The 117626-nt window shown below is 42.3% G+C and overlaps 3 protein-coding genes and 2 long non-coding RNA genes across 8 annotated transcripts in view; 3 read left to right on the plus strand and 2 right to left on the minus strand.

Moving 5' to 3' along the window:
• si:ch211-195b21.5 (uncharacterized) overlaps positions 1-25245 on the plus strand; it is a 35381-nt gene extending 10136 nt beyond the window's left edge. Inside the window, exons 4-8 of the mRNA XM_061689934.1 lie at positions 3205-3781; positions 6743-6810; positions 7173-7269; positions 7369-7487; positions 17957-25245. Of these exons, the coding sequence (XP_061545918.1) occupies positions 3205-3781; positions 6743-6810; positions 7173-7269; positions 7369-7487; positions 17957-18502 (1407 nt within the window). The 3' untranslated portion in view covers positions 18503-25245. The remainder of the gene's footprint in view (positions 1-3204; positions 3782-6742; positions 6811-7172; positions 7270-7368; positions 7488-17956) is intronic.
• LOC133409826 (uncharacterized) lies at positions 11437-15255 on the plus strand. The gene is made up of 3 exons (XR_009769466.1): positions 11437-14801; positions 14893-14951; positions 15042-15255. It is a non-coding gene; the product is annotated as an uncharacterized LOC133409826 (long non-coding RNA).
• Positions 23552-27950, minus strand: LOC133409633 (uncharacterized). Its single transcript, XR_009769433.1, has 3 exons — positions 27511-27950; positions 24004-24044; positions 23552-23857 (listed from the first exon to the last, which is right to left on the minus strand). It is a non-coding gene; the product is annotated as an uncharacterized LOC133409633 (long non-coding RNA).
• A 25091-nt stretch (positions 27951-53041) lies between these two features.
• cdh1 (cadherin 1, type 1, E-cadherin (epithelial)) lies at positions 53042-65712 on the plus strand. The gene is made up of 18 exons (XM_061690194.1): positions 53042-53436; positions 54215-54326; positions 56301-56389; positions 57195-57335; positions 57810-57950; positions 58101-58256; positions 58357-58501; positions 60102-60274; positions 60657-60785; positions 61001-61186; positions 61661-61905; positions 62034-62176; positions 62298-62389; positions 63636-63768; positions 63873-64091; positions 64201-64331; positions 64570-64713; positions 64906-65712. Exons 1-18 carry the CDS (start codon positions 53179-53181, stop codon positions 65122-65124), a joined length of 2856 nt encoding a protein of 951 aa, XP_061546178.1. The 5' UTR covers positions 53042-53178; the 3' UTR covers positions 65125-65712.
• Positions 65713-66787: 1075 nt separating this feature from the next.
• Positions 66788-107884, minus strand: rasgrp3 (RAS guanyl releasing protein 3 (calcium and DAG-regulated)). 4 transcript variants are annotated; one of them, XM_061690250.1, is made up of 17 exons: positions 107722-107884; positions 96516-96643; positions 95998-96097; positions 94432-94494; positions 94107-94238; positions 86868-87015; positions 85972-86145; positions 82332-82448; positions 75277-75555; positions 75097-75177; positions 74845-74958; positions 74641-74756; positions 73593-73740; positions 73337-73373; positions 72116-72265; positions 71592-71977; positions 66788-67286 (listed from the first exon to the last, which is right to left on the minus strand). In XM_061690250.1, exons 2-17 carry the CDS (start codon positions 96583-96585, stop codon positions 67278-67280), a joined length of 2124 nt encoding a protein of 707 aa, XP_061546234.1. In that variant the 5' UTR covers positions 96586-96643; positions 107722-107884; the 3' UTR covers positions 66788-67277. The 4 variants fall into 4 exon arrangements, with proteins under 4 accessions (XP_061546234.1, XP_061546232.1, XP_061546233.1 ...); XM_061690248.1 differs by lacking the exon at positions 66788-67286 and having other exon boundaries at positions 70954-71977; XM_061690249.1 differs by lacking the exons at positions 66788-67286; positions 107722-107884 and adding an exon at positions 101328-101390 and having other exon boundaries at positions 70954-71977.
• Positions 107885-117626: the final 9742 nt, after the last annotated feature.

The following is a 117626-nucleotide window of genomic DNA, read 5'->3' on the forward strand; positions in this document are numbered from 1 at the left end:
AAAAGCTAGTTCATTTTTAACCTTGTCACGTGTCTTGTTGCGCGGTACTGTAACTATCTGACGATCAATAAAGTTTTTTCAATCTTGTCGGTGAAGAAATATGTCGTCGGTGTGGGACTATTTTGCCGTGTCTCAGACAAACAACACGTAAGTTATTTGCACTCTGTGCACAACTGAAGTACGTTGTGGGGAACGTCATCTAAATGCTTCAACACAAATTTGATCGAGTACCTGAAGAATGTACACGAAGAGAAAGGAATCAGAATCATCTTTATTTGCCAAGTATGTCCAAAAAACACACAAGGAATTTGTCTCCGATAGTTGGATCCGTGTCAAACGGACTCAAACTCTGGACAACACCCGTCCATATAGCCGGGACAGTGAGAAAGTTCAAGTAAGCATGTCATTAACAGTATTAAAGAAATTTAATTGCAATAATGTAATTACAGTAAGTTAACACCCATTATTTCTGTCAGTTCTAATGTTGATTTGACCTAAACGTTTGTCAGTGGCCAATCCTTGAATACCCCCTAGAGGTCATTGCTGTTTTAACTTTTGCCTAAAATGCTCGAGAATAATTTGAGCTGGGATGGGCTCCAGCACGCCTGCAACCCTTTTGAGGATACGCTGTACAGAAAATGGATGGAGGGATACAGTATACAAGTATATACAATAAATGAACAAGTCATGTAAATAGACACATTGCTCCATCTTGTGATCGGATCAGTGATCGGTTATCGTTTTTTTTAAAACTTGCTGATTGATGATCGGCCTCAAAAATCCTGATCGTGAAAAAGCCTAATATAGACAGGTGTGTGGCTTTCCTAATCAAGTCCCATCAGTATAATCAAACACATCTGGACTCCAATGAAGGTGTAGAACCATCCCAAGGATGATCAGAAGAAATGGACAGCACCCGAGTTAAATATGAGTGTCACAACAAAGGGTCTGAATACTTATGGCTGTGTGATATTTCAGTTTTTTTTTTAATAAATCTACAAAAATGTCAACAATTCTGTTTTTTTTCTGTCAATGTGGGGTGCTGTGTGTACATTGAGGGGGGAAAATTAACTATAATAATTTTAGCAAACGGTTGCAATATAACAAAGAGTGAAAAATCTAAGGCGGTCTGAATACTTCCCGTACTCACTGTATATACACACAGTGCCACCAGAAAGTATTCACACCCCATCATGTTTTCCACATTGTGTTGTTATACTTATTCTAAAGCTGATTTGAGTATAGTTTTCTTTAAAAAAAAATCTACATAAAATATCCCATATTGACAAAGTAAAAACATAATTTCAGATGTGTAAATTTATAAAAAATGTAAAGAGTCAAACATAATGGGTACATACATATTCACACCATTTGCTATGACACTCAAACTTAAGTTCAGATGCAACTGATTTCCACTGATCATCATTGAGATGTTTCTCCAACTATAAGGAGTCCACCTGCGGTAAATTCAGTTGATTGAACATCGACGCGTGAATCCTGGTGATGCTCTGCCAGGCCTTTCTTGCAACTGACTTCAGTTCCTTCTTGGAGTATTTTTCCTATAGTTTGTCTTCAGCAAGTGAAATGCATGCTCAGTCAGCGGCAGGTCAGGTGATAGACTTGTCATAATTTTCTTTGCCTTAAAAAACAGGTTGCTTTCGTAGTCTGCTTCGGGTCATTGACCATCTCCACTGTGAAGCGCCTTCCAACGGGTTCTGAAGCATTTGGTTGAGTATGAGCATATAATATTGCCTGAAACAATTCAGAATTCACCCTGTAGTCAGACAACAACCAAAAGACATCACCAGAGTGAATACATAGGATTCGCCACAAAATGTAAATAATTGGTGAGCGTCAAAAACAGGAAGGCTACAATTAGAGTTTGACAAGCAACATCTAAAAAAGCCTTCACAGTTTTGAAACAACATCTTATGGACAGATGAGGCAAAGATCAACTTGTACCAGAGTGATGCGAAGGCAATGCTTCACCTCATCCGTGAAGCGTGGTGGTAGTGTCAAGGTAAGGGCATGTATTGCTGCAATGGAACTGGTTCCTTGTATTGATGTGACTGCTGACAAAAGCAGAAGGATGAATTTTGAAGTGTTCCAGCCAATATTATCAGCTTAAATTCTGCCAAATGCTTCAGAACTAAGGCACTTCACTTCACTGTACAGATGGACAATGACCTGAAGCATAATGCGAAATCAACCATAGAGTTTTTAAGGTAAAGAAGTAGAATGTTATGCTATGGCCAAGTCACTCATCCGACCTGAATCCTATTGAGCATGCATTTTACTTGCTGAAGACAAAACTGAAGGGAAAATGCCCCAAGAACAAGTAGGATCTGAAGACAGTTGGGATAGAGGCAGAACATCACCAGCGATGAAATTCAGTGTCTGGCGATGTCTGTGTTCCAGGCTTTAGGCTGTAATGACTGAAAAGTGAAACTTTGATTTATAGTCGTTAATTTGTCCCATTAATTTTGTTCCCTTAAGAAGTGGGAGCCACACATGCAAATTGTAATTCCTACACTATTTGCCTAATTTGAATCTAGATTCCCTCTAATTAAATCTGACAGTGCAGTTAAAGCACCTCATTTCATTTCAAGTCTATTGTGGTGGTGTTTAGAGCCAAAAAGATAGGAATTGTGTCGATATCCCAATATTTATGGGCCTGACTGTATATTTATCTGCCGCGAAAAAATATTACTAAAGCTTTGTTTGCAATAGGCTTTGTGTTTCATCATCAAATCTAAATTGCTATATCTGTATGTGTTATACGGCCCCCTGATGGCCAAGGCACGCACAACAAAGGAGCAGCACAGTGGTCCATTGAATTGAAGCATGAAATGAGGCAAACACTTTGTCTTTACATTCTGTTGAATTACTTTATTATTATTAGTGTGTTTTTAAAAAGTACAATATGGTTGAGTGCTATTTTCCTTGTTAAATAAAGTCTTCTGCAGGCTGGAATGGAATAATCATATTTCCATAACTTTCAATGTGGAAAGTATTTGAGATGCTGTGAGATATTTTAGTTACATGCATGGTAAAAGAACGAATTAAATTTGTATGTCAATGTAACACTTTGAATTTACAAACTCTTTATGTCGTAATGATGAAAAGCGAATTCTCAGATTTTTAGTAAATTAAACTTAAATCTGCACTATTTGTTAAGAAAAGAAAATTATTTTCTCTTTCCAGGCCTCAAATAAAAGCAACAAACTGCAGTGTCTCTACAACAAGCAGCAACATGACACACTGGCGACTTCAACATCACTGGAAAATGACAGCATGCTCCTGCCTCATGACAGAGTTGGCAGCGACTTCTCTTGGCTTCAGCCCCAAAGTCAGACAGCTCGAAAAGCTGATCAGTTTGACGATGAAGAGTTGTTCTTGTACGGGGATGAAAAGGCCATAAAGGAAAAACTGGACTACGGAACATCTACAACATCCGTGACTGGAGAGTTGGTCCAACCAAAGTGTGACGAAATAATGACCTGTGAGATGGGCAGTCTAGAGCCTAACCGTGATAAGTCAAATTTCCGTATTTTGGATGGCCTCTCATCTTCAAGCCAAGTCTTTGAAAATCTGGACAACAATGAGTGTGAGAAGATCAAAAACATATTGAACAGTTTGGGGAAAAAAGACAGTAGTGAGATGGAGAAACAGGTATCTTCTGAGCCACTTAGTTGTTTGACAACAGCTTCCTTGGGATTGATATCATCTCACAGCCCTAATGTGCAGCAAGCTCTGGAGTCCCTACGGTCACTCATCAAAGGTGAGGCGATTCCATGAAATATTAAGCTTATTACATTAATTTTAGTTTTCGTTTGTTCAAGCCCCATGTACATGCACATGTACAAGAATGGCATAAATTGAAAAGTCAAGCTTGCAAAAGATGGTTACTTTAACCTTTGTACAGGTTATTAAAAAAATCTAAACACCCCTGTTCAAAGGTCAGGTTTTTGTGATGTACAGAAATTAAACCAAGATAAATCATTTTAAATGTTTTTTCTACGTTTAAAGTGAGTGATGACCTGTGCAACTCAATTGATGAACACATTTATCTTTGAAAGAAGCGTCACAGTGGTCGACTGGTTTACACATTTGTCTCACAGTTCTGAGGACCCGGGTTCAAAACCGGCCTCGCCTGTGTGTAGTTTGCAAGTTCTCCCCGGGCCTGGGTGGTTTTTTTCCGGGTACTCCGGTTTCCTCCCACATCCCAAAACATACACGGTAGGTTAATTGAAAACTCTAATTTGCCCGTAGGTATGAATGTGAATGCTTGATTGTTTATATGTGCCCTGCGATTGGCTGGCGACCAGTTCAGGGTGTAACTACAGGCCTGACATCTGTTGTCATGAAGTCCTTTGAACGCCTCACGCTGTACCATCTCAAGAGCGTCACAGGTCCCCTGCTGGACCCCCCTGCAGTTTGCCTACCGAGCAAAAAGGTCTGCGGATGACGCAGTCAACATGGGACTGCACTTCATCCGAGAATACCTCGATGGCGCGGAAACCTACGCGAGGCTCCTGTTCGTGGATTTCAGCTCTGCGTTAAACACCATCATCTCCGAACTCTTCTCCTGCAGGCTTCTCCAGCTCAGCGCCTCACCTGCCATCTGACAGTGGATTTACAGCTTCCTGACGGGCAGGACACAGCAGAAGAGGCTGGGGGACAATAACTCATCGACACAGACCACCAGCACTGGGGTGCCCCATGCACGCTGTTTGAAAGTGTGCTGCAGTTCTCCTCCAAGTCAGGGGTGTCGCGACGGCTGGTATTGGACAGGACACAACAGGGTGGAGTTTCCTCTGCATTTTTTTTTTGCCATTTCCGGTAGCCGTTTTTCCTTTCCTTTCAGTAACAAGGAACAAAGCAACAACAATGGTGACCGCGACAGAACAAATAAACCTAGATGACCAGATGATACGTTTAATTATGCTGCAAAATCGATCGAGAAGGCGGCGGCGTAGATGGTATGTAGAAGCAAGGGGCATGCTGACTACGTCATAACAGCATGTGACTAAAACGGACCAATCACGAGAGATGATCTCTGCAGCATTTGACGCAAAGCAACTATTTTTGTCGGGTGGACGGCAAACTACGCAGAGGTGCTGTGCGGGGCAATTCGTAGGTCACGTGATGCAATGCAGGCGTTGTCGGCCGCGCGCCCCTTTGCTTAGTATTTAGTAGAAGCACCCTTTTTAGCTACAGCCATGAGTCTTTTTGGGAATGATGCAAGAAGGTTTTCATACCTGGATTTGGGGATCCTCTGCCATTCCTCCTTGCAGATCCTCTCCATTTCTGTCAGGTTGAATGGTTAACGTTGGTGGACAGCCATTTTCTGGTCTATCCAGAGATGCTCAATTGGGTTTAAGTCAGGGCTCTGGCTGGGCCATTCAAGAACAGTCATGGAGTTGTTCTGAAGCCACTCCTTCGTTATTTTAGCTGTGTGCTTAGGGTCATTTTCTTGTTGGAAGGTGAACTGTTGGATATATTGTAGAAGTTATCATTTATTTGCTTAGCTTGCATTAGTGTTATGGACAATTTTTAGAAAGAAAGATGTCTCGCCTTCAAGAAGATGACTCAGCAGGAATCATCTGAGAGAAGGACGTGGCCGGGACGTGGCAGGTGTTGGTGCCATGTTTTCACCTTGAAACCCTCCCCTTACTGTGTTGTGTCTTGTAAACTTAGAAACCTCCCTATTTTCAAATAAATGCAGGAGCGACGGGAGAGATTGTTTAGAGCGTGTTGAGAGGCTGTAATCTGAATGAGAAAAAGAAACCAGCGTCTTCATTCCTTTTGTGTCTATTTTTTATAATGTTGGGCAAGATAAATCCAACATGAACCTTCGGCCCAGTCTGAGGTCCTGAGCAGTCTGGAGAAGGTTTTCGTCCAGCATATCCCTGTACTTGGCCACGTTCATCTTTCCTACGATCGCAACCAGTCGTCCTGTCCCTGCAGATGAAAAACACCCCCACGGCAAGATGCTGCCACCACCATGCTTCACTGTTGGGACTGTATCGGACAGGTGATGAGCAGTGCCTGGTTTTCTCCACACATACCACTTAGAATTAAGGCCAAAAAGTTCTATATTGATCTCGTCAGACCAGGGAATCTTATTTCTCACCATCTTGGAGTCCTTCAGGTGTTTTTTTTAGCAAACTCCATGCGGGCTGTTATGTGTCTTGCACTGAGGAGAGGTTTCCATCAGGCCACTCTGCCATAAAGCCCCGACTGGTGGAGGGGTGCAGTGATGGTTGACTTTCTAGAACTTTCTCCCATCTCCCGACTGCATCTCAGGAGCTCAGCCACAGTGATCTTTGGGTTCTTCTTTACCTCTCTCACCAAGGCTCTTCTCCCCCCATTGCTTTTTTTTTTAATTTTGAAGTTTTAAAATCATCTTGTCCTTTTTTATATCTCAAAAACCTGCCATTTGAACAGATGTGTTTAGACTTTTTTATATCTAATGTACATTCTTTATATAGAATATACTTTATTTACATAAAATTTGGTACAAAATATTTGTTGTTGATCTGTTTTTCCCCAGCTGTCAAGGATAAGGTTTTCTATCATGGGGCCGTGGTGGACCGAATCTGTTGAAAATTTCTGCCTGATATGCATATCTTATTGTGCCTTTATTGATAAATATTTTTTGTGTAGACTTATAAAATGTTGGTTTTCCCATTTTTTAAATTTATTATTAATTATTTAAAAAAAAAAAAACAATTTTTAGCAACCAAGGAGAAGCGGGAAACAGGTGATCCAGTCGGGACATCTCTATCATCGTATAATAAACACAAGGTAAAGGATTTCACACCCAGTGTCTGAAACACCGTGACAGAACAACACACAAGCTTAAATATTTGTCACCTGTAATCAATCAATGAGTAAACAGGTCGTTTTTTTACGCTACATGGAATTTGACATTTCCTTTAAACCAACAAAGTAGATGACGGGAGAACAACATTTTTCCCTCAATCTCCTTAGGTCCCAGTCAAACAATGTGGATAGGATCAACATCTGACCCGAGAATGAAATACATCACATGCATATTTGACAGCTATGAGAACATCCCTGAAACAATACTGAAATAAAATTAGCCCAATTCCATTTATCTTTTTTTTTTGGTCATTTGTTGGTTTAACTTGTCACTTCTCTTCTAGCTGGGTGATGACAGTGAAAGGAACAATGCCAAACAAACAAAAATAACAAAAACTGAAATGTTGATGAAAGAAGTGGGGGAATTGCTCAAAGAGGATGGTAAAATAGTCTTATTTTGTATGTTCTTTATTATACAAATTTGTCTATTATTTTATGCATTCAGGCACTCACTGTTTTTCATCTTTCTTTTTTTTTTAGGATTCAGTTTTCTCATACCAGTGATCGGGTTTTACTGCCAGATATGTGAGGAGTTCATTGGAGATTTAAGAACTGCTGAAACCCATGCTGCCAACCACTGCCATAATAAGATTGGCTGTGTGAGTCTTTCCTTTCCAAAACAAAATTTGTTTATTATATATTGTATTTGTCAGGTTTACATCAAATATGTAAAAAAGTAAGGGGAATGTTAAATAATAAACACTGTACAGTAAGTATATCTCATTTAGCGGTGTATTGGCAATTTTTTATAAAAGTCAGAATTTACACAAAAATGGATGGATGGATAATACAATTGTTTTAGTTGAAAGAACTGCATTAGCACTCATTGAGCCTGCCCATTCCTGTGAATTGTGGAATTATGCTTCACTCATTAAATCCACTAAGAAATTTACTCTCCTTATTCCCTATCGTTATTTGTAAAAGTGAAAAAAGTTCAGAATATGCACACATATCTATGGCTTCTTCTTTGGCACATACCACCCCATTCCGCAAAGATACATGGAAGTTGGTGAGCTTTGCATAAGGTGTGTGTGTGTGTATATTGTTAATGCTATGGGAGAGTCTCTTTGTATGTGTTATTAATTAGTGCAATGCCATAATGTCGCCAGACCAATTTAAATATATCTAAGTCAGTGATTCCCAACCAGTGTGCCGAGGCACATTAGTGTGCCGTGAGCGCTCTTCACGTGTGCCGTGGGAAATTTAACGTAATTGCTCAAAAAATGTTTTATTTACAAGGAATAATGTATCTGTTCATCTATTTATGCCAGTGAGGCATTGTGACAGACAGAACAAATAAATGCTCTTCTATTAGATGGCAGGAAGTGCAACCCCAATTCCAATGAAGTTGGGACGTTGTGTTAAACATAAATGAAAACAGAATAAAATGATTTGCGAATCATGTTCAACCTATATTTAATTGAATACACTACAAAGACAAGATATTTAATGTTCAAACTGATCAACTGTATTGTTTTAGCAAATAGTGATTAACTTAGAATTTTATGGCTTCAACACATTCCAAAAAAGCTGGAACAGGTGGCAATAAAGACTGAGAAAGTTGAGGAATGCTCACCAAACACCTGTTTGGAACATCACACAGTTGAACAGGCTAATTGGGAACAGGTGGATGCCATAATTGAGTATAAAAGGAGCGTCCCTGAATTGCTCTGTCATTCACAAGCAAAGATGGGGCGAGGTTCATCTCTTTGTGAACAAGTGCGTGAGAAAATAGTCAAACAGTTTTAAGGACAACGTTTCACAACGTGCAATTGCAAGATCATCAAAAGCTTCAGAGAATCTGGAGAAATCACTGCATGGAAGCAGCAAGGCCGAAAACCAACATTGAATGCCTGTGACCTTCAATCCCTCAGGTGGCACTGCATCAAAAACCAACATCCATCCATCCATCCATTTTCTGAGCCGCCTCTCCTCACTAGGGTCGCGGGCATGCTGGAGCCTATCCCAGCTGTCATCGGGCAGGAGGCGGGGTACACCCTGAACTGGTTGCCAGCCAATCACAGCAAAAACCAACAGCAATGTGTAAAGGATATCACCACATGGGCTCAGGAACACTTAAGAAAACCAATGTCAGTAAATACAGTTCGGCACTACATCGGTTCGGCACTACATCCGTAAATGCAACTTGAAACTCTACTATGCAAAGCAAAAGCCAACAACACCCAGAAACACTGCAGGCTTCTGATGAAAAGTGGAAAAGTGTTCTGTGGTCCGACGAGTCCACATTTCAAATTGTTTTTGGAAATTGTGGACGTCGTTTCCTCCGGGCCAAAGAGGAAAAGAACCATCCGGACTGTTATGAACGCATAGTTCAAAAGCCAGCATCTGTGATGGTATGGGGCTGTGTTAGTGCCAATGGCATCAGAATCAGAATCAGAATCATCTTTATTTGCCAAGTATGTCCAAAACACACAAGGAATTTGTCTCCGGTAGTTGGAGCCGCTCTAGTACAACAGACAGTCAATTTACAGAACACTTTGGAGACATAAAGACATTGACAAAAACAATTGTGCAAAAAGATGCAGAGTCCTATAGCACTTAGAGCAGTTCGAATGACTAATATTGCAATAGTCCGGTGCAATGACCATTGTGCAAAGGGCGCCGAGACTTCAAGGAGTGGATGTGGTTTAAAGTGACGAGTAGTGCGATCATCTGGGACAATGGTTAAATGCAAATGACTGAACTCTACCTAACAAATGTACTTTACTTGGGGGGGGGAAGCCACTGTAACAAATTTAACAGTTTGAATATTTAATTTAGTGATACTTATTGTGCCACAAGATGGAGCCTGTGCACCACACTTTGAGAATCAGAATCATCTTTATTTGCCAAGTATGTCCAAAACACACAAGGAATGGGTAACTTCCACATCTGTGAAGGCACCATTAATGCTGAAAGGTACATTCAGGTTTTGGAGAAACATATGCTGCCATCCGTCTTTTTTCATGGCCCCGGCTTATTTCAACAAGACAATGCCAAACCACATTCTGCACATGTTACAACAGCGTGGCTTCGTAGTAAAAGAGACTGGCCTGCCTGCAGTCCAGACCTGTCTCCCATTGAAAATGTGTGGCACATTATGAAGCGCAAAATACGACAACGGAGACACCGGTCATTTGAACAGCTGAAGCTGTACATCAAGCAAGAATGGGAAAGAATTCCACCTACAAAGCTTCAACAATTAGTGTCCTCAGTTCCCAAATGTTTATTGAATGTTAAGAGAAAAGGTGATGAAACACAGTGGTAAACATGACCCTGTCCCAGGTTTTTTTGGAAACGTGTTGCAGCCATAAAATTCTAAGTTAATGATTATTTGCAAAAAAAATATAAAGTTCATAAGTTTGAACATTAAATATCTTGTCTTTGTACTGTATTCAATTAAATATAGGTTGAACATGATTTGCAAATCATTGTATTCTGTTTTTATGTTTAACACAATGTCCCAACTTCAGTGGAATTGGGGTTGTAATTAATGTATCCACTTTATATATTATTTTCTTTGTTGGTGTGCCGTGAGATTTTTCAATAGTAAAATATGTGCCTTGGCTCCAGAAAGGTTGGAAATCAATGGTCTTGGTCGTGATGTTATCGACTTTGTATGGACCTAATGAACACAGTGTAAAAAAAAAAATTAAAAAAAAAAATAGTGAACGTGCTCTAGAAAAAAAAAAACCTTGGGAAAATTACATTGATTTGCTTTGCACTACTGTATTTTGAAGATGTCTGTCAATAGCAAAACACTTCACAGAAGCCTAAATCACTTCTAAAGGTGTGGTTTTATTTTGTGAGGAGGATATTTGTTAAAATCATCATTCATAATTTGAACCAAAAAACGAGAGGTAGTGTTTTAGTGTGTGTGTGTGTAGATATATATGTATGTACATATATACATGCACACATACAGAGGCTGAAATAAGTATTTAACACGTCACCTTTTTTCCCACTAAATATTTCAAAATTTCCAAAGGTGACATGAATTTTTCACCAGATGTTGGGAACAACCCAAGTAATTGTACAAAGAAAGAAAGTAGAACAGATAAGATCAGAAATTAAGTTGTGTGTAATAATGTGAAATGACACAGGGAAAAAGTATTGAACACCTGAAGAAAGGGAGGTGCAAAAAGGCATGGAACACCAACACCTATAATCTATCAACAATTAAACACCTATCCAGCCCCTTGGCAGTGCAAATGAATATCAGCTAGTTCAGTCCTAATTGATGGCCTAACAAAGGTCTCATTGCCAAGGTTTGAGTCAAGACACATCTCATGATGGGTAAGAGCAGAGAGTTGTCTCAAGACCCATCCATCCATCCATTTTCTGAGCCGCTTCTCCTCACTAGGGTCGCTGGCGTGCTGGAGCCTATCCCAGCTGTCATCGGGCAGGAGGCGGGTAAAAACCCTGAACTGGTTGCCAGCCAATCGCAGGGCACATACAAACAAACAACCATTCACACTCACAGTCATGCCTACGGGCAATTTAGAGTCTCCAATTAATGCATGTTTTTGGGATGTGGGAGGAAACCGGAGTGCCCGGAGAAAATCCACGCAGGCACAGGGAGAACATGCAAACTCCACACAGGCGGGGACGGGGATTGTGTGAAAGCTCTTTTAAATGTTTGCTGAACATTTGGACAAGCCACTTAAATACTGGGAGAATATACAGACCCTTTCCAAAAATGTAGAATATCATGGAAAAGTTTATTTCCATAATTCCATTCAAAAAATTAAACTTTCATAGATTATAGATTCAGGGCCCACTATTTAAATAATTTCAAGTGTTTGTTTATTTTTACATATTTTGGGCTTGCAGCACATAAAACCCACGAAATCAGGAATTAAAAAAATTTGAATACTGGGAAGAAATCAAATTTTGCAAGCCCTAAATGTTTTTACTTGAGTGTCACACACTAATCATCTACTAAACTCAAAGCACCTGCACGGGTTTCCCCAGGTGTTATTAAATTGCTTCAGTTTGCTTCAATTGTCTCAGTTGGGTTCAATATGGGGAAGACTGCAGACTTGACAACTGGTCAGAAGACCATCATTGATACACTCCACGAAAGCCACAAAAGTTCATAGCTAAGGTTGGCTGGCTGTTCACAGAGTACTGTGTCAAAGCATATCAATGGAAAGTCTCGTGGAAGAACAAAATGTGGCTGGAGAAGATACACCAGTAAAAGAGATGATCATGGGTTTCAGCCAATTATCAAACAGGGAAGATTAAATAATCTAGCAGAGGTCCAGAAAGAGTGGAATCAGGCGGAAGTCACAACTTCAAAAACCACCACATTCAGACGCATCCGGGACATGGGCTACAACTGTCAGGTTCCTCGGCTCAAGCCACTTCTGAGCCACAGCCAATGTAGGAAGCGTCTCAACTGGGTCAAGGAGAAGAAGGACTGGACTGTTGGCCAGTGGTTCAAGGTCCTTTTTCAAATGAAAGTGTGCCTTTCATTCGGGATTCAAGGTCCAAGGGTTTGGAGGAAGACGGGTGATGAACAGAACCCAAGCTGCTTTTAGGTCCAGTGTGAAATATCCACAGTCAGTCATGATTTGGGGTGCAATGTCCAGTGCAGGTGTTGGTAAACTCTACTTTCTTAAATCCAAGGTCACCGCAATAGTCTACGAGAATGTTTTTGAGGACTTCATGATTCCTTCTGCTGACGATCTGTATGGAGATGCAAATTTCATCCTCCAGCAAGACCTGGCCCCTGCCCATACCGCCAGAAGCACTGAAACCTGGTTTGATGCCCAAGACATCACAGTGCTTGACTGGCCAGCCAATTTACCAGATCTAAACCCCACTGAGAATCGATGGGGTACACATGACCCAAAAACAAAGAAGAACTGACAGCAAGCATCAAGGAAATCTGGGCTTCCATAACTCCCAGGCAATGGCACAGGGTGATTGCCTCAATGCCACGGCGCATCGAGGCAGTTATTAAAGCAAAGGGATTCCCAACCAAGTATTGAAGATTAACAGATAATTTTGAAAGTACCATATTTTGAGTGATTTAATGTGACCCTAATTTATTTTTCCTTTTTTCTACAAAACTGAGAAGTAAATGGTGATTTCTTCACAGTATTCAAATGTTTTGAATTCCTGATTTTGTGAGTTTTATAAACTGGAAGCCCAAATTATGTAAAAATAAATAAATGAAAGTTTAACTCTTTGAAAGGAATAATCGAAAAATAAATAAACTTGTCCATGATATTCACATTTTTTGGAAAGGGTCTATAGTCTGGTCTGATGAGAGCAAAATTGAACTGTTGGATGCCATAATGCACACCACGTTTGGAGGACAAATGGCAACGCACATCACCCTAAAAGCACCATACCAACATTGAAGTTTGGAGTTGGGAACATGATGGTGTGGGGTTATTTTTCAGCAAATGGTACTGGTAAGTTTCACATTATTGAAGGTATGATGAATGGGCCAATCTACCGAGACATTCTTCACAAAAATCCGCTGCCATCTACGAGGATGATCAAAGTGAAACGAGATTGGACATTTCAGCAGGCTAATAATTCAAAACATACTGCAAAGGAAACTATCAATTGGTTTCAAAGAGCACAAATAAAGCTGCTAGAATGGCCCAGCCAATCACCTGACTTGAATCCAATCGAAAATCTATGGAAAGAACCGAAACTCGAGGTCCATAAAAGAAGCTCACGGAACTTTCAAAATTTGAAGACTGCTTGTGTGGAGAAATGGGCCAAAATCACACCAGAGCAATGCATGCGACTTGTTTCTCCATACAGGAGGCGTCTTGAACCTGTCATTGCAAACAAAGGCTTTTGTACAAAATATTAAATAAATACCAGTTGGCGTTCAATACTTTTTCCCTGTGTCATTTCACATTATTACACACAACTTCATTTCTGATCTAGTTTCTTCTACTTTCTTTGTATGTATGGATTACTTGGGTTGTTCCCAACATCTGATGACATTTCCATGTCAATAACAACTTTGGAAATATATTTTACGAGAAAAATGGTGAGCCGCTGTATAAACAACCATTCGCACTCACATTCACACCTATGGGCAATTTATATTTAATTTATATATATATATACAGTAGGTACGGGAAGTATTCAGACCCCCTTAAATGTTTCACTCTGTTATATTACAGCCATTTGGTTAAATTATTTAAGTTCATTTTCCCCCACATTTATGTACACACAGCACACCATATTGACAGAAAAAAATTGAATTGTTGAAATTTTTGCAGATTTATTAAAAAAGAAAAACTGAAATATTACACAGCCATAAGTATTCAGACCCTTTGCTGTGACATATTTAACTCTGGTGCTGTCTATTTCTTCTGATCATCCTTGAGATGGTTCTACACCTTCATTGGAGTCCAGCTGTGTTTGATTATACTGATTGGACTTGATTAGGAATGCCACACACCTGTCTACATAAGAACTTACAGCTCACAGTGCACGTCAGTGCAAATGAGAATCATGAGGTGAAAGCAACTGCTGAAGAGCTCAGAGACAGAATTGTGGCATCCAAAACTATCGCGCAAAATGCCGGCCCATACGTATGGCGAGATGCTCTCGTCTGCCAACCAGGATTTGAATAAATGGGATCCGGAATCGTCAGAGAGTGAACTCACTTTTGGATAGCCAGGGCGAGCTTCCTCCGATGAAGATCGACAAAGTCTGACGAAGAAGGTAACTCGTTTGCAGCTCGCGTTTGCTACATTTGTCGAGCAAACGCGCTCCTTCAATCCTTGTTACATAAAAAACATAATTTAGTCCGACTAGTTCACATTACAATGTAACACCTGTTGCCAATACTAATTAGAATTTTCCATTTTGTCCATCTTGCAGGAATTCAACACCTGCAAGTTGAGCGTCTTTTAGGATTGCGAAGAAGAAAAGTAATGTGCTTTTTTTTTTTTACCCTTGCAAAACACGTTATCAATAAAAAATATTCTCGAGTAATCGTTATGTATTTTGTAAAACTTACAGTTTATGCATCCAGCAGATGTTCAACTCCCATTCCAGTACGCAGTGCAGACAAAAAAAAGGTAATTGAAAGCTTTTTTTCCTCCACGTCCCACAATAGCAATTTCAACAATGTATTTTTATAGTAATAGTTATATTTCTAAACTGCACAGGTTCTGCTTCGAGCAGAAGTAGTGACTGGTTTCAAGGAGAATGACAACCACAGAAGATCCTATTCAGTGCCAACAGAAGAATAAAATAAGATGTGGATAAACCTTTGCTAGATTTTATGCGCAAGGAAATAAAAATCTGGACTATTGAGCAAACGGTAGAGCAGGAGAATTTGGAGGGAAAAAGTGCAAGTGTGGGAGGCTTTGTCTTATGTAAATTCTGTACATAGTTATACTTGTAAATAAATTATTTTTCAGTCAAAAGTACTTTCTCGGTGTTATTTTATGTTCAGATGTTTGAGATTTTCATGAAAGAAAAATTATATTGGTGTCAAAGTCATTGTTCTGCTTGATGTGTCTGCTTTCACAAAAAGGCAGTTTTCTCAATTTTTTTTCTTTCACAAACAAATTTGGCTGAAAGTAGCCCATATTTGACTGCTGATTACTAAAGATTGGTATAAGCTAGAGACACTTTATTTTTTTCTGATGAAAGAAGAGAGTCTGATCTTTCTTTTTTTTTTGGTGTTTACATCGTCATAGTACATAATATTCTGTGGGGCTTGGAAAATCAGTGAAATTGCTCGAAAATGCTTGGCAGTCGAGGGGTTCCCTGCTCAGGAAATGGCTGTTAGAGAATGAGTTGAGGGAATGTTAACTGTTCATTACATTCACTATCTAGCGAGCTAAGGACCTTGCTCGACTGCAGCAGGGTCGTTTAATATAGTGGGGCAAAAAAGTATTTAGTCAACCACCAATTGTGCAAGATCTCCCACTTGAAAAGATGAGACAGGCATGTAATTTTCATCATAGGTATACATCACCTATGAGAGAGAAAATGAGAAAAACAAAATCCAGAAAATCACATCTGATTTTCTGTCAAATTTTTTTATTTATTTATTTTATTTTATTTTTAAATGTATTTGCAAATTATGGCAGAAAATAAGTATTTTGTCACCTACAAACTAGCAAGATTTCTGGCTCTCACAGAGCTGTAACTACTTCTTTAAGAGGCTCCTCTGTCCTCCACTCGTTATCTGTATTAATGGCACCTGTTTGAATTTATCAGTATAAAAGACACCTACCCACAATCTCAAACCGTCACATTCCAAACTCCACTATGTCCAAGACCAAAGAGCTGTCAAAGGACACCAAAAACAAAATTGAAGACATGCACCAGGCTGGGAAGGCTGAATCTGGAATAGGTAAGCAGCTTGGTGTGAAGAAATCAACTGTGGGAGCAATTATTAGAAAATGGAAGACATACAAGACCACTGATAATCTCCCTCAATCTGGGGCTCCACACAAGATCTCACCCCGGGGTCAAAATGGTCACAAAAACGGTGAGCAAAAATCCCAGAACCACACGGGTGGACCTAGTGAATGACCTGCACAGAGCTGGGACCAAAGTAACAAAGGCTACCATCAGTAACACACTACGCCACCAGGGACTCAAATCCTGCAGTGCTTGACGTGTCCCCCTGCTTAAGCCAGTACATGTCCAGGCCCGTCTGAATGTTTGCTCGAGAGCATTTGGATGATCCATAAAAGGATTGGGGGAATGTCATATGGTCAGATGAAACCAAAATATAACTTTTTGGTAAAAACCCAACTTACCCTGTTTGGAGGAGAAATAATGTTGAATTGCATCCAAAGAACACCATAACGACTATGAAGCATGGGGGTGGAAACAACATGCTTTGGGGCTGTTTTTCTGCAAAGGGACCAGTACGACTGAAAAGAATGAATGGAGTCAAGTATCGTGAGATTTTGAGTGAAAACCTTCATCAGCAAGGGCATTGAAGATGAAACTTGGCTCGGTCTTTCACCATGGCAATGATTGTATTGTATTGAGATGAACTTTTCTCATTGACCAAATACTTATTTTCCACCATCCATTTTCTTTACCGCTTCTCCTCACTAGGGTCGCGGGCGTTCTGGAGCCTATCCCAGCTATCTTCGGGCGTACACCCCAAACTGGTCGCCAGCCAATCCCAGGGCACAAAGAACCATTCACTCACATTCACACCTACGGGCAATTTAGAGTCTTCAATTAACCTACCATGCATGTTTTTGGGATGTGGGAGGAAACCAGAGTACCTGGAGAAAACCCACGCAGGCACGGTGAGAACATGCAAACGCCACACAGGCGGGCCGGGATTTGAACCAAAACTGTGAGGCAGATGTGCTAACCAGTCGTACACTGTGCCTATTTTCCACAATAATTTCCTAATAAATTCTTTCAAAACCAGACAGTGATTTTCTGGATTTTTTTTTTCTTTCTCTTTGTTTCTCATAGGTGAGTTATACCTATGTTGAAAATTACATGCCTCTCTCATCTTTTTAAGTGGGAGAACAATTGGTGGCTGACTAAATACTTTTTTGCCCCACTGTACGTCAGTGCCTCGCTCAGAGTTGTTTTGTGCGGGTCCCCACATAACAGACACACGGGGAAGTTAACGATTTGTTAACCATAACCACATTGGCGCACGTTATTCAGCCAGTTGTTGACTACAGGCACTTAAGCACACAGCATACAAGCAAACGTATTTGATTGACCTGTTAACGGCTGTCTCCATCGCTTTCAGCGAGCATGCCCACATAGTTCTGCAGCACGAGGGCGGTCCTTATTTTTCATGATTTCAAAGCCTTAACAAACGTGGTGTTTTTTTTTGTTTTTTTTTTTTAAATTTATTATTGATTTGTTGTTTTTTCATTCAAATTTGCACTCTGCGGTGTAAAATGTACGAGACATTTTTTGGGACGTCTCGGGTGGGCTATTAATGTTGGTTGACACGATCTGTGCGGCCATGTTGCCCCATGTATGTCAATGATTCCATGTTTTGATCTTGTAATATTCTATTGAAAATGTATTTACAAATAATTAAGCTCTCGTTTGTTTGTTTTTATCTTTTTGGCAGAAAACTTTGGTGAATAAACATACAGAAGAAACTAAAGGACACACGAGATATAGCAGCAGCAGTAGCAGCAGCAAACACCATCCCACATTGTCAGACCGACTAGACCACAAGGGCCACAGTTACACAGACAGAGGCGACGACAAACACGAAAATCATTACAATAGGAGGCATGACGGGGATCACAGAATCAAACAGGAGGAGGATGATCGTGGTCACAGGCCTGGGCAGGAAAGTAATTTGTTCGAGATGAAGAAGGAGAAGATGCTCATCACTGTTTCGGGTTGTCTTGCATCTACAAATGTTAAGGAGGAGTTGAACAAGGATCATGGCATTGAAAGTCATGCCAAAGTGAAGGAGGAAGCAGCATACAATGGAAAGTCTAAGGATGTTAGCAAAGAAGATGCAAAGGGGAAAAATGAAAGTAGCCACGACAGCAACAATGACCGTAAAAAGGGATCAAAAGTAAAGTCACACAAAAAGAAAAAGAAAAAGGAGAATAAAAGGGACAAGAAGGACAAGAAGAAGAAAAAGGATGATTTGCCTTAAGTGTTTCATTGTGCTAGCTTGCTCGTTCTAAAGTTCAGACCTCAACAAATGTCACATTGCAACATCACCATGAGACCAGTGGAATGTTTTGATTTGTCTGAAGCACGGGTGTCAAACAGAAAATCCGCAGGCCAGATATGGATCATTTTTTGCGGCCTGCTAAACAAGCCATAATTCACGATAAATCCTGTACCAAAATTTAAACTTCTTCAAAATCTTCACGTTTAAAAACATTGAGCTATTGCAAGCTTTTTTTTTGGTCCTTTTTGAAATACTGTACATTAAATAATAGTTGAACAAACATTTTATTGACTTCTGATTTCAAAAATAGCTATCCATCAATTTGTTGTGTGTAATAGTATGATGCGTCAATTGTAAATTTATATCATTTTAAGTAACGACCCTCTGAGGGGAAACCATTAGTACAATATGCCCCGTGACAAAAGTTAGTTTGACATCCCTGACCTATAAAGTGACATTGTTCACTTTGGATTCATTGTTTCCAGTGTTGATGTTACACTCTGGTTAAACACAGCTGAAACTGGAATGGAGTTTGGGGGAAGTCATCTTGTATTCAATCTATCAGAGCTGTAAGATTTTGTGTTTAAGCTAATACCAGAATCCCGGGCACAGGTGTGAAGTTTCAAACACTCGCTACTCCAGGCCTGTGTTGAAAGCAGTTGTCAGCGTCAGACAATTGTTTTATTACATCTAATTAATGTGATTACAGGATGCCGTGTTGTGTAAAAGTAAACACAGTTGCAGCAGTATCCCGCTTTTCCTGTGCGTTGTGTAAAAGGTAAAGGTGGATGAATGTCAGATCTCCTGTAACGGCTCTGATGATGAAATTGTGCTACATGGCTGTGTAAAAGAGGTTATTGCTTTTGCTGAAACATTGCCCTTCACGTAATGCATACAACCAGGGCTTGAGGTTAATATACCAGCCAAATGCAGGTCAATTTCAGCAGTTGTATCACCACTACTCCCACTCGTCAATTTGGCAGGTTGAATTTTATACATGCATGGCTCAAAGTACTATGGTGTAGTGCCGGAAGTCCGGCGTATGACAAGACCCTCTTTAAAAATAAATAAGAAAAGGCTTACGGGACACGCGACCGAGCGCGGCAGATAGAGGTGTACGTGCACTGTAAAAACATCGACCGTACTGTTTGTAATTGTATGGTTATCTTATAATTCCCTCTCGTTGCTACTGATGCTTTGGTAGTTCACTTGAATTTTTCCTCCAAGGGGGGGAGGCAGCGTCGCTCACTGCGAGCTCACAGACAAGATCACCGGCTTTCACGTGCAGGGAGCCGAGCAGCCACGAGCCTCAATCGATCGGTAAAGAGAAGCCTGCAACAAGGCTGGAGTTGTAACCGAGCCGCCGGTTATTCAGTGTCTATAACCGTGAGGTATGTTTAGCTGGCTGGCACAAGCCGAGTGATCCACTGTTACGCTGTCACACTTTGGTTACATTGGTGACGCTGTCCAAGGCAAACCGAGTTGACCCGAGCATTTCACATCCACATGAAGTCAAATATTGTACAACCCCAATTCCAATGAAGTTGGGACGTTTTGTTAAACATAAATAAAAACAGAATACAATGATTTGCAAATCATGTTCAACCTATATTTAATTGAATACACTACAAAGACAAGATATTTAATGTTCAAACTGATAAACTTTGTTTTTAGCCAATAATCATTAACTTAGAATTTTGTGGCTGCAACACGTTCCAAAAAAGCTGGGACAGGTGGCAAAAAAGACTGAGAAAGTTGAGGAATGCTCATCAAACACCTGTTTGAAACATCCCACAGGTGAACAGGCTAATTGGGAACAGGTGGGTCCCATGATTGGATATAAAAGGAGCTTCCCTGAATTGCTCAGTCATTCACAAGCAAAGATGGGGCGAGGTTCATCTCTTTGTGAACAAGTGCGTGAGAAAATAGTCAAACAGTTTTAAGGACAACGTTTCACAACGTGCAATTGCAAGGAATTTAGGGATTTCATCATCTCCGATCCATAATGTCATCAAACGCTTCAGAGAATCTGGAGAAATCTCAGCATGTAAGCGGCAAGGCCGAAAACCAACATTGAATGCCCGTAACCTTCAATCCCTCAGGTGGCACTGCATCAAAAACCGACCTCAATGTGTAAAGGATATCACCACATGGGCTCAGGAACACTTCAGAAAACCAATGTCAGTAAATACGGTTCGGCGCTACATCCGTAAATGCAACTTGAAACTCTACTATGCAAAGAAAAAGCCATTTATCAACAACACCCAGAAACGCCGCCGGCTTCTCTGGGCCCGAGCTCATCTAAGATGGACTGATGCAAAGTGGAAAAGTGTTCTGTGTTCCGACGAGTCCATGTTTCAAATAGTTTTTGGAAATTGTGGACATCGTGTCCTCCGGGCCAAAGAGGAAAAGAACCATCCGGACTGTTACGGACGCAAAGTTCAAAAACCAGCATCTGTGATGGTACGGGGCTGAGTTAGTGCCAATGGCATGGGTAATTTACACATCTGTGAAGGCACCATTAATGCTGAAAGGTACATACAGGTTTTGGAGAAACATATGCTGCCATCCAAGCAACGTCTTTTTTCATGGCCCCTGCTTATTTCAACAAGACAATGCCAAACCGCATTCTGCACGTGTTACAACAGCGTGACTTTGTAGTAAAAGAGACTGGCCTACCTGCAGTCCAGACCTGTCTCCCATTGAAAATGTGTGGCACATTATGACGCGTAAAATACGACAACGGAGACCCCGGACTGTTGAACAGCTGAAGCTGTACATCAAGCAAGAACGGGAAAGAATTCCACCTACAAAGCTTCAACAATTAGTGTCCTCAGTTCCCAAACATTTATTGAATGTTGTTAAAAGAAAAGGTGATGTTACACAGTGGTAAACATGACCCTGTCCTAGCATGATGATGATGTTAATGATTATTTGCTAAAAACAACAAAGTTTATCAGTTTGAACATTAAATATCTTGTCTTTGTACTGTATTCAATTAAATATAGGTTGAACACGATTTGCAAATCATTGTATTCTTTTTTTATTTGTTTAACTCAACGTCGCAACTTCATTGGAATTGGGGTTGTACTTCAGTTTTGATAAAGGGTGAGTACTGGATGTAGTTTAGGCCAATTTTTTTCCTGCTTTTTAAATCTGTTACAATTATCTAACAGCTCAAGTTACTGCACATTGCCGTTTTTATATTTTCCCCGTCCACTAAATATTTACCACACAAAATGTGATAGTAATGTTATCAACTACAAAGTTTTAATTTGAAAGAAAATCATCCTATTTCCTCAGCTCAATAAAGTCCTCCGCACTTTTATGTAAAATTATAAATAACCAGGTCATTTTTTTTATCAGCTGATTATCTGTTCATGATGTAATTTACATGATAATAAATTGGTTATCCATTCATAAACTGAATATATGTATGCAGTAATCCCCCTTCCATTCCAGGGGTGACATTCCCGTCCACCTCAACAATAAGTGAAATCCGTGACACAGAAATACCCTATCTGAATACACCCTAGGCATGTTTTTGTTGCATTTACACCACTTAAATATTTTGAAAGGTCTATAATCACATAAAACAATACAAAGACATTTAAACACGAGAGAGCAACTGCAATGGATGGCATCAAAATATTGTGAAAATTGTATGAAGAAATGGAGTAACAAATGTAATTAAAATCTGCAAAATAGTAGAACCACGAAGCATGACATTCGGATACAAAAATGATTTTCCCAACGAACAACTCCCATTCCCATCACGTGTACGAACAGTCAGCGAACAATATGGAAGAAGTGGAGATTTTTTAGTTTTTAGGCTGGAAATAGTCATTATGTTTGTGTGAGCGAAAGATTCGTTGTACACATTGTGTTGTTGACAAAGTGTTGTATGGCATCCAAAATACTGATCGTTTTGAAGAAACATTTGGAGTCGCACGGTACATTTAAGGTTACAGAAAAAGTCCCACCCGTAATAGGAACAATAGGCACATGCGACATGCCCCTTTGCGCTGCCTAACTACGATGCAGTCAGTGGGTGTAAATGTCAGCGCATTCCATGTTGATGGATGGCACAAAAACCAAAATAACAAGGATGCCTCAAATTACATAATGTCCAACGATCACGAGGAACTAGGACTAACCTTTGAAAGGGAAGACTATTCAAATCAGTTGTGCCACCAGGTTGTGCGTAGTAGAGCTGCTTTATGTTTTTATGATTATTTAATTATTTGTGTTAAGGGAAGCCCACGGCACGGTGGCCGGCTGGTGAGCACATCTGCCTCACAGTTCTGAGGACCCGGGTTCAAATCCATGTGGAGTTTTCATGTTTTCCCGGTGCCTGCGTGCGTTTACTCCGGGTACTCCGGTTTCCTCCCACATCCCAAAAATATGCATGGTAGGTTAATTGAAGACTCTAACTTGCCCATAGGTGTGAATGTGAGTGTGAATGGTTGTTTGTTTATATGTGCCCTTGGATTTGGCTGGTGACCAGTTCAGGGTGTACCCCCCCCCCCCTCGCCCATAGACAGCTCGGATAGGCTCCAGCCCACCCGTGACCCTAGTGAGGATAAGCAGTACGGAAAATGGATAGATGTTAAGTGAAATCCAAAGACTGTCATTATTTTTGTGTATAAAAAGTATTTATGTTGAGTCAAAAAAGGTTATCTTATGTTTTATTTTGAATGAAAACGTTCTTCTAAAACATTACTGTTAAAAAGTCACTTCCAGTAAAGTATTGGCAAAACCGGTTGTCATTTCTAGCTGAGGCGGTGTTGTCGGCATCTTCTGAATGTAAATAATTAAGTTGTGTGTAATCTAACTTAATTACTTTTAAAATCAGTAAGGTACAGTGGGTACGGAAAGTTTTCAGACCCCCTTAAAATGTTCACTCTTTGTTATAGTGCAGCCATTTGTTAAAATAATTAAAGTTCATTTTTTCCCTCAATGTACACACAGCACCCCATATTGACAGAAAAAAAATTTAATTGTTGAATTTTTTGCTGATTTATTAAAAAAGAAAATTTAAATATCCCACAGCCATAAGTATTCAGACCCTTTGCTATGACACTCATATATTTAACTCGGGTGCTGTCCATTTCTTCTGATCATCCTTGAGATGGTTCTACACCTTCATTGGAGTCCAGCTGTGTTTGATTATACTGATTGGACTTGATTAGGAAAGCCACACCCCTGTCGATATAAAGGGACAGGACGACTGGTTGCAATCGTAGGAAAGATGAACGTGGCCAAGTACAGGGATATGCTGGACGAAAATCTTCTCCAGACTGCTCAGGACCTCAGACTGGGCCGAAGGTTCACCTTCAAAAAAGACAAAAGACCTTAAGCACACAGCTAATACCAAAGGAGTGGCTTCAGAACAACACGTTGACTGTTTTAAATGCCCCAGCCAGAGCCCTGACTTAAACCCAATTGAGGATCTCTGGAAAGACCTGAAAATGGCTGACCTCCAACGTTCATCATCCAACCTGACAGAACTGGAGAGGATCTGCAAGGAAGAATGGCAGAGGATCCCCAAATCAAGGTGTGAAAAACTCATGGCCGTATTAGCTCAAAAGGGTGCTTCTACAAAATACTCAGCAAAGGGTCTGTATACTTATGGCTGTGTGATGTTTCAGTTTTTCTTTTTTAATAAATCTGCAAAAATTTCAACAATTCCGTTTTTTTTTCCTGTCAATATAGGGTGCTGTGTGTACATTAATGAGGAGGAAAATGAACAAAATTTATTTTAGCAAATGGCTGCAATATTTAAAAAAAGGGAAAAATTTAAGGGGGTCTGAATACTTTCCGTACCCACTGTAACTGAGTTACATTGTCATGGTAACTGTCGCAACACTGAGGAAATCTGGCATTCCTAACAACAGTAAAAAGCCTTCTCACACTGCACTTGGCAAAGCATCTGACGCCCTTGACCTTCCAATTCATTGCGTGTGTGTGTGTGTACTGAGGGGGTGTCAGTGCATTTTGACATGACAGCGAGTGTCGCATAAAAGCACGAGGTCGTCTGACGCTCAGCGTCTCATCATTAGATATAAACCAGGCTTTTGTGTCATCTGGAGATACGTTAGTGTCAACAACTGCTGATTTACCGCCACACACAAACGGAATAGGTGTTTTGGCTCTTGTATCAAATGTCATCTTTATTATATTTCAATAACAATTTGATTTTGCATAAAGTTCACTTCACAGTTGTTGCCTGTTCCATTATTACCAACCAAATCTAAACGATTTAAGACAAAATAGTGTACACTGCATAATGCTTTCCAATATTTTTAAAATAAACCATGTTGAGTTCCATAATGCCTAATCAGATACAGTACTTGCATTTAATGTTGTTGTTGTGACAAGTGATACTAATGTGGGATCTCCATCCTCCCACCCCTCAATTTTTGAGAAACAACTGCAATTTGTTTGAAAAGGTTTTAATGTTGCAGAACTGTACCGCATCATTCTGAGAGCTGTTTCTAATATTTTGACCACCTTATTTAGTAATATAAAAATGATGTAGTACAGTTTTATACCATGACAAACTCACAATAAAACAATTTTACATTAGTTAATCAAATAATGTAATCAATGGAAACCTTCTGACCTTATATTTGGAACCTGTTTGTCAACAATTCTTATCGCACATACAGAGAACAATGGAACAATTGCAGAATGCCGAGAAGGATAAAATGGATGTCTATCACCACATATTTGTAGTTTGTCTTCTTCCCAGCTTTTTCCCTTTTTTTTTTTGGTGTTGTTTTTAATGGACGGATGCCACTCCTGAGCCCAACCCTCCCAATTTATCTGGACCTTAGCCCAGTGCTGAGCCTCAGCTTTCATCAGCAGCTGCCCCAAGGTAAGCACATGGATTTTAAACAATATCTATTTTTAAATCTTCTTATTGGTGCTTTTTGTTATTTGTTTTAAAATGCTTTTCTTAGTCCCTCCTGCAACTAAGCCTATATACAGTTGATGGAATCTTTTGAGGAAAGAATTATGGAGCAAATGTGATAAGAAAATCGCTTGCACATTGGGTTGCTTTCAATTGTTTTTAGCCCAGCGAGAATGTGGAGAGACAGGACGTGGAAAAGGGGCTGACGAGATTGAGTACTTCGGAGTCTAAAGTGGCAACGGTGTTGCAGCTGTCCAGCCTGTTCCTATCCAACGCCAGATCACTCACCTACAAGTACACTCGCCGTGAATTGGGAGAAGTCACCAATCATCAACTCAAAGGGAATCATCGCAGTTACATAGTAAGTTATCTACATTTATTTTTGTCATATTGTGTATTGATCTTTTATATAGGGATATGTTTCTGTGTTGTGGTCTACGTGCATCATTTAATAAATTGATGGTTCGCTGTTTGTCGTGTTTCTTTTCTGCACAACAGATATATTAGTATCAAAATTGTATTTCGCGAGGGCAGCAGCTTAAGCAGGGAAGCCCAGACTTCCTTCTCCCCAGCCACTTCGTTCACCTCTTCCGGGGGGATCTCGAGGCGTTCCCAGGCCAGCCGAGAGATGTAGTCTCTCCGGCGTGTACTGGGTCGTACCCAGGGCCTTCTCCTAGTGGGATGTGCCCAAAACACTTCACCAGGGGGCATCTAAACGAATGCCCGAGTCACCTCATCTGGCTCCTCTTTATGTGGAGGAGCGGTGCAGCGCAGCCAAATGTGACGGCACGTCCATATTTTGTGACGGAAATCACTGAACATTGACTCGCTAAGGTCATAACGCTGATTGTTCCGGATATTGGGGGGAATCCAGCGCCTGACATTGCCGGGGTGTCCACATTGAACACCTGCTTGGTGCATGCTATTTTATTAAGCCCTCCAGCTGCCAAGCCGTGGAGGCCAAAGTTCTCTTTGAGTCCAGTATCAATGCATTGTAAGTGACTGATTATAGCGAATAAGCTACACTTAACATGCTTCTTACAAAAGGATCACAAAGGGAGGACAAGGAGTGGATAAACGTAGACAATGTCAAAGCCATGCTAATTGCTGAACTATCGTTACATGCATCGAACATCGAAATAAGTGATTTGGTGAAACGATACACTTCTCACATATTGTATGTCTGGCTTAAAGCACATTTTCATGGAGAGTAAACAACTTTGAACAACAAAATAACAGGCCAGTTAATACGTGTTTAGAGATTGTCAAATTCCGCTTATCCGCAGGACTAATCGGGAGAAATGTCCTGACCGACTCTCCGTTTAAAGGGTCAATTGCCCCCGTTGTATCGGGGGAGCATTTTTAAGCCGGTGTTGAGATGAATTCGCCAAGGTGTGCTAACTGCCTTTAGTTTTACGGAGCCAATCCGGTCTGCTCTCACTTATCACCCCTTGATGAGTAACCGTACCGAGTAAAAGGACAATAATGTGAGCGCTCCGTTTTCGCAGCAGCTCCATCTCTATGAATCGTTTGCACTTGTCATTGACCTAGTAGATTTAACAATCCTGGTTAGGACCGTACGGATTTGTTTTTGTATTAAGCCGAAGCGATATCGATGAGTTACTTTTTGGGATAGTATTACGACTCGGTGATATTAGTGTCGTCGACGTTCATTCACTTATAAGAGGTTGAGTGGTAGGTATGAGACTACTCATATTATAAGAATGACAAAGGTAGAAAAGAATTAAATCAAGGTTTTTAATATAGTGATTATTAAAAGATATAATGATAATATGACAGCAAGGGTATGTAATCGAGTAAATAATAATGATGATGATAACAAAAATGAAAAGAAATTGAAATAGTTAAAAATATAAAATCATAAAACAAGTATATCCTTTTGAGTGAGCTTTAAGGGGTGATCAAGTCCTACAGAGCCCTGAGCCTAATTAATAATAAGGTATTTTGGAAAATAAGAATCTCTGAACAGCTGACTAGCCCTTCTCCCTATTCACGCAATGTCGATGGCGGTCCTTATAATTACCTTATTATAGTATTCTTTTAGTCTTACCCAATTAAGGAGGAAAATCCCCAAAAATAGAAAGGCCATCCAAGTAGCCTGATTAATTCCTCCTGTCAGCATGTCCCGTCATTGCGAGAGAGAAGAGCGTGCGGCTCCCTATCCTTTGATGGATAAGAGAGCCCCGTGCGTTTGTGTGTAAGGCTTTTTATAAGCTTGGTTGGGCTCTGACCCCGCCTTCTTCTAAAATGTTCTGTTGCGACCTTTCGTGTCCTGAAATTACCTTTCCAGCGTGTCCTGAAAGTACATTTCACTTTTCCTTTCCAGCGTGTCCTGACTTCAACCCTCATTTGCTCACTCAAATAGGTATTCAGCAATACATACATTCAGTTACAAGCATATTACATGTCTTGAACTAAAATAATACATTCAATAACACTATGTTAATCTCTAAGCAGTATGCAATAATGTCAAAATATGTCAAATAAATGTATAAACATTCATGTGAATACAATTCCCTCATGCATTCAACAGGTTTGTCTTGTCTTTGTAGTACATCATGTGCTGCTTCGTCTGAGAGCGACAATTCTACACAGGTTACAGTCTTTGCACAAAAGCAGTTTCCAAGCTTTGTCTAATACAAAAGTAAGAATAATGTAAAACAGCTTTACTCAGCTTGATGTACTCAGTATCAAACGATCTTATATAGGAGAACATCAAAGAGAGCATATACGTCAAAAGTATATCAAGGATATAAAATTAATGAAATTCAAAAGTTGTTGACACCAGTATGTGTATGTTTATTGTGATATGGATTCTGATAGTATAAGGATATTAAGATAACTTATGCTTAACTGGCGACTCTTAATCATGGCCTGAAAATAGGTTTGGCGACCTCTGGTGGTTAAGAAGACGTTTGTTTGAACTGGCGACTCATAATCATGATCTAAATTTGGTTTGGCTACCTCTGGTGGTTAAACCAGGAATTGCAACTGGGGCTGAGCTCACTCACATGAATCCAGCCACATAAGCCAATCACTACCTTTCACTCCATCGCTTCATGTGGCTTGGCACCCCACTTGACAATATTTTTTAAAAAATCTATATAAACTAATACACATCCACACAGGATGCTGCGTTTGAACCGGAAATGAATTAGTAGGTCACTGCAGAATGTGGGCAGGTTAAAAGTATATTATTATTATTATATTAATAAATATTTGTAATTTAAGATACATTTTGAATCCCACAATGGGGAAATCTGCATTTCTGCAGCAATTGTGGATTTATGTAATATAAATAGCATGCAAGAGAAGACGACATTACATTTCTTCTTACATGCTTTGCACAACATAGAAACCAAAACTATTGTCTATACATAAACTATCCAATTCAGTCTATCGGCAATGTTATTTGCTTGTTTGCAAAATAGAGTGCAGAGTTTTAATTTTGATGTTTGAGATCTGTTTGTCATGGTTGACCCTACCAGGGGTGTAAAGCCCCAGACAACTTATCTCCGAGGATCATCGGGACACACAAACCCCTCCACCATGAAAGGGTGACGGCTCAGGGAGAGGGTCAACTGGATGATCAATTTACATATCAAATATAACAGATGAGTTTTAAATCAGGTATTTGTGGTCTGATTTTGTTATGGTTTCCTTGTAGTTGTTGAAACATTTTGTTTAATCACAGATACATTTTAAATAGTCGTAATTGTGCTCTGACTGTGATGGACCATAAACACAAACCTGTTACTAAAACCTTTTTAGCCATTGAGGAAGAGGAAAAAAATAGCGAGCTACATGACCCAGCAGAATAGTGAAAATCTGCAGATATTTGACGGCCATTATAATTGCAATGAAAATTTTAACCTGCAAAATGCTTAAATAACTGGGGATAAACCACCAATAAGCATTTTCGTGGTTGGTTTCCCCTCAAAAAATAAAAATAACAAATTGCAAATACATGAATCCACGCATGCCGAACTGCAAGTATGCGGGGGGTCTACTGTATACTGTATTGGTACAGCAGATAGTGTTTTCCAATAATACTTAAATATTTTTATAATTTCAAAAAAGTAAAGCGTTGCAAATCTGCCGCCAAAATACACGTGTAATCAATCAATGGAGCCAACAGAGTCCAAAATCAACACAACCTTATATCTTGCCCATTTCCCCTCTTTGTATTGTTAAAATATCGCTACAGTGGCCAAGGCAATCAGCTACTTCCTTCAATACAGCATAATACATATAAAGGACTTCATTGTATTAGGCACAAAATCATCAAACTCCATTTGCAAAGTGGCCAAATTAAATCCAAAATCATTCGTTGTTCAGTCTTAATCCCATGGGATCTGGCTTTAACAGTAAAACAGTCGTTACATCTCCAATGAGCAGCAAATGAATGAGCCATCTTCAGCTGTGGGCAACAGTTTAAGATCATCCATCACCGGCCACTGTGGGGACCCAGGTTCAAGTTACTAACGGTGGGCAAAAAAAAAATAATAATAATGTTAGCTTGATAGAGTTTGAGAGGATTCAGCAAATACCATAGAGACCTGAAAATGGCTGTCCACCAACATTCACCATCCAACCTGATATAACTGGAGAGGATCACGTTAATGGGGAAAATGATTTTTACAAATGGCTGCAATATAATAATGATTGAAAAATGTAATGGGGTCCGAATGCTTTCCGTACTCACTGTATATTAGCAGAGGTGGGAACAAGTCATTGCTTTGCAAGTCACAAGTAAGTCTAAAGTCTTTACCCTCAAGTCCTGCCAGCTCATCAAGTAAATCGGTTAGTTGTAGGAAACTAACGCTACGGAGCGTTAGTTTCTTAGTGCTTTGGTGAAAGTAGTAAGTCTTTTCAAGTCAATGGGTTCAAGTCCCAAGTGAAGTCACAAGTCATTGCTGCTCAAGTCCAAGCCGAGTTGCAAGTCGTGTAACATATTGTCGGGTCTAAAGTCATCAAATTCATTACTTGAATCTGACTCGAGTCCACACCTCTGCATGCTAGTACTGGCAACAAATGTTTAGTAGACTAAGCAGTGTGTATGTGAGGAAGGGGGTGATCGGTGAAGTTAAGAAAGTTAGCAAGCGAGCTAATGAGCTTTTATGTCCAGAGCGTCAGGGGACAAGCCTTTGGAACTTTCCAGTATAATCTTTCCTTTTCCCCTATGATTGCCATCGTCATCCATCACAGACGATGACTTATTTTTATTTGTTTTGTGCCTGTCCCTGTCCCATTGTCAGCTTTCTGTATTTCTTCATATTTCAGTTTTATTCACGTTTCTTCTTCTACACTGCCTCAGCCAATTTCCGCCTCACTTCGTCCTTACATGACTGATCTCGGAGCCAAGGCGCTGCTGCCATCTTCTGGTGGTTTTTATGGTTAAAAAAAATAAATAAAAAAATTCCAAGCTTCCAAGTCACAGTGGAGCTGCCAGGCCCTTCGTCATTGGCAGGCAAAATCTGTTTTTAAATTAATCCATCCATTTTCTCCTCACCAGGGTCACGGGTGTGCTGGAGCCTATCCCAGCGATCATCGGGCAGCAGGCGGTGTACACCCTGAACTGGTTGCCAGCCAATCACAGGGCACATACAAACAAACAACCATTCACACTCACAGTCACACCTACGGGAAATTTAGAGTTGTAAATTAACCTACCATGCATGTTTTTGGGACGTGGGAGGAAACCGGAGTGCCCGGAGAAAACCGCCACAGGCACGGAGAGAACATATAAACTCCACACAGGCAGGATTGAACCCCGCTCCTCAGTACTGTGAGGCAGACGCTCTAACCCGGCGGCCACCGAGCCGCCTGTTTTTAAATTGACGAGTTAATTCGTCCATGGCAGTGAGGGTGCAGGGGGTTCTGTCAAAACAAGTTGGTCGAAATGCACTGGGCATGCGCAAACCGAGCTTCCGGCATCTATCAAGTTCAGTTTTTTCGTGAAAAAGACTTGCCCTATGCGTTTAAAATGTGTCCTCTCTCCACTACTTTTCTATCTCAACATGAACAACTGCCCACTTAAAATGGAAGAGGTGATCCTGTACTTCAGGAAACATCCTTTGCCACAGCTTCTCCTCGCAGTGTCTAACTTCCCTGTGTGTCAACTGCTGAGACCTTCAAGTTCCTGGGAATTACAGTCTCTCAGCACCTGAAGTGGGAGACCAACATCAACTCCATCCTCAAAAAGGCCCAGCAGAGAGCCAACCCAAATTCCAATGAATTTGGTGACGTTGTGTTAAACATAAATAAAAACAGAATACAATGATTTGCAAATCATGCTCAACCTATATTTAATTGAATACACTCCAAAGACAAGATATTTAACATTCATAAACTTTGTTGTTTTTAGCAAATAATCATTCACTTAGAATTTTATGGCTGCAACACGTTCCAAAAAAAAAAGCTGGGGCAGTGTCATGTTTACCACTGTGTTACATCACCTTTTCTTTTAACAACATTCAATAAATGTTTGGGAACTGAGGACACTAATTGTTGAAGCTTTGTAGGTGGAATTCTTTCCCATTCTTGCTTGATGTACAGCTTCAGCCGTTCAACAGCCCGGGGTCTCCGTTGTCGTATTTTACGCTTCATAATGCGCAACACATTTTCAATGGGAGACAGGTCTGGAAAGCAGGCAGGCCAGTTTAGTACCCGCACTCTTGACCAAAATACTTATTTTCCACCATCTATTTTAGCACCAACTACCTGAGAAAAATTCCTTGTGTGTCTTCCTTGTGTAACATACTTGGTCAATCGAGCTGATTCTGATTCCATCCATCCATTCTCAATAACCGCTTATCCTGGTCAGAGTCAGACTGATGGATTTTTACTCCATAAAGCCGGTGCGATGCTACCACCCTATATTGATATCCAATATAAGAGCTGTACTAAATATTATTTTAAGAAAAAATAAACTAATGCTGCGTTTTTATTTATTGTCATTAATAAGTTTATTTTTATTGTGGTTGTCAATAGCCGGGTTAACATGCAGACTTGGTTAGAATTGATTTTACACTTGTATTAAAACAACCGCTTGATTAAAAAAAAAAAAAAAAAGTTACAAGTGGTTAAAAACAAGATCGTCGCATCCGAGCGCTGCAAGGAAGCCGCCATATTTACGTGTCAAATATGACGTCACCGCGCCTTACGTCAAGCCATGATGCGCTGGCCCTTGCGGAGGGGGTTGTGTCAAAACAAGTTGGTCGCACTGGGCATGCGCAAACCGAGCTTCCGGCTTCTATCGAGTTCAGCTTTTTCGTGAAAAAGACTTGCCCTATGCGTTTATTATTATTATTTTTTAAATTCAATATTTGTCTAAGCAGTAACACTTTGTACACACAAAGCGTGTGTCTATATATATATATATATATATATATATATATATATATATATATATTGAAATTGCGGTTTGACGAAGCTGCTTGACTCGACAACACAGTCTCGATTCCAATTCAGTTCGTAATTCACTTTTACATGTCGAAAGTTTACGTCCGATCGGTTTGGAAAAAGGAATATTCCACTCCTGTGTAACCGAATGATATTCCAATTCGGATTCAGCCTGTTTATTCCGATTGGTGTGTTCGTTTGAAGCGTTTTCATTCGGTTCGGGCTTCTAACCCGATTATAAACCTCCTTATAGAGCAATCGTACTCTTCTATACCGCTGCAAACTGCAACCATAATAATGAACATTTTGTTGAATTACTACCTCCAACAGTGTCCTTTTTTGGGGGGGATCATTGATGATCAATGATCATTTATTTAAGTTTGTGTTACTTGATGTTACTCAAGAAAGGAGTGACTTATGACTCATAAACACTTGACGCCAGTTGCAAAATATTAAGTATGAGGAGTCATTCTAGCATTTTGAGATTTCCACATGGGACCGAGAGCCAATGTAAAGGATGTGACTTTGCTGAAGTTTAGAAATGATGAAAGACTCTACTTACTCCATAAGAGCGTTAAAATGATTGTTTACCAGCAGATGGAGACACTGTCATGTTTTCAGTGTGCATACATACCGTGGGAACAGTTGAGAAGTTATTTTATTTATTCATTTATTCTTACAATAATTTCCTAACAGTATGAACATCTGTTTCAGACAATATCGAGCCTTTTATTTGAGAAAAGCTTGTATGACGTGAGGTGTGTAGCCACTGCAATACTGTTGTGCAAGAGTGGACAGTTTGATGATTGGCTCTGTTTGTTAACATTCCCGTCACATCACTCACTGCAAGTCACAACCTGCCCAAGACTGTTGTAGAATGTTGTTCGGAGAGTGTAGGGTCCCTTTTGCTTTACTTTAATTTAGATTCCACTTTCTTCCAACTTTTCCTTTCATTTTGTAGATTATTGCAGACTTAAATCCGGAAAAAAATATTTCTGTTGCGTTTTATTGTTACATGGATTCCATTTCATTTGCAAAAGTATTAACTTCACTTCTGTCAGCAGGTGCAATACACTGCAGGGAGATTCAAAAACAAGATACCAAGTGCAAGCACATTCTCATAGATACAAAAAAAAAAAAAAGACAAGGGATCAACTGCTAATGTTTGACTGAGGTAGGTGCACGTAAACATTGTGAGAACAAAATGAATCATACTAGTACTAAATATGCCTCATAGTGGCACAGGACTGCATAGTTGCATGATGATTTTGTGAGTTCAGATGAGAGGACTCTTTCACAAGACATACAGCCTTTAAGCCACAGCTCGCGAAACACTAAATCACTTCATGATATTGTATAGTCTTCCTTCCCCCAGACCATTGTTCATCTTGCATCTTTACAGCTTATCGTCACGAAAGGGCACATATTAAAGAGTAGACAAACAATCATTCACGCTCACATTGACATCGAAAGACAATTTAGAGTCTTCACTTAACCTCACATGCATGTTCATGTGGGTGGAAAGCAGAGAACTGTGATGCAGATGTGCTCGCCACTAATTCACCACACCACCCTCAGACAATTGCTGTATGAGAAAATCTAAACGCTATATACAGCAAGCTCTGTGGTTAAAGTAAAGCATTGAGTCATGTGAGTGTCTGTCCCATTTACGTGCACATGTCTAAAGAACAATATGAGAAGGTTGTGTTCTTCCTGATTGTGCGTCTTGTCTTTTTGCTTTGAAAAAGAGGATGTCAAGCATGGCCCTGAGCTTGGCTGTGAGTTCGAGCCACCTACTATCATGGGCGGAATAGATTGCATTACATATGCAGTGAGTACGGAAAGTATTCAGACCCCCTTCAATTTTTTTCTTTTTTTCGTTTTTTAATATTGCAGCCATTTAATAAAATCATTTAAGTTCAGTTTTTCCCCCCTCATTAATGTACACACAGCACCCTATGTTGACAGGGGGAAAAAAACTGAATTGTTGACATTTTTGCCGGTTTGTTAAAAAAGAAAAACTGAAACATCACACAGCCATAAGTATACAGACCCTTTGCTGAGTATTTTGTAGAAGCACCCTTTTGAGCTAATACGGCCATGAGTTTTTCACACCTGGATTTGGGGATCCTCTGCCATTCCTCCTTGCAGATCCTCTCCAGTTCTGTTAGGTTGGATGGTGAACGTTGGTGGACAGCCATTTTCAGGTCAGAGATGCACAATTGGGTTTAAGTCAGGGCTCTGGCTGGGCCATTCAAGAACAGTCAAGGAGTTGTTCTGAAGCCACTCCTTCGTTATTTTAGCTGTGTGCTTAGTTAGGGTCATTGTCTTGTTGGAAGGTGAACCTTCGACCCAGTTTGAGGTCCTGAGCACTCTGGAGAAGGTTTTCGTCCAGGATATCCCTGTACTTTGCCGCATTCATCTTTTCTTTGATTGCAACCAGTCGTCCTGTCCCTGCAGCTGAAAAACACCCCCACAGCATGATGCTGCCTCCACCATGCTTCACTGTTGGGACTGTATTGGACAGGTGATGAGGATTGCCTGGTTTTCGCCACACATACCGCTTAGAATTAAGGCCATAAAGTTCTATCTTGGTCTCATCAGACCAGAGAATCTTATCTCTCACCATCTTGGAGTCCTTCAGTTGTTCTTTTTTTTTTTTTTATAGTGAACTCCATGCGGGCTTTCATGTGTCTTGCACTGAGGAGAGGTTTCCATCGGGCGACTCTGTTTACAGCCCCGACTGGTAGAGAGCTGCAATGATGGTTGACTTTCTAGAACTTTCTCCCTTCTCCCGACTGCATCTCTGGAGCCACAGTGATCTTTGGGTTCTTCTTTACCTCTCTCACCAAGGCTCTTCTCCCCCGATTGCTCGGTTTGGTCGGACGGCCAGCTCTAGGAAGGGTTCTGGTCATCCCAAACGTCTTCCATTTAAGGATTATGGAGGCCACTGTGCTCTTAGGAATCTTAAGTGCAGCAGACATTTTTTTTGTAACCTTGGCCCAAGCTGTGCCTTGCCACAATTCTGTTTCTGATCTCTTCAGGCAGTTCCTGAAGTGACCTCATGATTCTCATTTGCTCTGACATGCACTGTGAGCTGTCAGGTCTTATATAGACAGGTGTGTGGCTTTCCTAATCAAGTCCAATCAGTATAATTAAACACAGCTGGACTCCAACGAAGGCGTAGAACCATCTCAAGAATGATCGTAAGAAATGGACAGCACCCGAGTGTCAAGCAACGGGTCTGAATTCTTATGGCTGTGTGATATTTCAGTTTTTCTTTTTTAATAAATCTGCAGAAATTTCAACAATTCTGTTTTCTTCTGTCAATATGGGGTGCTGTGTGTGCATTCATGAGGGGGGGAAATGAACTGAAATGATTTTAGCAAATGGCTGCAATATAACAAAGAGTGAAAGATTTAAGGGGATCTGAATACTTTCCGTACCCACTGTATATATATATGAGAGTGCGGATTGAATTAGAAGTTTCTTTAAATGAGTTGCTTCAAATTAAATGACTTGATTCTGCTGTGCCTGCACTCTTTTTTTTTTTTTTTTTTTTGATTGTAGAGCCATCCTTTATTTACATGTCAATGACTATAATTGTAACGCGTATAAGCACACCCACAACAGCTTGGGCAAAGACAAAGGAGCAGGAGTTAAACACACAACAACAAGGACAAAGAGGGGTGAAGGTGCAGGGTGTGGCCTGCATATTTCTCATTCTGAGAGGCCTTACCTCCAGGCAGTCGTCACCTTTTCACAGATAAGAAAACAGTTGAATGTGGGGCATTGCTCGGGTTTGCTCAAGTCTGTTCATTTTCACATGGAAGAAAATGCTACTTCAGACGACACTTGACAAATACAATACAGTAAATCCAGATAAATAGGATTGATAGGAGTCTTTTTATTTAGAATGTAAAACATATATATACAGTATAGCACAGCTTGGTTTAAATAGAGGCTCCAAAATTATGAGTAGTTTGGATCAAAGTCATTTAAGTTATTACAGCATGCTTTAAATTTAGCTAGATAGATTAATAGATCTGGGGTGGGCAAACTATGTTCTGGGGGCCACATATGGCCCGGCCCACTCCTTTAATCCAGCCCTCTGAGCATTTACATAATCAAGAGCCCTCTAATATTTGCTGAATTAATTTAGTCTGAAATTGATTAATAAAAACATGTTAGTTATTTATTCATCTCATTAAAAGTTTTAAAATTGTTTTATTGTAAATAATACAATCAAACATTTGCACAATAAACATATCCGTGGGAAATTGCATCTTATTAATTAATTAGTTTATTGTTGGCGGCACGGTGGACGACTGGTTAGAGCGTCAGCCTCACAGTTCTGAGGAGCCGGGTTCAATCCCCGTCCCCGCCTGTGTGGAGTTTGCATGTTCTCCCCGTGCCTGCGTGGGTTTTCTCCGGGCACTCCGGTTTCCTCCCACATCCCAAAAACATGCATTAATTGGAGACTCTAAATTGCCCATAGGCATGACTGTGAGTGCGAATCATTGTTTGTTTCTATGTGCCCTGCGATTGGCTGGCAACCAGTTCAGGGTGTACCCCGCCTCCTGCCCGATGACAGCTGGGATAGGCTCCAGCATGCCCGCGACCCAAGTGAGGAGAAGCGGCTCAGAAAATGGATGGATGGATGGATAGTTTATTGTTAATAAAATATTTGTAATACAGGTGTGCAAAAGTAAAAGTTTTGCTTTTGCACACCTGTTGCAAAAGCAAAACTAAAAGTAAAAGTCTTTGCTTTTGCACACCTGTTGCTTTTGCACAGGTGTGCAAAAGTTTTAAGTCACAATAAGAATAACATATCCCGGATACAAGCGGCCGAAATGAGTTTCCTCCGCAGGGTGTCCGGGCTCTCCCTGAGAAATAGGGTGAGAAGCTCGGTCATCCGGAATCAGAATCAGAATCATCTTTTGTCCAAAAAAACACACAAGGAATTTGTCTCCGGTAGTTGGAGCCGCTCTAGTACGACAACAGACAATCAATTGACAGAGAACACTTTTGAGACATAAAGACATTGACAAAAAAAAAAAAAAACAGTCACTGAGCAACAAAGGGTTGCTAGTTGTGTGGTAATGGGAGGATCTCAGAGTAGAGTCGTTGCTCCTTCACATCGAGAGGAGCCAGATGAGGTGGCTGGGGCATCTGATTCGGATGCCTCATGGACGCCTCCCTGGTGAGGTGTTCCGGGCATGTCCCACCGGGAGGAGACCCCGGGGACGACCCAGGACACGCTGGAGAGACAATGTCTTTCGGCTGGCCTGGGAACGTCTCGGGATCCCCCTGGAAGAGCTGGATGAAGTGGCTGGGGAGAGGGAAGTCTGGGCGTCCCTGCTGGGGCTGCTGCCCCCGTGACCTGACCTCGGATAACCGGAAGAAGATGGATGGATGGATGGATGAAGAATAACATACATATTACCATTAAGTACAATCTCTTTTGTGTTCAAATTGCTGGCCTTTAGCATCACATTCCTGTAGTGTAGTTTCTTAACTCAAGCACACTTTGACTCAGGGGACTTTTTTTGTTATAATTTTCTTGGCATAATTCACTTGCGAATTTACACGTCATCAAGATTGGATGGCTTTCTTGAATTTACTTTAACAACACTCCAAAAGAAGAAATGGTGAGGTCTGATATTAAATTAGTTACCATGCTTATCTACATTAAAAAAATATAGAATAAAGAATGGTAAATGGACTGCACTTACAGTGTATAGGGCTTTATCTACACCATCACAGTGCCCAAAGTGGTTTGCAAAGCCTCACCTTCACCCATTCGCACACACATTCATACATCAATGGGCAGCTGCTGCCATGCAAGGCGCTGCCAGGCCCATCGGAAGCACATTAGGGTTCACTGACTTGCCCTAGGATATTTCGACTAGGAAGTTGGGAGGCTTTCTCCGCTGAGTGCACCGCAACTCGGCAATATGTAATTGTCATTGGTGGAAAAGAAAGCCCTAACTTTACTTGTTTTAAGGAGGAGGAGGTGACGCAGCAGCAATAAAAAAGGAATGGGAATATCCCATACTAATTGCACGGAAGGATTGCAGTTTATATTCGTGTTTGTGAGCTTTCTATATCTAGGAAGAGTGCTTTGAGGTGCATTTCAGGATGAGCAAGGAGCTTTGTCATGGTATATTATTTTTCTATTGGCCCTAAGTTGGGGATAGTGGGACACCACAATTATTATGCCTTCCTCCATATCCGTCTTGCCGTTTATGGTACCAATCGTCAAAATAGCACTCAGAAATCACTCTGCCAGCCCCGTTCCCATTGGAGGAGCTTGTTGACGTCACCGCATCAATGCTCCAGAATAGAAAATTTTTCTATCGAATCTACTAAGGGTCTGAATACTTATGGCTGTGTGATATTTAAGTTGTTCTTTTTTAATAAATCTGCAAAAATGTCAACAATTGTTTTTTTTTCTGTCAATATGGGGTGCTTTGTGTACATTGTGGAAAATGATTAAATTATTTTATCAAATGGCTGCAATATAACAAATAATGAAAAATGTGTCTGTGCTATTCATTAGTCCTGTCTCTTATCTGTTATATAGCCCTGACAGTGTAAGGTTAGGGGAGTCTTGTGGAAATAAATAGACAACATTTTAACTTTAGCAAGAAAGTGATCCATCATAATGATTAGTTTACAATTGCATAATCATGGGCGGCACGGTGGCCGACTGGTTAGAGCGTCAGCCTCACAGTTCTGAGGACCCGGGTTCAATCCCCGTCCCCACCTGTATGGAGTTTTCATGTTCTCCCCGTGCCTGCGTGGGTTTTCTCCGGGCACTCCGGTTTCCTCCCACATCCCAAAAACATGCACGAATTGGAGACTCTAAATTGCCCATAGGCATGACTGTGAGTGTGAATGGTTGTTTGTTCCTATGTGCCCTGCGATTGGCTGGCAACCAGTTCAGGGTGTACCCCGCCTCCTGCCCGATGACAGCTGGGATAGGCTCCAGCACGCCCGCGACCCTAGTGAGGAGAAGCGGCTCAGAAAATGGATGGATGGATGTATAATCATATAGGTTTTGACCAAAACTGAATCTGTAAATTAAGGCTGGCTTTTCAAAACACTTAAAGAAAAATAGGCCATAGAAAGTAAATCATAAAGTGGAAATAATAAGAGACTCCACAGATGTAATTATCTGTTATATTCTGCTGTTTTCAGTGCCCTGATCTGGTTCAATCTGAATATCCTTTGGTCTCTCTCCACCAGGGACGTACTGGGCCCAAAATTTAGCCCGGGAATTAAGATCGAGAGGCCCCCGTTGTCCACAACCGAAGACAAATTATTTTTTTGTTTTTTGTTCCTCCTGCCTTGAAACGAAGCCCCGAATACTAACCAATGAGCGCTGACTGCGATTTTAGGTCTCATCATTTTTGCTGTATACAATGTATGCATAATACAATTGCCTACCCAGTACACACGCCATCTCTATGGTGGAGAGCTTCACGAGTGACACAGATAGGCTTGAGAAAATTTAATAACCTGATTTCAGGCCTCTCGGCAGAAAATCATCTGGAACTCTGGAATGCATCAATTTTAATTCATATTTCACGTTTACTGAGACATCATAGAGCCACCCCTCCTTGGGCCGTCACCTTATTGTTGTGGAGGGGTTTGTGTGTCCCAGTGATCCTGGGAGCTAAGTTGTCTGGAGATTCACACCTCTGGTCGGGTCACCCATGGCAAACAGGTCCTAGACGGACCAGACGAAGCAAGGCTCCAAAAACCCCTAAGATGAATACGCAAATGGAAATCAGTTTCCCTTGCCCAGACGTGGGTCACCGGAGCGAGGCCTGGAGGTGGGGCTCAAAGGCGAGCGCCTGGTGGCTGGGCCTGCACCCATGGGTTCCCAAGGGTAATGTGGGTCCCCCTTCCTCACTACCTGTGGGAGGGACCATAGGGGACGGGTGCAGTGTGAGCTGGGCGGTGGCCGAAGGTGGGGACTTTGGCTACAGAAGCTGGTTCTAGGGACGTGGAATGTCACCTCTCAGGCAGGGACTCCATCGTTCTGCTGGGGGACTTCAATGCCCACGTGGGCAATGACAGTGAGACCTGGAAGGGGGTGATTGGGAGGAACGGCCTACCCGATCAGAACCTGAGTGGTGTTCTGTTATTGAACTTCTGCTCTCACCACAGACTGTCCATAGTGATCACCATGTTTAAACATAAGGGTGTCCACACGTACACTTGGCAGCAGGACACCCTAGGTCGCCGTTCAACGATCGACTTTGTGGTCGTGTCATTGGACTTGCGGCTGCATGTCTTGGACACTCGGGTGAAGAGAGGGGCGGAGCTGTCAACTGATCACCACCTGGTGGTGAGTTGGCTCCGATGTTGGGGGAAGATGCCGGTCCGACTGGCAGGGTCAAACGTATTGTGAAGGTCTGCCGGAAATGTCAGGCAGAATACCCTGTCAGAAGGAGTTTCAACTCCCACCTCCAGCAGAACTTCACCCACGTCTCGGAGGAGGCGGGGGACATGGAGTCAGAGTGGAGCATGTTCCATGCCCCCATTGCCGAAGCGGCCAACCAGAGCTGTGGCCGTAAGGTATTCGGTGCCTGTTGTGGCGGCAATCCCCGAACCCGTTGGTAGGACACTAGCAGTCAGGGATGCCGTCAAGCTGAAGAAGGAGTCGTATGAGGCCTTTTTGGCCTGTGAGACTCCCGAGGCAGCTGATGGGTACTGGCTGGCCAAGCGGAATGCAGCTTTGGTGGTCGCTGAGGCAAAACCTTGGACATGGGAGGACTTCGGTGAGGTCATGGTGAATGACTCCCGGACGGCTTCAAGGAAATTCTGGTCCACCATCCGGCGTCTCAAGAGGGGGAAGCAGTGCACCATCAACACTGTGCATAGTTGGGATGGGGCGCTGCTGACCTTGACTCGGGACGTTGTGAGTCGTGGGGTGAATTCCTCAATTCCACCGACATGCCTTCCCATCAGGAAGCAGAGTCTGGGCTCTCTGACGCGGGCTCTCCGATCCCTGGGGTTGAGGTCACCGAGGTGGTTAAAAAAGATTCGCCCGGAGCTCCTAACGGCTCTGGATGTTGTAGGACTGTCCTGGTTGACATGCCACTGCAACATCGTGTGGACATCGGAGACAGTGCCTCTGGATTGGCAGACTGGGGTGGTGGTCTCCCTTTTTAAAAGGGGGATCAGGAGGGTGTGTTCCAACTACAGGGGGATCATACTCTTCATCTTCACTGGCAAGGTCTATTCAGGGGTCCTGGAGAGGATGGTCCGTTGGGAAGTTAAATCTCAGATTCAGAAGGAGCAGTGTGGTTTTCGTCCTGGCCGTGGAACAGTGGATCAGCTCTACACCTTCGGGAGGGTCCTCAAGGGTGCATGGGAGTCGTCCAACCAGTCTACATGTGTTTTGTGGACTTGGAGAAGGCGTTCGACCATGTCCCTCACGTTATCCTGTGGGGGGTGCTTCGGGAGTATCGGGGTGCCGAACCCCCTGATACGGGCTGTTCGGTCCCTGTCCGACCAGTGTCAGAGTTTGGTCCACATTGCCGGCAGTAAGTTGGACTTTTTTCCGGTGAGGGTTGGACTCAGCCAAGGCTGCCCTTTGTCATCGAGTCTGTCATAACTTTTATGGACAGAATTTCTAGCCGCAGCCAAGGCATAGAGTGGGTCCGGTTTTCTGGCCTCAGTATTGCATTTTTGCTTTTTGCAGATGATGTGATTCTGTTGGCTTCATCAAGCTGTGAACTCCAACTCTCACTGGAGCGGTTCACAGCCAAGTGTGAAGCGGCTGGGATGAGAATCAGTGCCTCCAAATCTGAGACCATGGTCCTCCATTGGAAAAAGGTGGAGTGCCCTGTCCGGGTCGGGGATAAGATCCTGCCCCAAGTGGAGGAGTTAAAGTATCTTGGGGTGTTGTTCATGACTGAGGAAAGAATGGAACGGGAAATTGACAGGCGGATCGATGCAGACTTTGTATCGGTCCGTTGTGGTGAAGAAGGAGATAAGCTGAAAGGCGAAGCTCTCTATTTACCGGTTGATCTACGTTCCTACCCTCTGCTATGGTCACGAGCTGTGGGTCATGACCGAAAGAACAAGGATACAATCAGCCGAAATGATCTCTAATCTCTCCCTTAGAGATAGGGTGAGAAGCTTGTTCATCCGGGAGGGGCTCAGAGTAGAGCCGCTGCTCCTCCGCATTGAGAGGAGCCAGATGAGGTGGCTCGGGCATTTGTTTAGGATGCCTCCTGGACGGCTCCCTGATGAGGTGTTCCGGGCACGTCCCACCGGGAGGAGACTATGTCTCTCGGCTGGCCTGGGAACGCCTCGGGATCCCCTCGGAAGAGCTGGAGGAAGTATCTTGGAGAGGGAAGTCTGGGCTTCTCTGCTAAAGCTGCTGCCCCCGAGACTCGACCTCGGATTAGCGGAAGAAAAGCGATGGATGGATGGATGGATGGATGGCTGGACCAATATTACAGCCCAAATACTAGAAAAAGTTTGTTTGGTAAAATATGGCCCCTTTAACAGTCTGAAATTCTCTGCAAACCTGACACTTGTTTGAACAGTGAGGAAAGAACGCAATAAGTGACGTTCTGAAAAGAAACATAATCTGTTATGACCAAAGACAAAACTTCCTGATACTTTGCTGTTTACAACAAGAAAAGTGAAGAACACTGGCTAACAATTGACTGGACAAGAAACATGCACATATACCTGGCATCTGACCTGATATACCTTGATCTTGAGTGAAAGTAAATTAAGCCAAATTGGATTATTTGTGACATAATCAACAGATACACACCTCAACCAAGCCCCAACACCCTGGACTGGATGCCAGCCAATTGCAGGGTACATCCAGTATAGACAAACAGACAAACAAGCATTCATACTCACATTCGCCACCTTTAGAGTCTTACCCTTACCCTTTTTTGGAATGTGGGATAAAATCGGAGTACCCGGAGAAAACCCACGCAGGCATGGGGAGAACATGCAAATTCCACATAAGAAGGCCGGAACCTGGATTCTAATGCCACAACCTTTGAACTGTGAAGCAGTCATGCTAACCGGTCGGCCACGCGTTATTAGGAATCCCGCGTGCCTTCCTGGCAGGACACGCTCTGCTCCAATTAACTGGCTCTAGGACCCGTGCGGCTGCACTATGATTATCTGCTGTATCCTGGTACAACACCTACTGTTTCCTGACTGGAAAAGAAGTACTGTATGTGCTTTAAGTGTGGCAGCGTTAATATGTTTCCTACTAAACCTAACCCACCCTAATCCTAACCTTAACCCATCCTTACTCCCAACCCTAGCCTTAAACCTAACCATAACAAACTTCCTTGTTTTTATTATGTACAAATGTGGTACATGTTTAGGATGGTCATCTCGGTCATCATCTGCGTAGCCTTCCCTTCCCATGATGCAGGAGCCAATGATGTTGTAGCGGGGCGTGTCTTGCCAGGAAGGCGCGAAAGATTCCTACTAACGCGTCAGCCACCATGCCGCCACACTATATTATCCATCCATCCATCCATTTCCTGAGCCGCTTATCCTCACAAGGGTCTCGGGAGTGCTGGAGCCAATCACAACTATTATCAAGCAGGAGGCGGGGTACACCCCGAACTGGTTGCTAGCTAATCACAGGGCACATAGAAACAAACAACCATTCACACTCACATTCACACCTACGGGCAATTTAGAGTCTTCAATTAACCTACCATGCATGTTTTTGGGATGTGGGATGAAACCGGAATGGCCGGAGAAAGCCCACGCAGGTACGGGGAGAACATGCAAACTCCACACAGGGCGGGGTCGGGGATTGAACCCCAGACCTCAGAACTGTGAGGCAGACGCTCTAACAACTCGACCACCGTGCCGCCACACTATATTATATAACATTAAAAATATGTATTTAAAATACCTGTGTATGGGGACATGGCCTTCAAGTAAAACAACAAAATCACAAAACAACCATGACTCGACATGTCTACCTCTGACAAGCATATAATTCATAACCCCTCCAAACACTTGGACTGAAATGCCACTGCTCTTCAGTATAGCAGACAAAGACTTTTATGCACGATAAGTGTATGGTAAGGTTTTCCCAAGTTGGGAAGGACTGAAAGTCTTTGCTACCATAAAGATTGTATGGGAACTAAAAGCTTATGAACAGCCTGATAATGGACTTTTAACAGGAAGTCGGGTGATACTGGTTGATGGTAGCACTTTTATGCTTGTAGTCAGCTGTAGACATAGAGATAAATAACACTCCTCCACATGTCCACCAGCAATGGGAGAGGGATGTAATGAGTGTCCACTTTGTGTTCTCCTAATAGACTTCTTCCCCCATCAGAATCACCAAGCCACCTCCGAATGACAATATGTTATTGCTTTGAAGAAAAATGGATTAAATTGTCAGTCATTTATCATGTAATAAACTAAAACCACTGTATTTGTAAGATTTCTTCCGTGTTGCCACGAAAATGCAAAATACATAGTTACCTGCAAATTGGACTGAAAGACTTTAACAAAAAGCGGAAGCATAAACATTTCCCCATGTTTACACAGGACAAAATGGATCAGTTTGGACCTACATTTAACATCAGCAACAATTGCTATCTGAATTTGGTGCAAATAAAAAATATATACAGTACAGTATTTATAAATCTAAACTATCAGAGAAAGGCACACGTATACTTTGAAAATGGAACTACCGTAGAACTGAATGACCTCATTGCCTTAAATAAAATGTTCCAGTTTCAGGTTCTTCCCCTGCTAGAAAATAAATAAAACACAAACATTAACTTGGCAGTTAATGATTAACTAGATGTCCCAATGGGAGCCAGCTTAAAATCTCTCACACTGGGACAGTCTTGTTGCTAATGAGACAGAAAGAATAGAATAATTTGTTTCTTGTTTTGTGTTTGATACGTTTTTAAATACATTTTATTGAAATTGAGGATTATTATAATATGAACAACTAAAAATTTTGTTTTGATTAATTGACAAAATCAATCAAAACATTGTTGTTCTTTGTATGATTGCACTTAAGCCGTCCAACTGTTGTCATTGACAGTCAGCCTACATGTGTAGGCAAGTTGAATGAATTCAATTTCATGTGCAGCTGCATATTTCTCCATATTGGAGAAATATGCAGCTGCATATTTGCTAATAATACCACATAAAAATTGTATTACTATAAATTAAATTTTACGTTACATTATGTTAAAAATGTTTTACTTCTTAATATTTGGTTGTTTTTATTCTCAAAGTATTCCCATTTTTCTGTACATTGTTTTCATGTTTTCCTCGTAAAAAAAAAAAAATATCTTTTTACATTCTTGTACTGTTTGCCTGCTACGTTGTATGGGAACATTTCTTTCAATCCATTTGCTTTCTCTACTAATTAACACAGTTCATCTGCACTCTGGGAGATTGTTATACATTCCAACATGATAAGTGGAAGGACACAGTGCTTGTTTGAGTGTGAGAGTAGGGAGATAGAGAGAATATTTTTACTCAACGAAATTCCACTTTGGATAAGAAATCAGGCTAGGATAAACTGCCCTTTAGTTGACGTACATAAAGAGAAGGACACTCAGCAGTTTATTCGAATGAATTCGGATTTGAACACCAAGGTAATCCGTTGATCCATTTTAAAATCTTGGTCGAATCTTACACCAAGATTTGTAGAAACATGCTTGAAACAAAATGCAAGGGGATCCTGAGGTTAGGGATTTGGGACTCCACTAGTCCAAACAATATAATCAGGGGTACACTAGATGGAATACACATTTGGGTTACTTGTACAGTAGGCTATTTATTATACGTAGAGGAAGCTCCCGAGTGTTTTCCTGCCTGCTTGAAGTGCATTCATACTCTCATAGTTGTCTCTGTCAAGTTGCAAAGTGACATCATATTTCTAAAGAATGCTGTAAACTGTTGTGATGCCAAAATGGTGGAGCTCTTACATTTCCTGAGGCCATGTTGAAGGATCAAATACTAAGAAATGATCACAAGACTGTTCAATTATACTCCTGAGTAAGTTTGTCTTGTCTCTGTCAGCATCAGCATTAGAAACAGTTTGTATCCTGTAGTGACCACTTCTGCCTTAACCATCAAGCAGAAGTGTGAACTGTCCAATGGCCACCATTAATTCATCTACATTCTCCAATGGTCAGTCAGCCTTTCTTTCTGAAACGTCAAGAATGTGGTCTTCAAAATGTTGCCAATATCAAGGATGTTGGCTTGAAAACACTAAAAACGCTCTGTGCAGATATGCTACAATTCTCTCTCGAAGTTTCGCCACAATACCGTTGTACCCACAAACATTAACCGCAACACTGTCTGTGCACACAGCGACCAGCTTAGCAGTCCAGTCCAGCAGTCATCCAAGCCTGCGTCCTGGAAAAGCCTCACAAGGCCATCAGTTATGTCTTGCGCAATTCATTCAGCACCCAGTTCAATCAGTACAAGAAAGTCCAAGGTAAATTCTCTGTCACTGGACACTGACGCAACAACGATTTCCTGCTTGGTTTTTGTGAGGTCCTCGGCTCCATCAAACAGCAACCCCCAAAATTCAGTACACTGCAACTTGGCTCTCAACTCCCCATTAAATGTGTACACGATGCTCTGCATTATTCGTGTGCCAACTTCACGTAAATCCGACAGTCACTCCAAGTTGCTTCAGTAAAGGAATTTAGAGACATCAGAGTTTTGTGCTGTTGAGGGGTTTAAAACCAAACTGGAAGACCTCAAGGATGCAATTCACATTTGAAAATGACTGTCGTTCTGCTTACACCCATTTGCTCACCCAATCACAGATCTAGTAGCAGCCCTGCTGGATTTGTACTGGACCATATGCAAGGCAAAACATTTATCATTTCGGGATGAAAGGTGAGGTCGGGAATGAGTTTCTGATGTGTCAGTTTCAAGCTACTGGAACGCCATCTGACAGAAAAATAACTTCTTTAAATGTTTGATATTGTGGGATTGTGTAATAAGCAGAGGTGTGGACCCGAGTCATGAATTTGATGATGTTAGACTCGACTTGACAAAATGTCACGAGACTTGCAATTCGACTTGAACAGCAATGACTTATGACTTCACTCGGACTCGAGCCCATCCATCCATCCAATTTCTGAGCCGCTTTTCCTCACTAGGGTCGTGGGCGTGCTGGAGCCTATCCCAGCTATCATCGGGAAGGAGGCGGGGTACACCGTGAACTGGTTGCCAGCCAATCGCAGGGCACATACAATCAAACAACCATTCGCACTCACAGTCATGCCTACGGGCAATTTAGAGTCTCCAATTAATGCATGTTTTTTGGGATGTGGGAGGAAACCGGAGTGTCCGGAGAAAACCCACGCAGGCACGGGGAGAACATGCAAACTCCACACAGGCGGGGCCGGGACTGTAATAATAAAAAGACTGTAATTCCCAGGAACTCGAAGGTCTCAGCAGTTGACACACAGGGAAGTTAGACACTGCGCGGAGCAGCTGTGGCAAAGGATGTTTCCTGAAGTCCATGATCACCTCTACCATTTTAAGTGTGCAGTCGTTCATGTTGAGATAGAAAAGTAGTGGAGAGAGGACACATCCTTGGAGCACTCCTGTGTTGATCGTGTGTTTGTACTGTTGAACAGCTGAAGCAAGAATGGGAAAGAATTCCACCTACAAAGCTTCAACAATTAGTGTCCTCAGTTTCCAAACGTTTATTAAATGTTGTTATAAGAAAAGGTGATGTTACACAGTGGTGAACATGACACTGTCCCAGCTTTTTTTGGAACGTGTTGCAGCCATAAAATTCGAAGTTAATGATTATTTGCTAAAAACAATAAAGTTTGTCAGTTTGAACATGAAATATATTGTCTTTGTAGTGCATTCAATTAAATATAGGTTGAAAATGATTAGCAAATCATTGTATTCAGGTTTTATTTATGTTTAACACAACGTCCCAACTTCATTGGAATTGGGGTTGTAGTTTTCATTTTCATATTGTCCCCAGTGTTCCGACTGAGATAGCACAGTTGGATAAAATTGTGCAAAAGGAATGCAAAGTCTAAACTGAAATCTATTATTTGTGTTTCATCCATCCATCCATCCATCCATCCATTTTCTGAGCCGCTTATCCTCACAAGGTACGCAGGCGTGCTGGAGCCTATCCCAGCTATCATCGGGCAGGAGGCGTTGTACACCCTGAACTGGTTGCCAGCCAGTCGCAGGGCACATAGAAACAAACAACCATTCACACTCACATTCACACTGAGGCAATTTAGAGACTCCAATCAACCTATCATACATGTTTTTGGGATGTGGGAGGAAACCAGAGTGCCCGGAGAAAACCCACGCAGGCATGGCGAGAACATGCAAACTCCACACAGGCGGGGCCAGGGATTGAACCCCAGTCTTCAGAACTGTGAGGCAGATGCTCTAACCAGTCGTCCACCGTGCCGCCTATTTGTGTTTCATTTATTTTTATTTGTGTTTGTAATTGCCTCACTAGAAATGTTTGGAGACAAGAAAATGCAGTTTCTTGCTATATGCACAATGTGAATTTAAGAAAAATACTATTGCTTATCTAAAAGAGGGAACCAATTGGGCGTTCATTATTAAGTGAAATGTCTCATTTTCTCTTGTGTATTCATAATTGCTCTCTAACCAAGCAAAAATATATTTTAGTCGATTACTTGATTGTTCGTTTGATTTGTCAGTAGGATACCCGATTACTAATTGGAGCAATTCTCAAATCTCACAAATTCTCATTTGTGACAGATCTGTTTAATGTCACTTCAGAAATACAGTGAGAAAAAGTAAGTCATAGCTTGTGGTATAATTTTTAATATAATATATAATATTCATATCATATATATCCATCCATCCAACCATTTTCTGAGTCGCTTATTCACACTAGGGTCGCGGGAGTGCTGGAGCCTATCCCAGCTATCAATGGGCAGGAGGCGGGGTACACCCTGAACTGGTTGCCAGCCAATCGCAGATATAATATATATGTATATATGTATATATATGTATAGATATATATATTATGAATATATATAATATTAAATATCCATCCATCCATTTTCCGGACCGCTGATCCTCACTAGGGTCGTGGGCGTGCTCGAGCCTATCCCAACTGACCTTGGGTGAGAGGCAGGGTACACCCTGAGCCGGTCGCCAGCCAATCACAGACCACTTAATTAAATATATAAATACTATATACATTAAAATATATTACTACTTTGTTGTTAAAATGACTCGAAAGGACTCGAAATTCAAAGTGCAGGACTTGTGACTTGACTTGGGACTTGCCTGTCTCGACTTGGGACTTGACCCAGGACTTGAGGGTAAAGACTTGAGACTTAACTTGTGACTAGTCCCATCTCTGGTAATAAGTGTGGTCAATAGTTTGGTGCTGGTATTTTTCAAGGTGGTGGACTTTTTTAGGACGAAGGCATCGCTCCCCTCCTCCAGCCAAATCCGCATGTCAACTGTATGTTCTGCGATTCAACTCTGCTTTTTATTTTAACACATTAAACAGTGACCTTTTACTACAAGAGAGTAGTAAGAGACAAAAGAAACAATCGAACCGTGAGAACATTGATCCTGACAGTCCTATATGCTCGTCATTATTATTGTTTTATTATGGGTTGTGTTTTACGTTTTCAGAACCTCAATTTCGTTGTATCTGCACCATAAAGTGACAATACTTTATTGTGTGTTTTTTATTCTATTTTTTTTTATAGCTTGATGTAGTACGGCACTTTGTTCCAGCTGTGATTGTGAAGTAATCCATGAACAATGCTGACTTGAGAGTTGAGTGTCTCAAAGTCTTCAAGTACACACACGTACGTACGTTACATGTTCGCGGCTTGTTAAATCAGATGTGGATCCTTTGATTGTGTCACTGATATTTGGATAACTGTAACAATTCTAATGGTAATACGTCATTCATGGTAACTTTACGTAATTCGAGCAGACAGCGAGTATACTTTGAAGAGTTGTATGCTGTCGTTGTTATTGTTATGCATTACCTTGTGACCTGAAGTTAGCTCCCTACCTCGCCCCAAATACGGAAATGGTGCGTGCATAGAGTCTATTGACAGTGGGAGTGGAACCATAAGGTGACAGCACCCATGTCTGTGTTGACTTGTGAGAGTTTCACTAAACTAGTACTAAATACAATATCAAAACCAGTGGAGTCCGTAACAACGGCGCAGCGGAACATCGGTAAACCTATTTACGACCCCCAGTTTATGTTGTCACTGCATGGAACCGGCGGTTTCGGGTCTGTAAACACAGAAGCGCCAGTCATTGTCGTATTAACTACTATGTCGCAATGTCAGACATGCTGATCACTATTGCAACATGCTGCCCAATTCAATGATGGGATGTAAAATTTGAAATCTTATTCAAATCTTGGTCACTTGGATGTGAATGAGTCTTCAAGCCAAACAAAACTGGCTAACAATGTAATCTGACACTGCCTTCCTGCCACTTAACTTTGCTTCTTCACTCCCCCCTCCTTTTGTAACTCCTCTTATCTTACATCAAGGCCTCCCTTCATCGCCTATCCCACATCTTCCACTTGTTAAGTGGTGGCAAATGTAAATGGACCAGTCTTTCTTCTGCACCCACAGACCTCTGTCCTTCTGTGGGAGGGTGGATGATTAGTGGAAGGGAAGAGCAAATGATAGCATCACTCAATTGCATTTTCATCATCCATACATCTACATTACCAGAAAGCCTTGAAATGAGACATTGTTCCTTTTTTTTTTAAGGAACTATTTTTTAGCTTTCGGTTCCTTATTTCCTATTCGTAATGTAACAATGACTCAAATTAAATGACGTGCCAACTTGGCAATAAATAAAGATAGTCAACATTTTGTCCAACATTATCGACAGAAGGTCCTCATGCTTCCATGGCATTCTTAAATATAAATCAATTCCAAGTTGTAGCCAGGGAGCTTTCCAAACTTCATACGAAGGGGCCCTGCACACATGATTGTTTTATACTAAAAACTGCATTCTGATTATATTACAACAGACAAACCCCAACCTCTGCACTGTGAGGCAGATGCGCTAACCACTCGTCCAAAGTGCCACCACTATTGGACTTGTATAAAAAAAAAAAAAAAAAAAAAAAACATGATACATACTGATGATATGACTTACATTTACTCATGTAAATATATTATTCGGTGGCACGGTGTGTCCTGTGATTGGCTGGCAACCAGTTCAGGGTGTACCCCGCCTCCTGCCCGATGATAGCTGGGATAGGCTCCATCATTCCCGTGACCCTAGTGAGGATAAGCGGTGTAGAAAATGGATAGATGGATGGAAATATATTATTCTATACAACCTTCTTAATACTGCACATGACTATACGGAATATTGTCCATTAGCTATGGACTTTAGAGTCTCAGTGTGTCAGTCAGCAGCCCCGTGTGCTGCAAATACAGTCAATGTTATTACGGTTAACCTAGAGATAATGTGTCATGTAACATCCAGGCAGTGGAAAGAAAATGACTTGATGACTGAGGGAAAAGCTCTTATCTCCAGAATGAATTATGAATTGCTGTTGACTTCAAGGAGCAATGTAATCCAGTTTTTTTCTTTTTACAAAAATCTATGCGTTATGGATTATTAAAAATCCTGTATGATTGATATCAAACAAATACCGTGTGTTTGTGTGTGTGTTTTAAGTCATTCGAAAAGACTGAATTTTTTCTGCAGTTTATTTCACATGAAAGACTATTTGTTTCTGCGTGGAGTTGTTCTCATCTGTGTAAACACAACACAACTTAAATTTAGTGTGAAATAAGTGTTAATAATAATAATCATCATCATATATTGTGCTCACAACAGCGTACGGAAGATTTTCAAAGTCAATTTTCCAAGAAAAGTGCTACATGTCAGAGCAGGAGCAACTGGTATCAAGAAATTCAGCAACTTGTCAGTTGAAGAGACAGAGACCAACAAGGCCAGTTTGAGTCAAATCTAAAGGTCATTCATCCAAGGACCAAGGGTCAAAGTCAAATGGGCTTCTCTTCCTGGAGAGAGAGAGAAATAGAGATAGATAGATAGAGATAGAGACAGAGACAGACAGAGAGAGGGAGAGGGAGGGGAGAGAGAGGGGACATGTTGTGGCTTGGAGATTTACAACAACAGGAACAGAAAGTTGTAGCATATGCAGCTCCAAGCACCGATACAGACCTTCTTTCAGCGTTGAGGCTGTTTCTGGTTCATATTTGTGACGAAGCGGCGACAGAAACCGTTGGTATCTGTCGAGGGAGGCGTGTGCCTCTGCATGCCCTTATGTGGAAGGCGGAAGTGGAGCACCTGTGAGCTGACGTCACACACCGACGATACCTGCAGCACGTCGTTTGCTCAACTCGCTCAGTTTGAAAACTTCCTCGACGAAGAAACTGCGGCCAGCGCGAACACCTGCCGAGGAATAGACGACTTCACCTGGTTGTCCGCATCTCAAGGAGTACTTTTGGGGATTTCCGGGCAGATGAGGGCCGCCACGTTCGCGGTGTGGGGAACTTTGTTCGTCGTTCTCCAGGTGAGGTTCACTTCCGTGCTTTTTTTTTTTTTTGTCAACGTAACAAAATGCCTTTCTTTCCTGGCTGCAGTTTTTTTTAATTTATTTTTTTTTTAATATTATTTGCGCGTATGACACTTGTACTAGTGTTTCCCTTTAGGTAGAGTATGAACTTTGTCGTCGCAAATTCGTCTATTCATTTCACCTCGAGAGCCGGCCTGCTAATTCGGACGCCTCCCGGAGGTGATGTTTGTTGAGCAAGGGCGTTAATTTTTTTTCTCTCTCCCCCAATTCTACTGTATTGCAGCTCAGCTGAATGTAAGTTCTCGCAGTGTATTTAATGGTGTCATTCTTTCAAAACAAAAATGGCAACCTCGCTACATGCAGGTGTTCAAAACGAAAGGTTTGTATTTTCCCGTCCTCGAGCACGTTCGTCCATTTGGGCCTCGCCCGAGCTGGTTTTTTTTTTTTTTTTTTTTGGTCTCTAGACAGGTTAACGCTTGAACCACGTCACGTTTACACACTTTTATCATACAGTTTTTCCCTTTCAAATTGACGACACTGTACAATTCTGTTTTTGTCTTTTGTATTCGTTCATTGTCAAACAAATTGAGCTTGTTCCCAAACTCTTTAAATGCGTGAGTGGATCATTAATGCCAAGTATGACTTCAACCACCAGCAAAGTTGAAAAGATGATGACTAAAATCTTCAGCTCTTCCTTGATTTTTGTTATGTTTTATTTTCTTATATGCTCACTCTCAGAGCTCTCAGAATGTCTAAATATGATCTCTCCTTTTAGGCTTTGGCTGTAGTTTCTGCTGAGGAGCAATCATGTGTGCCAGGATTTCAGTCAGACATGGTTTTCACAGCGAGCAGAAAGCACCTCACCAGGGGCACAGTACTGGGCAAAGGTAAATTTAATCACAAAGTTTTTAAACCGTGGGTTTTAATTTCAGTATGTTTAGGTGGTGTTGTTTTTTTTGTTATACGTGTGTAGGCTTTTGGATATTTTTTGTCATTTAAAGTCTGAGATAATTGGTGGGGGAAAAAAATCTGTGTGGATCTAGAACCAGCCATTCAGACGCAGCTTGTACAAAGGGCTGTTTGGTTCAAAATGTTTCGTGATCCATGCTTATCATTAGTGATACTTAGAGGCCAAGCAAGTTCATGTCTCAGCTTGCTGCACCTCATCAAATTATCTTTCCTGCACTCACTAAAGTCCCCAAGCCTGTTTTGCAAAGCCTTTCTTTTCAAAGCATGTCAACAACTGCCAGAATAGGAGCTCTTTTTACTTAACAGCACAGCCTGGATGATATCTTAAATGTCGCAAAGATAACTCTGTCAAGGGCAAGTTGCCCGAACATGTTTTTATTTTCTTCCCTAACATCCATTGATGTCTCATGACTCAAATGATCTAACAGTTCAATTGTAAACTGTATGCCGTAAAACGAAGTTAGGAAAAAAGTTCCCCTGTCTTAAATTCCATTTTTATTCATTACACGTTTCCTTTGCCAACAATGGTACTCTTCTGTAATAACTTAAAGGAAAAAAAGCAAAACGCTTGTACAGCAAAAAAAAAAATTCCTGAGCTTTTGACTTCTGAACGTCGGATGCCTTTTTTTTCTCCAGAAAACGTTGCTTAAATTGAAGAAAGTGTTTGACTTTAGACCATTTGAAGGTTTCCGCAAAAAAAAAAAAAAAATCAATGCAAAAAAATCCTGCTGAATGTGTTAGTGAGAAAGCGTTTTTCCAGCCTCAAATTCTGATCATTAGCACGTGTGCATATGCCGTGCCTCCCACTGACTCAAACAAACACTTTTCCTATGAAGCATTTAGATGTATTTTCTTGTGGTTTAAAATGTTCATTTTCTTAAATCATATCCATCCATCCATTTTCTACAACGCTTATCCTCACTAGGGTCACGGGCGTGCTGGCGCCTATCCTTGCTGCCTCTGGGCGAGAGGCAGGGCACACCCTGAACTGGTTGCCAGCCACACCACGAAACACTGAAAGAAATTACGTTAGTGTTTCCAACCTATAGAAATTCACTTCTGGAACAATTTGTCAGAATTTCCATATTTAAAAAAATTATGTCGAACATTACCGCAAATAGTTATTGCAGCATATTATTTAATAGTTTTAAAAATAATTCTGCGAACAGTTCAATGGCACAACATAATCAGTTAAAGTTTGGGCCAGGGGTTCCCATATTTCATTGTGACATGCAAATTTTAATTATTGCAGTAATAATGTTAATTTGTGTTTGTTAACAATAGTTTGTTGAATGTTTGCCTTACCTGTCAGATTTATAGTTTATTTATTTGTGTATTTGTTATTTAGGTGACAAAAGACTTTCGTTCCAAAACCGAAAATGCATATTTGGGCCATGTTCGGCTGAAACGGCGGCCAAAATTTCGGCCAATCACTACTTAGCATGTCTGATCCAGGTGAAGTAGACTAGTCACTATGGATCAAAACCATTGGTTCTCTCTTTTTTGGGGAGATTAGGAAAAACTGACTCATCTGTACTTACTAACAAAGGCTGCATTAATATAACATTACTCTTTCACAACTGGATACCCTGACGTTGAATAATACTTATTTAACTTGATATACTTTTTTCCCTGAGAAATCGGATTTGCTTATGTACAAAAAATAAAATCCACAAAATTGACTGTTTTAGAAAACTCAACTTCTGTGGTACAGCGCTGCCCTGTTTATGATGCCGCAACTGAAGTTAAATGGTACATGACATCCAACTAGTGCAATGCTGGTCAAATAGTGAGTTTTCAAGATGTCAGAGCGTTAAAAGCCAATTGCAATTTTCTTTATGAATCAGCAATACAAGACCTGTGTTTTATGTAGTATTGTTTTTCTCTTTTAGTGGACTTCACAGACTGCTCAGATCGCACGAGATTTCGTTTCAGAAGTGAAGATACACGTTTCATGGTACAAACTGATGGTGTCTTGAAGGTGAGATTTTTATTCAGTGTTGGTATTTGTTGTCGCTATGCAAGGGTTTTGAGACAACTGGTCCTCTCGGACGACCCTGGGTGGTCAACTGGTGCTTCGGGTAGAAATTTTGTAATTTACATAATTCAGTCATATTTTTTTATGAACTTTCCTATTTGAAATTGAAATTGATTTATCATACACATTTATATTAATTACAAATAGATTTGATAATACATGACAATCTGCTGGAAATCTCATCTAGAATCATCTCTAATGGCCAAAGTAAGACACTTTTGGATCGTCTTTTGGAGATAACGGATCACGCTACACTCTTTTTCAGTTCTCTAGTTTTTTACTTTACCTAAATTACTGCGCAGAGGTTTGGGGCAATACATGCAGTATGAGAGTTTACTACATCCACTTTTCATACTGCAAAAAAAGAGCCAGAGTAGTCCACAAGGGTTGTTATCTAAAAAGTGTCTTAAAGTGATTTGTTCAATAACGGTTGGTGGTTGAATTCATTAAAAAAAAAAGTTCTTAAATTTTAAAGAAAGAAAAGGTTTATTGCGAGGGCCAGTTGTCCGCATTTCTGAGACTCGTTGTGCTCTGTATGCACTTTTGAGGACCAGTTGTTTGAGGATCAGTTGAATGTGGGACATGCATTAGAAATCTGTTTAACGCAAGGAGAAGACCAGGGAGCACTTGTTTGGTGGCCAGCATGTTGAGATGTATGATGTGGCCATTTGGAAATGGAAGAAAAAAAAAAAGTAAACTACGTGCTAGCCTTTGATTTATTTATTTTTCCTTATTTTCTGTCATTCAGGTAAAGAGAGAGGTTTCTCTTCATGAAGGACACCATGACTTTTTGGTTCACACCTGGGACTCTCAAGGGCGCAAGATGACCATTCCTGTCAGGGTAGTGCATCGTGGCAACCAACACCAAAATCCTGAGCTTCATCCAGAGGTAGGAGAAGGCCGTATTCCCCCCCCCCCCCAACAAGCATTTTGTCAGGCTGATAGAGTACTGAATTAACCAGCACAGCTCAGAACTGATCTTCTTTTTGTTATACTAATCTGTGACAGAATTGTGTACCTGCGCCCTCTTGAGGCTGGATTAAAACATGCAAAATATGTCTACATTTTCTATTTATACGTACGTCATGAGTTCCACCACTTTTAAGTATTTCACTGTCATTTAAGGAATTTGAAGTACATTTTCAGGGGTCTTGCATGCAGGAATTGTTTACTATTTTCAATGTCCAAGACTAACATAGGGTTGTTGATTTGACATGTTTATGTATGAAAAGTAACTTTTTGCAATATCGTTAAAACCGATAATAGTTTAATTTTGTGTGTGTGTGTGTGTGTTGGTATTCAAACTGTAACACTGAGAGCTATGGCATTAGTGTTAACTGTTTGCTACGTTTTGTTTTTTTAGAGTACAGGTGATGCTGAGGTGCCTATTCTGCATTTCCCAAAATCTAACGGAGGATTAAGGAGGAGAAAGAGAGACTGGGTTATTCCTGACATTAATGTTGCGGAGAATGACAGAGGTCCTTACCCGGTCAAAGTATCTCAAGTACGAAAGCCCCTTTGAGCATTTGATTATGTGAAAAGATTTACTGCGAGCTTAAATAATACATAATAGGATAGAAAATGGGAATCGTTTTTATTTTTTTTTATTTTTTTATTAATACTGACAACCTTATGTCTCCCCTCTTGTGTATAGATTAGGTCCAATGAAGACAAAATAAAGAAGATATTTTATAGCATCACTGGTCCAGGAGCTGATCAGCCTCCTGTTGGACTTTTTACCATGGATAGAGACACTGGTAATCTTTATCTCACACAACCTCTGGACAGGGAAAAGCAGCCCAAGTACTTGGTAAGATCCTCTTTTGGCCAACTGCATGCCTGCTATGAAGTTTGCATTTTTGTTCACAATTACTGTTCAACTAATCAAACCATTTTGTGTCTGTGTGTAGTTTCAAGCGTACGCCGTGGCAGATGGTGCTGGAAATGCTGAGGAGCCTATGGAAATTATTGTCAATGTAATTGACCAGAATGACAACAAACCTATTTTTACAAAGGATACCTTCTTGGGAGAAGTGGCTGAGGCATCCCCCAAAGGTACCATTAATGGCTTTCGTTTAAGATGTTTAGGTTGAAAAACACATTTGCAGTTTTTTTTCATGACATGTTTTGTAGTCTTTCCACGTACAGTGGTACCTTGACATGTTTATTTCCACGACATGCTCATAACTTAAATCACTTGAATTTTAAATCAACTTTATAAGAAACAAAACGCTGTACAGTATTGTACTGCATAAACAGAATTGAGAAATCTGATAAAATACCTGCACAAAACACAATAGTTGTACTGCGTAATTTAGTCGTGTGCTGTACCAAATAATTTAGTTGTTTAAAATGGGTTTCATCTTTTGTTTTGTTAATTGTAGTTTTTTTATTCTTGATCATGCAGACATAGACCTGCAACCCAAATTTGATGTATCTGCACCATAAAATGACATTCACAATGCCGTCCAGATTTTGAAGTAGTTCACTGCCGCTATCTGTGGCGCAGTGGCTAAAGTGCCCAAAAAGCTCAAATCTTAGCTTGCAACTCAAGGCAAAAAAAAGGGTAAAAACTCTTTTAAGTTGGGGCACTCATACAATACGTCAATGTATCCCTGTACACTACAAAACACTACAAAACCGCATGCATCCAAACAAATGCCAGATGATATAGGGATGCTTTGATACCACTCGGGCTGGGCGATATGGCCTTAAAATAAAATCCCAGAATTTGTATTTATTTTTTTCTCCCCTCCCTTCAATAAAAAGAAAAAGCAAATGACATTATTCACAACATGGAGAAAGTGACCCTATTAAATGGAACAATTAATCCATTTTAATAAAACATTTTAAATGTTTGACAATTTAACCTTAATAAAATAACATTTTCATTAACCCGTTTTAATTTGCACATGCAGTTTACAGACCACAGTAAATCATAAACGGTATATGTACCTTTTATAAAACTTAGAAATCATTTTAAATTTACATACTGTACATTTTCACATCAATCTTAAAAGGTTCAACTGACTCATCACACCTTACACAGTGGCAACTTTTCAGAAAGTGCAGTTATCCCCCTGCTAACTATGCAGGAAGATTGACAGGGTAAAACTAAAAAAAAGAAGCAAAGTTAATTGGCTATGTCTATTAAAGACTGTATGTCTTTAATGTCTCACAGTAAGTGCAAAATAGAGACCTAAATTAGCTGCTTATTTATCACCCAGTATCTTGCCATTAAAAAGATAAAAACACAAACAACTAATCTATGAGATTAGATTAGTCAGCACAAACAATTGGCACCCCGTCTCCAACTATTAGCAGGCATCAAATTAGTTAACTAGTTAGTTAATTAAAAACACACACAGACACTTCCCCTTTAAACATACTTTGCAGCAGAATGTTGCTCATTGTTTGACACTGCAAACTTGAAATCCAAATGACTGACAATACGGTGCCTTTTCAGTAAACTAGCTCCTCTTTGTTTGCCGCCATGAGTGGGATCAGATGTGGTTGAAGACCCCCTTAGCAGACTATAGATAAAAGATTATCACTTTGAGGCATCCACTGACACTGTTATTAATCTCAAATTCAAGAGACCTGGTGGACATTTTTGTCATCATACATATAACCTCTGTCATTTCTCACTTTCAAGGTTTTGAGGTCATAAAAGTGAACGCCACAGATCTGGATCAGGAAAACCATGACAACTCTGATCTCCGTTACCATATTATAAGCCAAGATCCACAGTTGCCCACACCAAATCTTTTTGTCATCAATTCAGTCACTGGAGTCATCAGAATCAATGCTGGTGGCTTAGACAGAGAGGTGAGGCCTTCATCGTTTTTTTCCAAATTGTCCTTTCTTCACCGAACCTTGAAAATGGTCTGCTCTAAAGTCTGTTGAACAATAAGTTTCCACTTATTGTTAATTATAATAATGCATCGCATTAAACATTTTTAATGGCACTTAAGGCTTATGTGGCTATGGGGTAATGCCCGAACTTCGTTTGTAGTCAATGCACCATACGGCCAAGGCAAGGACAACAGAGTAGACTGTACCTGAATTTCATCATTACGAGAGGCCTGGCATAGATTTGACTTCTTCATGTCATGTCCTTTTGGAACTTTCAAAAATCAAACAATTGCTCAAATGTCCCTTTTGTTTTAGTCACTTTTGTAAAATCAAACTTGTTTCTTTCTTTCAACAGAAATATCCAAAGTACACATTGGTAGTACAGGCAGCTGACATGGTGGGTGAAGGGTTGACTGGAGAGGCAAAAGTAATTCTCACTGTGACGGATAGCAATGACAATGCACCAGCATTCACCCAGAGCTCGGTGAGTACCCGTTTATTGGGGGAATTCAATTTTGTTCCTGGATTATCCCAGGATTTGTCATGGCAACACCCCCCCCCTCTTCCAATATCTTTTTTCTTCATTCATCCATTCTCTGTACTGCTTGTTATATTTATAGAAAATGACACGATATGTCCCACAACACATTTAGATGTCATTGTTCATCCTCTTGTATCCACATCTTTTCATTTTCACAGTATTCTGCAAGCGTGGAAGAAAATAGAGTGGACTTTATAGTCCTAAGGATGACGGTAACAGATGGTGATGAGCCACATTCTCCAGCCTGGAATGCAAAGTTCAAGATTGTTGATGGTGATTATGGAAAATCTTTCTCTGTTGAAACTGGAAGCAACAAGAATGAGGGAATAATCACTGCTGTCAAGGTATGAAATTAAGTCTCCCCATCCTAAAAGTAATGCGCGTGTATACAGGGTTAGGATATGCCGCACTGTGGAAAATCCTGTATCAACGGTTTTGTAGTTACAATTTATGTAAGGAAGAGCCTGCCCAATTTCGGCGACAATCTGTTAGGCCAATACACAGGATTCCCCCCCAAACACACACACACACACACACACACTCTTTATATACTGTAGAATGGCCAAAACACAAGTGTAATCTAGGTACACTTGCATAGACTTCTGTCACCCACAATTACCATCTGTATTTAGACTGCATGTCATACACAATTTGGGAAACCTGAAGCCTCATGGTAAATGTGCATGAGCTTTGTAATTTGTTTTTAAAAATATTTTTGCTATGAATATAGAAGAAATTTAAGACCCTTTAGCACAATTACATTTTCCCCTGGACAATGTAAATGAATTGTAATTTGTTCTAACATTTTATGAATGCAGGGTCTGGACTTTGAAAAGAGTAGCAAGCATACGTTGTTGGTTGCAGTGGAGAATGAAGTTCCTTTTGCTACTCCAATGCCCACCGCCACCGCCACTGTGATCATAAATGTGGTTGACGTTAACGAAGCCCCAGTCTTTGATCCAGTGGAGAAACTTGTGTCTAAGCGGGAAGACCTTCCCGTTGACACTGATGTGGTGCAGTACACTGGTTCGGACCCAGACATTGCACGCAAACAGAAAGTCATGTAAGACAACTTTTACTCACTGTTTTTTTTTTTTTTTAAAAGGGGTATTTGAATATGGATGTTACAGTTAGAGGATTGAAGGTGATGTAGAGTCAATTCTATGTATGTTTTTCCAAATTTCTGTTCAGGTATAAAATTTTTAGCGACCCAGCAGGCTGGTTGAATGTGGCCAAAGATACGGGCCTGATCACAGTGAAGAATCCCATGGACAGAGAGTCTATCTTTGTCAAGGACAACAAATACACAGCACTCATTAGTGCATATGACGATGGTAAGTGAATGGACAGATGTGCGCAATATTCATATTCAGACGTTCTTAAGAGTAAAACTGAAGTTCATATTACTTGGAACCTCCCAGAGATTCATTGAACTTTGCCTGCTCTGTTCCCTAGATGAAGTTCCAGCCACAGGAACAGGCACATTGGTGATCCTCCTGGAAGATGTTAATGACAACGCACCCACAATTGAGGAGCGTGCATTTATGGTAAAGGGCCTTTACCACATATGCTATTTTTTTAGTGCAACAATTCTGTTTTGGGATTGTCAGGTTTAAGGTAGACAGTTTAAACCAGCGGTTCTCAAACTTTTCCAAAGTTCCACCTAAAAAATAAATACAAAGCTCTCCAGGTAGGTCTAAGTATTAATTTAAAAAATGAGGCAGAGGGTTAATTCCTACAAAGGATGAGATATTCAGTATTACTGTAAGATGCTGTCACATTATGCAATGTTTAATCAATTAACACTGTGCTTAAAGAGAAGATACTGTATGCAGTTTTCAAGCTGCGAACAATATTGGAATGCAGCCTCATTTCAGTCCCTTCCCCCTCACATCTGTGCCCAAAGAAGCACCCCCCCCCCCGTTCACTAAACTTGGACAACAAAATAAGAACTAGGAAGAGACCGGTTCGTCATGCTCACCTGGCCGCCTCAGAGTGCACCTCAGTCAGCCGCGCAAGCGTGTTGACGGCTCGCTGGAATTGGCTTGGAGGGAGGCGCCGCTGCGTCCCGCTCGCGTTCATGCTTGCAACGTTCCATGAAATGTCACCTGTTTGACGTTGTATTTTGGGAATATACAAACAATTGAGAATATAAGCAAGGTGATCAATTTACCTCACGTGAACAGTGACGTGACATAAGCGATGCCATTCACCAACGTTATATACATTTACACTTGATTAGAAGTAGGTGGCTGTCCAATTACTACTTTTAACTTTTGTTGCTTACAGGAGTTAAATAATCCGGCCAAGAAACTGCAAGTCTACTTTGCGTGACACTACTGTGTGCGCGTTTGACCGTGTGCAAATGATTGACAAACTAGTCGGTCACGCCTCCTGTCACTACCCTCTCTGATTGGCTATTCTTGTCCTGTCGTGCCCAATTGTAAAATAATAAATGAAATTAGTGGCATTAGATGGGGACACAGAGGTGTCGTTTCTCAAAAGATCATTTTAATATTGTACTGCCAGCTTTAACTTTTTCAAGCTACAAACTTGACCTTTTAAATATAGTAAAATGAAAAAAGTATATGTATGTATTTAAATTAATCACATGTACTGCACATGGTGGAATACAAACTAGACAAATGTTTAAAAACAGGTTTTGTAAAGATTAAATGCCGATGTTATTGTAAGTAAAGGTTAACTAAAACTGAACTTGGTCATGTCAAGGTATATATTGCCGACTCGACGAATGAATATAACCCACAACTCTGAATCTGTTTTCTTCCCCAGGTGTGCAACAAAGAATCTACCCCTCAGTTGCTGTCGGTGACCGATAAAGATGGACCTGGCTTTGCTGCTCCTTACAGAGTCTCGTTGGAGGGCATGTCAAAGACCAATTGGACTGCGAGAATGAACGACTCCAGTATGTTCAACAACAAGAAAATACCACGGGAATCAAATAACTGTTGATGCAAAGGAATAATAATTAAAGGAGCGTTTGTAACGTCAGTTCACCTGTTGTTGCAGAAACGGGCATTATCTTGAACTTGGCCACGGAGCTGCCAAGTGGAGAGTACACTGTGGTTCTCCGGGTGGCGGACAACCAAGGTTTAGAGCAAGACAGCACAGTTCAGGCTAAAGTGTGCGACTGCACGGGGGAACAAGTGACCTGCAAAGGACGTGTGGCGGGGGGCACCGGCCTGCCCGTTATCCTGGGCATTCTGGGAGGAATCCTTTTGCTTCTCTGTGAGTGTGACATTAGATTTTGCTTTCATGACTGCCAGACTTGAGTTGCTGCAATTCTTAGCTGTGCGTCTCAGTCGGTCACGTTGCTTATAGTTGTCTTTTTGCTCAGTGCTGCTGCTGCTACTGCTGCTGTTTGCAAGGCGGAGAAGGGGAGAAAAAAAGGAGCCTTTACTGCAGGATGATGACATCAGAGACAACATCTATTACTATGATGAAGAGGGAGGAGGAGAGGATGATCAGGTAAATTGGCCTGCCTATAGAACACTGTCTAATCACATTTCTAAAATGGCCGCTTTGAATAAATCAGTGGTTCCCCACCAGGGTACTCTTTCACCCATGAGGGGGAAAAAAAAAAAAAAAAAATATATATATATATATGCATGGTGGTTTTCATCATTTTGCTGAAATGCCTGATCATCATTGCATGGTGGTTTTCATCAGTGTGACCGTATGTCTTAATGTGTAATCTGTCTTCCAGGATTATGATCTTGGTGTTCTCCACCAAGGACTGGACAACCGGCCCGAGGTGTTCAGAAACGATGTGAAGCCCATTTTCCTTACGGCTCCGCAGTACCGACCTCGTCCTGCCAACCCGGAGGAAATTGGCAACTTCATTGATGACGTGAGTCGAGTCCAAATTATTAAGCGATCCAAACCACCCACGTTTGTATATGATTGCTGTACGTACAGTGTATGTATAGAACCTTGTTTTCAAATGGTGTGTCACCTTGTCAGGAAGCAGACATTGTTTTGCGCTCATACATTGAAGCTTTCCTAAACAAGCAGTTGTGTGTGTGTGTGTGCTTGTTTGCAGAACCTGAAGGCTGCTGACAATGATCCTACAGCGCCCCCCTATGACTCCTTGCTGGTGTTTGACTATGAGGGAGGTGGCTCTGATGCGGGAAGCCTGTCCTCTCTGAACTCATCCCACAGCGGAGACCAGGACTACGACCACCTCGATGTCTGGGGGCCCCGCTTCAAAAAGCTCTCTGACATGTTCAGGGGAGGAGATGATGACGACGACATGCTGTAAATGTACCAGAAGGCAAAATGGATGCAAGGATGCACAAGAGAATGAATGGATTGTGCCTGAATGTGAGGTTCACGTAGGCATGGACTGATTAGTTTAAGCATTGACATTTAACTGCACATTCATGTTGGCAGTAACAGCCACTGCTCGAAAGCCAAAGGAGACTCGCTGGATTTTGTCTTGTAGTAATTGGCCCGTTTGGCTAGTTTCAGTTCCTTTTGGACATCCAGGTTTGGTACTAAAGTCTTTTTTTGTTTGATCGATCGGTGTTGTGTGTGTGTGTGTAAAAAGCCATATTGTCAATACTGAATTTTGAGCAGGTATTTTTGCAAAAGACAGCATGACCCTAGAAACATGCAGATGCACTGGTAAAATCAAAAGTTGATTGTGGCAATATATTGTATGTACTGCTTCAGTTGAATTAGTTTTTTCATTCTCACATTTGGATGAATCAATTATATCTGACCAAGATGGGAAAACTACTTTTTTTTTGTTTTACTTTGTAATATAACAAGCTGTTGCTTTGAAAGGTGTATATATATTATAAACCTTTTGTTAAATTTGGATTTTTATAAAGTTATCTTAAAACAACTTCTGATTTGTGACTGGCCTCCTTTTATTGTGTGATGTGTGGAATCAAATGCTGACACTGCACGTTATGCTAAAGCATAATAATAACGTGAAGATGTAGTCAAGTCAATTCCATTCCAGCAGCAGTCGTATGAAATTGTGTGTGTGTGTGTGTGTTTCCATATGTTACTGAACTTGTTTTGCGAGTGCTTAAATTGTCTATAATACTAAAGCGTTGCATTACATGAGGTAGGTGCAGGCATTTCACAAATTGCAACGAGTGAAATTGTTCTTTCCATAGTTCTTGACTGTACTAGAGTATGTTGGCCTACTTCTAATTTCTTTTAAGATGTTTGTGATGGGAGGAAACGCAGAGTTCTCTTTAGTATATCACTGCCTCTCTTCATGAATAAAGTACAAGGTTTTATCTGCTCTTTATCCCCTCCTGTCTGAGCCATCTGTTGTTCATTGTCTCCATGTCAGATTAAGTATGTGAATATTATAAATGTTACACCCCACCAATTAAATGTGTAAACCTTAAAATATTTTCTGCATGGGGAAAAAAAAAAGATGAGTAATAGTGTTTCCAAATGCTGACTTGTAATTCCTTTTTAGCCGTTTTTGAAAAATGAGCATTCTTAGAGTTGAGACAATTTATTTGAAGTAAAATATTTTGCCCAGTTTGTTTTTAAAAAGCAAACGAGTAACCAAACAGAACCTGCGGTGGAACTCCTTTCTCTTCTATTCTTAATTAGATTAGATTGCCACATCTCATGTTACCTTAGTCAAATATGTGGTGACAGGTCACCAAAAATGTTAGCTGTACCTCCCTCTTAGCAAAGTAATGAACCAGACCCTAAAATGACTACTACTATAAAAACTAGGTTTTATTGGTATTTTTTTCCAGAGCTGATGTTGCATACACCATCTGCTCTTCACTAAACCTTTTAATGGATAATTATATGAGGGTTAGACATCGTAGTTGACAAATGCTTTATACTTAAATAATAGAGGTAACTCACACAGAATTAGTTCTATTCCATCGCACTGCAGAATCTTCCCTGCTAAAAATTCCATTGAGCCCCTTTTATCTCGACTTTCCATTTAATTGTCACTTCAAACTTCACATGCAAGTATTGTCTTTCCAAATGTTCATCCAAAAGTCACATACTGTTTCTGAACTGGATTAAGATTGGTGCGATAAAGAAGATTGGAACCATCACATAAACATGTTTTGCTCTCGTGATGACATTGTTGTGTCATCTGGCGAACGCTCCGAATGAAGTTCCATCATCCTCTGGTCCCCAGGTTGGGGGTGTGCTCATATACAAAGAGGGACCACTCCTACCCACTGTGCTCCTCTTTTGGGGTTCGTTACACATCGCGTTGCCTTGTTCTTGAACAAACCGGGCGTTAGCATTTTTCGTGGTCCTTGCTGGAGCCCAGAGAGAACAAGCTGACACCCCCTCAGTGAAATAGGAAAGTCAAAGAGCCATGCACCTTCCCAGACAGAAGAACTTCCTGGGCCCAGCCATGAGGGGCTTTCTGGACCCCTGAGACTGGCGTTTTACACATCTGTTACCAAGTCAGCTGTCCTGAAATGGAAAAGAAGCAATACTTGCATCAGGAATTTTGGCACTTTCTCGGAGTACTCGGGCCACTAATCAGATTGTCAGGTGTACCTTGCAAATTGTACATTAATAAAACATGAATCCTTGATAGCCGAGATTTGTAAGCAAAATGAAAATACTACTACTACTACTACTGCCTTTTGAATAAATATTGAAATACGTCCACCATTTTCACCTATGAAAACAACAATTCAGTGCGCATCACAATGTCCCTTTCCAAATCCACAATATTAGTGTTATTAGTTGTATCCGTGTCGAGGAATAATTCTGAACAATCACCACAGATTTTAATATAATACATCTGCATGAAAATGTACCCACGGTTATTCGAGACTGACGTTGCAGTTGTTGCAATACGCGTCTTGTTACACAGAGCACAGTAACTCAGAACAAGTTTGACAAAGTGCTTTGCCAATTGCCTCACTTAAAGGTTCTACCTACAGACTGCCGGTGCGAAGCGATTAATAAACAACAAAGTAGCTTGCCTTGACAGATCCAGTACAATTTCGATCACAATTACACATGGTGAGGGCACAGGCCATGTCAACAAATTAGATCAATTTAAATTACATATACTCGTCTTTCTGAGTTCAATACAAATCTGGGTTTGAGTGTATTTAACTGTCAGACATTTTTAAACTGATAACAGCCTGAAGTCTGAAATTCAGTCCAAGTTTGTACAGTCGTTGTTGTTTGCATGACATTAGCATTACTTATGCATGCGTTGAAAGATTAAATGATCCTTTGTTCAAATGCCTTAGACGTGTCTACTGACAGGTCACAGTGTCCCACCCCCCAAAAAGCAGAAGTCTTTCATCCATCCATCCATTTTCTGAGCCGCTTCTCCTCACTAGGGTCGCGGGCGTGCCGGAGCCAATCCCAGCTGTCATCGGACAGGAGGCGGGGTACACCCTGAACTGGTTGCCAGCCAATCGCAGGGCACACATAAACAAACAACCATTCACACTCACATTCACATTCACACCTACGGGCAATTGAGAGTCTCCAATTAATGCATGTTTTTGGGATGTGGGAGGAAACCGGAGTGCCCGGAGAAAACCCACGCAGGCACGGGGAGAACATGCAAACTCCACACAGGCGGGGCCGGGGATTGAACCCGGGTCCTCAGAACTGTGAGGCTGACGCTCTAACCAGTCGGCCACCGTGCCGCCAGAAGTCTTTCAGTTGTTCTTTAAGAAAAGATTCCAATTTTTTTTTTTTAACAGGACCAACGCTTTAGTGATGGCTCGTGATGTCTAATAATAATCATTCTAAGGGTCCACTACTGATGCGGGCCCAACAAAATAGTATTGTCAATTTGCGCCAATGACATAAAGGCATGTGGCAGAAAGTGAGTTTGCCTCACGTCCTCTTCCTTAACTCTTTATATCATACACTGTATTTGCAGCATCAAACGCAATGGTCAGTCAGTCAGAGTGGACCGCGTCACGCAATGTACGGCAGGTCTCACAGGGTCATGCTTTATAATGCTTCACTATCATAAAAAAAAAAAAAAAAAAAAAAAGGTCCAATGTCTGGACTGAGATTGAGTCTTTTCCAGTCAAACTAAAACTAAAACAAGTCGTGAAGTTTGCTCACTAATTTGTTTTCATGTAATCAATCCATTTTCTGTACCGCTTAACCCAGCCGACTTCGGGTGAAAAGGACTGGACTCGGTGGACTCAATTGCTGGAGTCAGGCGTCAGAGTCAGGCGAGGGTAGCCACAACACCATCATTGACTTGTTTAAATGTCAATCCATCCATTTTCTTCCGCTTATATGGGGTCGGGTTGCAGGGGCAGCAGCTTAGGCAAGGATGTCCAGACTTCCCTCTGTCCAGCGATTTCGTCCAGCTCTTCCCGAAGTGGTTCCCAGGCCAACCGGGAGACGTAGTCTCTCCAGCATGTGCTAGTCCTGGGTCGTCCCCGTGGGCCTCCTCCGAGTGCGACGTGCCCAGAACACTTCACCAGGGAGGCGTTTAGGGGGCATCCTAACAAGATACCCGAGCCACCTCATCTGGCACCTCTCAATGCGGAGGAGCACCGGCTCCACCGGATGAGGGTAGGAACGAAGAGCGACGGGTAGATCTTCACCACGACAGACCGATACAGAGTCCGGGTTACGGCAGACGCTGCTCCGACCTGCGTGTTGATCTCTCACTCCATTCTTCCCTCACTCCTGAACAAGACCCTGAGATACTTGAACTCCTCCACTTGAGGCAGGATCTCCTCCATCTGGAGAGGGCACTCCACCTTTTTCAGACTGAGGACCATGGTCTCAGATTTAGAGGCGCTGATTTTCATCCTTTGGCGACGTCAACTTTCACTGGAAACAAATCTAACTTACTGCCGGCAACGTGAACTGGCAACGTTTTAATGGTAATTCGAAGGGGAAAACCTGTAGTTTGTACATTGAATTTGAAAAACTGTGGTGCCTTGAGAAACGAGTGACACGATTTATGAGTTTTTCGAGATACAAGCCATCAATCGGCCCGAGTGTTTTGCTTTGACTTGTGAGCCCAAACTTGCAGGTGGCGCCAGTCACTTCACAAACAAGCAGCAGTTAGGCTGATATAATTACTAAATAGTCTTCAAAAAAAAAAAAAAAAAAAAAAAAAGAGACTTCAAGCTGCTGATTGCCGCCACCTTTTACTGTCAAACTAACCGTAAAAGAAAGAGAACTACAGGTTGTGTATTTGAAACAACCACCAATCAAGCATACAATGGAAAACACCACAGCCACGCAAGGCTAACAATTAACATTACACACACACAAAAATAATGCGCCAAGGGTGTTGAAAACAATTTTAAGCTGTGGACAAGAGATCCATTATGCCGGAGAAGTTACGGAGATACGGTGGCAAAGAATATGCTGCAGAGGGACGCCACAACAGCACAGCTGCGGGCAATGTGGGGGTGCAAACGTTGTTACCGTCACGTACGTGGTTAGGGCGAGGGCGAGTAACACAAGGTAAGAACATGGTGGACCCAATTGCAGGGAAGCAAGGAGGCAAGGCAGGAGTGCGGGAGTCTCCAAATAATATTTAATCTTAGAAAAGGGAAAAGTGAACAAAGTCCCACAACAGATACCAATCAAATCAAAGTAACAAAGAAACACTCGAATATCTAAAACTGGAAACAAACTATGACCTGGGAGTAAGACGTGGAAAAGAAAGGGAAAATGACACTTGACAATGACATCCCGCAATGATAAAGACAACTGACGACTATGACATGGCAGAGACATGTGACAACGACAATGAACCGACCAGAACTGAAAGAAACCAGGGAACTAAATACAAACAGATAGACGAGACAACGAGGAACACCTGGACAAGACACGAGTGGCTGGAGAGAGCTGATTGGTCGACACAAAGCAGACGAGAACAGGTGGACACAACAACTTAATGAGCACACGACAAACATGGAACACAGGAAAACATGGAACAAAACTAAACACAACCCAAACCAAAACACAGACCATGACAGTTACTGTGTATTTCTACATCATACCGTACTGTTGAGCGTACATTTCCTTATTGAAAGACGCAAAAGAAAGGTTTGTGGACCGCAAACCGCTAACGAGAAACAGACAGCCTGCTGCAGGAGCACACAGGGCGGGGGTGGAGCGAGTATGGGTGAGAGAGAGCCTTTCAAGGCACAGCATGCAAATGTACTACACTGTGTGTGTGTGTGTGTGTGTGTGTGTGTGAGCGAGTTTTGACTTGATGATATATTAGTTAATATCTTTACATTGTCCTCTCATGTTTTTATGACTATTTTACGATGCACTGCGACTTGTCTTTATCAAAACCAACAAATATTTGGCGGTGTCTTCGGGAGACTGGAACGGACTAATTGCATCTCCATTCATTTTAATGGGGAAATTTGTTTTGAGTTATGAGTGTTTTGAGAGCATGCTCACGGGACAAATTAAACTCGCATCTTTTGTGATGCGAGTAACTCCTGAAACCTTTCTGACACACCTCATATGTTCTCTGCAAATGGCTGGCGACCAGTCCCCAATACCTGACCTGTCTACCACAACCCGAATGAGGACAAGCAGTAAAGAAAAGGGATGCTCTCATTTCCAGTATAGCTATTTCATGCCCCCGTTGAGACGTGGGAAAGTGCCTACATATTCTTAAATCAAATGATGTTTTAAGTTTTTGCCAAAAATCATTTCCGTTGATCTGCGCACCACAATCTTGCAACCTCGATTCGATATTAATTCGACGCAGAGCTAACTTCTTGATCCCACTTCTATTACCTTCCCTCTGCATGTGATCCTGCGATCAGTGATCGGCACAAGTTCTCCAACGCCACCATTCTTCTCCAGAGTGGGACCGCTGCACTGTACCAAAGCTGTCTCCTGCCGCCTGTCGTCCTGGTTTTCCCATGAGGGAAAAACATTATTTTTACAGCTCTCTCTGTGAGTCCGGTTTTTCGTTTTGGGAAAGGTGTGGGAGCCACTGTCTGTGGTCCTCCAGCTGTGTTCCGACCACAGAGGTTCAGTCTGAGTGGCCTGGCTGATCGTGGCCCTCTGCAGGCGGACAGAGATCCTCTGAGCTGAACCAGTCATCAGAGTGATGCTTTTTGCATCCCGAATAGGACTTGCTGATGTCACAGCAGGGAACTCAAACACCTCGTCCTTGTCTGAAGGACACAAAGAGGATGACTGGCAATGCAATAAGAAAAACAATTTGTAAATATAAACTGTAACACGTAGCATCAGCACAAGAGCGGAGATGCATTGTATTATTTATTGGGCTCCACACAGAAAATAGGACTGACCTGAACAGGTGTTCATCGCAGGGCTGTTGGGCAGCGAGCTGTGCGCCAGTCTGTCAGGGGTCACACACCCGAGGGAACCAGAGCGCAGCAGCTTTCTGCAAGCCAAAACCAACAGCTCCCGACATTGTTTATGGCAGTTGACACCACAGTCTGTGAAGTCAAAGTATGGCTTTACGTAAATTTAGGGTGATTATGTCCGTGTGCTACAGCGAAAAGGAGTGAAAAATAAAACTTCTGTCTCCAAGTTTATGGAAATACAGTCAGTCAGGTGTCAGACAACACTTTCATGAAAAAGGTTGTCATGTTTATGGAATTGACAACTCTTCCAATGGGGTTAAAATTCAAATCATTGTGTCGTCACACATCTCATTTCTTTACAATAACTTTCACAAAGTATACAATGAAATCAACTACAAATGTAAAATGTTAAGAGCTGTGAGAATCTTCACTCAGTGACAGGGAGCCTTCTTGTCAAACAGCACAAACAGATGAATTTGAATGTATGACAACAGTCACAGCATATTCATATCAAAGTCCACTGCTGACAAAAAAACAAAAAAGGTCAATACTGGCTCTGACAGCCATCCATCCATTTTCTGAGCCGCTTCTCCTCACTAGGGTCGCGGGCGTGCCGGAAACCTATCCCGGCTATCTTCGGGCAGGAGGCGGGGTACACCCTGAACTGGTCGCCAGCCAATCGCAGGGCGCATACAAACAAAGAACCATTCGCACTCACATTCACACCTAAGGGCAATTTAGAGTTGTCAATTAACCTACCTTGCATGTTTTGGGGATGTGGGAGGAAACTCTGACAGCCAATGGAATTGTTAACCACAAAAGAGGAAGTAGAACCCACCTAAATGAAATCAGTACCGATAACTACTAAGGCAAAAAGCCACCACTTTGAAGTGAAAGAGCCACTTTTTCTTCTTCTCTTTTATAAAAAATCCTAATGTTTTTTTAAAAATCTGAAAAAAATTCTCATTGTCATTATTATTATTATTATTACTATACAGTATTAAATAATCAAAATATCCAATGACTAGGATTGATTGGCCACCAGTTAATGGTGCACCCCACTTTTCTTGCTAAGTCAGTTGGGATAGGCTCCAGCTCACCTGTGACCTGAACAGAATAAGAAGTATATTTAAAAAGAAGAAGAAGAAGAAGAAGAAGAAGAAGAAGAAAAGGGGCAGATGGATGTATACAATCAAACTGTACCTTTGCACTTGTAGCCCTGCTTGATAATCCCCCAGAGCTGCAGAAGACCAAGAAAATAATATACATGTAAGATTCATGAGGAATGGAGGGTTGTCAAAGCACAAAACAACAAACAACAGTTCGTCCTTCATGACTTTGCTCGCAACCAATGACATCGCAGAAACATCCGCGACTTTCTTTTAGTAATGTTCAGCACAAGCACAAAAACCAAGGAGATGCATGCAGACTGTAGAGACAACACTTCCGATATACATACAAATCCGGCACAGTGTTCACAGAAGGTGGGCTTCAGATATGTCATTTCCTGGAAGTTATGGAGGAATCCTGGACCCATTTTACACTGGAGCAGCGGGTTTGCTCGAAGGAAATACGCTATCATCTCATCTTTACTGATCAGGCCATCCCTGTGACAGGGAGGTCAGGATGACAAAAAAGAAAAAAGAAAAAGAAAAGATGAGCAGCAAGGAGGGTCATTTATATAGAAGTCAGCACATTGTATCGTGGATACAGTGTTTTGATGCACATCTTATTCAACTCACTCACTGGGTCATTCAATTAGGTATGCCTGCATCAAGCAAGCTCTAAATGTATAGAAAAACGTCTGATTTTTAAAATAAACGTGTACACGTGGCCCTGCCCTTAATATGTTGTAAAACAACCTCTCTTTGCAATAATAACTGAAAAGTTTCCCACTAATTTGGTTCCCCTTGTAAGCTACATGAGAGAGGTCCATGATCAGTTGGTAAAAGTACTCACACCTTGTACTTAAGTAGAAGTACAGGTACTTGTAAAAAGGAGTCTGGTAAAAGTAGTAGTCCTTCAACTCCTTTAAGTAGAAAAAATAAATAAAAATACAGACTCTGAAATGTAAAAAGTGAAAAGTAAAAATGAATTTTTACTGTCAATTATATAAAATGGCCATTTAAAAAAAATGCTGCACACAAACTCGTACTGAGAAGAAGAAGAAAAAAATCACATGAAATGTCGCATGCTGTTAAGAGCATTGCCTCGACTTTTATGCAATCAAAACATTTCCGCTTAGCTTTAAAAACATTGTGCACTGAGTTACAAAAAAATGCTAAATCAACCCCCATGCACAATTAGAAACACCTATCAGTATGATGCAGTGCGGTTCTGCGCAAGTGCATGTCATGTTGCTGACAAAGGAAGGGGTGCAAGAGCGCACCACTATGTTGCAAAGTTATTTATTTATTGATTTATTACATAGCATTACCAGTCACTTAAAATGCAGATTCTCCCCCAAAAATGCTGATGTAATGGTCACTTGTGAGTGTCGCACTCACTGGTCTTTGTCCAAAACGCAGAACGAGTCCAGGAAGGGAAAGTTTGCAGCAATGTTTTCGAAATCTTCTTGAGAAATATAACCATCGTGGTCGGGGTCATAGTTCCTGAACACCGACTTTTGGAAGCAAAAGAAGAAGGTAACTCGTAATGTTCCACACTCTCCTTCATCTGTAACAGTGAAAATAAGGATATTGAATACTTACATCAACCACTTTCCTGATATGTTTATTAACCACAGAGGGGTCCGGTTTGGTAGTGACACTTGAGGCCCAGTCCAGTGATACAAGGGGCTTGTTGGGAGTTGTGGGAGAGGTCGGCTGCAAGAGAAGCCATACACAAGAGATTCAATTGTATTTGGCTGATTAGAATAAATGTAACAATAATGGTTAAGAATTAAATAAGTTGCAAAAGTAAAAATAACAATTTTTAAAAGCCTTTAGACAGATAATACTTACCAGTGATTTAGGATTACGTGGTTCCCGAAGTAATGACAACTCATAAATCTCATCCTCAGTGTAGTAAAGATCTAAAGAAAGCTGAAAATGTTTTGTTTTATGAGCACTTGTTAACATATACTGTACACAAGTCTGCCCCCCCCCCCCCCCCCCCTTCTGTTTACAATTTTACTGACTCACCGTTAGCAGGTATATTAGGTCCATGTTGGGCTCCACTTGGGCCACTGCACTCTGCAGTGACACCAGCTCATTGAAAGTCACGTACAGCTGCTGCATCTTCACTAGGTTCATCTTGTTGCTGTCTTCCACCCAGTCTGGAAAGACCACATGCATGGCTATGAGGTCCTTCAGGTGCACACCCAGGATGGGGATTTTAAAGCCTTGAGAGTCATTGAAGGCCTTGCGGTAGTAGGAGTAGTTATTGTTGGAAGAGACCAGTTCTGTCATCTCACGCCACATCTGTTTTTGGGTTCATACAGTTAACACAAAGAACAAATGAGTGGTTTTGCATGTTCTTACAAGTGTAGCAGGGAAGGGAAAAAATAATAGTGCAAAGAAATTAAAACCATTTCTGACACATACTGTATTTTGCTTCAATTCAATGGACATTGGGCTGCTCCTTCTGGTGTGTGAACCTTGTCCACCTGGGGGCAGTATAATTATGATGTAGACATACAGCTTTACTGTATGTAGACGGTCTCAGCTCCTCAATACTACAGCAGTAATGTTTTTTTTTTTTCTCGCGGAGGATATGGAATACATGCCTGTGACTATTGTTATATTACATGTGTTGATCCACTGTTTGTGGTCAAATATCCATTGCTTAAAGCGTTATAACACCACCACATAGATGCTATTCGTTAGTCTGTCCATGGTGTTTGTCATTATGTGTTAGCATTAATCTAGCGGAGCGTAAATGTCCCATGCCATCAAATTCCAATTATGTCTCCTTTTTTTTTTTATGCGTAATATCGGTCAAAATGAATTGATGACATAGTTGGATTTTGACATCTGTTCGGTTTGTCAATTGTATGCAATACCCTTTGAAATCCAAACCTCTTGCAAAACGGTTGAATTTGAAATCGGTGACCTTGTGACATAGACTTGCAAATTAATATTAAAGTACCTGCCTACTAAACTCAAATCCACCTGAAGCTGCGTTGCAACAACCAATCGGTATGGAGAATATGCTGTGCCACTCACACCGTCCTGAAACAATCGCGGATGAAATGACCATGGCAATTTGCGGGCACCCGGAACTTTTTGATAACTGATGCTTCCAATACTGGGAATGTACGGAAAAAGATGCCAAGAGCTGGAGAATGGTGAGCGAGGAAATGTTTACAGCTATCAATTATAGAAGCTAATACACATTCGGTGAGTACACGACTGCCGCGGTGACGTGTGGTCAGGGTAGGCAAGTGAGGCAGGGCCTCACTGCCCCCTGGTGGTCTTTCCTTTCCACTGCATGTGTATAGTAAAAAAAAAAAAAAACCTTACGATTACATTAAATTGTTCCATTTAAGTTCGATGGTCCATGCTTTACATTGATTTTCTTTTTCAATCAAATAATTTCAATGATTTCATCATTAAAATAGAATTTTCACATTTCCTATTCAAATGGATAGGAAGCGCAGTTACGAGTCACGTTGAGTCATCGCTCCCATGATGTTTCACGAGACTACGCACACATCCATTCAAGCAGGCTATGATTGGTCCGTGGCTTCACCCAAGAGACATTGGTGTTTCCTCATTACATTGCCAATAATATATACGTTTTATAACACATGTACTGCACTTACTGATGTTTTACAGACTTTAATATATTTAATGAAAGTGTGTGACATTTAGTCTTACTTATTGACCAGAAAAGCCACTGAAAGTGCACAGTGGAGTCTGGTATGTACTGTGCCACAACCAGCATGTGGCAGTGTTGAGTTGAGCTTCCTAGAGCTCCAGACGTCACGTGACTCTCAGTCACGGGAAGTAGTCAGTGCCTCGCCAATCATGAACCTCACCGCACATCAATGGTAATACTACATATTCAAATGAAGGAGAACAGTGATCCAGTCACTGCAAAACCTATTTACATATCAAATGTTTAAAAAAAAAAATAATCCGGCCTTCTCATCTGCCAGGCTTAAAAGACGAACTAGAATAGCTTGAAAAAGGGCATCTGGGTATTTTCAACCCAAATTATCTTGCATACCTGATAGAAGCACATAAAACATTATATGGGGAAAAAAATTATGGCATTGTAACTTTAAATGCAGCCCTATGGGGGGCACAAGCCTGTGCAAACTGTAGGCCGGTCCCAAGCTCGGATAAATGCAGAGGGTTGCATCAGGAAGGGCATCCTTCTTAAAATGTTGCCAAACAAATATGAAACCTATCCACCTTATCTAAAGAATTCCATACCGGATGGGCGTGGCCCAGGTTAACAACGTCCGCCCCCGACACCGTTAACCTGCAGGGCGCCGGTGGAAATTCAGCTGCTGTTGGGCGAAGACGAAGGAGAAGAAGAGGTGGAAAGTGGGTTCTTAGGCAGAAAGAGAAGAGGAAAGCACAGCCTAGAATTCAATGTGGGGACTTGGAATGTTGGGACAATGACAGGAAAATCTCAGGAGTTGGTTAACATGATGATTAGGTGAAAGGTTGATATATTTTGTGTCTAGAGACCAGGTGGAAAGGCAGTAAGGCTAGAAGTTTAGGGGCAGGGTTTAAAATATTTTACCATGGTGTAGATGGAGTAGGGGTTATTTTAAAAGAAGAGTTAGGTAAGAATGTCTTGAAGGTTCAAGTATCAGATCGCGTGATTAGGCTGAAACTTGAAATTGAGGGTCTTATGTATCATGTGATTAGGAGCTATGCCCCACAGGTAGGATGTGACCTAGAGGTGAAAGAGAAATTCTGGAGGGAGCTAGACGAAGTAGTTATGAGCATCCCAGACAGAGACAGAGTCGTGATTGGTGCAGATTGTAATGGACATGTTGGTGAAGGAAACAGTGGTGATGAAGAAGTGATGGGTAAGTACGCCATCCAGGAAAGGAACTTGGAGGGACAGATGGTGGTAGACTTTGCAAAAAGGATGGAAATGGGTGCAGTGAACACTTTTTTCCAGAAGAGGCAGGAAATTAGGGTGAGAGCATAGGTAGACGCACGCAGGTGGATTTTGTCTTGCAGACGATGTAATCTGAAGGAGGGTACCGACTGTAAGGTAGTGGTAGGGGAGAGTGTGGCTAGACAGCATAGGATGGTGATGTGTAAGATGACTCTGGTGGTGGGGAGGAAGATTAAGAAGACAAAGGCAGAGCAGAGAACCAGGTGGTGGAAGCTGAGAAAGGAAGAGTGTTGTGCGGTATTCAGCAAGAGTTCAGACAGGCTCTTGGTGGACAGCAGGAGCTTCCAGAAGACTGGACCACTACAGCCAATGTGATCAGAGAGACAGGCAGGAGAGTACTTGGTGTATCTTCTGGCAGGAAAAGAGAGAAGGAGACTTGGTGGTGGAACCTCAAAGTACAGGAAATCATACAAGGAAAGAGGTTAGCTAAGAAGAAGTGGGACACTGAGAGGACCGAGGAGAGGCAAAAGGAATACATTGAGATGCGACACAGGGCAAAGGTAGAGGTGGCAAAGACTAAACAAGAGGCATATGATGACATGTATGCCAGGTTGTACATTAAAGAAGGAGAAAAGGATCTATACAGGCTGGCCAGACAGAGGGATAGAGATGGGAAAGATGTGCAGCAGGTTAGGGTGATTAAGGATAGAGATTGAAATATATTGACTGGTGCCAGTAGTGTGCTGGATAGATGGAAAGAATACTTCGAGGAGTTGATGAATGAGGAAAATGAGAGAGAAGGAAGAGTAGAAGAGGCAAGTGTGGTGGACCAGGAAGTGGCAATGATTAGTAAGGGGGAAGTTAGAAAGCCATTAAAGAGGATGAAAAATGAAAAGGCAGTTTGTCCTGATGACATTCCTGTGGAGGAATGAAAGCATCTGGGAGAGGTGACTGTGGAGTTTTTGACCAGGTTGTTCAACAGAATTCAAGAGGGTGAGAAGATGCCTGAGGAATGGAGGAAAAGTGTGCTGCTGCCCATTTTTAAAAACAAAAGGGGGTGTGCAGAGCTGTGTATTTGAGAAGGTCAGAAGGAGCTACATTGTGTCGTTGTAGATCTCGAGAAAGTGTATGACAGTACCCAGAGAGGAACTGTGGTACTGCATGCGGAGGTCTGTAGTGGCAGAGAAGTATGTTAGAATAGTACAGGACATGTATGAGGGCAGCAGAACAGCGGTGAGATGTGCTGTAGTTGTAATAGAGGAGTTTAAGGTGGGATTGCATTCCTGTTTGCAGATGATGGTGATAAATATGATGACAGATGAGGTTTGACTGCACTCCCTGTGAACCATGATGCTCGCAGATGATATTGTGAGCGGTAGTGAAAGCAGCGAGCAGATGGAGGAACAGTTAGAAAGGTGGAGGCATGCACTTGAAAGGAGACAAATGAAGATTAACCAAAGTAAGACAGAATATATGTGCATGAATGAAAGTAGTGGAGGGGAAGAGAAGAAGGGAGAAGAGATAGCGAGAGTGGAGGACTTTAAATACTTCGGGTCAACAATCCAGACTGAACTGTATGATTTCATGCCTAAAAAGAGTACCACAGATGCATTATTTGCCTTGAGGATGTTGATGGAGAAGGTCAGAAGGAGCTACATCGTGTCTTTGTGGATCTAGAGAAAGCATATGACAGAGTACCCAGAGATGAACTGTGGTACTGCATGGGGAGTGGTATGTAGTAGTATAGGATGATGGTGTGTAATAGTAGTATGTTAGAATAATACAGGACATGTATGAGGGCAGCAGAACAGTGGTGAGGTGTGTTGTCGGTGTGACAGAGGAATTTAAGGTGGAGATGGGACTGCATCAGGGATCAGCCCTGAGCCCCTTCCTGTTTGCAGTGGTGATAGATAGGCTGACAGATGAGGTGAGACTGGAATCCCCGTGGACCATGATGTTTGCAGATGTGATCTGTAGTGAAAGCAGGGAGAAGGTGGAGGAACTGTTAGAAAGGTGGAGGCATGCAGTGGAAAGGAAAGCCATGAAGATTAGCAAAACAGAATATATGTGCAGGAATGAGAGGGGTAGACGGGGGAAAGTGAGGATACAGGGAGAAGAGATAGTGAGGGTGGAGGACTTTAATTACTTGTGGTCAACAGTCCAGACCATTGGTGAGTGTGGTAAGGAAGTGAAGAAATGGGTCTAAGCAGGTTGGAATGGGTAGAGGAAGGTTTCAGGTGTGTTATGTGACAGAAGAGTCTCTGCTAGGATGAAGGGCAAAGTTTATAAAACAGTGGTGAGGCCAGCCATGATGTACGGATTAGAGACAGTGGCACTGAAGAGACAACAGGAAGCAGAGTTGGAGGTGGCGGAAATGAAGATGTTGAGGTTCGCTCTTGGAGTGACCAGGTTGGACAAAATTAGAAATGAGCTCATCAGAGGGACAGCCAAGGAGACAAACTGATGCTTGTTGTGAAGTGAGTTGGGTTTAGTTCAGTTACATTTCATCATGTTGTATTATCAGTGGCGGCACGGTGGATGACTGGTTAGAGCGTCAGCCTCACAGTTCTGAGGACCCGGGTTCAATCCCCGGCCCGCCTGTGTGGAGTTTGCATGTTCTCCCCGTGCCTGCGTGGGTTTTCTCCGGGCAGTCCGGTTTCCTCCCACATCCCAAAAACATGCATTAATTGGATACTCTAAATTGCCCGTAGGTGTGACTGTGAGTGTGAATGGTTGTTTGTTTGTATGTGCCCTGCGATTGGCTGGCAACCAGTTCAGGGTGTACCCCGCCTCCTGCCCGATGACAGCTGGGATAGGCTCCAGCACGCCCGCGACCCTAGTGAGGAGAAGCGGCTCAGAAAATGGATGGATGGATGTATTATCAGTTTATTGTCTGTGTAAAGAACAAATACTGTATGTGGTTAACTCAAAAATCACCATCTATGGTTGTAATCCACTTTTTTAGAGGGACCATCCAAGTGTCCTATTCATTCAAAATAAAGAAAATTTATCAAAATGTAATCGAACATAATTTAAATAATTACACTAGTGCTACATTTTCAACAGGGTAACTTGTAACTTGTCCAGTCCCCATGAATCTTACATGTATATTATTTTCTTAAAAGCAATTTTTAACCAGCTACATTTACAAAGTAATCTTCCCAATACTGCCTATGTGGTAGCTTCATGTGGTTGCTTCATGTACTTGAGCTCCAATGACTGATTAGGAGGAGGGAGCATGATTAGCAAAGTGCAATTTACTTCCTTAAGATGGATGGAAGTTGCACACACTGATTATGTCAGGTGTGTGTGTGTGTGTGTGTGTGTATGAGAGAGATATGTATCGCGTAACGCGCTACTTTTGTCATAAGTTGCAAGCATCCATCCATCCATCCATCCATCCATTTTCTGAGCCACTTGTCCTAACTAGGGTCGCGGGCGTGCTGGAGCCTATCCCAGCTATCATCGGGCAGGAGGCGGGGTACACCCTGAACTGGTTGCCAGCCAATCGCAAGGCACATACAAACAAACAACCATCCGCACTCACATTCACACCTGTGGGCAATTTAGAGTTGTCAATTAACCTACCATGCATGTTTTTGGGATGTGGGAGGAAACCGGAGTGCCTGGAGAAAACCCACGCAGGCACGGGGAGAACATGCAAACTCCACACAGGCGGGGCCGGGGATTGAACCCCACTCCTCAGAACTGTGACGCAGACGCTCTAACCAGTCATCCACCGTGACGCCTAAGTTGCAAGCATGACATTAAAATGAAAACATGCTCATGTTGTCTCCCAGTTTCTTGTAGTTTCGCACATTTGCGAGAAAAACACACCCTTCCGCAGCTGTAATAGCTGTCATACAGTATATTTAATCGTGTCATCTTGCTTCATTTTCTTTATAGTTCACTGTCATCGGATCTATTTTCCCAAAAGGACATTTAGTCCGGTCATAACTTAGTCTCATTATTGTTAGTGTGCTCTGTTGTGAAAATTGTTGTTCTTATTTGTGATTTCTGTGTATTGAAAAAATTATCTTCATCTTCCAAAGCGACTGCAATGGTTACTTGTTGTGGATGAAACACTTTTGCCACTTTCCAGGTGCATTCCAAAAGAAATAGAAAGATGCAATAACTTCATCTATAAAGTTGCATCAGATTTGTATTGACTTACCTTCACTACATCTGCAGACAGATAAGATTGTGTCTCCTTCAGACGAGAAATTGAGCTGTGGCTCAGCCCTCCCACCACTGCCATTAAAGTGTTGAAGTTCTGCAGCTGCAGAAGTTTCTGATGGGACACAGTGATTTCTGTAAATTAGTATGTGTATCTTCAATAATGCAGCCCTATGGAGGGCACAAGCCAGTGCAAACTGTAGGTCGGTCCCAAGCCGGGATAAATGCAGAGCGTTGCGTCAGGAAGGGCATCCATCTTAAAATGTTGCCAAACAAATATGATCGATCGTGGCTCAGGTTAACCAACTGGGTGCCGGTGGAAATTCAGCTATTGTGGGTCAAAGACGAAGGAGAAGAGAAAAGCTGGTTCTTAGACCGAAAGAGAAGAGGCAAGTACTGAGCCTAGAACTGAATGTGGGGACTTTGAATGTTGGGACTAGGACAGGAAAGGTTTGAGAGTTGGTTGACATAATGATTAGGATAAGGTTATATTGTGTCTCCAGGAGAGCAGGTAGAAAGGCAGTAAGGCTAGAAGTTTAGGGGCAGGGTTCAAATTATTTTACCATGGTGTAGACGGGAAGAGAAAGTGAGCCAGGGCTATTTTAAAGGAAGAGCTAGCTAAGTACTGTATGTCTTGCAGGTGAAAAGAGTGTCATATCTGAAACTTGAAATTGAGGATGTTATGTATAATGTAGGATGTAACCTACTGTAGAGGTGAAAGAGAAATTGTGGAACGAGCTAGACGAAGTAATTCTGAGCATCCCAGACAGAAAGAGGGTCGTGATTGGTGAAGATTGTAATGGGCATGTTGGTGAAGGAAACAGTGGTGATGAAGAAGTGATGGGTAAGTACGGCATCCAGGAAAGGAACTTGGAGGGACAGATGGTGGTAGACTTTGCAAAAAGGATGGAAATGGGTGTAGTGAATACTTTCTTATAGAAGAGGGAGGGACATAGGGTGATCTACAAGAGCGATGGTACAAGCACGGAGGTAGATTCCCTCTTGTGAAGACTGAATGACGTTACTGACTGTAAGGTAATGGAAGGAGAGAGTGTAAATACACAGCATAGGATGGTAGTGTGTATGATGATTGGTGGTGGGGAGGAGGATTAAGAAGACAAAGGCGGAGCTGATAACCATGTGGTGGAAGCTGAGAAAGGAAGGGAGTACCGTGCAGCTTTCCGACAAGAGCAGAGACAGGCTCGCGAGCTTCCAGAAGACTGGACCACTACAGCCAAGGTGATCAGAGAGACAGGCATGACAGTACAAGGTGTGTTTTCTGATAGGAAAGGGGAGAAGGAGACTTGATGGTGGAACCTTAAAGTACAGGAGAGCATATAAGGAAACAGGTTAGATAAGAAGAAGTGGGACACTGAGAGGACCAAAGAGAGGAGACAAGAATACATAGAGAAGGGTGAAGGGAGAGGTGGCAAAGGCCAAATGATGACATTTATGCCAGGTTGGACACTAAAGAAGAAAAAGAAAACGATCTATCCAGGTTGGGCAGACAGAGGGATAGAGATGGGACGGATGTGCAGCAGGTTAGGGTAGTTGAGGACAGAGTTGGAAATATATTATGCTGCCAGTAGTGTGCAGGATAGATGGAAAGAATACTTTGAGGAGTTGATGAGTGAGGAACATGCATGAGAAGGAAGAGTAGAAGAGACAACTGTGGTGGACCAGGAAGTAGCAATCATTAGTAAGGGGGAAGTTAGAAAGGCACTAAACAGGATGAAAAATGGAAAGGCAGTGGGTCCTGATGACATTACTGTGGAGGTATGGAAGCATCTAGGAGAGGTGGCTGTGGAGTTTTTGACCAGCTTGTTCAATAGAATTCTAGCGGGTGAGAAGATGCCTGAGGAATGGAGGAAAAGTGTGCTGGTGCCCATTTTTAAGAACAAGGGTGATGTGCAGAGCTGTGGGAACTATAGAGGAATAAAGTTAATGAGCCACACAATGAAGTTATGGGAAAGAGTAGTGGATGCTAGAGATGTGAGTATTTGCGAGTGACAGTATAGTTTCATGCCAAGGAAAAGTACCACAGATCCATTATTTGCCTTGAGGGTGTTGACGGAGGGGTACAGAGAAGGTCAGAAGGAGCTACATTGTGTCTTTGTAGATCTAGAGAAAGCGTATGACAGAGTACCCAGAGAGGAATTGTGGCACTGCATGTGGAGGTGTGTAGTGGCAAAGAAGTATGTTAGAATAGTACAGGACATGTATGAGGGCAGCAGAACAGTGGTGAGGTGTGCTGTAGTTGTAACAGAGGGATTTAAGGTGGGACTGCATCAGGGCTCTGCCCTGAGTCCCTTCCTGTTTGCAGTGGTGATGAATATGCTGACAGATGAGGTTTGACTGGACTCTCCATGAACCATGATGTTCGCAGATGATATTGAGATCTCCAATGAAAGCAGCGAGCAGACTGAGGAACAGTTAGAAAGGTGGAGGCATGCACTGGAAAGAAGACAAATGAAGATTAGCCAAAGTAAAACAGAATATTTGTGCATAAATGAAAGGAGTGGAGGGGAAGGGAGAAGAGATTGCGAGAGTGGAGGATTTTAAATACTTCGGGTCAACAATCCAGACTGAACTGTCGTGCAGTGTGCATGATTTGGCAGTTGCTTTTATGAATGGTTGACCACTGTGGGTCACTGGTTTTGCCGCGATTACAAATTTAAATTGCCGGAGCACACCGTTGCAACGTCGCAGTTTACAGCCAATCAAAATGCACACAAGCTTTCACTCACACTGAAAATACATTTCAGGGTTTTGAGCAAGCGAGACTCTGAACTTCCGCCGCGCTGCCCCAAGCCGAATAATTGGCGTATATACAGTAAAGCATAAAATATTGTTTTACATCAATACTTAACAGTAACTGTATTCATAATTTATAATGTGCCTGTGGATGAAAAAGCGAAGGTTGTGACCAAAATGTACGCGAGCCATACGTACCTCGCTGGGTACGTTCAAATGAATAGAGTTCGCAAGTCTCTTTTAAAACATCAACACACTCACTTCCATTCTCTCCCATGTCCACTCTCTTTAGCAACCCGCTTCTTCCTTAAGTAGTAGTCTACCTTTTTATGGTTTACAAGCTGAAAACAATCAGACTCATCAAGCTCATACATAATTCTGCGGTCCGGGGTTCAAATCCGGCCTCCCGGTGTGGAGTTCATGTTCTCCCCATGCCTGCGAGGGTTTTCTTTGGGTACTCAGGTTTCCTCCCACATTCCAAAAACATGGTTGGTAGGTTAATTGAAGACTCAAAATTGTCCGTAAGTATGAAATGGTTGTTTGTTTATATGCGCCCTTTGATTTGCTGGCAACCAGTTCAGGGTGTACCACGCTTCTCGCCCGAAGTCAGCACAACCGCGACCCTCGTGAGGATGAGCGGTTTGGAAAATGGATGGATGGATGAACTGAATATAATGAAACAAGGTTAAAAAAAAAACAGCTTTTGCATCTATTTGATTTTTAAATATATCATGTCTCCAGTTCAGTGAAGCAAGAACAGGAGAAATATATTCTTGAGTAAGAACCCACAGTACCAAATTGTGTACCAAGATGTCAAAGTGTAGTTGGTAAATGACCGCCACAATTCTGCATATAGGACAACATAAATTTCTGTGGTAGCTTACCTGAGACACATGGATGTATTTGGTGATAACCTCTGCCCGGGTTGGAGGTGTCAGCTTGCTTAACACCATGAGCTGGACCCACTGTGAAACTCCATTGAACAGAGCAATGGAGCGTTCCAGTGTCAGATTGTCCACCAAGCAACCATGGATCACATAGCTCTTGTAATCTAGGAACTGGAGACACAATAGAAGCAGAGGGAAGAGATTATAATAGATGAATATTAAAATGGAATTGTTAATACAACACGATACTCAAGGTTCTTTTTACAATGTTATCCCTTCACACAGGATTTAGAAATGGTGGTGTACTTCACGTTGCTTTTAAAAGGAAGGTAGAATGGAACCTCCAAAGCCTCTCAAGTCATGTAGACACATAATTTGGAGTCACACCAAAATTCGAACCAGTCAATTTGCATGATGTCATGGGAGACATCGGCATATTTCGTGGAAGTTTGGCTAAGTAAGCATCTACTCAAACCAGTTAATAGCATGACTGTGTTTTGTCTTTGGATTTCTGTTTTTTGCTAGTGAGCTCAGATCTGGAAAATGTAGTGACTGACCTTAGTTCTACTGTAACTGCCTGTCCTCTGCAACACCATGGCCAATATCACCAATTCCTCGCTTGAATATGGCATGTTTCTTCCATCTTTCAACTGTCTCAGTCACACCCATCCTTAAGAAACCCTTTTAAGACCCAGAAATACCCACATCTACCGCCTGATTCCCAACCTTCCTTTTCTCAGCAGTCGCAGTTGCAACCGACTTCCAGGACCTACAGTATCTCCGAGGCTGAGGTTGCCCATCAATTACAGTACATTTGTTCTTCTTTATCGCAAGGCAATAGAAGACAGTTTGTGGGGGAAAGAAGAGCAAATAAGAGACAAAAATGTACATACCGATATTCTCCTGATGGATTTAAACTCCAAAAAAGTCAGATGTTCTGCCAGCTCCATAGGTTTAAGATGATCAAACAACAGCGAAGCTTTGCCTTTCTTCACCTGCTTTTTACGCTGCGTCAGCTTACGCATCCAGTCATATGAAGGACTGCAAGAACCATTCAAAAAACAGTCTTAGAAACAGGTGGTGGTGTGTTGTGTTTGTGTGACTGTAAATTCTAAACAAGAACTCAAAGATTCACACGTTGTATCATACTCATCGCAGAAAACAAAAACATCCCTGAGTTCCTTTTCTTCACTATCGACATTTTTACTCATACCAGTTCCATAAAAGTTCCCGTGCTACTATCTGGGGACATTTGCGAGGAATTTGCATGCCACTTCATAAGCAAAGTTGATGGTATCAGATCCAGTCTTATCTCAGAATGTGATTTTTAATTCAACTGTTCCACTGGAATTTTTAACTCAACTGTGCCATCACTTTTATCTGAGGAGTTTTATCCCAGTTGATGCAAGGACACTTGGTGGAGTCTTTTCCCAAGTAAACCAAACAACCTGCCCTTTGGAATCAATTCCCACATCACTCTTAAAAATATTTTATGCCTTCTTTGAGGAACAGATTTTAAATGTTGTGACTTACTCTCCTCAGACGGGTGTCATCCCCACTGCCTACAAAACGGCAGTGGTGAAGACTCTTCTGAAGAAGAGGAATTTAGACCCCACCATTTTAAATAATTACCGACCCGTATCCAACCTACCGTTTTTGAGTAAAATTTTAGAAAGCTGTTTTTTTTATTTTTTTTTTATTTGTTATTTTCTTTTACTAATTAAATTGTTTTTTTTTTTTTAAGAGAAACAATATTTTAGAAAAACTTCAGTCTGGGTTTAGGATGAACCAGAGTCTAAAATCTTAAATTACATTAGGTTTATTACTGAGTCAAAACAACTTACAGTTCTGGTTCTACTTGGATCTCAGTGCCGCCTTTGATAGAGGAGATCATAACATTTTATTAAAAAGACTGTGGTACCAGTCCTCACGAGAGGGGTTGGACTCTCTTCCACTCTGGAGTTGCCCACGGTGAGAGGCGCCGAGCAGGTGTGGGTATACTTATTGCTCCCCGGCTCGGCGCCTGTACGTTGGGGTTCACCCCGGTTGACGAGAGGGTAGCCTCCCTCCGCCTTCGGGTGAGGGGACAGGTCCTGACTGTTGTTTGTGCCGATGCACCAAACAGCAGTTCAGAGTACCCACCCTTTTTGGAGTCCTTGGAGGGGGTGCTGGAGAGCGCTCCCGTTGGGGACTCCATCGTTCTGCTGGGGGACTTCAATGCTCACGTGGGCAATGACAGTGAGACCTGGAAGGGCGTGATTGGGAGGAACGCCCCCCCCCCCCCCCGATCAGAACCCGAGCGGTGTTCTGTTATTGGACTTCTGTGCTCATCACGGATTGTCCATAACGAACACCATGTTCAAGCATAAGGGTTTCCACACGTGCATTGGCATCAGGACACCCTAGGTCGCAGTTCGATGATCGACTTTGAGGTCGTGTCATCGGACTTGCGGCCACATGTCTTGGACACTCAGGTGAAGAGAGGGGCGGAGCTGTCAACTGATCACCACCTGGTGGTGAGTTGGCTCCGATGGTGGGGGAAGATGCCGGTCCAACGTGGCAGGCCCAAACGTATTGTGAGGGTCTGCTGGGAATGTCTGGCGGAATCCCCTGTCAGAAGGAGTTTCAACTCCCACGTCCGAACTTTGCTTATGTTCCGGGGGAGGCAGGGAACATCGAGTCCGAGTGGACCATGTTCCGTGCCTCCATTGCTGAGGCGGCCGACCGGACCTGTGGCCGGCAGGTGGTCGGTGCCTGTCGTGGCGGCAATCCCCGAACCCGTTAGTGGACACCAACAGTGAGGGATGTCGTCAAGCTGAAGAAGGAGTCCTATCGGGCCTTTTTGACCTATGGGACTCCTGAGGCAGCTGATGGGTACCGGCTGGCCAAGCGGAATGCAGCTTTGGTGGTCGCAGAAGCAAAAACTCAGGCATTGGAGGAGTTCGGTGAGGCCATGGAGAGAGACTTCTGGACGGCTTCGAGGAAATTCTGGTCCACCATCCGGCGTCTCGGAAGGGGGAAGCAGTGCACCATCAACACTGTGTATAGTGGGGATGAGGCGCTGCTGACCTCGACTCGGGACGTTGTGAGCCGGTGGGGAGAATACTTCGAAGACCTCCTCAATTCCACCGACACGCCTTCCCATGAGGGACCAGAGTCTGGGTTCTCTGAGGCGGGCTCTCCTATCTCTGGGGTTGAGGTCACCGAGGTGGTTAAAAAGCTCCTCGGTGGCAAGGCCCCGGGGGTGGGTGAGATTCGCCCGGAGTTCCTTGACACGCCTCTGCAACATCGCGTGGACAGTGCCTCTGGATTGGCAGACTGGGGTGGTGGTCCCCCTTTTTAAGAAAGGGGACCGGAGGGTGTGTTCCAACTACAGGGGGATCACACTCCTCAGCCTCCCTGGTAAGGTCTATTCAGGGGTGCTGGAGAGGAGGGTCCGTCGGGAAGTCGAATCTCAGATTCAGGAGGACCAATGTGGTTTTCATCCGGGCCGTGGAACAGTGGACCAGCTCTACACCCTTGGCAGGGTCCTCGAGGGTGCATGTGAGTTCGCCCAACCAGTCTACATGTGTTTTGTGGACTTGGAGAAGGCGTTCGACCGTGCCCCTCGGTGGGTCCTGTGGGGGGTGCTTCGGGATTATGGGGTACCAAATCCGCTGATACGGGCTGTACGACCGGAGTCGGAGTTTGGTCCGCATATGTGAGTCGGACTCGTTTCCGGTGAGGGTTGGACTCCGCCAAGGCTGCCCTTTGTCACCGATTCTGTTCATAACTTTTATGGACAGAATTTCTAGGCGCAGCCGAGGCGTAGAGGCGGTCCGGTTTGGTGGCCTCAGTATTGGATCTTTGCTTTTTGCAGATGATGTGGTTCTGTTGGCTTCATCGAGCCGTGACCTCCAACTCTCACTGGAGCAGTTCGCAGCTGAGTGTGAAGCGGCTGGCATGAGAATCAGCACCTCCAAATCTGAGACCATGGTCCTCAGTCGGAAAAGGGTGGCATGCCCTCTCCAGGTCGGGGATGAGATCCTGCCCCAAGTGGAGGAGTTCAAATATCTTGGGGTTCACGAGTGAGGGAAGAATCTAACGGGAGATCGACAGGCGGATCGACAGGCGGATCGCTGCAGCGTCTGCAGTGATGCGGACTTTGCATCGATCCGTTGTGGTAAAGAAGGAGCTAAGCCGAAAGGCGAAGGTCTCGATTTACCGGTCGATCTACGTTCCTACCCTCACCTATGGTCACGAGCTGTGTGTCGTGACAGAAAGAACGAGATCCCAGATACAAGCGGCCAAAATGAGTTTCCTCCGCAGGGTGTCCGGGCTCTCCCTTAGAGATAGTGTGAGAAGCTCGGTCATCCAGGAGGATCTCAGAGTAGAGCCGTTGCTCCTTCACATCGAGGGGAGCCAGATGAGGTGGCTGGGGCATCTGATTCGGATGCCTCTGGGACGCCTCCCTGCTCAACGGGAGGAGACCCCGGGGACGACCCAGGACACGCTGGAGAGACTACATCCTTCGGCTGGCCTGGGAACACCTCGGGATGCCCCCGGAAGAGCTGGATGAAGTGACAGGGGAGAGGAAAGTCTGGGCGTCCCTGCTAAAGCTACTGCCCCCGAGACCCGACCTCAGATAAGTGGTAGAAAATGGATAGACTGTGAAACCTGGTCAGCTTCTCTGGTACAAATTCCTCAAGAACACATAAAATTGAGTGTGGGGTGCCCCAAGGGTCAATTGTCGGTCCAATTATTTTTAATCTGTATGCTTCCCCTTGAGGACGTCATCAGGAGACACAGCATCAGTTTCCACAGTTACACGGATGACACACAGGTGTACAGCTGTTTCCGGGTCATGGTGGTCTGTGCAGCGGCATCCTCTTCGGCTGCGGGCGGCAGCATCTCTCAGTGTGGATGGCTCCCACAGGTTTGTCTTTCCTCACCTGGGGCCTCATGTACAAAGATGCGTGGATTTCCTACTGAAACCAGGCGTACGCTCAAATCCAGAAAACGTCAGATGCACAAAAATATCCAGGGGCCTCATGTACAAAAAGTGCATACGCACAAAAACGTGGCGTATGTTCTTTTTCACGGCAAAGTTCAGATGCATCAAGAGTGAAATGACCGTGGAAATGTGCGGTGCCTCACGCCAACTTCACGGCTGGCGTACGCACGTTTCTGCAATTGTTGGTGCTTTGGGGACACTTAGAGGTGATGCTGGGAAACTGTTATAATAAATCTGCACATCAGAGACACATGAACAACTAGCACTGATGAACAATTAATGCCCAACAACATTTGATTTCAACAATGTAAAAGAAGCAAGGACTCGGAATTCACTTGTTAACCAGTTTATTAAATGAATCACTGATATTTATGAGGACGCCTATGAATTGATCAAGGCGATGATTGATGCAGCCTATTGCCCTTACAATCTCCTCGTGACTCCAGCACAGCACGGGTGAGGACACGGCCAGTCGGGCGCGCAGCAGAAGACGGTGGTTGGAGTATAATTGCGTCGGAGACACTGGGGATGCTTGGAACGGGAGATGAATGCTCCGTGTCTGTGACACTAGAGTAGTGATTTCCAACCTTTATGGAGCCAGGGCACATATTTTACTATTGAAAAATCTCACGGCACACCAACAAACAAAAATGTAAAAAAAATGGATACATTAATTACTGTATGTACTTCCTGCCAACTAATAGAAGAGCATTTATTCTTAGAAACAGGTGGTGGTGGTGGTGTGTTGTGTCTCTGTCTGTCACTATGCCTCTCTGGCATAAATAGATGAACAGATACATTATTTTTTTGTAAATAAATAATTTTTGGAGCAATTACATAAAACTTCATAATTTCCCACAGCACACCTGAAGAGCGCCCACGGCACACTAATGTACCCGGGCACACTGTTCGAGAATCACTGCACTAGAGACACCGGAGACGGTGGACGAATCCCCCGAACATTTAGCACGTGGCTGCGACTGCGTGCCCTCTCCTATGTATTAAAATAATTAATTAAGTCATCAAACAGGAGTCCAAAATCTTTATATCCTCTTTGAAATGCTGATGTGCTTCTATTTAAATTTAAAAGATTTATAACTAATACCATACATACAACATTTACGCATGAACCTTTATCTCATAGGGCTGAGTGTAGGTTACTGTATGAACACATTTGTTGTGAGTTATAAAAATACATGGTATTTACCTTGTGGGGTGATCAGAGTCACATGTCACCACCACCACCACCCCTGAGAAAGCAGTGTCACCCATGATTGCAGCGACTCTCTCGTCTAAACGGGGCTGAGGCTCTGCGTGCCGATTCCTCTGCCAGTTTTGGGCACACTTTGGCGGTGGGCAGCTGTCCTCCGCTTCACATCCACCTTAATGTCTGACCACTTCTTTTTTAGTTCAGCGTGTGTGTGCTGTTGTGACCCCACGGCATTGACAGCCGCACACACGCTGTACCATCCACTCCTCTTTTGCTTGTTGTTAACGCCGGAGGACAGCGTGTGAAAAGGGGATTTTCTTGGGCACCTCCACTTCATTGAGCAATTTCACATTCAGAAAAAATATTTTTCTTCATTACCTTTCTCATTTTGGGGAAGATCAATAAGAGTATGGGAGGTTCATACAGCGTTAAAATATGTATAAATAAAAATAATTGTAGTCGCCATTGCGCTGATTTCACCTATTGCAGATGAGGTCCTGAACCGAACCCACGCGATAAACGAGCAGAGGTGTGTAGAGTATCGAAACCTTGTCCTCAAGTAAGAGTACTGCTACTGTAGAATGATATGACTCAAATAAAGGTACAAATTAGTCCTACAAATAATTACTTGCGTAAGATAAATAAAGTAGTGTGAAGTGAAAATACCTACTCTAGTACTGAGTAACTAGTGAGTAACTTCTGATTTTTTATTTTTTAAATCAGAGCATGAATGTCAAATAAAATAAAAATAAAATAAAATACGAATGTGCACATTCAGACAGTACTGAACAATATCACTTCACCTAAAACATACATTTTCCGTACCGCTTATCCTCACTAGGGTCGCGGGCGTGCTGGAGCCTATCCCAGCTGACTCTGGGCGAGAGACGGGGTACACCCTGAACTGGTCGCCTCCCATTTGCAGGGCACATATAACTGGAGAAAACCCATGCAGGTGGGGGGAGAGCATGCAACTTCCACACAGGCGAGGCCGGATTTGAACCCGAGTCCTCAGAACTGTGAGGTAGATGTGCTAACCAGTCTTCCACTGTGCAGGCCTCATCTAAAACATTATAAATAAAATCTTTATAAAATAAAATCTTCGTAAAATAACAGGAAAATTCAGCTCCAAGAAATGGTCTTATACCATATTGTTTCTGTTTGTTAAAAAGCACAATACTGTAGGCTCACCAGGCAGATTACAAAAACAGGAACGAGGCTGCAGTGGATATAAAAGGTCTACACACCCCTGTTCAAATGGAAGGTTTTTGTGATGCAAAATAATTTTGACCAAGATAAATCATTGTAAAACTTTCTCCACCATTAATGTGACCCGGAATTTGTACAACTCAACTGATTGATTTTTGTATGTTTTTGAGAGGGGAGGTGAAAATAAACAACTGAAATTTTACTTGGACTTGACGTTTAACTTGCTCCCTTCTTGGCCAAGTCGCCATTGGAAAAGAGATGTAGTTTTTTAACTGGTCTCAAAATAAATAAATCTGGTTGCACAAGGATGCACTCTCTCCTATAACTGGCATGGGGCTGTGTTAAAAAATAATAGATCATCAGTCGAAAAAGAAAGTCTAAAAATGGATTGCCCACTCAATTATTGATAAATGAAAGTAGCGAGGGGCATGTTGATCACTCTGAGCCCCTCCCGGATGATGATGGAGTCTTCTCAACATACTCAAGTAAAAGTAAAAACTATGATGCATTAAAACTACTCTGACAAGTCCAATTTATCCGAAATGTTACTTGAGTAAATGTAACGCATTCCTAACCTCCTCTGTAAACGAGGGATTACTTTATTGAAGAAAGAAGTGGCGGCAGTAAGACCCGCAAACAAGCATCAAGTGAAGATGATTGCTGTGAAGGCGTGCATCTCGTAGGAGGAAGCTCATATGGCAAAAGTGACTTATTACTTACATGGTGGAGATATCAATAAGTTTGACATGCTCCTCACAGCTGAGCCTTTCAGCAACTTCTTTGAATTCCTCTGTTATCCTAATAAGACCCAAGTCCAGGTTAAACTCTGCAGGGAATGTCCCTATCCAGTACCTGGACACACAATCAAGCACTTACATTTGTGCAGAAACAGGTATCCAGTACTTGTGATATGATACAGCTGTACAGTTGTGACCTTGTGTTGATTCATGAAATGTAAACGAAAGAACAGAAGTTTGGCTGAAATAAACTTGATTGCAGATGAGCATATGTGAAGGGACAGCTAAAGGCCATGTAACAGCCTTACCTCATTAAATAACAAATCTTCAGTCTTGTTTTCTGGCAGTCATTATCATTGCAGTCACGGTACGTAGAGTTTGGTTAAGGACTATTTTTGATTGAAAAATAAATAGTACCAAACAGTAAAATACAAAACACATTCATAAACATCCATCCATCCATTATGTGTACCTCTTATCCTTACTAGGCTCGCGGATGTGATGGAGCCTATCTCAGCTATCTTCCAATAATTATTTATTCATCCCGTGAGATTCATTCATTCATTTTCCTCCGCTTATCCGAAGTCGGGTCACGGGGGCAGTAGCCTCAGCAGGGAAGCCCAAACTTCCCTCTCTCCAGCCACTTCCTCCAGCTCTGCCGATGGGATCCCGAGGCGCTCCCAGGCCTGGTGAGAGACATATTCTCTCCAGCATGTCCTGGATCGTCCGCGGGGTCTCCTCCCGGTGGGACGTGCCCGGAACACCTCACCAGGGAGGCGCCCAGGATGCATCCTAATCAGATGCCTGAGCCACCTCATCTGGCTCCTCTCAATGCGGTGGAGCAGCAGCTCTACTCTGAGCCCCTCTCGGATGACCGAGCTTCTCACCCTATCTCGAAGGGAGAGTCCGGACACCCAACGTAGCTCACCAGCATTTCCTCGAAGTCGTTCGGAAATCGTTCTCCATGATCTCACTAAACTCCCATGTCCGAGTTTTTGCCTCAGCAACCACGAATACTGCATTCCACTTGGCAAGTACCCATTAGCTGTCTCAGGAGTCCCACAGGCCAAAAAGGGCCGATAGGACTCCTTCTACAGCTTGATGGCATCCCTCACCGCCGGTGTCCACCAACGGGTTCGAGGATTGCCGCCACGACAGTGTGTACCTTTCGGCCACAGCTCCTGTCGGCCGCCTTGGCAATGGAGGTGCGGAACATGGGCCACTTAGACTCAATGTCCCCCGCCTCCCCTGGGACGTGGGTGAAGTTCTGCTGGAGGTGGGAGTTGAAACTCCTTCTGACAGGGGATTCTGCCAGACGTTCTCAGCAGACACTTACAATACGCTTGGGTCGGACTGGCCTCTTCCCCCACCATCGGAGCCAACTCACCACCAGGTGGTGATGAGTTGACAACTCCGCCCCTCTCTTCACCCGAGTGTCCAAGACATGCGGCCCCAAGTCCGATGGCACGACAACAAAGTCGATCATTAAACTGCAATCTGTTTTCTGTTACTCTTATTCAGGTCAATACAAGTAATGGACATGAAATATCCAATATACTAGCAAAAATTTATTTTGAAACTGGGATTTTCCTAAATTAGTAGCAGCCACAAACGTCAAGGAGAATGTCCTTTGGACTGAGGAGACAAAAGTGGAACTCTTTGGCAAGTCATATCACCATATGTCTATGTTGGTTATGTATTGGGTCTGCTTTGCTACATCAGGCACAGGATGTCTTGAATCCTACAATGTGGTTGTAGTATTCAACAGTGTAAAACAGGACTGCATTGTACAGAGAGCGGTTTCTCATATTTTGCTCCATGGGCAACTAGACGATACCTCTGTTTCTACATCATATACATATTATGAAGGATATATCATCAGCAGTTTTCCAGCCAGTTCCGAAGATGTAACATACCAGCGATGCATCAGCAGAAGCATGCGAGGTAGGTTGGCCTGCAGCTCTCCATTGTCACCTATGACCACAAGTACCAGGAAAATCAAGGCTGTCATATACTACACTAATATTTTTTTGTGTCTTTTCATTTCAAATAGTTTAATTTACTCAACATGACTTTTTCATTGCTGACTTGATTTCAAATAATGAATGACTTTCTGACATTGACATCCCTTCTAATATATATAAAAAAAAGTACATAAATATGAATAGCATCCCTCCACCCATCCATTTTCTGAACCACTTGAGCGGGCATGCTGGAGCCTATCCCAGCTGACTTTAGGCAAGAGGCAGGGTACAATCTGAACTGGTCGCCAGCCAATTGCAGGGCACATATAAGCAGTAGTGCAAAACGCGCTTTCTGTAAGTTCTAAAATTATGTTAGCATGTTTCTGGTAGGTATTCCAGCTTTGATTATAATTGTGTGCATCACTCACCAAATGCATGTATGCATTCAATTACGAGAGCATCAAGAGAAGCTGCCTTTCCCAGTGTTGTTGATCCCATGTTAATTGATTGTCAGAGGAAGGGCGAAGGTCAGTCTTCTGCACCAGTCAAAGTATTCCTGAGAACAGTAGAAAGGCACATGGTTATCAGAAACACAATACATGCATCATAAGCTGTCAGCTTTTAAATACTGTATAACTCCAGTAAATACTTGCTTACAAATGCTCTCCAGACAACTTTGAAGAAAGAATAACATCATTTATAATTAAAACAACAAGAGCACTAATTTTGTCCGCACAATTTCATGTTAGCTGTCTTACTTCAGCTATTCTTCATTACTCCCCTTTCCAGTGCATGCCTCCACCTTTCTAACAGTTCCTCCACCTGCTCCCTGCTTTCACCACAGATCACATCTGCAAACATCATGGTCCACGGGGATTCCAGTCTAACTTCATCTGTCAGCCTATCCCTCACCACTGCAAACAGGAAGGGGCTCAGGGCTGATCCCTGATGCAGTCCCACCTCCACCTTAAATTCCTCTGTCACACATACAGCACAGCCTCACCACTGTTCTGCTTCCCTCGTACATGCCCTGTATTATTCTAACATACTTCTCTCCCACTCCAGACTTCCGCATGCAGTACCACAGTTCCTCTCTGGGTTCTCCATCACAAGCTTTCTCTAGATCATCCATCCATCCATTTTCTGAGCCGCTTCTCCTCACTAGGGTCGCGGGCGTGCTGGAGCCTATCCCAGCAGTCATCGGCCAGGAGGCGGGGTACACCCTGAACTGGTTGCCAGCCAATCGCAGGGCACATACAAACAAACAACCATTCACACTCACATTCACACCTACGGGCAGTTTAGAGTCTCCAATTAATGCATGTTTTTGGGATGTGGGAGGAAACCAGGGCGGCACGGTGGACGACTGGTTAGAGCGTCAGCCTCACAGTTCTGAGGACCCGGGTTCAATCCCCGGCCCCGACTGTGTGGAGTTTGCATGTTCTCCCCGTGCCTGCGTGGGTTTTCTCCGGGCACTCCGGTTTCCTCCCACATCCCAAAAACATGCATTAATTGGAGACTCTAAATTGCCCGTAGGCATGACTGTGAGTGCGAATGGTTGTCTGTTTGTATGTGCCCTGCGATTGGCTAGCAACCAGTTCAGGGTGTACCCCGCCTCCTGCCCGATGATTGCTGGGATAGGCTCCAGCACGCCCGCGACCCTAGTGAGGAGAAGCGGCTCAGAAAATGGATGGATGGAGGAAACCAGAGTGCCCAAAGAAAACCCACGCAGTCACAGGGAAAACATGCAAACTCCACAAAGGCGGGGCCGGGGATTGAACCCGGGTCCTCAGAACTGTGAGGCTGACGCGCTAACCAGTCGTCCACCATGCCGCACTTCTCTAGATCAACAGACACACAATGTAGCTCCTTCTAACATTCTCTGTATTTCTCCATCAACACCCTCAAAAGGCAAATAATGCATCTGTGGTACTCTTTCTAGGCATGAAACCATACTGTTGCTCGCAAATACTCACTTCTGTCCTGAGTCTAGCCTCCACGACTCTTTTCCATAACTTAATTGTGCGGCTCATCAACTTTATTCCTCGATAGTTCCCACAGCTCTGCACATCACCCTTGTTCTTAAAAATGGGCAACAGCACACTTTTCTTCCATTCCACAGGCCTCTTGTCACAATATAGCCTGATATATTTATGGGTCATTTTCACATAATTTGATCAATAATGGTACACAAACACATATCCACTCATTTGCCAAACCGCTTATCCTCACTACAGGTCACGGGCGTGCTGGAGCCTATCCCAGCTAACTCTGGCGAGAGGCGGTGTACACCCTGAACTGGTCGCCAGCCAATCACAGGGCACAGAGAATCAAACAACCAATCGCATTCACATTCACACCTACGGGCAATTTAGAGTCTTCAATTAACATACCATGCATGTTTTTGGGATGTGGGAAGAAACCGGAGTCCCCGGAGAAAACCCACACAGGCACGGGGAGAACATGCAAACTCCACACAGTCGGGGCTTGAACCCGGGTCCTCAGAACTGTGAGGCTGATGCTCTAACTAGTCGCCACTGTGACACTCTCTCTCTCTCTCTCTCTCTCTCTCTCTCTCTCTCTCTCTCTCTCTCTCTCTCTCTCTCTCTCTCTCTCTCTCTCTCTCTCTCTCTCTCTCTCTCTCTCTCTCTCTCTCTCTCTCTCTCTCTCTCTCTCTCTCTCTCTCTCTCTCTCTCTCTCTCTCTCTCTATATATATATATATATATATACACACATGTTCTGCTCTCTCTCGCTCCGTCACACACGCACTTTAACAGTAAGTCTGGTCAGCAAACAGCTTCTTCATTCAGTCATTGTAGCGGATAAAGCAAATAATGCTTCTGTTAGGCATTTGTTGGTTTTGGGCACTTCAAAATTGAAATGGTGGCAGGTGTGTATGGACTCCCATTGACCAAGAGTTTGAATGTGAACTGTTTTCCGTCAACACAGCCACATGCCAGTTGTGCAACCAGATTTATTTTTATTCATTTTATTTCAACTTTATTTGACCAGGTAAAAGACCAGTTAATACAGAACATCTCTTTTGCAATGGCGACGTGGCCAAGAAGGCAGTAAGTTAAACGTCAAGTCCAAGGCAATAAGGTTTATTTCAGTTGTTTATTTGCACCTCCCCTCTGAAAAAGATAAGACAAGAAGCCTGGTGAGCCTACAATATTGTGCTGTTTAACAAGTAGAAACAATGTAGTATAAGACCATTTCATGGAGCTGAATTTGTCTTAATTTGTTATTTCACAAAGATTTTATTTATTATGTTTTAGAAACAGTTTCAGTAACCTTATTCAGTTTTATACAACTTTAACGGCATATTTAAACATCCCACCCCATGCCCGGGTGGGATGTTTCTGTGTACTCCGGTTTCTTCTCACATCCCAAAAAAACATGCAGGATGGGTTGATTGAAGACTTTAATTGCCCATAGGTGTGAATGTGAGTGTGAATGGTTCTTCGTTTGTATGTGCCCTGCGAGTGGCTGGCGACCGGTTCAGGGTGTACCCCGCCTCCTGCCCGATGACAGCTGGGATAGGCTCCAGCACGCCCGCGACCCTAGTGAGGAGAAGCGGCTCAGAAAATGGATGGATGGATATTTATATTTCCTACATCCACTATTGCTGCTGAAACAATGCTAATTTCCGTACTGTGGGACTAATAAAAGGTTATCTTATTTTAAATTACAAATATGTACTAATTATAATAATACACTTTTAAACTAACTCCTTCACCGCGCGAGACTGATACAGAGTCCGCATTAGTGCAAGACGCTGCACAATCCGCCTGTCGATCTCCCGCTACATTCTTCCCTCACTCGTGAGCAAGACCGCGAGATACTTAAAATCCTCAACTTGGGGCAGCTTCCTCCCACATTCCCACAAAATGCATTTTAGTTTAATTGTAGAGTCCACATTGTCCATATTGTGAACGTGAGTGTGAATGGTTGTTTGTGCCCTTTGATTGGCTGGCAACCAGTTCATGGTGTAACCCGCCTCTCGCCCAAAGTCAACTGGGATAGGCTCCAGTTCACCTGTAAGTCTCGTGAGGATAAGCGTGACAGAAAATCGATGGATGGAAATTGATTCATGTTGTGCAGTAGCAGCATTACTACTTCAAAATGTTTCAGTTCTGGTAGCTTTGCTTTAGCAAACCTCTTGACAGTACAGAAATCACTCCACTCCGTATAATAACTTGTCCACAAGTGAGGAGGGATTTTTTTTTTAATATGCAGTCAACATAATTAGTGGAAGGTCTGATAAGAATGATCACGTCATCCATACAGGCATAATCTGGTTATTATGACTTTCTTAGCAATATCAAATGACTGAGTTTAAAATTGAAGGAATTGAGAAGATCGAACGTGGACATCTAAAGGCCACTCTGAAATCTCCTTTCAAAACGGTTTTACAATTTGACTCAAATATAAAGATCATTTTTCTTGCTGCTGTTTTTTTCTGCTTTAATGGCTCGACTGTGCACGTCACAGTCAGCTGTGCCCTTTAGCATGACTTGTTCTTTGCTGCTTTACAATGGGTCAGTGTCCCTGCCTCTGGTTTGCAGATGCATCATGATGTGTGCGTATGGGAAGTTCAGCTTGTAATTACACACTCACAGATGCACGTTCAGACAGTCTTGATAGAAATGTAATGAGCAGTGTCTTGAACTTTGTCCCACATAAATATCTAATTAAAGCAACAATATTTAGTCATTTCACTTTAAAATAGCAGCTTCAAAATCACCACGATGGTACATTGGCTTGTAATGAAAATGTCATTGCCATGGCAACCCTGGCATGCCTATTTTACTTGTCTATAACATCTCCAATGCTCAGTTTACAGCAGTTTCACGTTTGTGCGCTATGCTTATACTGCACAAACTTTGCCACAACCTTAAACATTTTCCAAGAGGTACAACAGTTATATTAGTATTGAGCATGAACATTCATTGTCTTTTGCTTCTTTAGCTTTGAACCATGTGTTTCTTGGTTAGGATTATGCACCCACTGTCAAATAGTATTCGCCTTACAAACAAGTTTCCCTTTACAACTGAAGGGGGAACCTTGGATTAAACAATATCTCCCTTACTGCTGCACGAGGTAACTTCCTGAACATAAACAGCTGTATACGACATCTCGAACGCTGACTTGATCAGCAATGAGAGTGAAAAACAAGAAGCACATGGGATACAAACTAGAACCCTTCGGTACATATCATATAATGGATTTTACTCACTGAAAAGCAGAGTGCGAGGAAACCATCCGGACCACTGAGATAACTGATGTTACATGCCACAAGCTGTTAGTGGCAAAAGAGCAAAGAGCTGATTTGAGGAGAGCATACTACGATATGACCCCTCCTCCTCCTCCTCTTGTTAGTAAACACAGCGACCCCAAGCAGAAGGACCTCTGCCACGTGACCACACACGCATGCACAAAGGCGCGCACACACACACGCACGCACACAAACTTAAGTTGGAGTTTGCAAGTGAAAAAACAAACACTTTTTGTTGTATTTGTTAAAACTGTCAGTATGACCTGACAGTAGTGCCTGAGTAGTCAGAGACAGAAGGCGTTATTGACGAGATCTCAATCGTTTGCCGTGCAATTGCGGGCATACTCAAAGCGGGCAACCCCTGTGCTGACTTGTTACCTGGGGCTTCAGGAGCTTTGCTGAAACTTTCCCTTTCCCTCATTAGTCAATAACTGGGCATAAGACCAGCAAACAGAAGCAGAGATCACGCATCGTCCTCTTCTACACAGATATGTCTCCATGCGAGACTGTGAGTGTGCCAAATTTCAAGGGCGTGAAAGGAGCCACTTTGATTTGATATAATCGATATCAGCTGTGTTCACTCCCACAGCGGCGCAGACCTCCCTGTTTTAAATAGAGGGGGTGGCTTTGGTCAGAGACTTGAGTGGGCAGGGATTAGTGAAGTGAGACTGCATTGAAATCTAAGAAACATTTGGGACGAGGAGCATGAGAAGAAATCCCAATTTACGTCAAACTGATTCGCTTCAAAAAAAGACCACTGGAGTGGAACATCTAATGTGGAATGCCCCGGAGGTCTTACAATGCATGTAAGACGTAAATATGTCGTGCCAAAACCTCCAAGTACCTCACAAGACTGCAGCTCAGCGAGAATATAGGTAAGTCTTATTTGTATTTCACTTCTGTCTGTGTTTTTATGACACCTACTGGGAGTCCTTGGGTTATGAATTTGTACGTACGTCACTAACCTATAGCAGCGCAGTAGTAAAGTCATAACTCCAGGAAATATTTGTATGAAAAACATGCAAGAATATAATACGATCAAATGTTAGTAGTAACTGACCATGCATTCTAGCGTCACATGATAAAGTGTTCTTAAACCACTGCGCAGACTGGTCCATTGTGCAGCATCCCTTGAAACCTTGTACAGTATGTACTGCATGTATCAGAAACCATGGACCCCCTGTATTCCAAAAGAAGGCCCACTCTCGAAACAACAGAGAAGAGGAAGAGATGAAGAACATAAACCTGAAACTGTCCGAAATACGCAGACACAAATTCAAAGCAGTAAGACTCCAGCAGTGGAGTGGCAGCACCCTGCCACTCCACCCTGCCTGCTCCCCTGAATTTTAATGCATCACACACACACATCCCCATGTGTTTTTTAATGCACCACATACACCCATCTCTGGGGGATGGTGGGTCTTGGGTGGGCGGGATTTGGCTTTTAGGCAGCAGTGCTGAGGGTTAGCACTGGGTCTCTGCGGCCTCCGCCGGTTGTCGTGGCGCCTTGGTGGGGCCGCCGGCCCGCCCTGGGTCCCTCGGTGTGGGACGTGTCCCGTCTGCCGCGCTGCTCTCGGGTGGACTCCTGGGCCCGATCCCGCCTTTCGATTGATTGGGTGGGGTCCTCAGCCGCCATGGTGCAGGCACACCAATTACAGGACACTTGTGTTCAGTCATTGTGCATGCGAAACAGTGTCAATTCACTTGTCCGCAGGCACACACCCCTGGGACTCTCGCTAAGTGTGGGGCCAATCACTTATTGCGACATATAACTCATGAATATGCAAATTGCTTGTGTATCCCCTCACTCACACTCTCGTTTTATAGACTTTTATAATTTAACATCGTCACTCCCACCACACTTCAGTTGTACAGCCGGGTTCACGACCTTTGTCCTGCATGCTTCCTCTCCTGTCCCTGTCCTGTCTTATCTTGTTCTTTCCTTCCCTCACAGGGTGCTGCACTACTGCCCCATACAACACTCATATCGAATGTGTCTTTCATGTTGTTCTAGATATATAAGGATTCACTTTTCTCATCTTGTTTACAGTGAGTGCTTTGTCTTTTTTACTGTCTTCTTTTCTCACTCCCCTGTAGAAACTTTGTTCTGTTCAACTGATTGACTCTGATTCTCAATAAATATCCCTTATTAAAAACTCCACTGTGACACATTAAAACTGTTTCGGCATAAAAGGGACACAGATCCTCCATTCTGCTTGACCTAACAGCCAAACGGGACAAACAAAATCAGAGAGATTGTAATTATAACTATATTGAAAGCCGACATTGAACAGATCACATTTTTTCACAATTTCCTTTATTGTATTAGTTATCGCTTACTCTATTCTATTGTGTTCGTCTTGAGAGGTTCTACTGTATCATAAGGACCAGCAGTCAGTGCTAAAATTACAGCTCAGTTAGGTACACTGCTTTAGAAACTTAAAACATTTTTACTATTTCATGTTACAACTATAAGTACGTTTGTTTGTACAAGTACAGTAAGTTTACTTTCATGTTAATTGGATCCAATTAATTTTTAACCCCACTGGTTTACAAGGTAAATTACAGTTTACAACTGGCACAGCATCAAAAGCAAAAAGAAAAGGCTATTTCTAATTCCACTTCATATCATATTCTACAATAATTTGGTGCCCCTCTTATGTCAATGTCCTCTCTTTTTATTTAAGTGGAATTCAAAAACACATTGGTCTCAAAGGACACTGAACCACATAAATTTAGGTCTTACTGCTCCTATTGGGAAATTCCTCACCACTACAAGACTAGTCTATTCAGATGCACACAGAACAGTAATATTAAGGTCGGTTCAATGAGGGCTCTTGTCTACTGGATGAAATGCTGCTGATATTACTGCCTCTTTACCTGAAGACACTTGTTTGAATGCACAACATAACAGACAGTAAAGTTCAACAGGAATAATAAAACAACCATTAGATTTTACATTCAAAAGCTGTCATTTTTCCATCCTGATATGATTCATAGCATAGTCACAATGTAGAGACGCATGAGACCCACAGTGGAGTGGACTGCTCATGATTTAGCTTGTACTGTAATGAGGCTTCATTCAAATATTGCTAGCAGTTTGAAAACTGCATATTGTTCCTTTTTAAGTTTTGGTTGACTAGCATATCTCCCAAGACACAACTCGAAGGGATTTAGCTGCTTGGAAGTGGAAGGTGGGCCTCTCTCAGCCGTTCTGATTATGTTAACTTCCTGGACTGTCATCTCATTTGCGGGTTTTGACACTGCACAGCCACTCCCACCTGCCTGGCTCACTACCGCTGTCATGTCCTGCCCTGTCCTGTTCTGTTCTATTTGCTACTCATTGTGTCCCTTCCGGCGGCACGGTGGGCGACTGGTTAGAGCGTCAGCCTCACAATTCTGAGGACCCGGGTTCAATCCTTGGCCCCGTCTGTGTGGAGTTTGCATGTTCTCCCCGTGCCTGCGTGGGTTTTCTCCGGGCACTCCGGTTTCCTCCCACATCCCAAAAACATGCATGAATTGAAGACTCTAAATTGCCCGTAGGTGTGACTGTGAGTGACTTGTTTACATGTGCCGTGCAATTGGCTGGCGACCAGTTCAGGGTGTATCACGCCTCTCGCCCGCACTTAGCTGAGATAGGCTTCAGCATGCCTGCGACCCTAGTGAGTGAGGATACGGAAAATGGATGGATGTTCAGCTCCTTTGGCATGCAGTACGGTGGATCTGTATGCTTCATCATGCCAGAACAGTTTTGTTGTGCAATAGGAAAATGTGATATTTTCTCTATTGTTTGTAATTAGTATGGTGACATATACTGGAAATACAGTCAAACAGAACAAGGCTTGAGAGGGGACAGACAGAGAGGAAAGAGAGACTAGAAGGGGAAAACATACAAATGACAGCATCACAGTATATGACCGCAATAAACTCACATAGGGGTTGGATCTTATCTACTGTATGTGTGGCCCTGTGAGGAAGGGACACATCCATCCATCCATTTTCTGAGCCGCTTCTCCTCACTAGGGTCGCGGGCGTGCTGGAGCCTATCCCAGCTGTCATCGGGCAGGAGGTGAAGAAGAAACCGGAGTACACAGAAAAATCCCACCCAGGCATGGGGAGAACATGCAAAGCAAACTCTACACAGATGAGGCCGGATTTGAACACGGGTCCTCAGAACTGCGAGGCAGACGTACTAACCAGTCGTCCCACGTGCTGCCTCATCCATCCATCCATCCATTTTCTGAGCCGCTTCTCCTCACTAGAGTCGCGGGCGTGCTGGAGCCTATCCGAGCAATCATCGGGCAGGAGGCGGGGTACACCCTGAACTGGTTGCCAGCCAATCGCAGGGCACATACAAACAAACAACCAGTCACACTCACATTCACACCTACGGACAATTTAAAGCCTACCATGCATGTTGTGGGGATGAGGGAGAAAACAGGAGTACTCAGAGAAAACCCACACAGGCACGGGGAGAACATGCAAACGGCACACAGGCGAGGACGGATTTTAACCCAGGTCCTCAGAACTGTGAGGCAGATGTCCCGCAGCAGCCGAACAGAACAAGTTAAAAAAAAAAAACAATATCAATAAAAATAAAAAAAGGGGAGCTACAGCTTGCTTTGCCCTCAATCAGCATAATGAAAGGTTACTGATTTATTTTATTTTTTTTAATCCTTGATGTATAGTGGAGAAAACATGTAATAGCCATTATATTAAGACTAGGTTGTGAACAAAATTGTGAAAACAATCTTTAAGGTTCTTTACCCTCTGTATCTGATCAGTGTTTACGTGTCCTTGAGACTGAATATGTTCAAAATTACAGTATGTTGATGCAGCTGCTATTATTATTCAAGGAACTACATGAATGCTTTGGAGGCAAGCTATATGATTGAGTCAGATCGCATCAGATTACCAATTGTGTATTTTGACACCCAATGAAATGATTATGCTAATATTACACGTTCATTCTTTTGCTTACAATGTATGCCATTAGCCAATTCTAAAAACACAGCAGATCCAGCAATACTTGTTAAAAAGAACCCCACTTTCATGCTGCGAGAAGAGATATTCATCTCATCCCAACCAAGACTTGGTTTTCTTCTGTTGTTTTGTGACATGTGCTGAGTTGGCGGGATTTTTCTACTTAAAAAGACATGACATAGCCCCAAGTAGAGAGACCAGCCTCAACAAGGGTTGTTAGGAAAAGAAAGTGACCAGAGGGGTACACCCTGGACTGGTCGCCAGCCAATCACGGTACCTGGATGGACAAACAACCATTCACACTCACATTAAAACCACTGGACAATTTAGTCTTCAATTAGCCTAGCGTACATCATGTTTTTGGAACGTGGGAGGTCAAGTTTGGGAATATTGATTCATTGTTTTAACAAATTAACAGTTTTTACCTTCTTTTAGATTTAATACTATTGTTACTTAAATTATTGCCAGTGGCAACGTTTGACCCTGGAATTTCTTTCTTTCTATTTCCATTATTTCTTTTGTTGAAAAATTGCTTCCAAATGTGATCTCAACGAAAGGTTGACCAGCAACCTTGAACAGATTGTGTTGATCCTTGATGGATGTAGTTTATCTACACTTTGGACTTTAATAAAGTCCAAAGTGGACTGGATGTTGTCCCAAGAATTGTCCATGTTTACCTTTAAGTCTAATTTGTGATGTTTTACAATAAAATTCCCAGAGGTTTTGAATTGCATATCTGCATTATGAAAATAGGTATAAAAAAAACTCTCTGTTCTAGTCAGAGATTGAGATATAAACAATGTATTTAGAATGCCTTCTGATCATCGTGCGTCTCATTTACTAAATTCTTTGGGCCAATAAAAATACCAATGGGAATAAGTTAAACATCACAAGAAATGGAAATACTTCATTTTCAATGATTTGCATGAAGAAATTGCATGAAAACGCTGAAGCCAGCGCATACAAAAGTTCACATTTTATCACTGTATAGTGGTGGTGAGGAGCGACCCGGATGATGGTCCTAGAATATAGGTCAGGGATCATTGGAACAGAAAAAAAAACATTTCCCAGGTACACCTGCCACCTCTGAAACATGTTTACGCTATGTCCTACCAGCACCCACTCTACATAATTGTTAGTCATGTGTACACATAATCATGAAGAGCTAGTAATAGCTCTCTGTGGGAGGGAGAACAAAGTAAGATGAAAATGATACGGGAACAATAAATGTATATTTTCTAATCTAGCTGCTACTACGAAGAACTTCTCCAAAGTCTTACCTTACTCATGACTACAGACTTTTTAGAATCAGCGATTAGATACAGTATAGCAAGGTCAAATAAGCACAAAGCTGACACCAAACTGCACATACCTCATATCTATGATTCGGCCGTAGACGGCTTAAACCATATCCACAACAAAGTTTGATCCAGAAGTCAGACGATTAAGCCAGCAAAGGCCTCCAGTCATTAGCGTCAAATGGGAATAGTCCCTGATTTTGAATTTAGTCTGTCATTCTTTGTCGATGATGATGTCTCAACCACCAATGCTGCTGCACATGCACTTAACAGTGATTCCACTTCGTAACATGTTTGTACAAATGGCCATTAGACTTCCTTCAATTGTTTGCCCAACTTAGTTTTCCTGCCTGTGTGAGTTAGCTTGCTTTCACAGGGCTAAATTTAGGGACTACGCAAGGTGGAGTAGAAAAGCAAAGCAGGAAATGTACAAACTTGAATCAAAATATGCATACGTGTGTGCTCATATGTTCCTCAGTTGTAGCCCTGCAAAATTCCTGCTAATTGAACCAAGTGAATGCAACATGATAGTCAAAGTTCCACGAGTAAAACATTTTGAGTGACTCATTCTGTAATGCACCACTTTGTTAATCTGCTCCCTTCTCAAATTGAGTGGGTATTGAATATGTTTGTGCATGTGCGTGTGTGTGTGTCTCCATTGTTCTGGATTTTTGTGAGAGGGTCAGCCCATCCCATATTCCTCTCTAATGACGTTGTTTGCATTGTTTTGTCTCTATGGGCTTCTAAAAATGTCTGGCTAAACAAAAACACTGAGCACACATCCTGCTGCCTGGCTGGACAAAAAGAATACAAGCCCAACTTTTATTGTCTCACTGTTTCAAACGCGTTTAGGGAGATTGTCGCTCGAGTTGTGTGTGTGCGTGTGTGTGTGTGTGTTGCACAATGGCATAGTGGTTAGCTTCACAGTCGTGAGCTTCTGGGTTATCTTATCTCCTGCTTTGTGGAGTTTGCATTTTCTGCTCATACTTGTGTGGGTTTTCTCGGGGTTCTCCAGCTTCTTCTCAGACTCCAAAAATGGCATGAAAGGTTAATTGGAGACTCTAAATTTTCAATTTGATTTTTTAATGGAAGCAATATGTGCCTTGCAATTGGCTGGCGACCAGTTGAAGTTGCACACCACTTCTCGGCCTATGTCCGATGGGATAGGCCCCAGCTCACCCGTGACCCTAATGAGGTCAAGTGGTACAGAATATGGATCGGTTGAATCGTCCGAATAATCCATATATTCAGACATACAGTGGAACATCTACAGTAATACACAATTAATTAACACGTAGTGTTGGGAAAGTTAATTTTCTACATAGCAAGCAAAGCAAAGCAAATTTATGTATATAGCGCATTTCATACACAAGGTAACTCAATGTGCTTTACATTATTTAAAGCATTTAAAAACAAAGAAAAAAACAGCTTATAAACATTTAAAACAAAGAGAAAAAATTAAGATATAAATAAAATGAAAATATAATTAAACGAGCATACAGTGCAAGAAATATCATTTAAAAGTGTGAATGCTCTAATAAGCATAGCAAAAAAGAAGAGTTTTTAACCTGGACTTAAAAACATTCACACTTGGGGCTGACTTCACTTTTGTTGGCAACTTATTCCTTTTGTGTGCAGCAGAATCGCTAAATGCTGCTTCACCATGTTTGCTTTGGACTCTGTGCTCCACTATTTGACCTGAGTCTGTCGATTTTAGAGCCCTACTGGGTTTATATTCCATTAGCATTTCATTAATGTATTCAGGACCGAAACCATTTAGTGATTTATAGACCAGTAGCAGAACTTTAAAATCTATTCTAAAGCTGACTGGAAGCCAGTGTAAAGAATTGGAGTAATATGGTCTGACCTCTTTGTTCTAGTCAGAACCCGAGCCGCAGAATTCTGAATAAGCTGCAGCTGTTTAATGCTTTTTTAGGGAGTCCAGTCAGAAGACCATTACAATAGTCAAGTCTACTTGAGATAAAAGCATGGATGAGCTTGTCCTGGTCTGCTTGACACACGCAAGCTCTGGATATGTTCTTCAGATGGTAGAAAGCAGTTTTAGTAATTGATTTGATATGTCTGTTGAAAGCCAGGTCGGAATCAGAACACCAAGGTTTCGGACATGGTCTTTGGTTTTTAAAGATAGTTACTCCAGGTATTTAATAACAGCAATCCTCTTTTCTTTATTGCCAAAAACAATTTTCTCAGTTTTGTTGTGGTTTAATTGAAGAAATTTTTGGCTCATCCAGTTATTTATCTGTTTTAGACAGTGACACAACACCTCAACTGAACTGTAGTCATCTAGAGACACTGATCGATATCAGTGTGTGTCATCTGCATAGCTATGATAGTCAAAATTAAAGTTCTGAAGAATTTGACCCAAGGGTAGCATAGACAGGCTGAACAGGAGGGGTCCAAGAACTGACCCTTGAGGGACCCCATAGGTCAGGGGTGTCAAACTCACTTTTGTCACGGGCCATATCGCAGTTATGGTTCCACTCGGAGGGCCGTTATGGCTGCAAACCCATATGAATGTATGATTGCCTCATATTATTACATATACACAAATTAACGGATAATTACTTTTGGAGGCGGCACGGTGAACGACTGGTTAGAGCGTCTGCATCACAGTTCTGACGACCTGGATTCAATCCCCACCCCCGCCTTTGTGGAGTTTGCATGTTCTCCCTGTGCCTGCGTGGGTTTTCTCCGGGCACTCCGGTTTCCTCCCACATCCCAAAAACATGCATGGTAGGTTAATTGACGACTCTAAATTACCAGTAGGTGTGAATGTCAGTACGAATGGTTATTTGTTTGTATGTGCCCTGCGATTGGCTGGCAACCAGTTCAGGGTGTACCCCGCCCCCTGCCTGATGATAGCTGGGTTAGGCTCCAGCACGCCCGCGACCCTAGTGAGGAGAAGTGGCTCAGAAAATGGATGGATTACTTTTGAAATTGAAAGCCAGTAAAAACAGTTTGTTCAACTACAGTATGAATCAGTTTTATTTTAAAAGTGGGGTTGGAAACAAAAAAAGGCCTGCAATATTTCAATATTTTTAAAAGTGAAGCCAATTTGGAATTTTGGTATTTTAGCAAGAAACACAAAGTCGATGCACACTGTCGCGGGCCACATAAAATGACGTGGCTGGGGCCACCAGTTTGACACCTGTGCCATAGGTCATTGCCATTCGATGAGATTGAACACTTCCAATGGTTAGAAAATAACTGCGGCCACAGCAATTACAGCACACTTCTGTCAGTCTTTGTGCATGTAAAACGGTATCAATTCACTTGCATGTAACCGCAGGCACACACCCCCAGGACACGTTCACTGGGTGTGGGGTCACGCACTTACTGCAACAAATAACTCATGAATATGCAAATCGCTTGTGTATCCCCTCACTTATACTCTCATCCTGTAGACTTTTACAATTTACGTAATTAATGCCACCGCACTTCAGTTGTACACCCAGGTTGACGAACCTTGTCCTGCATGCTTCTTCTCTTGTCCTTGTCCTGTTCTATCTTGTCCTGTCCTTCCCTCACAGGATGTAGCACTACAGCCCCATGCAACACTCATATTAATGTTTCATTGTTGGAGATAATCTGATGATTTACTTCTCTCATCCTGTTTACAATTAATGCTTTGTCTTTTGTCTTTGTTTCTTTCTCCATTCTAGAAACGTTGTTCTGTTCGACTGATCAAGTCTGATTGTCGAGAAACCTCAATTATCATACCACAGTGACACAGTAAAACTGTTCCGGCAAAAAAAGGATACAGATTTTCCATTCTGCCTGCCCTAACAGCCGAACAGGACAAAAAAAAAAAAAAAACTCCTTTCCTCCAGGTAGGACCTGAACCATTTAAGGTCTGTTTGTTTAGTCCTACCCACAACGTTTCCAACCTGTTCAGCAGTATATTATCATCTACGGTATTGTTGGATCTATCTCACCCAACACCTATAAAAAATAGAGACGCTGGTTTCTTTTTGCTCATGAGGAGAACATGTGGGAGATTGTTCAGTTACATTCTCCTATCACGCTCTAAACAATCTCCCCCGTTGCTCCTGTATTTATTTGAAATAGGGAGGTATCTAAGTTACAAGACATAACATACTAAGGGGAGGGTTTCAAAGTGAAGATATGAGATTAACACCTGGCTATGTGTCCTTGGTCAAGGCGCCCTTTCTCTGTTGATTCCTGCGGAGTCATTTTCTTGAAGGCGAGACATCTTCCTCTCCCCCACGGTCAGCAAGCAACCATCAAAATCGTCCACAATACCAATGCAAGCCAGCAAATAAATGATAACTTTGTACAATTTATTGAACAGATATCAAAACCCGCACTGAGGTCCAACAAGACCAGAATTGACACCTTTTCTGAGTTAGTATTCAACCTTATATCATTTAGCACTTTGATAAGAAGAGATTCTGTACTGTGATGAGTTCAAAAACCTGATTGAAATTTGTCAAAAAGTCAATTTAAGTTCAATAAATTGCTGAGTTGATTAAAAATAACTTTCTCAACAATCTTTCCTATGAAAGGGAGATTTGAGGTGGGTTTATAGCTTGCTAACATGGAAGCGTCCAGCGTTCTATTTTTTTAGCAGAGGCTTAATGGCAGCTACTTTAAGAGCTTAAGGTAACTCGCCTGACTGAAGTGAGCAATTTATTTTTTGCTACAAATCAGCTAGCACAGACTTCGCAATAGCTTTGAAAAAATCAGATGGTATTGAGTCAGACAGCTTGTTGATGGTTTCAGCTGCTGAACCATTTTCTCTACAGATTTTTTGGTCAACTATTACAAATTCTGACATGGTAATAGAATTTTCGCTGGGTGGCTTCAGATGTTGTATCATTTTATCATTTTGCTGATTTGTGTTGATATTTAACCTGATGGGTTGTATTTTTTCACTAAAATAACAAGCAAAATCATTGCATTTATCTGCTGTTAGTAGTTCTGGAGCTATCTGATTCGGGGGGTTGTGAGCTTGTCAACCACAGCAAATAGAGTGGGAGTATTGTTGAAGTTCTTACTGATGATTTTAGAAAAGTGTTGCTGTCTAGCCCTGAATGCAGCCCTATGGGGTGCACAAGTCAGTGCAAACTGTAGGCCGGTCCCAACCCCGGATAAATGCAGAGGGTTGCGTCAGGAAGGACATCCGGCTTAAAACCTTGCCAAACAAATATGAGCGTTCATCCAAAGAATTCCATACAGGATCGGTCGTGGCCTGGGTAAACAACGTCCGCCACTGGCGCCGTCAACCTGCGGGGCGCCGTTGGAAATTCAGCTACTGTGGGTCGAAGTCAAAGAAGAAGAAGAGGTGGAAAGCGGGTTCTTCAGCAGAAAGAGAAGAGGAAAACACAGAGCCTAGAACTGAATGTGGGGACTTTGAATGTTGGGACTATGACAGGAAAATCTCGGGAGTTGGTTGACATGATGATTAGGATAAAGGTTGATATATTGTGTGTCCAGGAGACCAGGTGGAAAGGCAGTAAGGCTTGAAGTTTAGGGGCAGGGTAACTTCTGGCAGGAAAGGAGAGAAGGAGACTTGGTGGTGGAACCTCACAGTACAGGAAATCATACAAGGAAAAAGGTTAGCTAAGAAGTGGGACACTGAGAGAACCGAGGAGAGGCGAAAGGAATACATTGAGATGCGACACAGGGCAAAGGTAGAGGTGGCAAAGGCTAAACAAGAGGCATATGATGACATGTATGTATCTATACAGGCTGGCCAGACAGAGGGATACCGATGGGAAGAATGTGCAGCAGGATCGAGATGGAAATATGTTGACTGATGCCAGCAGTGTGCTAGCTAGATGGAAAGAATACTTCGAGGAGTTGATGAATGAGGAAAATGATAGAAAAGGGAGAGTAGAAGAGGCAAGTGTGGTGGACCAGGAAGTGGCAATGATTAGTAAGGGGGAAGTTAGAAAGGCATTAAAGAGGATGGAAAATGGAAAGGCAGTTGGTCCTGATGACATTCCTGTGGAGGTATGGAAGCATCTAGGAGAGGTGGCTGTGGAGTTTTTGACCAGCTTGTTCAATAGAATTCGAGTGCGTGAGAAGATGCCTGAGGAATGGAGGAAAAGTGTACTGGTGCCCATTTTTAAGAACAAAGGTGATGTGCAGAGCTGTGGCAACTACAAAGGAATAAAATTGATGAGCCACACAATGAAGTTATGGGAAAGAGTAGTGGAGGCTAGACTCAAGACAGAAGTGAGTATTTGCGAGCAACAGTATGGTTTCATGCCTAGAAAGAGTACCACAGATGCATTATTTGCCTTGAGGATGTTGATGGAAAAGTACAGAGAAGGTCAGAAGGAGCTACATTCTGTCTTTGTAGATCTAGAGAAAGCCTATGACAGAGTACCCAGAGAGGAACTGTGGTACTGCATGGGGAAGTCTGGAGTGGCAGAGAAGTATGTTAGAATAATACAGGACATGTACGAGGGCAGCAGAACAGTGGTGAGGTGTGACAGAAGAATTTAAGGTGGACGTGGGACTGCATCAGGAATAAGCCCTGAGCCCCTTCCTTTTTGCAGTGGTGATGGATAGGCTGACAGATGAGGTTAGACTGGAATCTCCGTGGACCATGATGTTTGCAGATGACATTTTGATCTGCAGTGAAAGCAGGGAGCAGCTGGAGGAACAGTTAGAAAGATGGAGGCATGCACTGGAAAGAAGAGGAATGAAGGTTAGCTGAAGTAAAACAGAATATATGTGCATGAATGAAAGGGGTGGTGGGGGAAGAATGAGGCTACAGGGAAAAGAGATAGCAAGGGTGGAGGACTTTAAATACTTGGGGTCAACCGTCCAGAGCAATGGTGAGTGTGGTCAGGAAGTGAAGAAACGGGTCCAAGCAGGTTGGAACGGGTGGAGGAAGGTGTCAGGTGTGTTATATGACAGAAGAGTCTCTGCTAGGATGAAAGGCAAAGTTTATAAAACAGTGGTGAGGCCAGCCATGATGTATGGATTAGAGACAGTGGCACTGAAGAGACAACAGGAAGCAGAGCTGGAGGTGGCGGAAATGAAGATGTTGAGGTTCGCTCTTGGAGTGACCAGGTTGGATAAAATTAGCTCATCAGAGGGACAGCCAAGGTTCGATGTTTTGGAGACAAAGTTAGAGAGAGATCAGACTTCAATGGTTTGGACACGTCCAGAGGAGAAATAGTGAGTATATTGGTAGAAGGATGATGAGAAAGGAGCTGCCAGGCAAGAGAGCTAGAGGAAGACCAAAGAGAAGGTTGATGGATGTCGTGAGGGAAGACATGATTGCAGTTGGTGTTTGAGAGGAGGATGTAGGAGATAGGCTTACATGGACAAGGATGACGCGCTGTGGCGACCCCTAACGGGACAAGCCGAAAGGAAAAGAAGAAGTTGCTGTCTAGCCCTGACTAACTCTTGGTCAAAATTACAAAGACTTTGTATGTTCTGTGTTGCCTCATTTAAAATGGTATTACAGATACTTTCTGTTAAACACGTTTCATTTAATAACAAAAAGTCCAGCTCATGGGTTGTAATGATGTCATTAAACAACGTTGATTTATTACCCAGTGACTTGATCTTATAAAAAGAGCTAGTCTCGCAGAGAATACTGAAGAAAATGGTTTGATAGATTCACATTTTATCCTCACTAAGTTTGCAGTTGTACTTTTTTTGTGCCATATTTCTTTGACCAACTTTTTGTCCCTTGTAATTACAGGGATGCAAAATGCCTGATCTTCACAGGGGTCTGACCTATTCTGGAAAAGACCCCGCAGACATGAGTCAGATTTGCAGATAAGATTCTTCATTGGTGGAGGAGGGGCCCTTAGCATGTTAGTGGATGGTGGTTTCAGGCGAGGGGGGATGGGAAGAAAATCTTGGCATGGTGTGAGCTTGACAAAAGCCTTCAACACTGTCTGTCAGACCTAACATGGCATTTAGGCTAGTTGAGAGTGAGTTTTGCATTGGGCTTTGCTCCAATGGGGCAGGGAGGGGTGTGGGAGATTGAAAGTGCTGCCTCATCTAATTTCATTCCTCCGATTGGTTGAGTGACGCTGATAAATCCATCTGTGCCTCGTGCCGCCTTATCTCTCCTTCCTCCAATTGTTTGGGAACAACCACATCGTTTTGTCCTTCAGCCGAGTCAACAATGCCAGTGTTTTCCTTTCGGGCCACTGAATGACGTACACAGTAAAAAAAATTTGGCAGGCAACAACTTAACCCCTTGTCTATTTAGACAGAAACCCTCTGCCTTGTAAAGATGTCTGCGCCCCCCCCCCAAAAAAAGCGGAAATTGTCAATGAAATTCACGGATCGTGCAGTACACAGTTCTTTGAGACACTTAATTGACTGAGCCTACTGAAACATTCATCTCCAATTCGTACCATTGGGAGAGGTCCACTCATGAAAACCTCAGCATTCACACATTGCAATTTTGTGAGAAGATCAATGAAATCTCACTTCACTACCTCTGATTGCTGCTTGACAACATCCAGGGGCCCTGTGTGTATAATGACAGATTTCACAGTTGGGTGCTGATTAGTGATCTCAAGGATCTTTTTTTTTTTTTTAGAGATATCAGACACTATGTCATTGGTAAAACACAGTACTTTGGTGTTCTTCTCTCTGCAAAAACGTTTCACATCATTGAAAGCTCCATCACCAACTATTAACATTTGGGGTGCCATTTTTTTCTTGTATGATTTAGTTTCATACCTTTCAGTGGTGGTGGGGGATAAGCATTCTTGGCCAGGGTCTTGTAAAAGTGGCTCAAATCTGTCTTATGTCAATGTTTTGCATTGACTCGCGTCCTGCCACAAGGCAGATTTAACGCAAAGGAGTTGTTAAAGGTGCCAGACGTTTTTTTTGTTTTTTTTTTTACGATTAGCTGACAAAAATGGCCTTAAAAACACGTACCTTTGCTTCTAGACCACACTTGCTCCATTCAAAAAACAAAGCCTACTGGTTACTATTGTGACATCACAATCTGGTATTTTAATAGGGGTTAAACCAATTAGTCGACACGTCGACTTTGCCTCTGCTCAATGAAGGTTATCGCTTGCAGTCGAATAATCGCCTGTCACGTGTTTTGGGCAAGACAGCTCACTGAAAAGGCGAAACGTAGCGCTATTTGATGAGATGTAAATTCTCACCACTAAACGCCCTCACAATATACTGTGGCATTTGCTTGCACACTGACATGAAGGCAAGCCATGGTTGATTAATAACCTATTTATTGTCAAGATGAATACTAACGTGTCAAAGATTGTCTGAAGTCACTCCCAGATTGCATGCAGGGGTGGTTCGAGAGGGGCCAGAGGGTGGCCAAGCCCAGTGCCCCCCAAGCACTGGGCTTGGCCACCGCGATGGCCCCCCTAATTCCACCCCCCTCCCCTCCAGTAAACAAAATTACTGAGCAAGCACTTTAAATTTGTTCTGAATGTTACACCTTGATCTAGGTTTAAGGAGATCTTTCATCAACAGGTTGTAACAGAATCATGCAATAAAACTAGACTGAGAAATTTTGAGTCATGGTCGTCAGTCATAATGTCATCTAAGCAGTTTGAGGAAAAAAGTCTGTTCACAGGTAGGACAGTGTCAGCAGGTCTCATGAAGGATGTAAATGTTAATTGCCTTGTGAGTTTGACTACCACGTGTGCCTAAAGGAGTGAAGTCTATGTCACTATACTATACTTACCGCTGTGTATGTATTTTTGTTGCAGTTTCAAAACTTCCATATGACAGTTAACTTCTCTCCCGGTGTCTTGACTTATTGTGTGGAAGTGTTTAACTAACTGGGTAGCAGAGCCAGGACATAAGAGGAGTTAGCTGTTAGGCGGTCCAGGGGGCAGAATTAAGAAAATAAACAAAGGTTTAAGGAGGAAAGGGTGTTGAAAAGTTGGGAAATGGCAAAAGTGAAGTTGCTGCAGCCTGAGACATATCAGTACAAGCGTAACACATGACACATGAAGGAGGTGGAGAAACCTAG

Source organism: Phycodurus eques, chromosome 11 (genome assembly GCF_024500275.1).
Source record: "Phycodurus eques isolate BA_2022a chromosome 11, UOR_Pequ_1.1, whole genome shotgun sequence".
Classification (NCBI taxonomy): Eukaryota; Metazoa; Chordata; class Actinopteri; order Syngnathiformes; family Syngnathidae; genus Phycodurus; species Phycodurus eques.

Bases quoted from the DNA above. Each gene is read 5' to 3' on its own strand.
- rasgrp3 (XM_061690248.1), bottom strand. From the start codon at position 96,585: ATGGGATCAACAACACTGGGAAAGGCAGCTTCTCTTGATGCTCTCGTA. The intron at 87,016-94,106 runs GTAAGTAATAAG...TGGTTCTTGCAG, and splicing joins CTTATTGATATCTCCACCAT to TCCTTCATATGACTGGATGC. The intron at 72,266-73,336 runs GTACAGTTTGAT...TTGACTTCACAG, and splicing joins GCAGGGCTACAAGTGCAAAG to ACTGTGGTGTCAACTGCCAT.
- cdh1 (XM_061690194.1), top strand. From the start codon at position 53,179: ATGCCCTTATGTGGAAGGCGGAAGTGGAGCACCTGTGAGCTGACGTCA. The intron at 57,951-58,100 runs GTACGAAAGCCC...TCTTGTGTATAG, and splicing joins ACCCGGTCAAAGTATCTCAA to ATTAGGTCCAATGAAGACAA. The intron at 61,906-62,033 runs GTAAGACAACTT...ATTTCTGTTCAG, and splicing joins GCACGCAAACAGAAAGTCAT to GTATAAAATTTTTAGCGACC.